This window comes from Pelophylax lessonae (genome assembly GCF_965119305.1).
Source record: "Pelophylax lessonae genome assembly, chromosome: 3".
NCBI classification, from domain to species: Eukaryota; Metazoa; Chordata; class Amphibia; order Anura; family Ranidae; genus Pelophylax; species Pelophylax lessonae.
In genome coordinates this window covers 99,969,862-100,114,040 of record NC_138770.1, presented here as the reverse complement: position 1 = coordinate 100,114,040, position 144,179 = coordinate 99,969,862, and the positions used below count along the sequence as shown (strand labels likewise).

Below are 144,179 nucleotides of genomic sequence, written 5' to 3'. Positions count from 1 at the left end.
TTTCACTATTTTTGGTGTATTTCATTCCGTGGTGCATTTTTGTGCCACGCATATCACCACAGTGGTCTTTACATTTTGATTTTATCATATCACTCAAGCGCTGTATTTGTATACACCATGTTTGTTGTTTCATTGTTGGAGAAACCCATAGTTATTGGTAATTTTCTATATTTGTTTTATTATGTGTTTAACTTTGCTTTAATACTTGCACACTTGTTTAGCGCACCTGATATTTTATACTTACATGTCTGCGTTTGTGTACATGTCCGTGTATGCACATGTGTGTGTTTTAAATATATACACACACACACATGTGCGGGGCCTAGTGCGTACAGGTGTGAGTGGGGGCTGAGTGCGTACAGGTGTGAGGGGGGGCTGAGTGCGTACAGGTGTGAGTGGGGGCTGAATGCGTACAGGTGTGAGCGGGGGCTGAGTGCGTACAGGTGTGAGCGGGGGCTGAGTGCGTACAGGTGTGAGTGGGGGCTGAGTGCGTACAGGTGTGAGTGGGGGCTGAGTGCGCACAGGTGTGAGTGGGGGCTGAATGCGTACAGGTGTGAGCGGGGGCTGAGTGCGTACAGGTGTGAGCGGGGGCTGAGTGCGTACAGGTGTGAGTGGGGGCTGAATGCGTACAGGTGTGAGTGGGGGCTGAGTGCGTACAGGTGTGAGTGGGGGCTGAATGCGTACAGGTGTGAGTGGGGGCTGAGTGCGTACAGGTGTGAGCGGGGGCTGAGTGCGTACAGGTGTGAGGGGGGGCTGAGTGCGTACAGGTGTGAGGGGGGGCTGAGTGCGCACAGGTGTGAGCGGGGACTGAATGCGTACAGGTGTGAGGGGGGGCTGAGTGCGTACAGGTGTGAGGGGGGGCTGAGTGCGTACAGGTGTGAGGGGGGGCTGAGTGCGCACAGGTGTGAGCGGGGGCTGAGTGCGTACAGGTGTGAGCGGGGGCTGAGTGCGCACAGGTGTGAGCGGGGGCTGAGTGCGCACAGGTGTGAGGGGGGGCTGAGGGCGTACAGGTGTGAGCGGGGGCTGAGTGCGCACAGGTGTGAGCGGGGGCTGAGTGCGCACAGGTGTGAGGGGGGGCTGAGGGCGTACAGGTGTGAGGGGGGGCTGAGGGCGTACAAGTGTGAGCGGGGGCTGAGTGCGCACAGGTGTGAGCGGGGGCTGAGTGCGTACAGGTGTGAGCGGGGGCTGAGTGCGCACAGGTGTGAGCGGGGGCTGAGTGCGCACAGGTGTGAGGGGGGGCTGAGGGCGTACAGGTGTGCGGGGGGGCTGAGGGCGTACAGGTGTGAGCGGGGGCTGAGTGCGTACAGGTGTGAGCGGGGGCTGAGTGCGTACAGGTGTGAGGGGGGGCTGAGGGCGTACAGGTGTGAGGGGGGGCTGAGTGCGTACAGGTGTGAGGGGGGGCTGAGGGCGTACAGGTGTGAGGGGGGGGCTGAGGGTGTACAGCTGCAGGATTGGGATGTCTTTTTGGGCAAAATATAATTCCTTACTGTAAATCTTGAAAGCACTGATGACTTGGAGTACACTGTTCATTTTTATATATAAGTTGTAAGATTGTTAAAATAAAAGTGTGTGCAGTGAAGGACTCAGTGGAATAGCTAGTTGGTGGATTCAGTGGGATGGCCCGGGGGTGGGGGCCCAGGCCTAAAGCTGTGTAAGGGGCCCCACAATTTCTGATGGCTGCCCTGTAGGCATGTCAATGGCAGAAGTGGTGCAGCCTTTTTATGGGGCATTTGCCCCCCCCCCCTGCCCCCTGGCCCAGTCCTCCCCTGAACACATTACTGTATATATTATTAATACAGTACAGGGCTCATTTGTAGCTGCTGTGTGAATGTGGAGGCATTCGCACAGCATTGTTTTTATGAATAGAGTGTTTGATGATAACTTATTATACCGTACTAATATTTTATAGACTGGAAACAGGCGGTCTGCAATAAAATGTAGCAGCTGCTCTCAGCTATACATACACTTTAAGGCTCCATGCACACTGGGCTTAAGAAAAACTCCAGTTCCCTTGGCAGAAAAAAAAAACGCTCATATAGAGGTTAGACGGGTTTAGTAGAGTTTTTTGTATTTTTTTTCTGCCACTATGCTCCAATCAGGAACGCAATTTTTTCTTACCTCTAAATGTTGAGCTCAAAATATGCCTGTACACGTCCTTATGTGTATGGACACATAGGATAGCATTGGGCTGCTTCTACAGGCAGAACAGAAAACTCCTATAGTCACAGCGATTTATACGCCAGTATGCATGGAGCCTGAGCACAACACCTGGGTCACTCATGATGACATTATATCACACATGCCGACCGTTTGTCTGTTTATCGTCTATCCGTTGATGGATAAAAAACAGACATCAATGCATCTCTATGGAAAAACGAATGTACACCGATGATCATCCCTTTATATCGGTTTTCATGTGTTTTTTGGAACAGATCAAAGCCCTATTTTTCTTCTGGTAAAAAACAGAACAGATGAAAAATGGAAACAGTCCGTTTTTGCATTGGTAGTACATGTAAAAAAACATAACTGAACTGATTTAACGAATAGTCTTCATGTGCGAAAGGGTCCAAAATGTCTTCTACTAGCTATATAAATTTATTATAATAATAATAGTATGTGAGTGTGGGGGGACATTAGATTGTAAGCTCCTCTGTTACAGAAAATGATGTTACTGGCTCAGTGTTCTCTGTACCACACTGCAGAGTATGTCAGAGCTATAGAAATGTATAATAATAATACATTGATGGGACATGATGGGACATGAGAGTGTAAGCTCCTGTGGTGCAGAATATGACTGGCTCAGTGTTCTCTGTACAGCGCTGTGGAATATGTCTGAGCTATGTAAATAAATATATAATAATATTAATAATAGTGTGTGACTGCAGTGATGCATTAGAGTGTAAGCTCCTCTGGTACAGTTAGTGATGGGACTAGCTCAGTGTTCTCTGTACGACACTGCACAATATGTCAGAGCTATAGAAATTTGTAATAAAAATAATAATGTGTGAATGTGATGAGAGTGTGAGCTCCTGTGGTGCAGAAAATTTGACTGGCTCAGTGTTCTCTGTACAGCGCTGTGGAATATGTCAGAACTATATAAATGTATAAGACCCCGTGTCATCTGACAGGTCGCCGTAGGTTGCCTGCCATAGAGAAGCTGCGGACCCGTTCTAATAGGAGCGACACAAGTCGCTCCGACTTAGAAAAAGGGTCCGGAGCTTCTTTGGGGCGACCTGGAGCGACCTGCATTGACTCCAATGATATGAAGTCCATGCTGGCCGCTCCGAGGTCGCGGTGCGAGCTGCGCACCGCGACCTGTGAGGTCGCCCCGGCAAGTAGCGTTGCCCCAGTGTGAACGGGGGCTAATAATAATAATGTGACTGTCGAGGTGCATTAGAGTGTAAGCTCCTCTGATGCAGACTGTGATGTGACTGACTCAGTGTTCTCTGTACAGCGCTGTAGTATATGTCAGAGCTAAAAATTGTATAATAATATTGTGTGTGACTGTGGTGGGAACATTAGAGTGTAAGCTCCTCTGGTGCAGAGACTGATGTGACTGGCTTAGGGATCTCTGTACAGTAATTTGAAATACAGTATGTCAGAGCTTTAAGAGTATATAATAATAGTGTGTGACATTAGTGTGTACATTTTTGTTTATTATATATCTTACATACAGCATAAATAAAGACATATTTACATATATACAAAAAAATATTTTTAAATGAATATGTACTGTACATAAACAAACAAAAACAAACAAGCATACTGCAAATAACAGAAAAGAACATGTCTCAATGTTACAGTGTAAGCTCCTCTACTACAGACACTGGCTTAGGGCTCTTTCAGACGGGCGATCCGATCAGATCCGCCTGTCAGTTTTTTAGGCGGATCTGATCGGATCCTCCATGCAGCTCTATGGGGCAGCGGAGGTCAGCGGAGACACCTCCGCTGACACCCGCTGCCATCCGCATCCGATCCTGTGCTGAAATCTGGACGGATGGAAACCCTATTTTTCCATCCGTTCAGTAATCGGATCGGATCGAATCTGATGAGAGCGGACAGGCGGTCCGCTCTCATCCGATCCCCCATAGAGGGCAGCGGGGGCTGAGACACCTCCCTCTCCGCTCTGCAAGCGGAGACGGAGCTGTCATCCGCCGGCTCAGCGGGGATCGCGGATCGATCCCCGCTGAGCAACACGGATCCGCCTATGGAGGCGGACCGTGTGAAAGAGCCCTTAGTGTTCTCTGTACAGAACTGCGGGATATGTCAGAGCTATAGGTATAATAATAATAGTGTGTGACTGTGGGGGGACATTAGATTGTAATCTCCTCTGGTACAGACACTGATGGCTCAGTGTTCTCTGTACAGCACCATGGAATATGTCAGAGCTATAAAAATCTATAATAATAGTGTGTGACTGTGGGGGGACATTAGAGTGTAAGCTCCTCTGGTACAGACACTGATGGCTCAGTGTTCTCTGTACAGCACCATGGAATATGTCAGAGCTATATAAATGTATAATAATAATAGTGTGTGACTGTGGGCAGACATTAGAGTGTAAGCTCCTCTGGTACAGACAGCGATGTGACTGGCTTAGTGTTCTCTGTACAGCACTGCAATATATATGCCAGAGCTATATAACTGCATACTAACAATAGTGCATGCGTCACAGTTATAAGGGCATTCGAGCGTAAGCTCCTCTGGTGCAAACGCTGATATGAATTGTTGTGTTCCCTGTACAACACTGCAGTATATGTCAGAGATATTTAAATGTATAATAATATAGAGTGTGACTGTGGTGGGGCATTAGAGTGTAAGCTCCTCTGGTACAGAGACTGCAGTGATTGGCTCAGTAATCTTTGTACAGCACTACTGAATATGTCAGTGCTATATAACTGCAACAACAGTGTCTGTGACTGTTATAAGGACATTAGAGTGTAAGCTCCTCTAGTACAGAGACTGATAAGAATTGCTCAGTGTTCTCTGTACAGCACAGTGGTATAGGCAAGAGCTAGAGTATATAATAGTTATATAAACTGACAACAGTGTGTGACTGTTCTAAGGATATTAGTGTGGAAGCTCCTCTGGTACACCAAACGATGTAAGTATTTAAATATACTGTACAGCACTATGGAATATGTCAGAACTATATAGGTTTAAAACAACAGTGCATATATGACTTTAATGAGGATATTAGATTGTAAGCTCCTCTGTCGCACAGACTGCTGTGACTGGCTCAATGCCCCCTGTATGATGACGCAGAATAGGTCATTATAGGTTGAAGTGGATGGACCGGTGTCTTTTTTTCTATCATACAAACCATGTAACTATAGCAGTACTGTAGTAATGTAAAGTCATTATAATAATAAAGGAAGTCATGTTACCCCCTCCGGGGCAGAAACTGATCTGTCCAAATGAATGTATTCTGTACTGCACCGCACAATATGTCAGAGCTATATACATTTATAATATGAATAGTATTTGACTATGGTAGGGGCATTAGAGTGTAAGCTCTTCTGGTTCAGAGCTATATAAATGTATAATAATAATAATAATAATAAAGAGTGTAAGCTCTTCTGGTACAGACAGTGATGTGACTAGCTCAGTGTTCTCTGTACAGCACTACTGAATATGTCAGAGCCATATAACTGTATAATAATAATAGTGTTACTGCGGTGGGACATTAGAGTGTAAGTTCTTGGAGCACCGCAGTATATGTCAGAGCAAAGCAAATTAAATAGTATTGTCAGTGCATGTGACCGTGAAAGGGGCATTCGATTTCAAGCTCTTCAGACAAAGTGATCACGCAGCTCTGCAGAACATGTCAGTGCTATGTAAATAAAATAATATTGTTAGTGCATGTGACCCTGAAAGGGGCATTAGATTGCAAGCTCTTCAGACAAAGTGATCACGTAGCTCTGCAGAACATGTCAGTCCTATGTAAATAAAATAATATTGTTCGTGCATGTGTCCATAGAGGGGCATTCAATTGCAAGCTCTTCCGACAAAGCGATCACACAGCTCTGCAGAATATGTCAGAGCTATGTAAATAAAATAATATTGTTAGTGCATGTGACCATGAAAAGGGCATTAGATTGCAAGCTCTTTGGACAAAGTGATCACAGTGCTATGTAAATAAAATTGTATTGTCAGTGCATGTGACCATAGAGGGGCATTAGATTGCAAGCTCTTTGGTCAAAGGGATCGCACAACTCTGCAGAACATGTCAGAGCTATGTAAAGAAGATAATATTAACAGTGCATGTGACCATAGAGGGGCATTCGATTGCAAGCTCTTCAGACAAAGTGATCACAGTGCTATGTAAATAAAATATTATTGTCAGTGAATGTGACCATGAATGGGCATTAGATTGTAAGCTCTTCTGACAAAGTGATCACACAGCTCTGCAGAATATGTCAGAGCTATGTAAATAAAATAATATTGTTAGTGCATGTGACCATGAAAGGGGCATTAGATTGCAAGCTCTTCGGACAAAGTGATCACACAACTCTGCAGAACATGTCAGATCTATGTAAAGAAGATAATATTAACAGTGCATGTGACCATAGAGGGGCATTAGATTGCAAGCTCTTTGGACAAAGTGATCGCTCAACTCTGCAGAACATATCAAAGCTATGTAAAAAAAATAATATTGCTAGTGCATGTGACCATGAAAGGGGCATTAGATTGCAAGCTCTTTGGACAAAGGGATCGCACAACCCTGCAGAACATATCAGAGCTATGTAACAAAAATAATATTGTCAGTACATGTGACCATGAAAGGGGCATTAGATTGCAAGCTCTTCGGACAAAGTGATCACAGTACTATATAAATAAAATTGTATTGTCAGTGCATGTGACCATAGAGGGGCATTAGATTGCAAGCTCTTTGGACAAAGTGATCGCACAACTCTGCAGAACATATCAAAGCTATGTAAAAAAAATAATATTGTCAGTGCATGTGACCATAGAGTGGCATTAGATTGCAAGCTCTTCCGACAAAGTGATCACACAGCTCTGCAAAACATGGCAGTGCTATGTAAATAAAATAATATTGTAAGTGCATGTGACCCTGAAGGGGCATTAGATTGCAAGCTCTTTGGACAAAGTGATCACACAGCTCTGCAGAACATGTCAGAGCTATGTAAATAAAATAATATTGTTAGTGCATGTGCCCATGGATTGGATAGGCATTAGATTGCGAGTTCTTAAGACAGCAATATGATAATATCAATAATAATAATTATAATAATAAACAGCAATGCATAAGAAGGGGATGCAGGTCCTGTCCTGCTCAGCAAGGGTTAAAGGCTACCCCGCCACCTCTCCCCTCCTCCGGTTCTGCGGAGAACTTTTGCTCCCCCCACCACCATCGATGTATACACACACACACATATATATATATATATATAAATAGATGATATCTATGCAGGGACGGTGCATCCTTCAGGCAGGATCCATACAGCACAAGCCATGCAGAAGAAGCGGTCTACCTCTGAACGTGACTTTGGCGATGCGGTCTCCCTTTCCGCGCAGGTCGCTGACGGTCTTCAGGTGTACTATTAAAGCCATAGCGATGGATAGGAGGACAGCTCATCCAGGCAGTGCGATAATCCTGTCTCCGGAGCTCGGCTCCTCTCTCCCTCTCTCACACACTGACAGAGGAGGGGGATTCTACTCCGTATAGTCTCATTCTCCTCCCACCATAGTCACTAGCACTAACTCTGTCCCCTCTTCCTTCCTTCCTTCTGCCCAAACCAGACCTTTAAATTATTCACAATTCCTTCTCACTCTGTGTCCAGCCATCGTCCTCGCTCCGCAGAACACACCGCGCTGTGCTGTCACCGTACCTGGGCATCTCTGCCCCTGCCGCGTCTCAAATACGTCCCGGATGCGCTGCGGTCAATGCCAATGGAATACAATACTATAGGGCACCCTATAGTGTTATACTGTATTATTTATTATAGGTATTTATATAGTGCTAACAATGAATGAAGAGCTTTACATACTGTACATTCACATCAGTCCCTGTTCTCAAGGAGCTTACAATCTAAAATTCTCAACTTCCTCGGTCTATAAAGCTGCTGTGCCCATTACAAGGGCTTCTGTGACTGGAGGAGCCGGGTAGAAATTTGTTGGCTGAGCAAATAAAGTCACTGTTTGGGTGTTCTGACAGCCATGGGGGGGGGGGGGGGATAGATAGTGGGGGAGATCCTTCCATCCACAGGGCTCTCTTAGGGTTCATTTAGACTTGCAGTTGGGGTGCGATAAAAATATATGTTTTTAGAACCCTAAAACCACCCCCATAAAGCTGCAAAGGCAGCGGACAGGGAATGGGAAGTGAGGCAGGGGTGGGGGATTGAGGCGAGGGGGGTTCACATGGCACAGTCACAATGCTTTGCGCCTGTGACAAAAAAAAATCCCCCTTGCCATGTTCAACAAATAAGAACGCACTACAAACACCCAGAAACCACATGGCGAGGTGCAACAATTTAGCTGAACATCTAAACTTTGCCTTAGATTTCTAGTGAAAAAAAAAAAAATCTACACTTGTACGGCCAGCTTACAGTAACACTAAACGATATCCATATTCTCCTAAATCATCCACACCCATCCACTATTTAGTGGCCCTGTAATCTGTTTTTCACTGGGTATTTTTTCTTCCACTGACACCAATGATGGGGCATAATTCCTCCCATTGATATAAACAATTAGTCACTATTCTTCCCACTGACACCAACAATGGGACACTATTCCTCCCACTGATACCAATAATGGGGCACTATTCCTTCCACTGACACCAATGATGGAGCACTATTCCTCCCACTGATACCAATGATGGAGCACTATTCCTTCCACTGACACCAATGATGGAGCACTATTCCTCCCACTGATACCAATGATGGGGCACTATTCCTCCCACTGACACCAACAATGGGACACTATTCCTCCCACTGATACCAATGATGGGGCACTATTCCTCCCACTGACACCAACAATGGGACACTATTCCTCCCACTGACACCAACAATGGGACACTATTCCTCCCACTGATACCAATAATGGGGCACTATTCCTCCCACTGACACCAACAATGGGACACTATTCCTCCCACTGATACCAATGATGGGACACTATTCTTCCACTGACACCAATGATGGGGCACTATTCCTCACACTGATACCATTGATGGGGCACTATTCCTCCCACTGACACCAATGATGGGGCACTATTCCTCCCACTGATACCATTGATGGGGCACTATTCCTCCCACTGACACCAATTATGGGGCACTATTCCTCCCACTGATACCATTGATGGGGCACTATTCCTCCCACTGATACCATTGATGGAGCACTATTCCTCCCACTGATACCATTGATGGGGCACTATTCCTCCCACTGATACCAATGATGGAGCACTATTCCTCCCACTGATACCATTGATGGGGCACTATTCCTCCCACTGATACCATTGATAGGGCACTATTCCCCCATACTGATACCAATGAAAGGACACTATTCCCCTACTAATATAATAATACCAATGATATAAACAATTAGGCACTATTCCTCCACTGATACAAATGAAAGGACACTATTCCTTCCACTAATACCAATGATGGGGCACTATTCCTCTCACTAATACCAATGATGGGGCACTATTCCTCTAACTAATACCAATGATGGGGCACTATTCCTATAACTAATACCAATGATGGGGCACTATTCCTCTAACTAATACCAATGATGGGACACTATTCCTCTCACTAAAACCAATGATGGGGTACTATTCCTCCCACTGATACCAATGATGGGACACTATTCCTCCCTCTGATACCAATGATGGGACACTATTCCTCTCACTAAAACCAATGATGGGGAACTATTCCTCCCTCTGATACCAATGATGGGGCACTATTCCCCCCACTGATACCAATGAAAGGACACCATTCCCCTACTAATACTAATGATGGAGCACTATTTCTCTCACTAAAGCCAATGATGGAGCACTATTCCTCCCACTAATACCAATGATAGGGCACTATTCCTCCACTAATACTAATGATGGAACACTATTCCTCCCACAGATATAAACAATTAGGCACTATTCCCCCTACTGATACCAATGACGGGGCACTAATCCTTTCACTAAAACCAATGATTGGGCACTATTCCTCCCACTAATACCAATGATGGAGCACTATTCCTCCTACTGATACCAATGATGGGGCACTATTCCGCCCACTGATACCAATGATGGGGCACTATTCCTCCCACTGATACCAATGATGGGGCACTATTCCTCTCCCTAATACCAATGATGGAGCACTGTTCCTCCCACTGATACCAATGATGGGGCACTATTCCTCCCACTGATACCAATGATGGGGCACTATTCCTCCCAATGATACCAATGATTGGGCACTATTCCTCCCACTGATACCAATGATGAGGCATTATTCCTCCCACTGATGGGGCACTGTTCCTCCCACTGATGGGGCACTGTTCCTCCCACTGATGGGGCACTATTCCTCCCACTGACACCAACGGTGGGGCACTACTCCTCCTTCTACTGACTACAGGCACTTTGTAATTGTATTAATCCTACTGACGTTGGGGCATTTTCTACTTCCACTGGCCACCCTAAAGTCTGAAAGACGGTAAATCAGCCCTTTGTTTAGAAAGTTTGGGGACCCCTGCTCTAACAGGAAGTTAGATCACAGCAGCAAAACAAAAAGGAAAAGTGAATAGTGTCACTTTAAGGTCCCTATCTCACATTCTAAGGCCAATTTACCTACCAGAATGCTTTGGGATGAAAAAGCACAAGCACAGGAAGTTCATACAAACTCAATGCACACAATGCTCTGGTCAGATTTCAAAGCAAACACCCCAGTGTTATATGACAGATGTGCTATCTACTGAACCATTGTGCTGCTATGATGGCATTGGGGGACATTGGTTAAAGCAGTTTCATATTGTGAAATTTGGGTCTGTTTTGTGACCAAAGTAACAGATTCAGAATAGTTTTGCAGGATTGTGGGAGAAAGGAAAAGGGAGAAAGTTTTGAGGGTACTAGCTCAGGGAGAGCTGGGGAATCCTTTTCCAAAGTTCCTGGGAGCCGTTTGCAGGAAGTCCACAGAGCATCTGATTTGCAGGCTGACAATACAGAAGCTGGCTGGTACTGCAGAGGACTATCCACCTAATTTCTCTGTTGTGCCACAGCTGGGAGTACTTATTTAGTGATAAAATGTAATCTTCATACTGCTGCAGAACTAAAGCTGGCCGTGGATGGGTAGAATTAACAAGACGGGCATCAAAGCTTCCATCTTTGCAAAGCACTATTGTCCCAATGTTAAAGGACCATGGTTTCTTCCTACACTTCTCAAAGATGAAGTGGGTATAATGGGGGGAACTTACAGTGAAAAGGAGAACAGCAAGCATGTACCTCCCGACCCACTTTACCAGTGCCATTGAACACTGAGACCATACCTTGGGTAGCACCCTCCTAGTTAGGTTGCCAGTATTGAGGCAAATATAGTTTTTGGCTCCTCTGTATCCAGTGGAGAGAAGTTTGATTGCTTTTCCCTTGTTTCTGGTAAATTCCAAAATTTAGTGGGTTGCCTCATACAATCCATGGTAGGAAGATTGGCCAGTAGGGGGCTGAGGTGTGTATAAATGGGCTTGGGCCTAGAACAGTGGGGTCCTTGTCCTGTGTGGAGAAGATGCAACCTGAGGGCTTGGCCTTCAGGGGTCACTTAGCTGAAGTTTAGAGGCCATCGGTGTCCCAGCTCAGGGAGAGCTGGGAAACCCTTTTCCAAAAGTTCCTGGGAGCCGTTTGCAGGAAGTCCACAGAGGCTCTAAATTAGAGGCTGACAATATAGAAGCTGGCTGATACTGCAGGAAAGCGTTCAGGTACCCAGGGCATAGTGAGTACGGGCCTGAAATAGATCCTGGAGACTGTCCCAGACTTGCTGGCTTAGGTTTGCTCTTGCATTAGAATCCCCCAGGCCTTAGTTCACTCATCACTAGCCTCAAGAAGGGTTTCACCCTGAAGAGACAGCAATAGTCAGTGAGTGTCCTCAATTATGTTTGCACTAAATTTGGAGTATCCCAATGATTAATCCGCACCCTAACCAAGTTCTTCAAGCAAAAAATCTCCAAAAGACACTTCGTGCCTGTTTCTTGTGTAAAGAGACTGGGAAACATCTGTGTGTCCGGCTGCCTGCACCCACTAGAGAATAGAACTTGGCACAAACAGAGGGACCAGCCGGGGGTCTGTACACTACACTTGCAAGAGGGGACAGCTACCCCCCCCCCCCCAACCCCTTCCTTAAAAATCACCCTTTTTGGAATATTAAAGTGATTGTAAAAGTTTTTTTTTTTTTTTTTAACCACTTGCCTACAGTGCACTTTCACCCCCTTCCTGCCCAGACCGATTTTCAGCTTTCAGCGCTCTCACACTTTGACTGAGAATTACTCAGTCATGCAACACTGTACCCATACAAAAATTGTGTCCTTTTTTTCACACAAATAGAGCTTTCTTTTGATGGTATTTGATCAATACTGGGTTTTTTATTTTTTGTGCTATAAATAAAAAAAGACTGAAAATATCGTGAAAAAACGCATTTTTCTTTGTTTCTGTCATAAAATTTTGCAAATTAGTCATTTTTCTTCACAAATTTTGGCCAAAATGTATACTGCTACTTATCTTTGGTAAAAAAAACCCAAGTAAGTATATATTATTTGGTCTTTGTGAAAGTTATAGAGTCCACAAGTTATGGTGCTATTCATTGAAAATTGATCACACTTGATCACACCTGATGTACTGAAGGCCTATCTCATTTCTTGAGACACTAAAAGGTCAGGAAAGTACAAATACCCCCCAAATGACCCCTTTTTGGAAAGTAGACATTCCAAGGTATTTAATAAGGGGCATGATGAGTTTTTTGAAGTTGTAATTTTTTCCCACAATGCTTTGCAAAATGAAGATTTTTTTTTTTTTTTTTTTTTTTACAAATTGCCGTATTAACAGGTTATTTCTCTCACACAGCACATGTATACTTTCAACTACACCCCAAAACACATTCTACTACTCCTCCTGAGTATGGCGATACCACATGTGTGAGACTTTTTCACAGCCTGGCCACATACAGAGGCCTAACATCCGAGTAGCAGCGTCCGGCATTCTACGAGCACAAATTACACATATCATTTCCTGACAACCTATCGCACTTTTGAAGGCCCTGGAGCACCAGGACAATGGAAACCCCCATAAAATGACCCCATTTTGGAAAGCAAACAGCCCAACGTATAATTTTTGAGGCATAATGAGTCTTTTGAATATGTCATTTTTTTCCACAAGTTTTTGGAAAATGTGGAAAGAAAATGAAAACACATTTTTTTTACACAAAGCTGTCCATTTATGCAATATTTCTAACACATCGCATGTACATAGCAAAACTTGCACCCCAAAATACATTCTGCTACTCCTCCTGAGTATGGCGATACCACATGTGTAACACTTTTTCACAGCCTGGCCACATACATAGGCCTCACATCCAAGTAGCGCTTTACACAAAGTTGTCCATTTATCCACTTTAAGACTGGGCCTATTTTTGACACTTGGTGTTTACAAGCTAAAATCATTTTTTTTTTGCTAGAAAACTACTTTGAACCCCCAAACATTATATATTTTTTTTTAGCAGAGACCCTAGAGAATAAAATGGAGATCGTTGCAATATTTTTTATCACACCATATTTGCGCAGCAGTCTTCCAAATGCGATTTTTTTGAAAAAAATTCACTTTTTTGAACTAAAAAATAAGAAAACAGTAAATTTAGCCCAATTTTTTTCCATAATGTGAAAGATAATGTTACGCCGAGTAATTAGATACCCAACATGTCATGCTTCAAAATTGTGCATGCTCACAGAATGGCGCCAAACATTGGTACTTAAAAATCCCCATAGGCAACATTTTAAAAATTTCTGCAGGTTACTAGCTTAGAGTTACAGAGGAGGTCTAGGGCTCAAATTATTTCACTCGCTCTAACGATCGCGGCGATACCTCACATGTATGGTTTGAACACCGTTTACATATGTGGGCGGGACTTGCGTATGCGTTTGCTTCTGCGCGTGAGCTAACGGGGACAGGGCGCTTTAATTTTTTTTTTTTTTCCTATTTATTTTATTTATTATTTTTTTATTTTTACACAGTTAAAAAAAAAAAAATGTTTTGATCATTTTTATTCCTATTACAAGGAATGTAAACATCCCTTGTAATAGAAATAGGCATGACAGGTCCTCTTTATTGTGAGATCTGGGGTCAAAAAGACCTCACACCTCACAACTACACTAAAAAAGAAAAAAAAAAAAAAAAATTGTTGAAAGAGGAAAAAAAAAAAGCAAAAAAAAAAAAGCGGCCCTTTAAACCGGTTGCTAGGCAACGTCTTTTGACGTAGCTCCGGTCCTCCAAGACCATAGAGTTGAGTGAGGGCCATCTTGCCCTCACTCGACTTCCTGTCTCTGAGGATCCGGGACCGGATAGTTTTCCCCGCTGCCGGCGGGTCCGGTAAGCTGGGAAAACGTCTGGGACGCGGCAGGAGGGGGGGGGGGGGGCACCTCTTCCCCTGCACCGTAAGGGTAATTCCGCGGCGAATCCGCCACTGGGACCACCCTTATCTGAAAGCTGACCGCCCGCCGTTTCAAAAAATACCGGGGTTATGGGGGCTATCTGCTGCCATAACCCCAGTATTTAGCTTTTAATGGCCAACGCATATAGTCGTTAGGCGGTCAGTAAGTGATTGCATGTATATGGCAAACCGGTGACGATGACTGACGGGGTGACAGGTGACGATGACTGATGGGGTGACAGGTGACGATGACTGATGGGGTGACAGGTGACGATGATTGATGAGGTGACAGGTGATGATGATTGATGAGGTGACAGGTGACGATGATTGATGGGGTGACAGGTGACGATGATTGATGAGGTGACAGGTGATGATGATTGATGGGGTGACAGATGACGATGATTGATGGGGTGACAGATGACAGTCACTGACGGGGTGACATGTGACGATGATTGATGGGGTGACAAGTGACGATGACTGATGGGGTGACAGGTGACGATGACTGATGGGGTGACAGGTGACGGTGATTGATGGGGTGACAGGTGACGGTGATTGATGGGGTGACAGGTGACGGGCGATGGTCACTGATGGGTGACAGGTGACGGGCGATGGTGCACGGCGGTACTGATGGCAGTCTCTGGTGACCGGTGAACTTTAGGCTATGTTCACATGTGAGCGTAGCGATCATGGGCAGAATCACTGCGATTCCGCCCGTGATCCAGAAATCATTGCAAATTGCGGGACGCCTGTGCATTGCCCGTGATTTGCAATAGCACCCCAAACGCTGTGCGATGTTGCTGCGATTTCCGCCTGCCGAATCGCGGTAACATCACGCAAACAACGCATGACGCTCCAAAGAAACTCTTGTACCTTTTTTGGGCGTCATGCGATGTTTGCGCGATGTTACCGCGATTCGGCAGGCGGAAATGGCGGCAACATCGCACAGCGTTTGGGGTGCTATTGCAAATCACGGGCAACGCACAGGCGTCCCGCGATTTGCAATGATTTCCGGATCGCGGGCAGAATCGCGGTGATTCTGCCTGCGATCGCTGCGCTCAAATGTGAACGTTATGGGTGTCAATTTCTGGGCACTGATGAGGTGACTGTTGGGTGACAGGTGATATTGGGGGGGGGGGGGCTGAGGACTGTGTGGGGGGACCTTTATTAGTGTGATTTTTACTTTTTACAGGTGTACAGAGCAGTAACTCACTATTTCTAGCTCTTCTCCCCTCATACTGGAAGCTGTATGAGGAGAGAAGAGCTAGTAACAGTCAGTTACTGCTCTGTGTTTACATTTTGTGATCGGCTGTGAATGGATTCACAGCCGATCACATAGTAAACAGTCACTGTCAGTGACTGTTTACTACCGCCGGTGACAGCTGTGTTCCTACGGAACACAGTGCCACCGACACGACCGCGCTGCGCGCTCCCGATCGCGCATGCGCGGTCATCTGGTGGGCGCCTTCATTGTGATCGGCTGTGTCATTGGAACACAGCCGATCACGTGGGAAACAGCCACGCCCATTGGCTGTTTCCCCCCTGCCGGTGACGGGGGGTGTCCCGGGGACACCCCGACACCGACAGTGCAGGGCGGCGTGCACGCGATCGCGCGCCTGCCCTGCTTAAAGTGCCGCCGTCATATGACGGCGGCCCAGGATAATGGTCGCTCCGCTCCGCCGTCATATGACGGCGGGCGGGCGGCAAGCGGTTAAATAACAAACATGTTATACTTGCCAGCTCTGTGCAAGGGTTTTGCACAGAGCAGCCCCGATCCTCCTTTTCTGGGGTGCCCTGATGGCGCTCCTGGATCCTCCTCTTCATTGGGTGCCCCCACGGAGAGCTGCTTTCCATGGGGGCACCCGTGGCGGCTGCTGCATCCATTGACACAGACAGTGGGACTTGCCCCCCCCCCCATGTCACTGGATTTGATTGACAACAGTGGGAGCCAATGGCTCACGCTGCTATCAATCTATCCAATGAGGAGCCGAGACAGCAGCTGGAGCCACTGGGCTCAGGCTAGTCACTGGAATGATCGGGTTTAGTTAGGAAAAAGGGGGTTCTGGAGGATAGCTGCAACACCAAAGGTTTTTCACCCTAATGCATAGAATGCATTAGGGTGAAAAACCTTGAGACTTTACAACTCCTTTAAGGGACCAGGGCTTCTTCTCCACTTTCCCAAAAAGGAGGCAAGAAGAATGGAATGACTTAAGGTGAAATATGGAAGCCCCCTTTATAATAAGGGGGTGAGCAGATATCCATCTCCTCCCAGAGTAAGGGGACACTCTGAGTATGCCCATGAGCAAAACTTCTCATGGGCAAGGCAGGTAGAGTCTTACAATGAAGAAAGTTATGAAAGCGCCACACCACCAGTCCATAAACTGGCCCTACTCCAGGAGAATTTTGTTGGAAACTTTGTTTTAAGAATGTTTCTTTGATTTATGAGAAAATTTGAAGGAGCAGGGTGGAAATTTTTCTCAAATTAATTTCTAACTGTTAACCGGTTGCCGACCGCCGCACGACTATATACTGCGGCGGTCAGCCCCGGCCAGGCAGAGTGACGTATGGATACGTCACTCGCCTGTCACTTACTTGAGAGCCAATTGCGGGTGGGCGCGCGCCCGCCGAGGCGCGTGCCCGCCCCAGCTCGTTCACTGACAAGTCAGTGCGTATGACCGGCGGGTCCGATGTCCGCCGGTCACACTACGATCGCTCCGGTGAAGGGAGAAAGGCGGAGCGGCTTATGTAAACAAGCCGCCCGTCATTCTCCCTGGTGTAAAAATGAAGATCAGACGGTTCTAATATGTAGGACCGTTGATCTTTGTTTTTACACCAATAGCCATGTCCCTATACAGTTAGAATCACGCCCCCAGGGACACACTTAACCCCTCCCTCTCCAATACAGTTAACCCCTTCCCTGCCAGTGTCATTTTTGCAGTAACAGTGCATATGTATAGCACTGATTACTGCAGTAATGTCACTGGTAACCCCAAAAGTGTCAAAAATGTCAGTCAAGGGTCCGATCTGTCCGCCGCAATGTCGCAGTACCGAAAAAAAATCGCAGATCGCCGCCATTACGCGTTAAAAAAAAAAACACCAAAAATGACAAAAATCTTTCCCTTTGTTAGTAAACGCGATAACTTTTGCGCAAACCAATCAAAATACGCTTTTTGCGATTTTTTTTACTAAACATATGTAGCATAAAACAAATTAGCTGAAAATGTTAAAACATTTTGATTTTTACATTTTTTTCTGGGGAATTTCATATAAAAAAAATGTGAAAAATATTGTTATTTTTGCAAAATTGTCGCTCTTTTTTTGTTTATAGCTCATGATCAAAAAATCACACAGGTGATCAAATACCACCAAAAGAAAGCTCTGTTTGTGGGAAAAAAAGGACGTGAAATTCGTTTAGGTACAGCGTCGCACGACCGCGCAATTGTCCGTTAAAGTCATGCAGTAAAAAATCGCAAAAAACCCCCTGGTCTTTTAGCAGCCAAATCCTCCGGGGCTTAAGTGGTTAAATCAATCAGGAGCAAGCGCTATGTATTCACAAGTTGCTAGCACTAAAAAGGTGAATATATACCTTCTGGACAACAAGAGAATAAAATGAGTAGAGCGCTGATTAATAGCTAATCAATACAGGAAATATACAGAAATAAGAATTCAGTCCTTTAAAAGTCCATAACTCACAGTATATGGTAATGAATGAAAGAATGAAATAAAGAATACATGAAAATCCAGTCCTTTAAGAGTTCATAAATCACAGTAAATGGTGGTGAATGAAATAGAAACCAAAAGCCACTCAAATGCCCCAATTAGGACACAATTCACACAAGAGATCCGAAAGCGTGATAAACCTTTATCTGCCGGTGCGTTGGAAAAGCAGTAATCCTCCACCAAGCACATATTTACAGTATCTCACAAAAGTGAGTACACCCCTCACATTTTTGTAAATATTGTATTATATCTTTTCATGTGACAACACTGAAGAAATGACACTTTGCTACAATGTAAAGTAGTGAGTGTACAGCTTGTATAACAGTGTAAATTCGCTGTCCCCTCAAAAAAACTCAACACACAGCCATTAATGTCTAAAACGCTGGCAACAAAAGTAAGTACACCAATAAGTTGAAATGTCCAAACTGGGCCTTAGGTGTCAATATTTTGTGTGGCCACCATTATTTTCCAGCACTGCCTTAACCCTCTTGGGCATGGAGTTCACCAGAGCTTCACAGGTTGCCACTGGAGTCCTCTTCCACTCCTCCATGACGACATCACAGAGCTGGTGGATGTTAGAGACCTTGCGCTCCTTCACCTTCCGTATGAGGATGCTCCACAGATGCACAATAGGGTTTAGGTCTGGAGACATGCTTGGCCAATCCATCACCTTTACCCTCAGCTTCTTTAGCAAGGCAGTGGTAGTCTTGGAGGTGTGTTTGGGGTCGTTATCATGTTGGAATACTACCCTGCGGTCCAGTCTCCGAAGGGAGGGGATCATACTCTGCTTCAGTATGTCACAGTACATGTTGGCATTCATGGTTCCCTCAATGAACTGTAGCTCCCCAGTGCTGGCAGCACTCATGCAGCCCCAGACCATGACACTCCCATCACCATAGGCTGCCTGTAGGCAAGACACACTTGTCTTTGTACTCTTTACCTGGTTGCCGCCACACACGCTTGACACCATCTGAACCAAATAAATGTATCTTGGTCTCATCAGACCACAGGACATGGTTCCAGTAATCCATGTCCTTCGTCTGCTTGTCTTCAGCAAACTGTTTGCAGGCTTTCTTGTGCATCATCCTTAGAAGAGGTTTCCATCTGGCACAACAGCCATGCAGACCAATTTGATGCAGGGTGCGGTGTATGGTCTGTGCACTGACAGGCTGACCCCCCACCCCTTCAACCTCTGCAGCAATGCTGGTAGCACTCATAGGTCTATTTCCCAAAGACAACCTCTGGCTATGATTCTGAGCACGTGCACTCAACTTCTTTGGTCGACCAGGGCGAGGCCTGTTCTGAGAGGAACCTGTCCTGTTAAACCTCTGCATAGTTTTGGCCACCGTGCTGCAGCTCAGTTTCAGGGTCTTGGTAAACTTCTTATAGCCTAGGTCATCTTTGTGTAGAGCAACAATTCTTTTTTTTAGATCTTCAGAGATTTCTTAGCCATGAGGTGCCATGTTGAACTTCCAGTGACCAGTATGCGAGAGTGAGAGCAATAACACCAAATGTAACACACCTGCTCTCCATTTACACCTGAGACCTTGTAAAACTAACAAGTCACATGACACTGGGGAGGGGAAATTGCTAATTGGGCCCAATTTGGACAATTTGGACAGCAAATTTACACTGTTACACAAGCTGTACACTCACTACTTTACATTGTAGCAAAGTGTCATTTCTTCAGTGTTGTCATATGAAAAGATATAATAAAATATTACAAAAATGTGCGGGGTGTACACACTTTTGTGAGATACTGTATATAAACATATATATATATATATATATATATATATATATATATATATATATTATAACCGTTGAGTCCCGCTATAAAGAAGAGGCTTCCTGCAGTTTCAAGATACCTGTCAAAAGGGGGGGGGGGGGGACTTTAAATGGCAAAATCTTTGAGGCTGTGCATTGGCAATACAAAAATTTAAAAATGTATAAATGTATATTTTTGCAAATTATATACATTTTATAGCTTTTGCATTGGCCAAGCACAGCCTCAAAGATTTTGGCATTTATAGCCCCCCCCCCCCTCCTTTTGACAGATATCTTGAAACTGCAGGAAGCCTCTTCTTTATAGCGGGACTTAACTGTTACCTCTCCAGATCATACTTCTGGGATCTCACAGGAGGATGAACCTGAAAAGACTTGTAGCCTACATGTATAAAAGGCCTAAAAAAGGGTTATTTGTAGAATCATCAAACAGATGCTGAATTATTATTAAAATGATTACACAGCAATCTTACACTGCAAATTGCAGCAACTGAAGAAAGAGACGGAATCAGAAGTAGCAGGTTGGAAATGTCTTCTTTGATCTTCTGGGAAAGTAATGCGGAGATAATTGGAAATGTCTGTGCTCTCTATATTGACTAATAGGCGGTAACAGGGGTACCAGCCAACATGCACTGAACAGCCTAAAAGATGTCTAGCAACAGAAGGATCATCTATAGCTCTGGTGTCCAACATGCGGCCCAAGGGCCACGTGCGGCCCTTTGGTATATGATGTGCGGCCCTCAGACCTCAGCAGTCTGTAGTAGGAACGTTGATTAGGGTAATAGAATTGATCTCTACTAGCCTCATGTACCATGTTCCCAGCTTCGTATTGTCTTCTGAAAGCATATCCCCATCCAAAAATGTAGCTTATCCACACTCTCTGACTCTGATTTCCTCTATTAGGTCTACCATTTCTGACAGTCCTCTCAAGCATTACATACTGTATATTAAACATTATGTGCTTGGTGATGTCAGGGGTCACCCTGGAGGCCCCCTTTAGCTCATAAGTGGACAACCACTGTGTTATAGAATGGGATCAATAGAGGATCACAAGTTTCAGAACAATTGTCCAGTACATGATGCTATGAGGATGGCATAAAGATGAAACGCGTCAACATTTGTCATGTTGTCACTGCTATCCATGCTGGAATGAAGAATTTTTCTTGGAAGAAGCCTTTTCTTGTGCCAGCTTTATTCATATAACATTTGGTTTGGACGTTCAGCCTGAGCACCGACACTTAGCTCCTTATCTTCTCATAGTGCGGTGGAGCTAGGGTGAGTTGTGGTTTATACAATTGTCCAGTACAGATTTTGATTTATTACTAGATTTCCAGAAAAGTACTTTCAGACGCAGGGTAGCCTAGATTCATTGAAACTTGGTCTGTCATCTTCAGGGCGTTACACCACTCATCCAAGTAGCTTCCTCAGTTCAGAGTGTTGTCTCTAGTGATGTACAATGTCCAATCAGTTCTGGAATTTTTTTTTTTTTAATTGAAAACCTTAAAATTCCTAAACTTCAAAGTAGGAGTCCTAATGAAGTCAATACGAAATGAAGGCGTGCCTGAAACATCTTTGTACTGTCGAATATAAATTAATACTGAACACCTGATCTTAAAGTAAGTCCCCATCTCATACCTACTAACTTCCCTTTCTCAGAAGTCTACATGATAATCAATAATTAACGTTCATCATATAACATCTCAACTTTCTAGACCAGTGATTCTCAAACTTTTTTCAGTCATGTCACCTTTTAAAATTATCGAGTCGAGTCACCCCATTCTAAAATTGAAAAAATGATTCTAATAGCTTTACACAATGCAGCAACATCCACACGTAGGACACCCAACGTTACAGGTGGTTTATTCTTCCAAAGCAAATACACTTTTCCACACTGGTACTGACTAGTATTCATATGTTTCTCTTCTCCCTCAATTTCTCTCCATCAGTTGACTAATGTCACCCCAGTGCTGAGGTAGAGGAGCAGAGGAGGGTCAAACAAGGATGCTGTGGAGGCAGCAGACATTCTCTTTATTAACTGATGACATCATTGGTTGTTAGGATGCCAGTGTCTAGAAAGTCGTAATGGTGCACAATGAAAACCCATAGCTTTGTGTAACTAAAAGGCAGGCTTCATCCACCTGCTGGCCTGTATACAATTTTTGGAAAATGTTTAGGCATTTTGCCAAGGCACCCCTGAAGAAGCCTCAAGACACCCACCCCAGGGTGCCTGGGTACCCTGGTTGAAAAAGGCTGGTCTAGACCAAACAGTGGCGGCCCGCCGATAGGGGGCGCAGGGGCGCCGCCCCCCCCCCCAAAAGGAAGGAAAAAAAAAAAGATAAAAAAAAGGTAAATTTTTAGCCCACTAGGGGCGCCGGCCTATTGGTGGGTATGGGGGGGGTGGGGTTTTGCCTCCCATGTGAGGCAGACAGAGGCACCGATTGGCGGCCTTCTGGGGCGTCATCGGGGCACAGAGCAATGCGCCCTGACACGCCCCACTTTCCTGGGCTCCTGGCTGTGATTGGTCCAGACTCCAGCCTGGACCAATCACAGGAGGACATGCCCGGGACGTCCTGTGGTCACGTGACGCGTGGGGGCGGTGAACCGCCCCGGCGTCATGTGACCGTCCTACCCGCCCGCAGAGGAGAGCCGCACCCGAGAGTGACTGGTCTGCTGCGCTGCTGTGACTCGCGCCTCAGACCGTCACCGAAGACCGCTGCAGACAGCCAGACACTGTGAGTGGACTCGGATGACCGGGAGTGGCTGCTGCCGCACTCTGTCGCACGCACCGTCGGAGGCAGAGGAAGTTGGAACCGCACCCGCACGTTCGTCTGCTCTCCCCCGGGCCTACCCGCCGGCGCCTCGCCTGATCCTCCTCCCAGACCAGACGCTGTGGATCCGAACTCCTGTGACCTGTCCTGCCAGCGCTGTGTGACTGACTGTCCTGTCCTCCCTGCTAACACCTGGGCTGTGGTAAGTAAAGCAATCCCATCCCCCCCACCCCATCCCATCCCTGCTGCCACTCATCCCACCCCATCCCATCCCTGCTGCCACTCACCCCCCCACCCCAATCCATCCCTGCTGCCACTCATCCCACCCCATCCCATCCCATCCCTGCTTCCACTCATCCCTCCCATCCTATCCCTGCTTCCACTCATCCCACCCCATCCCATCCATGCTGCCACTCATCCCATCCCACCCCATCCCATCCCTGCTGCCACTCATCCCACCCCATACCATCCCTGCTGCCACTCATCCCACCCCACCCCATCCCATCCCTGCTGCCACTCACCCCCCCACCCCATCCCATCCCTGCTGCCACTCATCCCACCCCATCCCATCCCTGCTTCCACTCATCCCACCCCATCCCATCCCATCCCTGCTGCCACTCATCCCACCCCATCCCATCCCTGCTGCCACTCATCCCACCCTACCCCATCCCATCCCTGCTGCCACTCATCCCACCCCATCCCATCCCATCCCTGCTGCCACTCACCCCCCCACCCCATCCCATCCCTGCTTCCACTCATCCCACCCCATCCCATCCCTGCTTCCACTCATCCCACCCCATCCCATCCCTGCTGCCACTCATCCCACCCCACCCCATCCCATCCCTGCTGCCACTCATCCCACCCCATCCCATCCCATCCCTGCTGCCACTCATCCCCCCCCACCCCATCCCATCCCTGCTGCCACTCATCCCACCCCATCCCATCCCTGCTTCCACTCATCCCACCCCATCCCATCCCTGCTTCCACTCATCCCACCCCATCCCATCCCTGCTGCCACTCATCCCATCCCACCCCATCCCACCCCATCCCATCCCTGCTGCCACTCATCCCACCCACCCCATCCCATCCCTGCTGCCACTCATCCCATCCCACCCCATCCCATCCCTGCTGCCACTCATCCCACCCCATCCCATCCAATCCCTGCTGCCACTCATCCCACCCCATCCCATCCCTGCTGCCACTCATCCCATCTTGTCCCTGCTGCTATTCATCCCATTCCATCCCTGCTGCCACCCATCCCATCCCTTCGGCCACTCATCCCATCCCATCCCTGCTGCCACTTATCCCATCCCTGCTGCCACTCATCCCATCCCATCCCATCCCTGCTGTCACTCATCCCACCCAATCCCATCCTCCCTGCTGCAACTCATCCCACCCCATCCCATCCCTGCTTCCACTCATCTCACCCCATCCCATCCCTGCTTCCATTCATCCCACCCCATCCCATCCCTGCTGCCACTCATCCCACCCCATCCCATCCCTGCTGCCACTCATCCCACCCCATCCCATCCCTGCTACCACTCATCCCATCCCATCTTATCCCTGCTGCTATTCATCCCATCCCTGCTGCCACTCATCCCATCCCATCCCTGCGGCCACTCATCCCATCCCATCCCTGTGGCCACTCATCCCATCCCATCCCTGAGGCCACTCATCCCATCCCTGCTGCCACTCATCCCATCCCATCACTGCTGTCACTCATCCCACCCCATCCCATCCCTGCTTCCACTCATCCCACCCCATCCCATCCCTGCTTCCACTCATCCCACCCCATCCCATCCCTGCTTCCATTCATCCCACCCCATCCCATCCCTGCTGCCACTCATCCCACCCCATCCCTGCTGCCACTCATCCCATCCCTGCTGTCACCCATCCCATCTTATCCCTGCTGCTATTCATCCCATCCCATCCCTGCTGTCACTCATCCCATCCCTGCGGCCACTCATCCCATCCCATCCCTCTGCCTCATCCCATGACCATCCCTCCCACCACCATCCCTCTGCCTCATCCCATGACCATCCCTCCCACCGCCATCCCTCTGCCTCATGCCGTCAATCCATCCCTCTGCTCTGCCTCATCCCATGACCATCCCTCCCACCGCCATCCCTCTGCCTCATCCCATGACCATCCCTCCCACCACCATCCCTCTGCCTCATCCCATGACCATCCCTCCCACCGCCATCCCTCTGCCTCATGCCGTCAATCCATCCCTCTGCTCTGCCTCATCCCATGACCATCCCTCCCACCGCCATCCCTCTGCCTCATCCCATGACCATCCCTCCCACCGCCATCCCTCTGCCTTATCCCATGACCATTCCTCCCACCGCCATCCCTCTGCTCTGCCTCATCCCATGACCATCCCTCCCACCGCCATCCCTCTCTGCCTCATGCCCTCATCCCATCCCTCCCACCGCCATCCCTCTGCCTGATCCCATCTCTCCCACCGCCATCCCTCTGCCTGATCCCATCTCTCCCACCGCCATCCCTCTGCCTGATCCCATCTCTCCTACTGCCATCCCTCTGCCTGATCCCATCTCTCCCACTGCCATACCTCTGCCTGATCCCATCTCATTCACCTCTATCCCTCTGACTGATCTCATCCCTCCCACCGCCTGATCCCATCCCGCCCACCTCCATCCCACCGCCTGATCCCATCTCTCCCACCACCATCCCTCTGCCTGATCCCATCTCTCCCACCACCATCCCTCTGCCTGATCCCATCTCTCCCACCACCATCCCTCTGCCTGATCACATCTCTCCAACCACCATCCCTCTGCCTGATCCCATCTCTCCCACCACCATCCCTCTGCCTGATCCCATCTCTCCCACTGCCATACCTTTGCAGGGGGCCTGTATGCTTGTCACTGCATTGAAAGGGGGCCTGTATACTGGTCACTACATTGAAAGGGGAATGTACGCTGGTCACTACATTGAAAGGGGGCCTGTATGCTGGTCACTACATTGAAAGGGGGCATGTACGCTGGTCACTACATTGAAAGGGGGAATGTACGCTTGTCACTGCATTAAAAGGGGGCCTGTATACTGGTCACTACATTGAAAGGGGAATGTAAAATGGTAACTACATTGAAAGGGGGCCTGTATGCTGGTCACTACATTGAAAGGGGAATGTACAATGGTCACTACATTGAAAGGGGGCCTGTATGCTGGTCACTACATTGAAAGGGGGCATGTACGCTGGTCACTACATTGAAAGGGGGCATGTACTGTGTGGTTTATGCTAGGGGGTCTGTACTGTGGGGTTTGTGCTAGGGGGCCTGTACTGTGGGATTAGTGCTAGGGGGTCTGTACTTTGGGATTAGTGCTAGGGGGCCTGTATTGTGGGGTTTGTGCTAGCGGGTCTGTACTGTGGGATTAGTGCTAGGGGGTCTGTACTGTGGGGTTTGTGCTAGGGGGCCTGTACTGTGGGGTTTGTGCTAGGGGGCCTGTACTATGGGGTTTGTGCTAGGGGGCCTGTACTGTGGGGTTTGTGCTAGGGGGCGTGTACTGTGGGGTTTGTGCTAGGGGGCATGTACTGTGGGGTTTGTGCTAGGGGGCATGTACTGTGGTGTTTGTGCTAGGGGCCTGTACTGTGGGATTAGTGCTAGGGTGCCTGTACTGTGGGGTTTGTGCTAGGGGGCCTGTACTGTGGGGTTTGTGCTAGGGGGTCTGTACTGTGGGGTTTGTGCTAGGGGGTCTGTACTGTGGGATTAGTGCTAGGGGGTCTGTACTGTGGGATTAGTGCTAGGGGGCCTGTACTGGGGGGTTTGTGCTAGGGGGTCTGTACTGTGGGGTTTGTGCTAGGGGGTCTGTACTAGGGGGTTTGTGCTAGGGGGTCTGTACTGGGGGATTAGTGCTAGGGGGTCTGTACTGGGGGATTAGTGCTAGGGGGTCTGTACTGGGGGATTAGTGCTAGGGGGTCTGTACTGTGGGATTAGTGCTAGGGGGTCTGTACTTTGGGGTTTGTGCTAGGGGGCCTGTACTGGGGGATTAGTGCTAGGGGGTCTGTACTGTGGGATTAGTGCTAGTGGGTCTGTACTGTGGGGTTTGTGCTAGGGGGTCTGTACTGTGGGGTTTGTGTTAGGTCATGGGCCCAGAAACTAGTAAAACCATTAACCACTTAAGGACCGCCCGCCACAGATTTACTGCGGAAAACAGCCCCTCCTGCGCGAACTGACGTAACTGTACATTGGTCGCACGCCTGCAGCTAGGGGGCGAGCGCGCGCCACTGGCGGCACACTCCCGCCCTCACTCGGCAGTGGGGATTCCGATGCACAGGGCGGGCGGCTCCGATTGCCGCCGGGCACCCGTGATCGTTCCCCATTGAGAGAGAAGGACGGTCAGCTGTTGTAAACACAGCCGACCGTGCTTCTCTCTGGAATGATCACAGAGCCCCTGTGATCCATCTATGTTGGATCACAGGTCTCTGTGATCATTTCACAAGCCCATCCCCCTCACAGTTAGAAACACTCCCCTAGGCTTACATTTAACCCCTTGATCACCCACTGTGTTAACCCCTTCCCTGCCACTGTCATTATTACATTATTTTAGCACTGATTACTGTAGTAATGTCACTGGTCCCCCCAAAAGTGTCAAAAATGACAGTTAGGGGTCCGATCTGTCCGTCGCAATGTCGCAGTCCCGCTAAAAATCACAGATCGCAGCCATTACTAGTAAAAAAAACAAAAAAAACAATAAAAATAACATAAATCTTTCCCCTAGTTTGTAGACGCAATAACGTTTGTGCAAACCAATCAAAATACGCTTATTGCAATTTTGTTTTACCAAATGTGTAGCAGAAAACAAATTTGCCTAAAATGTTAAAAAAATTGATTTTTAATTTTTTTTTTTTTTGAGAATTTCATATAGCAGAATGTAAAAATATAGATTTTTTTTTTCTTTCAAAATTGTCGCTCTTTTTTTGTTTATAGCGCAAAAAATAAAAATCGCAGAGGTGATCAAATACCACCAAAAGAAAGCTCTACTTGTGGGGAAAAAAGGATGTCAATTTTGTTTGGGTACTGCGTCGCACAAGCGCGCAATTGTCCGTTAAATTCGCGCAGTGCCGAATCGCAAAATAGGGCCTGGTCATTGAGCAGCCAAATCCACCGGTCTGAAAGTGGTTAAAGCGGAGTTCCGGCCTCAAAAGCGAAAAAATCTATTTTGGGCCATCTGCTTGCTGAGGGCAACTTGAAAAAGGAATGGATACTGCCAATTTTTTTTTTTTTTTTTGTTTACTTACCTTATTATAGAAGAAAATATATTCACCTTCCTTCCACTTGCTCCCTCTGCGGCCACGGCCCGCACCATCACTTCCAGTTTGCGATGATTCCTGGGAGCTGAACGTCATCGCTCCCAGGAGTCAATGCGCCTGCACCGGCCCCGCTCGTCACTTCTGGTGCAAGTGCGGTATTCCCTGCTAAACAGCTTCTGGGCATGCCCAGAAGCTGTGCAGGGATGCCGCGCCTGCACCGGAAGTGAAGAGCGGGGCCGGTGCAGTGCATTGTGGGACTCCGACATCACGGAAGAGGACAGGAAGAGGGACGCTGCGGCTTCAGCTGCCCACACCTGAGATGGCAGCCCTGGAGAAGAAATTTTCAAGGTAAGTATTTCTTCTTACAGGTAAGTGAGACCCGGGACAGTACAGAGGCTATCCATTATGGAATGTACTAGCCCTGACTGTCCCGGGGAATTTTTAGCTAAAATTGACCCCCGAGGCCGGAACTCCGCTTTAAAGTGGTTAAAGTGTATCTATGGTCAAAATGTAAAATTCTATATTCATTTTCACATTACAGTACATTTCAATTATATCTAGCCGACTTCTAATAATCTGAACCATATTGCAGTTTGTAAACTTAATTTTTGAAGATCCCCCACACATTTTCTTCCTTGAATTCTGTGACACATAGTCACTATGCCCTGTGGGTGGGCACTGCTGTGTCACACATTTCACAGAGCCTGCCCTTTGAACCACAGAGGTGCTGAGAGGAGGCGTTTCAGAGCCAGAACAGGAATCACTGCTTGCAGGCAGCAAGGTACCATGGGATATGTAGTCTTTAGACATTGAGGAGAAGTTGGAAAACTATACAGGGAATCCAGGAGGTTGTGGAAAGAGAAGGCCAGCAGACAGGCAGAACTGTATTTTAATAATCTAAAGAAGTTATACGGTTATAGATTACACTTTCCTTTATTAAATCAGCATTGTAAATAAAAATAATAACAGTGGTTATTACAGACAATCCAATATAAGCTTATTTGAAAAATCCCATATCTATCTATCTATCTATCTATCTATCTATCTATCTATCTATCTATCTATCTATCTATCTATCTATCTATCTATCTATCTGTCTATCTGTCTGTCTGTCTGTCTGTCTGTCTGTCTGTCTGTCTGTCTGTCTGTCTGTCTGTCTGTCTGTCTGTCTATCTATCTATCTATCTACAGTAGCTCACAAAAGTTAGTACACCCCTCACTTTTTTGTAAATATTTTATTATATCTTTTCATGTGACAACACTGAAGAAATGACACTTTGCTACAATGTAAAGTAGTGAGTGTACAGCTTGTATAACAGTGTAAATTTGCTGTCCCCTCAAAATAAATCAACACACAGCCATTAATATCTAAACCGCTGGCAACAAAAGTGAGTACACCCCTAAATTAAAATGTCCAAATTGGGCCCAATTAGCCATTTTCACGTACACTTAGGCCCCTTTCACACAGGGAGTCCATTCAGATCCGCCTGTCTGTTTTTTTGGTGGATCTGAACGGTCACCCCATGCATCTCTATGGGGCATCGGATGTCAGTGGAGACATGTCCGCTGACATCCGATCCGATCCGTCAAATCTGGACAGATGGAAACCCGTTCTCATCCGATTCCCCCATAAAGAAGAATGGGGACATGACAGCTCTGTCTCCGCACACAGAGCGGAGACACAGCTGTCATCCTCCTGCTCAGCGGGGGATCGGCGAATCGATCCCCCCGCTGAGAAAAACGGATTCCGCCTGACAGACTCCCTGCGTGAAAGGGGCCTGACACTCACTACTTTATATTGTAGCAAAGTGTCATTTCTTAAGACCCCGTTCACACTGGGGTGACCTCGCCTGACAGGTCGCCGTAGGTCACCTGCCATAGAGAAGCTGTGGACCCGTTCTAATAGGAGCGACACAAGTCGCTCCGACTTAGAAAAAGGGTCCGGAGCTTCTTTGGGGCGACCTGGAGCGACCTGCATTGACTTCAATGATATGAATTCCGTGCCGGCCGCTCCGAGGTCGCGGTGCGAGCTGCGCACCGCGACCTGTGAGGTCGCCCCGGCAAGTAGCGTCGCCCCAGTGTGAACGGGGTCTGAGTGTTGTCACAAGAAAAGATATAATAAAATATTTACAAAAATGTGAGGGGTGTTCTCACTTTCGTGAGATACTATGCAATGCCTTGAAAAAGTATTCATACCCCTTGAAATTTTCCACATTTTGTCATGTTAAAACCAAAAATATAAATGTATTTTATTGGGATTTTATGTGATAGACCAACACAAAGTGGCACATAATTGTGAAGTGGAAGGAAAATGATAAATGGTTTTCAAAATTTTTTTTTACAAAAAAATATGTGAAAAGTGTGGTGTGCATTTGTATTTAGCCCTCTTTGCTCTGATACCCCAAACTAAAATCTAGTGGAACCAATTGCCTTCAGAAGTCACCTATTTAGTAAATAGAGTCCACCTGTCTGGAATTTATTCGCAGTATAAACACAGCAGTTCTGTGAAGCCCTCAGAGGTTTGTTAGAGAACCTTGGTGAACAATTAGCATCATGAAGGCCAAGGAACACACCAGACAGGTCAGGGATAAAGTTGTGGAGAAGTTTAAAGCAGGGTTAGGTCATAAAAAAAATATCCCAAGCTTTGAACATCTCACAGAGCACTGTTCAATCCATTACCCGAATATGGAAAGAGTATGGCATGACTGCAAACCTACCAAGACATGGCCGTCCACCTAAACCGGGCAGGCCGGGCAAGGAGAGCATTAATTAGAGAAGCAGCCAAGAGGCACATGGTAACTTTGGAGGAGCTGCAGAGATCCACAGCTCAGGTGGGAGAATCTCCTCACCACCGCGCCATAACTACATTAATGTGGTTGCAGACCAGTTACGGTGCAGCCCCATCCATTGAATGTATTGTGTTCGGTGCCGGTGCTGTCTGCCAAATGTAAGAGGGGGTATCATTTTTTCCGTTGCTGTGAAGCACAACATAGCGACCGCAGCATTTGTACAACCCTGTGTGGCTGCCTTTACTTAACTTCCTATTTTTACCACCGCCTGGGTAAACATGTGTTAGCCAGTGGCGGCTGGTGCTCAAATTTTTTGGGGGGGCGCAAACAGAAAAAATCTAATAGGCATTGGTTTGCGGCACAAAAAGCGGCAAAAAATTGCATGACTTTGAGGTCACAAAAGTGTGAAAGGGGCCTTCAGTAATCAAAGTATAGTGTGCCCCCATCAATGCAGAGTTACTACAGCGTGCCCCCATTCAATGCAGAGTTACTACAGCGTGCCCCCATTCAATGCAGAGTTACCACAGAATGCCCCCATTCAATGCAGAGTTACCACAGCATGCCCCCATTCAATGCAGTGACCAGCATGCCCCCCATCAATGCAGTGACCAGCGTGCCGTGCCCCCATCAATGCTGTGACCAGCGTGCCGGGCCCCCTTCAATGCAGTGACCAACTTGCTGTGCCCCCTTCAATGCAGTGACCAGCTTGCCGTGCCCCCATCAATGCAGTGACCAGCTTGCCATGCCCCCTTCGATGCAGTGACCAGCTTGCTGTGCCCCCTTCAATGCAGTGACCAGCTTGCCGTGCCCCCATCAATGCAGTGACCAGCTTGCTGTGCCCCCATCAATGCAGTGACCAGCTTGCCATGCCCCCTTCAATGCAGTGACCAGCTTGCCGTGCCCCCATCAATGCAGTGACCAGCTTGCCGTGCCCCCTTCAATGCAGTGACTAGCTTGCCGTGCCCCCTTCAATGCAGTGACCAGCTTGCCGTGCCCCCATCAATGCAGTGACCAGCTTGCCGTGCCCCCTTCAATGCAGTGACCAGCTTGCCGCGCCCCCATCAATGCAGTGACCAGCTTGCCGTGCCCCCTTCAATGCAGTGACAAGCTTGCCGTGCCCCCTTCAATGCAGTGACCAGCTTGCCGTGCCCCCTTCAATGCAGTGACCAGCTTGCCGTGCCCCCATCAATGCAGTGACCAGCTTGCCGTGCCCCCATCAATGCAGTGACCAGCGTGCAGTGCCCCCATCAATGCAGAGACCAGCATGCGTGCGTGCCCCCTTCAATGCAGTGTGCCCCCCCCCCCCCCCCGAGACCAGTGAACTTACATGGAGCCCTGGAGCAGCCGCGGCGGCGGCTTCTCTTCAGTCCCGGCGGCGGCTTCTCTTCAGTCTCGGCGGCGGCTTCTCCTCACTGTGTCCCCCTGTGGCGCGTCTCCTCCAGTCCTCCCGCTCCCGCCTCCTTCTCGGCCAATGGCATGGGGTTTGCCTTGCGGCCAATCAGGAAGCGCGTATCGGACACGCTTCCTGATTGGCCAGGAGGAGGATCGGTTTGACAATAGCGAATTTTCATTCGCTATTGTCACACAATGGGTGGGCTCGGGGCGCACTGCTCTGCGCCCCCGGCTCCACCCTTTGCATCACCCTATTAGAGCCTCTGGCTCTAATCAGGTGATTTAAAAAAAAAAAAAAACATTAAGCTCCATGCGTCCGGCGCCCTGCATGCAGATTAGGGTGCATGAAAGCATGGATGGAGGGCGGCGCCCCTGCGCCCTCAATACACCGGCCGCCACTGGTGTTAGCCCTGAAGAAGAGGGAGCCTGTTCACCAAAAATGTGTTGACTGTATCATTTTATTGATCACCAATAAAATTTGAGACTAAACCACCGATCAGCCTGACTCGAGGAGCTCCTCATCGTACATGCAAAATAGTTCTAATAAAGGATAGCTAAAAGTGTCCTTACCAAGGCCATCTCCATATTCACGGTTATGACTAAGCGAACATAGTTTCGTGAAACGCGTCAACTGTTTTTCACTCTCCTGTCCCTGGTTTGTCGTTTTGGATTTTATGGATTTTCAATAAAAGGTTTTTATCATCTACTATCACTCTCAAGTTGGTGTGCGATTGCCTTCTTCTAATTGTACATCTCCATATTCAGCCATCCCATCTACACCAATCAACTGTAACTTTATGACCACTGACAGGTTAAGTGAATAACACTGATTATCTTGTTACAGTGGCATCCAAATATCAGTGGATATATTAGGCAGCAGATGCAAGTGAACATGTTGTCCCTGAAGTTAATGTGTTAAAAGCAGAAAAAATGGGCTTTGCAGTTTGTTGTGTAAAAGGCTATGTAGCGGCCAATCTATCGGGTGCCCATGCTGACCCCTACCCGTAGCCAAAAAGATGGGCACATGAGCATCAGAACTGGCCCACAGAGCAATGGAAGAAGGCGGCCTGGTCTGATAAATCACAAGCTTTTTACAGCATGTGGATGGCCGGGTGTGAGATCCTCCCTTTCCTGGGGAAGAGATAGCACCAGGATGAATTATGGGAAGAAGCAAGCTGGTAGAGACAGTGTGATGCTTTGCGCAATGTTGTGTTGGAAAAACTTTAAAGTAGAACTAAAATTAAAAAAATGATAGGACTTTTATGACAGAGGAGCCCCTACAACTGTTTCTGCCTGCCTGTCAATGCATGTGTCCCCTGACCTGCGCATGCACAGCTCAGTGTACATGTTCGATACAGGGCCTGTGCTGAGACAATGTGATTCCTGTGCCATAAGCAGAGGTGACGCCTTCTTGGCCTGGCCAAGAGTCTGAACCCAGTAGGAAGACCAAGAGAAAATTATCACAATCAGCGGGAGGGAAGGTTGTTCCCAGACTCCCCCCCCCCCCCCCACTGCTTTCACTCTGCCCAGGTCCCCGGTCCCACCGGGAGACCCGAGCGACCAGCCGGCACGTCCGCTGGCTGGCCGTAGTCCTGAACGAAGCCAGAATTCGGCTTCAAGCGGGTTTCCGATGTAGTAACCCTGAAGCAATGTCACAACGTCACCTCCAGCTTAATCGGCAGCCAACGGCACTGATTTTAAAAAATCCAAAGTATTCAAAAACGGTCTTTTAGACCCCCACATCCTTCCATAAAGAGTACCTGTCACTGCCTATTACTGTCACAAAGGGATGTTTATTTTCCTTGTGACAGCAATAAAAGTGATCAGATTTTTTTTTTTTTTTTAAAGGGACAGTGTAAAAAAATAAAATAAAATAAATAATAATAAAAAAAAAAATTTAAAGCGCCCCGACCCCGAGTGCTCGCGCACCACAGAAAAGGCTTACGCAAGTCGCACCCACAAATATAAACAGTGTTCAAATGTGAAGGTATCACCTTGATTGTTAGAGTGAGAGCAATAATTCTAGCAAAAGATCTCCTCTGTAAAGGCCCGTACACACGTACCGATCGTCGGCATACAAACGTCGGTGGACGAAGGATCTGCCGATTGTACGCGTGTTAGTATGGTGCCTCCGACAGATGTCTGCGCACAATCCGCGGACAAAAGTCTTTCTTGCAAACATGAAAATATTTGTATGCCGACACCAGAACGGACGATTGTTCGCCTGTCAGTACACAATTCTGCCGACACACAGCTACAAATCCCAACACGCATGATCAAACCAAATGAGTTCCCGGAAGAATTTTCTCTAGTAAACTCAACATTTTATTCAGAAAGAACTTTCGGCTCGCGGAAGTCCAAGAAATAGGTGAAATGCGGAGCACATGCTCATCTTGATAAATGTGAGAAGAAGGAAGATGCTGCTCATAATGCCATACTTTTCTAATAAAAAGGCATGTGTTCTGTTATGATGAAGATAATGTTTGTCTATTCTATCTGTTCTATCAAATTTTAGAATTAAATAATTTGAACTCTTCACCATTATTTTTGTATTTTCACACCAAAGATCTAACTATTGATATGACCCTTTATTCTTTTATGAATTAATGTCTAAAACATATTTTTCAGGTTATGCACAATATTAAACATGTTAACAAATTCAGATAGGCCATTTTTTATTTTCAATTTTCTTTATTTTTTGGATCTCAGCAAAAAAAAAACAAAGCAAACATCAATACTTTCCGTATAATAAACTAAACATAAAAAAGTTCCATTTGGACAAAATTAAACTAGAAACTGGCAAACAGGGGTAAAATAAATAATAGGGGGTTACACAAATTAAAGTTGCTGGTAACTGTAATCAGGTTGCCATGAGGGCAGGTTTGGATCCTGCTGGCCATATTGCCACTGGCCATGTGGCATTTGGCGAGGTGGTGGGTGTTGTGGAGGTGGAGGTGGAGGTGGAGGTGGAGGGCACGGGTGCTCCTGGCATGCGTGGCTGTGCTCAGTAAGTATGCCGTTTTCTGCGTTTTGCAGCACATCCAGAATAATTTTTCTGGCATACTGACACTGCCTGAGGTCCACCTTATCCAGGATTTTGGCAGTCATATTCCCGAAGGACTCATTGGCCTCCGGTTTCCGACGTAGGGCTATGGTGGCCTCCTGGATAAACTCGTCGGTGATGTCATCCACGTGCTTCCTCTTTTGCCTCCGTTTGGCAGGAGGAGGTGGTGGTGGAAAGAGTTCCGCAGGCTCCTCAGGCTCCACAGGCTCCCCAGGCTCCTGGCTGCAACCTGGCTCCTCCTCAGTGACACTTCCCTGTTGATGAAATGAACAATTGATTAGAATGTTATAGTGTATATAAAAATGCATGTTTGTTATATTATTGTGAACAAATAGCAGACTTTACATACAGTGGCATATCTAGGGTCTCCAGTGCCCTTGTTGAGGAGCTGTATTTGGCAACAACCCCCCCCCCCCCCCAAGATCAATGTAAAACTGTAACCCACCCCCCCCAAAAAAAAATTAAAGGGCATTAAAAGTTTCTAATTTGCCCCTTGTTTGCCCAGTGTAGAGCTCTCTAGTGGGCAATCATTGTCTCAGGTGTGAAAAAGAAAGAGAGGGTTGAGAGCTAGAGAGAGGGAGAGAAAGAGGGGGTGTGAGAGAGAGAGGAGGGGGTTGCAGAGAGAGAGGGGCCTGAACTTGCAGAGGACTTGATGTAGGGCATTGAGGGTGAAGCAGTGCAGGGAAACATGAATAAGGAAGCCACCTGCCTTGCTGACCCAGAGTGAGAGACCAGAGACATGGAAGCAAGGATGGATGGATCATTTGCAGGAGCTGTTAGTTTTGTATTAAAAAAGGTTGAGCCAGAGGAATGCTGAGGCTACAGCAGTGTTTGTTAGGACCAGAGGTGTGCTGGGGATGCAGCAGTGTTTGTAAGACCAGAGGTGTGCTGGGGATGCAGTGAGAGGCAGTCTCAGTCTCCTGGTCTTTTGGCTCAGCTGCTCTCAATGTTTTACACCTGCATGAAGCTGCTCTCAATGTTTTACACCTGCATGAAGCAGCTCTCAATGTTTTACACCTGCATGAATCCGCCTGCAAACTGGGGGTTCTGGGGTGTGCAGGCTGAGTGGATTGTTAAAATAAACAATAAAACAATGCCAATGTTTTTGTGACCCACCCCCCTTGGCCTGCGCCCCTGGCGGTTGCCTGTCATGCCAACCCCTTGCTATGCCCGTTTACCTAAAGGGTCAATTATGGTTTAGCTTATAATTTTGTTACATGATTACATTTTAGCAGACAATATATTGTGAAATGCCATACCTGAGTAAAACTCTCCTCCAGGAAATCCTCATCCTGGCTTGGATCTACCGACACTGAGCCCTCTGCCGAAGTAGAAGGCAGTGTTGAAATTGACGGCCTGGATTCCATGGTGTCTGCCAGGAACCGCATGTTATCAAAGTACCACAGCCGTGGTACATATACATTCCGTGCCCCTGCTCCAGACTGGGTGGACTCCTCTATTTTTTTTAACTCCCGCCTGTAGGCAGTGCGAATACTGTTTATTTTTTTGCGGATATAAGTAAAATTTGCCCCAGGACAGACGGGCTTGTAGAAGGCCACCAAATGTTCCATGGCCTGTTTTCTGAGTTTTCGATTTTTATAATCTGCGGACTTGACTTGCCACAAACAGGGCAGTTGCCTGAACTCATCAATAAAACTTATTAAAAAGTTGTGGGTGGTGAAATTGTCCACCATATTGCAGGACAGTATATGCCTGCAAGACACAAAACAACACAAAACATATTAAAATAGCATGTATTTTGGCACATAATAAAGATATTCCTAATAAAAGCTGTATAGGGCCCAAAACACACACTTTCTATTAAAAGAGTCGTACCTTTGTTTGTGGGGAAAAGTCGTGATTCGCCGCTCGATCGTGCTCCAACTCTCGATATGTCCGCTAGCGAATCGTCGGCCGAACGATCTGGCGTCCTTTAAATACAGCGCAGGCGTCAACTCCTCCTCCAGTGGCGGGCTTGTGCAGGGGTGTGTACGTGCCGAAGATCAGGCCTACATGCGACACTCACACCTGAGGCAGTGGAATAATCATTGTTTAATTACGAACCATGTCTCAACAATCTGGGAGCTCAATTAGTGGGGGCCGAAGTGATTGGGCCACCCGAAAATCAAGGGCTACACCCATGTCAAAGCCAGAAATGGTGGAGATGGTCTCCATTTTAGAAAAAATGGATTACGATGGAAAGTTGGCAAATTACGATCGGCCCAATGCCAGGAAAGATGGCATCATGGACAAGGTGGTGGCCTGTTTGGTCAAAAAATTCGGTGTCGAGCGATCGAAAGATCAGATTCGGAAACGGTGGTCTGACCTCAAACACCGTGAGCAGGATCAGCTTTCCCAAATCCATCGGATTTTGAAAAAAAGTAAGTTTTATTTTTTCTTTATTTTTTTAATCATGCAATATGTTTTTTATAATTTGGTGTATGTTGTATTAACATGTCTAGATTATAATGTCTATGTAAAAAGTTAGATTACTCATTTTAGTTGTCATGTCGTGATTTGATCGATCTATTGTTGATGTTTTAGTATATGACATTAAAAGTCAGGAAGCCATAGTTAAAAATATATGTATTGTGTTGCAACGAACGTTCTTTCCTGCACGAATCTTCTCAGCAAACATTCCTATTAATCACAGATTATTATTCAAACCTTTAAATAGGAGAAAAACGTAAACTCCGTGCCAAACAATGGGAAAGGAGGAGGAGAGGTTTGACAGCTCCATCGGCAGTTGTGGAAGAAGAGGAGGACATGGGCCCAGATGGTGGCACAGATTCCACTAAAGGTAATTGGTTCCTATGCACTGTCAAACATTAATGTACCATATTTTTCGTAGATAACCATGTACATGTCTTCATATTTGTTACTAAAAGAGCTATCAAGCAGGGCACCATGTCCTAACAAATGTACCTCTTGTGACTTTTATGATATGGCCAATGTTTTGTATTATGTAGATGAAGACATTATGCCTGAGGTGATTCTGGTGGAGCCTACAAGTGACCAGACACCAGAACAACAAGAAGGTTGGTAGTCACAGATTTTTGTGTAGTGGGATCATAGAAATATGTGTATTTGCAATGATTGTTTAACCTTATATTCTTGTATTCCCTTACAAATTTACATTGCAGATGTTGCGTCATGCCAGGATGTGGCATCCCCAGCCAGGTCTGAACCAATATCTCCTGGCAACTTGCCAAGCAGCATGGAAGCCACTTCAGAAACTGTGGAGGAACCAGGACCAAGTGTCCAAGAGCCAATTGTGTGCCCACGTAGGTTTTTTCAGAATGATTTTTATCAGTGTTATTTTTAGCCTCCAATTTACAACACTAGTTCCCTATGGGAGCCTCTTTATTTGAATGGAAGTCGCACCGTAAGTCGGATCAGGATGCTCTGACTTGCGGGGCCACTTGCGTTGTGAAGATTTTTGAGGGGGAACTACACCCAAAAATTGAACAACCCACCGTGGGTGTCCCCCCAAGTTCACAACCAGGCCTTTTGTGTGTGGTATTGAGTTTGAGGGTATGCCCACAACAAAAAGACAGCGTGGGTTACCCCCAAAACCCCTACCAGACCCTTATCCAAGCATGCAGCTTGTCAGGCCAGGAAAGAGAACGAGCAAGCGGACCAAACACCCCCTGGACCACAGCAGGACACATGCCCTCAACATGGGGGGGTTTTGTTGCTTTGGGCCAGGGGGCCTCTGCACCGCACACCCAAAAGCACCTTACTCCCATGTAGAGGAGGACAAGAGCCTCATCCCCACAACCCTGTCTGGTGGTTTTGGGGGGTCATGCGGCCAGGGGGTTCCTAGGACTTTGGAAGCAACCTTTAACAAAGGGTGGCCCCCAGATCCCAGACCCCAATCACTATGTGAATGGGTATGGGGTACATAGTACCCCTACACATTAACCACATAAATGGAAGTGTATGTGAATAACGACAGGAGACGTTTATGAAATGTTCTTAAAGATCTTCATCCGGTCTTCTCCACTCTGCTCTTTGGATCTTCTCCTCTCCACTCTTCTGCTGTCCAATCTTCTGCTCTTATGTTGTCTGCTCTTTTGCCCTAGGCTCTTCTTCTTCCTCCTGTCCTCCTCCAATGCTGTTGCCGTGCATTCTGCCCGTCTCTGGTCTCTGCATCTTAATATATATACATTACAACCATGCCCTCACAATGACGTCATCATGCGTTCACACCCCTAATGAATATATAGTAAGCTCAGGAGACCGGCAGAATCATCAGCAACAGCATCGGAGGAGGACAGGAGGAAGAAGAAGAGCCTAGGGCAAAAGAGCATAAGAACAGGGTAGGTATTAACTCGAGAGGAATTTAAGATTACCTGGACACCAAATGTTTCTCTATTATTATGACCTCATGTAGGTGATTCACATTGACTCATTTTTTTTTAATTTTTACAGACCATGTTTTACATAGTTGCACATTAGCCAAATTGACCCGTGAGGCTCTCCAATGCTGCGCAGACCTGGAACAAATAAAGGAGACTGCAACGGCATTACAAATCAAAATGCGCAATTTTGTGGACATGATTGGCAAATTTTAAGCCACAATTTTACTAGGTTTTTAATGTTTGTATTGGGATGTTCCTGATGTTACAATTTTTTTAGAATGTTTTAGGGCATTTTAATTACACTCAGATGTTAAAGAGTGTGCCCAAGTTTGGGAAAAGCACTTTACAACACCCTAACCCTAACCCTAACCCTAACCCTAACCCTAACCCTAACCCTAACCCTAACCCTGTGAATGTTTGATACTAAAACGTTTTTACATTCAACAATGTGTGTTCAATTCTTTATTAGACTTTAGTTGGGGGGTCGAGGTCTAAAGCTGTGTAAAGAAGCACTAAATGTATGATGGCTGTCCTATTCCCATATTTACATGTTAATGAAAGCATTTTGGTCACTGCCATATGCGAGTTGCTGGAGGTGTCAATGAAATGTTAAAGATACCCCCAGTTTTAACGCATATCACAGTGCGATCTGACATTTCACACAGGATCGGATCACACAAGTTTGAACGATTGTGCGATCCTATCCTGATGTGGCTGAATAAATGCATCATGTGCGACTTTTGTGCGAGTGCAGTGCGAATTGAGCCATACAAACTGTATAGCTGATTTTCGCATGAACATCTGATCGCATGTAATAAAGGAGCAGTGCGCTACGATATTACATGCCATCAGATGTGCAGTGTGAATTGAGACATACACTTTGTATGGCTACATTCGCACTGAACACGCATACAAGTCGCACATGACCCTTTATTTCTGATGTATCTGGATTGGATCGCACAGTGCTTAACACTTGTGGAATACAATCCTGTGCAAAAAGTAAGTGGCGGGTCACCCTTATGCAATGCTGGAAGGCTGCAAAGTCGCAGACTTCCCGCATCGCATAAGTGTGACTCAACACTCAAGGTACTAGCAGTCCTAGGATTCAATATGGCATTGATATTGCCAGTAGCAATCAGTGTAGGGAGATCAGTGTAATCTATAGTGTATTGCTTGTTCGTTGCTCTAGTTCACTTTCCATTACCTATATATATAACACTTTGAGATGAACAATGATCAAGTTTCACATAACACTGACATATCCTAACATTGGTGGGCAGTGAGAAGGATGTCATAAATGAACACAACATAACAGGTGTAGGTACTTTGTTAATACCCTAATGTATTATATGAAATATATAGTATGGGCAACTTCTGGACAATGAACACCAATGTAAGGTGACATTAGATGAACCTTGGGTGTGACCTAGTTCTCAATGTGACAGGGTTTGTGTACATTTTGTGGGGTGCAGAAGGCCCTTGTATTTACACCACTGGCTAAAAAATAACACATGGCCATCATCACTTTGGATCAGCTGGTGAGAGACTACAGTCAAGAAACACACTGATGAATGTATTAACCCTTCCAAAGTCACACATATATAACACATGATTAACCCAAATAATTGTGTTTGGCATATGTGCCCAAATGATTATAATCCACAATACAGAATCATTGCAATTTTTGTTTAATGTGTTGAAAAATAATATATCTCTGACATTTATCTTGTGTGTCCAATCTTTAACAAGATTAATGGGTGTGTGACAGTGATTGCTGCCAGGACACAGCTCCTCTCCCCACGAAATAGTCCAGATATTCCTGGCGGATCTGACGGGCCCTGTGTGATGCCAATGCTGACCGTCCAACTTCCATTGACGTCATGGACTCCACTTGGTTAGAAGGTTGGGCCTCTCCACTTGTACCTGGCATAGCAGGGTCAGTATCCAGTTGCTGCAAGACATAATTTTGTGCATTCCTGCGTAGGAAGTTGTGCAAAATGCAGCAACACAAGACCACATTATCCACTTTGTACAGTGCCAGGTTTATGGACGTCAGGAATATCCGGAACCGGTTGGCCATTATCCCGAAGGCATTCTCCACAACTCTGCGAGCTCTGGACAACCGGTAGTTGTAAATCCTTTGGTCTGGGGTGAGGTTCCTCTGAGGGTAGGGCTTCATGAGATGCTCCCCAAGCGCAAAAGCCTCATCTGCGATAAACACAAAGCTCATACCCTCAACAGTTTGCTCCCTGGATGGCAGGTTCAGAGTGCCGTTCTTTAGACGACGAGCGAACTCCGTCTGATCAATAACTCCCCCATCCGAATTGCGGCCATTTTTGCCAATATCCAAAAAAATAAACTCATAGTTTGCATTAACTATGGCTAGCATGACTATACTAAAAAAACCTTTATAATTATAATAAAATGTGCCGGAATTCGGAGGGGGGACAATGCGGACGTGCTTCCCATCAATAGCACCCCCACAATTGGGAAAATTCCACTTCTCCAGAAATTGATCAGAAATCTCCAGCCATTGCTCTGCGTTTGAAGGAAACTGTGGGGAAAAAATAAAAAAAAAAAAAAAAAATAAAATTAGTGCTTGAGCACATCACATTATTAATTACACACACAGTTGTCTGTTAAATGCTTATGCAACTTGCTAAAAAAATATACAACAGGAAGGCAAAGGTTTGGATATGGGGATGTAACATCTACATACATTTCTTTTCAACCTCCTATTGTTCTTATATTGTAAAGGGCCATACACACTAGAAGATTCTCTGAAGACTTTTTCGTGCAGATTTAACTTTTCTATGTAGTGCAAGGGCCTACCAGATTGCATAGGATTTGAAAGTGTTTGTTGGACCTCATATTATTTGGTTTTGGTAAATCGGAAGGATAAATTGTTCTGACAATCTTCTAGTGTGTATGGCCCATTATACTCACCAGCTAGAGCTGAGATTTACAAACTACGGCCCTCCAGCTGTTGCAGAACTACACATCCCATGAGGCCTTGTAATTCTCTGACATTCACAGACATGACTAGGCATGATGGAAATTGAAGTTCGTGAACAACTGGTGGGCCATAGTTTGAAGACCTCTGAACTTGAGCTTTGGTATATGCTGACTTTGAGATTTAGCATGTGGGTGGGGGGATGGGTAAGTAAAACTGGGCATTTATACATCAATTAGGGCTTGTGGTCAGTGAAGGTTTTAACATCATTACATAAACATACAGAATCATAGGTGGGAATGGATGGACTGATGTATTTTAGATAAATCATTAACTAGGTACTAAAACATTGGCCAAGGAATAATTGTTTGAGGGAAAGCAATAAAATGACCCAAATTCAAAATACTGTTAACAGGCAATGCGTTTAGGGACACATAGGAGAGAATGGTGGGGTGGTTAGTGGGTAATTTTACAAATGGTTAAAGATAATCTACATCTTTACTACTATGTGCATGCGGACAGAGGGTAGTTTACAAATAATGGCCTGTGTCAATTGCTGTACATCCAAAAACATCATAATTCGGGTGAAACTAGTAATACATGTAATGTAATGTAAAAAATCAAACATACCTTGATATAGTCCTTCTGCAAGACCTTGATGATGGCAGAGCAGGTCTCAGGGATGATGATACCAAGTGCTTGGGGGGAGATGCCTGTGGTGAACTTCAGATCCTGCAGGCTTCTCCCTGTTGCAAGATACCTCAACGTCGCAATTAACCTTTGCTCAGGAGTAATTGCAAGCCGCATACAAGTATCCTGCTTCAGAATATAGGGGGACACCAGGGCAAGAAGACGGTAAAAGATGGGATCCGTCATCCTCAAATAATTCCTGAAGTCATCAGGATTATTTTCCTGGAGCTCCCTCAGCAAGGACATATGAGAAAATTGATCACGGTTAAGCAACCAATTTTTCGTCCAGGAGGTCCGCTTCTTCTTCCTATTGCTCGTACGTCGTCTCAGAGCCAAAACTCCAACACTAACGACAGCAACGGACGAATTCACGGTCGCCATAATAAATTCTCGAACGATGTCTCGGAAAATAGCGAAATGTCGTCAACCAAACAAATGCTACCGAAATCAGCGCGAGATGCCCAGAAGGGTCACGGCCAAACACTCACTTCCTCTTTTGTAGCGGCGAACGTGCGTGGAACGTAGTGACGTCATTTTCTGTCGGAAGACAAATGTCCTGGGCAAGTTTGGAGCACTTTTCAACAGACAAACAACAAACACACCAGCCGCGAACATTTGTAGGACGTTCCGTCGGCCGACGATCGGTACGTGTGTACGGGGCTTTACTCTAAACTGGAAACCGTTAAAAGTTTGAAAAGCGTTGAGATTTTTAAGTACCGTATTTTGTCGCTATTCCACAAGTGCGTGCAATTTTAACGCATGACATGTTAGGTATCTATTTATTCGACGTAACATCATCTTTCACAATATACAATAAAATTGGGTATCTATTTATTTGGCATAACATCATCTTTTCACAATATACAAAAAAATTGGGCAAACTTTACTGTTTCATTTTTTTTTTTTTCAATTCAGTGAAGCGCATTTTTTCCAAAAAACAATTGCGTTTGAAAGACCCACACATAAAATAGTGCAACAACCACCATTTTATTCTCCAGAGTCTCTGCAAAAAATATATTTATAATGTTTGGGAGTTCTAAGTAATTTTCTAGTAAGAAATATACTGATTTTAACTTATAAGCTAAAAATGTTAGAAATAGGCCTGGTCTTTATGTGGTTTATATGGCCTGGATTCCATTTAACCATTTCCCCCAAATAGAGGTACCTGTACATCCTTGGGTTTCAGTGGTAATACCGGGTGATGCCTGCACCTACTGGCATCATCCTGGTATCATTTTTGGCAGCCAGCGATTCTCTTTTTGGCAGAAGTGATCCAAGTGACTTATTAGCCACTTGATCACTTCTGCGGGTGGCGGAAAGGGGTCCCACCGCCCTCCCGCCACCACCTCTCCCGGGTTCTCCTGTCCCATCGCAGAAGGCGGGAGCGTTGCGCCCAGCGGCGATAGCTGCCTGGTAGAGAGAGAGAGAGAACTTCCCCTCTCTCTGTAACCTTGGAAACCGGGGGCGATGAGTATTCATCACTCCTGGTTCCGCCCCTTTGTTTACCTGGCCACCAGCGGCCAGAGAATCAGCCAATTGATTGGCTGCCTGGGGGGGGGGGGGGGGCAGAGGAGAGATTTGGGGTCTAATAGACCCCGAATCTCTCCATAAAGAGGACTTGTCACAGTCCATGTTGTCACAAGGGATATTGTTGATCCCTAGTGATAGCAATAAAGTTATTGCAAATAATAAAAATAAAAAAAAGTGTAAAAAAAAAACAGTTTTTCTAAAATAAATTAAAATATATAATGCGCCCCCATCCCACCGTGCTTACTCCCGCATGCATATGTAAACGGTGCTCTCACCACACATGTGAGGTATTTTCACGAATGTCAGCAGAAGCACAGGATCTCTATCTTACCTACTAACAGAAAGGAGATCTCCCCTGTTTACATAGGCAGAACCCTGTTCTGCCTCTCTCGGGAATGACCGCCAGGTGCCGGTGATTTTCTCCCGCTGTGTGATTGGACACAGCAGTAGTGGGTCACCGTCGGCGCACATGACCTGGAAATAAAGTTGAGGTACAGGTACGTGATTTGGTGCTGAAGGGCCGCCCTGCCGCAGTACATGTACGTGGGGGGGTCCGGAAGTGGATAAAGCACGGCCCCTCCCAAGTAAGAATTGACTTTATTATGAAGTGTCCTTAGTTTTTTCCTTTCATCTAGTGGTGTGTCTGGTTAGTAGTCACAGGCTGAAGGCGTGTATTGTGTACAGTGTGGTGTTGTCGGTGACGGTTACCAGGGAGACGCAGGTTAGTGTGTCAGGACGGAGCTGTGTGTCCTGAGTACTGCAGCCTCCAGCCAAGAGTCTTAGGTTTCCCTGTCAGTCACATTGGACACGACACCGGGTGACAGATGGCGTCCAGGAGTGCCGGCACACTGATCACCCACAACAATGCCACCTACATACCACCTGCTCTCATGCCCGGGTAAGTGTCAGTAGATGACATATGCTCCATGTCTGCACACCTAGAGGACAACTGATCCCTCTCCCCTCCCTACCTACTCACTGCCTAATGTACTGTACATAGAGGGGAAAGAAAGTGTATTCAACCATGTATAGCTCTGACATATACCGTAGTGCTGTACAGAGAACACTGAGCCTGTAAAATTACTGTCTGTACCAGGGGAGCTTACACTCTAATGCCCTGCCACACTCACACACTATTATTATAATTTTATATAGCTCCGACATATACCGCAGTGCTGTACAGAGAACACTGAGCCAATAGCATTACTGTCTGTACCAGAGGAGCTTACACTCTAATGCCCTGCCACACTCACACACTATTATTATAATTTTATATAGCTCCAACATATACCGCAGTGCTGTACAGAGAACACTGAGCCTGTAAAATTACTGTCTGTACCAGGGGAGCTTACACTCTAATGCCCTGCCACACTCACACACTATTATTATAATTTTATATAGCTCCGACATATACCGCAGTGCTGTACAGAGAACACGGAGCCAATAGCATTACTGTCTGTACCAGAGGAGCTTACACTCTAATGCCCTGCCACACTCACACACTATTATTATAATTTTATATAGCTCCAACATATACCGCAGTGCTGTACAGAGAACACTGAGCCAATAGCATTACTGTCTGTACCAGAGGAGCTTACACTCTAATGCCCTGTCACACTCACACACTATTATTATAATTTTATATAGCTCCAACATATACCGCAGTGCTGTACAGAGAACACGGAGCCAATAGCATTACTGTCTGTACCAGAGGAGCTTACACTCTAATGCCCTGCCACACTCACACACTATTATTATAATTTTATATAGCTCTGACATATACCGTATATACTCGAGTATAAGCCGACCCGAGTATAAGCCGAGACCCCTACTTTTACCACAAAAAGATGGGAAAAATCATTGACTCGAGTATAAGCCTAGGGTGAGAATGCAGGGCGGCGGGCATGGTACAGGAGAATGCAGGGTGACTGGCATGGTGCAGGAGAATGCAGGGTACTGGCATGGTGCAGGAGAATGCAGGGTGACTGGCATGGTGCAGGAGAATGCAGGGTGACTGGCATGGTGCAGGAGAATGCAGGGTGACTGGCATGGTGCAGGAGAATGCAGGGTGACTGGCATGGTGCAGGAGAATGCAGGACGGTGGGCATGGTACAGGAGAATGCAGGGTGACTGGCATGGTGCAGGAGAATGCAGGGTACTGGCATGGTGCAGGAGAATGCAGGGTGACTGGCATGGTGCAGGAGAATGCAGGGTGACTGGCATGGTGCAGGAGAATGCAGGGCGGCGGGCATGGTACAGGAGAATGCAGGGTGACTGGCATGGTGCAGGAGAATGCAGGGTGACTGGCATGGCACAGGAGAATGCAGGGTACTGGCATGGTGCAGGAGAATGCAGGGTGACTGGCATGGTGCAGGAGAATGCAGGATGACTGGCATGGTGCAGGAGAATGCAGGGTGACTGGCATGGTGCAGGAGAATGCAGGGTGACTGGCATGGTGCAGGAGAATGCAGGATGACTGGCATGGTGCAGGAGAATGCAGGGTGACTGGCATGGTGCAGGAGAATGCAGGGTACTGGCATGGTGCAGGAGAATGCAGGGTGACTGGCATGGTGCAGGAGAATGCAGGGTACTGGCATGGTACAAGAGGATCCGGGGTTGTAGGCATACTACAGGAGATGCAGTGCTGTGGGCATGGTACATGCCCGCAGCACTGCATCCCTTGTAGTGTGCCCGCAGTCCTGCATAATGGCAGGTAGTGAAGCTGTTTCACTTACCTGTTCCAGAGGCGCCTTCATTTTAAAAATGGCGCCGCCCGGCGCCGACACGTCATTGTGCACGCGCTGCCGCCGCTCGTATACTTTCGGCTATTCCCAGCCTCTCCCGAGCGGCGCCGGGAATAGCCGAAATTACACGAGCGGCGGCGGCGCATGCGCGGTGACATGTATGCGAGGAGCGGCGCCATTTTTAAACCTTAAACCCGTCGGAGCGGACAGGAAATTTTTTTTTTTTTTTCCTTGACTCGAGTATAAGCCGAGGGGGACGTTTTCAGCACAAAAAAATGTGCTGAAAAACTCGGCTTATACTCGAGTATATACGGTACCCTAGTGCTGTACAGAGAACACTGAGCCAATAACATTACTGTCTGTACCAGAGGAGCTTACACTCTAATATCTCCACCATGGTCACACACTATTATTACATATTTATTTAGTTCTCACATATTTCACAGTTTATTTTTACAAAACACTGAGCAATTTACACATACATAGTAAATGGTGTATTTATAAAGAATAAAATAAAAATTGCATAGTAATTATGCCAGTGACAGTTCATGTACATTCATTCTGTGTGAATGGGGAAAAAAAACAAAAAAAAAAAACAATGTCGTTAGGATTTTCCTGTGCTTGTTGAATGTTTTTTATTCATTTGAAATGGAAAAAAAAAAAAAACATTTGGCCACTAGATGGAGCCAATAAATTCCTGTATTTGGCGCCATATAGTGGTCAAATGCAGTATTTTCCATTTTAAATCAATGAAAAAAAAAAAAATCGACCAGCACAGGAAATAGTCTAATAACATTCATTTTTTCATTTTTGCCCCATTGACTGAATGTGCTTGCTCTTTCAGTGGCCGAATGGTTATGCAATTTGTTTTTAAAAATACACCCCTAATGGTCCCTTCTACACCTTTGTGAATGATCCCTATGATTGCAATCCTCCATATTTGCCATCATTAACCACTTAAGCCCCGGAGGATTTGGCTGCTAAACGACCAGGGGTTATTTTGCGATTCAGCACTGCGTGACTTTAACGGACAATTGCGCGGTCGTGAGACGCTGTACCTAAACGAATTTGGCGTCCTTTTTTTCCCACAAACAGAGCTTTCTTTTGGTGGTATTTGATCACCTGTGCGATTTTTTGATCACGCGCTATAAACAAAAAAAGAGCGTAAATTTTGCAAAAATAGCAATATTTTTCCCTTTTTTTTATATGAAATTCCCCCCAAAAAAAATGTAAAAATCAAAATTTTTTAAAATTTTCGGCCAATTTGTTTTATGCTACCTATGTTTGGTAAAAAAAATCGCAAAAAGCGTATTTTGATTGTTTTGCGCAAAAGTTATTGCGTTTACTGACTAAGGGAAAGATTTTTGTCATTTTTGTTGTTTTTTTTTTTTAACGCGTAATGGCGGCGATCTGCGATTTTTTTTGCGGTACTGCAACATTGCGGCGGACAGATCGGACCCTTGACTGACATTTTTGACACTTTTGGGGTTACCAGTGACATTTCTACAATAATCAGTGCTATACATATGCACTGTTACTGTAAAAATACACTGGTAGTGAAGGGGTTAACTTTATTTGAGAGGGAGGGGCTGTGTGTGTCCCTAGGGGCGTGATTCTAACTGTGATTGGCTGTGGCTTCAGCTGTATGCAGAGTGATCAACGGATCTACATAGTAGATCCATATGATCAGCTCTCATACAGAGGGGAGAATGACAGGCAGCTTGTTTACACAAGCTGCCTGACTTTCTCCCTCTCCCCCCGCCGATCGCAGAGTGGCCGGCGGACATCGGGTCCGCCGGTCACACGCGCGGGGGGGTCCGTGACCATGCGGGAGCGCGCCTGCGGCGGCGCGCGCTCACTCCCTAGACCCTCACAAGCTAGTGACGTAGCCCTACGTCACTTTGCCTGTGAGGGGCTGACCGCCGGCGTAGATCGGCGTGCGGCGGTCGGCAAGTGGTTAATGACTGCAGAGAGTGGTCAGTATCCAGGCAGACAGGTCCTCTCTGGTAGGCCTTGCAGTGAGATAGAAGGATCAGCATGGCCACCCTGAAAAGCACAAAGCAGCTTCTCCTTATATCAGGGATCCTCAAACTATGACCCTCCAGCAGAACTACACATCCCATGAGGCATTGTAAAACTCTGACCTTCACAGACACGACTAGGCATGATGGGAATTGTAGTTCCTGAACAACTGGAGGGCCATAGTTTAGAGACCCTTGCCTTATATAATGAACACATCTGACATCTGCTATATAATTACATCCTATACATAGAGGGAAGGCCTGATAACTTACTACATACGTTTATATCATGATAACTTACTACATAGGTTTATATCGTGATAACTTACTACATACGTTTATATCGTGATAACTTACTACATACGTTTATATCGTGATAACTTACTACATAGGTTTATATCGTGATAACTTACTCCATACGTTTATATCGTGATAACTTACTACATACGTTTATATCGTGATAACTTACTACTCTGCTCCTTTACAAGGCATACCTAAAACTAATAAGAAGAGAGCAGCCTCCTTTTTATAGCATTGTGTTGTAATTTGCAGTAATTTGTAGCAGAGATCTCGAGGAATGGATACGATTGTGTACGCAACAATCAGAGGAATAAAAGTGATTTGCACATACTGTTTGGATAAGATCCTTGGGAGTATTATGTGTACACTACCGCCCCCTGCTGTCACACAGACATGATGCCATATTTTCCTTTAACTCAAAATGAGAGTACCAACCATGATATCATAGATCCCATTCTGTTAGGTCTGATGTACACCTTTCTGCCAAACACATTATTTATAAAGAAATCTTTTTACTGCAGTCAGATTTCCATCCAAATTCTAATTCCTGATTCTATGTGTGATTATAAAAGAAGAGCATGTGTCAGAATAATCAATGTTTGTATATTACATTGTACTGTGTGCAAATAATAGGAGCTAGAAAAAAACACAGGTAGTAATTGCTGCTCCCACTTACCTTGGTGGTCAGTATGGTTCGCCTCTTACATTGGTGGTCAGTATGGTTCTCCTCTTACATTGGTGGTCAGTATGATTCTCCTCTTACATTGGTGGTCAGTAAGGTTCTCCCCTTACATTGGTGGTCAGTGTGGTTCTCCTCTTGCATTGGTGGTCAGTGTGGTTCTCCCCTTACATTGGTTTTCAGTGTGGTTCTCCCCTTACATTGATAATCAGTGTGGTTCTCCTCTTACATTGTGGTCAGTGTGGTGCTCCCACTTGCATTGGTGGTCAGTGTGGTGCTCTCACTTACATTGGTGGTCAGTGTGGTTCTCCTCTTACATTGGTGGTCAGTAGGGTTCTCCTCTTACATTGGTGGTCAGTATGGTTCTCCTCTTACATTGGTAGTCAGTGTGGTTCTCCTCTTACATTGGTGGTCAGTGTGGTTCTCCTCTTACATTGGTAGTCAGTGTGGTTCTCCTCTTACATTGGTGGTCAGTGTGGTTCTCCTCTTACATTGGTGGTCAGTAGGGTTCTCCTCTTACATTGGTGGTCAGTGTGCTTCTCCTCTAATATTGGTGGTCAGTAGGGTTCTCCTCTTACATTGGTGGTCAGTGTGGTTCTCCTCTTACATTGGTGGTCAGTATGATTCTCCTCTTACATTGGTAGTCAGTGTGGTTCTCCTCTTACATTGGTAGTCAGTGTGGTTCTCCTCTTACATTGGTGGTCAGTGTGGTTCTCCTCTTACATTGGTAGTCAGTGTGGTTCTCCTCTTACATTGGTGGTCAGTGTGGTTCTCCTCTTACATTGGTGGTCAGCGTGGTTCTCCTCTTACATTGGTGGTCAGTGTGGTTCTCCTCTTAAATTGGTGGTCAGTGTGGTGCTCCTCTTACATTGGTGGTCAGTATAGTTCTCCTCTTACATTGGTAGTCAATGTGGTTCTCCTCTTACATTCAGGGCTGTTTTTAACACAGGGCAAAAGGGGCAGCTGCCCCGGGCCCAGTCATTGTTGTGGGGCCCAAAGCAGCTCCCCCTTGAGCCCACACTGCCCGCAAATAGCTGAAAACTGAATTTGGGAGGGCCCAAGAAAATGTTTGCCCAGGGTCCAATCAATATTAAAGATGGCCCTGCTTACATTGGTGGTCAGTGTGGTGCTCCTCTTACATTGGAGGTCAGTGTGGTTCTCCTCTTACTTTAGTGGTCAGTGTGGTGCTCCTCTTACATTGGTAGTCAGTATGGTTCTCCTCTTACATTGGTAGTCACTGTGGTTCTCCTCTTACATTGGTGGTCAGTGTGGTGCTGCTCTTACATTGGTGGTCAGTGTGGTTCTCCTCTTACATTGGTGGTCAGTGTGGTGCTGCTCTTACATTGATAGTCAGTGTGGTTCTCCTCTTACATTGGTAGTCAGTATGGTTCTCCTCTTACATTGGTAGTCAGTATGGTTCTCCTCTTACATTGGTAGTCAGTGTGGTGCTCCTCTTACATTGGTAGTTGGTGTGGTTCTCCTCTTACATTGGTGGTCAGTGTGGTTCTCCTTTTACATTGGTGGTCAGTGTGGTTCTCCTCTTACATTGGTAATCTGTATGGTTCTCCTCTTACATTGGTGGTCAGTGTGGTTCTCCTCTTACATTGGTAGTCAGTATGGTTCTTTTCTTACATTGGTGGTCAGTGTGGTTCTCCTCTTACATTCGTAGTCAGTGTGGTTCTCTTCTTACATTGGTGGTCAGTGTGGTTCTCCTCTTACATTGGTGGTCAGTATGGTTCTCCTCTTACATTGGTAGTCAGTGTGATTCTCCTCTTACATTGGTGGTCAGTGTGGTTCTCCTCTTATATTGGTGGTCAGTGTGGTTCCCCCTCTAACATTGGTGGTCAGTGTGGTTCTCCTCTTACATTGGTGGTCAGTGTGGTGCTCCTCTTACATTGGTGGTCAGTGTGGTTCTCCTCTTACATTAGTGGTCAGTGTGGTGCTCCTCTTACATTGGTGGTCAGTGTGGTTCTCCTCTTACATTGGTAGTCACTGTGGTTCTCCTCTTACATTGGTGGTCAGTATGGTGCTCCTCTCACGTTGGTGGTCAGTATGGTGCTCCTCTTACATTGGTGGTCAGTATGGTTCTCCTCTTACATTGGTGGTCAGTGTGGTGCTGCTCTTACATTGGTGGTCAGTGTGGTTCTCCTCTTACATTGGTAGTCAGTGTGGTTCTCCTCTTACATTGGTAGTCAGTATGGTTCTCCTCTTACATTGGTGGTCAGTGTGGTTCTCCTCTTACATTGGTAGTCAGTATGGTTCTTCTCTTACATTGGTGGTCAGTATGGTTCTCCTCTTACATTGGTGGTCAGTATGGTTCTCCTCTTACATTGGTAGTCAGTGTGGTTCTCCTCTTACATTGGTGGTCAGTGTGGTTCCCCCTCTAACATTGGTGGTCAGTGTGGTTCTCCTCTTACATTGGTGGTCAGTGTGGTGCTCCTCTTACATTGATGGTCAGTATGGTTCTCCTCTTACATTGGTAGTCAGTGTAGTTCTTCTTTTATATGTGTGGTCAGTATGGTTCTCCTCTTACATTGGTAGTCAGTGTGGTTCTCCTCTTACATTGGTGGTCAGTGTGGTGCTCCTCTTACATTGGTGGTCAGTGTGGTTCTCCTCTTACATTGGTGGTCAGTGTGGTTCTCCTCTTACATTGGTAGTCAGTGTAGTTCTTCTCTTATATGTGTGTTCAGTGTGGTGCTCCTCTTACATTGGTAGTCAGTGTGGTTCTCCTCTTACATTGGTGGTCAGTGTGGTGCTTCTCTTACATTGGTGGTCAGTATGGTTCTCCTCTTACATTGGTAGTCAGTGTGGTTCTCCTTTTACATTGGTGGTCAGTATGGTTCTCCTCTTACATTGGTAGTCAGTGTGGTTCTCCTCTTACATTGGTGGTCAGTGTGGTTCTCCTCTTACATAGGTGGTCAGTGTGGTTCTCCTCTTACATTGGTGGTCAGTGTGGTGCTTCTCTTACATAGGTGGTCAGTGTGGTTCTCCTCTTACATTGGTGGTCAGTGTGGTTCTCCTCTTACATTGGTGGTCAGTAGGGTTCTCCTCTTACATTGGTAGTCAGTGTGGTTCTCCTCTTACATTTGTGGTCAGTATGGTTCTCCTCTTACGTTGGTAGCCAGTGTAGTTCTCCCATACATTTGGTCCATGTAGTACCCTTGTACATTGATGGTCAGTGTATTGCCCCTGTACATTGTTGGTCAGTGTATTGCCCCTGTACATTGGTGGTCATTTTAGTTCTCCTGTACATTAGTGGTCAGTGTAGTTCTCCCGTACATTAGTAGTCAGTGTATTGCCCCTGAACATTGGTGGTCAGTGTAGTTCTCCTGTACATTGGTGGTCAGTGTAGTTCTCTCATACATTGGTGGTCAGTCTAGTGTCCTTGTACACTGGTGGTCAGTTTAGTGCCCTTGTACATCGGTGGTCAGTGCTGTTCCCCCATACATCGGTGGTCAGTTCTGTTCCCCCATACATTGGTAGTCAGTGCAGTGCCCTTGTACATTGGTGGTCAGTGTAGTGCCCCCATGCATTGGTGGTCAGTGTAGTGCCCCCGTACATTGGTGGTCATTGTAGTGCCCCCGTACATTGGTGGTCATTGTAGTGCCCCCTTACATTGGTGGTCATTGTAGTGCCCCATACATTGGTGGTCAGTGTAGTGCCTCCATACATTGGTTGTCAGTGTAGTGCCCCCGTACGTTGGTGTTCAGTGTAGTGCCCTTGTACATTGATGGTCAGTGTAGTGCCCCCATACATTGGTGGTCATTGTAGTGCCCCCGTACATTGGTGGTCATTGTAGTGCCCCGTACATTGGTGGTCAGTGTAGTGCCCTTGTACATTGATGGTCAGTGTAGTGCCCTTGTACATTGATGGTCAGTGTAGTGCTCCCGTACATTGGTGGTCAGTGTAGTTCCCCCGTACATTGGTGGTCGGTGTAGTGCTCCCGTACATTGGTGGTCAGTGTAGTTCCCCCATACATTGGTGGTCAGTGTAGTTCCCCCATACATTGGTGGTCAGTGTAGTTCTCCTGTACATTAGTGGTCAATGTATTGCCCCTGTACATTGGTGGTCATTGCAGTTCTCCTGAACATTGGTGATCATTGTAGTTCTCCTGTACATTGGTGGTCAGTGTAGTTCTCCTGTACATTGGTGGTCAGTATAGTTCTCCCGTACATTGGTGGTCAGTGTAGTGCCCTTGTACATTGATGGTCAGTGTAGTGCCCCCATACATCGGTGGTCAGTACTGTTCCCCCATACATTGGTGGTTAGTGTAGTGCTCCTTGTACATTGGTGGTCAGTGTAGTGCCCCCGTACATTGGTGGTCAGTGTAGTGCCCTTGTACATTGGTGGTCAGTGTAGTGCCCTTGTACATTGGTGGTCAGTGTAGTGCCCTTGTACATTGATGGTCAGTGTAGTGCCCTTGTACATTGGTGGTCAGTGTAGTGCCCTTGTACATTGGTGGTCAGTGTAGTGCCCTTGTACATTGATGGTCAGTGAAGTGCCCTTGTACAATGGTGGTCAGTGTAGTGCCCCTGTGCATTGGTGGTCAGTGTAGTGCCCCGATACATTGGTGGTCATTGTAGTGCCCCCGTACATTGCTGGTCATTGTAGTTCCCCCTTACATTGGTGGTCATTGTAGTGCCCCATACATTGGTGGTCAGTGTAGTGCCTCCGTACATTGGTGGTCAGTGTAGTGCCTCCGTACATTAGTGGTCATTGTAGTGCCCCCGTACATTGGTGGTCATTGTATTGCCCCTGTACATTGGTTTTCAGTGTAGTGCCCCTATACATTGGTGGTCAGTGTAGTGCCCCCGTACATTGGCAGTCAGTGTAGTGCCCCCGTACATTGGTGGTCAGTGTTGTGCCCCGGTACATTGGTGGTCAGTGTAGTTCACCCATACATTGGTGGTCAGTGTAGTTCCCTTGTACATTAGGGGTCAGTGTAGTGCCCCCGTACATTGGTGGTCAGTGTAGTTCTCCCGTATATTGGTGGTCAGTGTAGTTCTCCCGTATATTGGTGGTCAGTTTAGTTCCCCCGTACATTGGTGGTCAGTGTAGTGCCCCCGTACATTGGTGGTCAGTGTAGTTCCCCCGTACATTGGTGGTCAGTGTAGTTCCCCTATACATTGATGGTCAGTGTAGTTCCCTTGTACATTGATGGTCAGTGTAGTGCCCTTGTACATTGATGGTCAGTGTAGTGCTCCTATACATTGGTGGTCAGTGTAGTTCCCCCATACATTGGTGGTCAGTGTAGTGCTCCCTTACATTGGTGGTCAGTGTAGTTCCCCCATACATTGGTGGTCAGTGTAGTTCCCCCGTACATTGGTGGTCAGTGTAGTTCCCCCATACATTGGTGGTCATTGTAGTGCCCCGTACATTGGTGGTCATTGTAGTGCCCCGTACATTGGTGGTCAGTGTAGTGCCCTTGTACATTGATGGTCAGTGTAGTGCCCCCGTACATTGGTGGTCAGTGTAGTTCTCCCGTATATTGGTGGTCAGTTTAGTTCCCCCGTACATTGGTGGTCAGTGTAGTGCCCCCGTACATTGGTGGTCAGTGTAGTGCTCCCGTACATTGGTGGTCAGTGTAGTTCCCCCATACATTGGTGGTCAGTGTAGTTCCCCCATACATTGGTGGTCAGTGTAGTTCCCCCATACATTGGTGGTCAGTGAAGTTCCCCCGTACATTGGTGGTCAGTGTAGTGCCCTTGTACATTGGTGGTCAGTGTAGTGCCCCTGTACATTGGTGTTCAGTGTAGTGCCCCTGTACATTGGTGGTCAGTGTAGTGCCCCCATACATTGGCGGTCAGTGTAGTGCCCCCGTACATTGGTGGTCAGTGTAGTGCCCCGGTACATTGGTGGTCAGTGTAGTTCACCCGTACATTGGTGGTCAGTGTAGTTCCCTTGTACATTGGGGGTCAGTGTAGTGCCCCCGTACATTGGTGGTCAGTGTAGTTCTCCAGTATATTGGTGGTCAGTGTAGTTCTCCCGTATAGTGGTGGTCAGTTTAGTTCCCCCGTACATTGGTGGTCAGTGTAGTGCCCCCGTACATTGGTGGTCAGTGTAGTGCCCCCGTACATTGGTGGTCAGTGTAGTTCCCCTATATATTGGTGGTCAGTGTAGTTCCCTTGTACATTGGTGGTCAGTGTAGTTCCCTTGTACATTGGGGGTCAGTGTAGTGCCCCCGTACATTGGTGGTCAGTGTAGTTCTCCGTGGCCATGTTAGATCTCTTGCACAGAGGTAAGTGATGATTGGTTATTCATGGATCTTCTGTGCCATAGGTTCCTATGTCCAGCCATAAGTCGTTTAGCTGAGGACAATGATCATTATAGGTCAGTGAAGGCCTATTGTGACCTCCCGTGGTGGTGGTGGGTCTCCTGACACATGGGGGAGGTGGGTCTCCTGACACATGGTGGTGGTGGGTTCTCCTGACCCATGGCGGTGGTGGTTTCTCCTAACACATGGTGGTGGTGGGTTCTCCTGACACATGGTGGTGGTGGGTTCTCCTGACACATGGCAGTGGTGGGTCTCCTGACACATGGTGGTGGTGGGTTCTCCTGGCACATGACGGTGGTGGGTTCTCCTGACCCATGGCGGTGGTGGGTTCTCCTGACACATGGTGGTGGTGGGTTCTCCTGGCACATGGTGGTGGTGGGTCTCCTGACACATGGTGGTGGTGGGTTCTCCTGACACATGGCGGTGGTGGGTTCTCCTGACACATGGTGGGGGTGGGTTCTCCTGACACATGGTGGTGGTGGGCTCTCCTGACACATGGTGGTGGTGGGCTCTCCTGACACATGGTGGTGGTGGGTTTTCCTACATGGTGGTGGTGGGTTCTCCTGACACATGGTGGTGGTGGGTTTTCCTACATGGTGGTGGTGGGTTCTCCTGACACATGGTGGTGGTGGGTTCTCCTGACCCATGGCGGTGGTGGGTTCTCCTGACACATGGCGGTGGTGGGTTCTCCTGGCACATGGTGGTGGTGGGTCTCCTGACACATGGTGGTGGTGGGTTCTCCTGACACATGGTGGGGGTGGGCTCTCCTGACCCATGGTGGTGGTGGGTTCTCCTAACACATGGTTGTGGTGGTGGGTTCTCCTGACACATGGTGGGGGTGGGCTCTCCTGACACATGGTGGTGGTGGGTTCTCCTGACCCATGGCGGTGGTGGGTTCTCCTGACACATGGCGGTGGTGGGTTCTCCTGACACATGGCGGTGGTGGATTCTCCTGGCACATGGTGGTGGTGTGTTCTCCTGACCCATGGCGGTGGTGGGTTCTCCTGATACATGGTGGTGGTGGGTTCTCCTGGCACATGGTGGTGGTGTGTTCTCCTGACCCATGGCGGTGGTGGGTTCTCCTGACACATGGCGGTGGTGGGTTCTCCTGGCACATGGCGGTGGTGGGTTCTCCTGACACATGGCGGTGGTGGGTTCTCCTGACACATGGCGGTGGTGGGTTCTCCTGGCACATGGTGGTGGTGGGTTCTCTTGACCCATGGCGGTGGTGGGTTCTCCTGACACGTGACGGTGGTAGGTTCTCCTGGCACATGGTGGTGGTGGGTTCTCCTGACACATGGCGGTGGTGGGTTCTCCTGACACATGGTGGTGGTGGGTTCTCCTGACACATGGTGGTGGTGGGTTCTCCTGGCACATGGTAGTGGTGGGTTCTCTTGACCCATGGCGGTGGTGGGTTCTCCTGACACGTGACGGTGGTGGGTTCTCCTGGCACATGGTGGTGGTGGGTTCTCCTGACACATGGCGGTGGTGGGTTCTCCTGACACATGGTGGTGGTGGGTTCTCCTGGCACATGGTGGTGGTGGGTTCTCCTGACACATGGCGGTGGTGGGTTCTCCTGACACATGGTGGTGGTGGGTTCTCCTGACACATGGTGGTGGTGGGTTCTCCTGGCACATGGTGGTGGTGGGTTCTCTTGACCCATGGCGGTGGTGGGTTCTCCTGACACATGGTGGGGGTGGGTCTCCTGACACATGGTGGTGGTGGGTTCTCCTGACACATGGCAGTGGTGGGCTCTCCTGACACATTGTGGGGGTGGGTTCTCCTGACACATGGTGGGGGTGGGTTCTCCTGACACATGGCGGTGGTGGGCTCTCCTGACACATTGTGGGGGTGGGTTCTCCTGACACATGGCGGTGGTGGGTTCTCCTGACACATGGTGGTTGTGGGTTCTCCTGACACATGGTGGTGGTGGGTTCTCTTGACCCATGGCGGTGGTGGGTTCTCCTGACACGTGACGGTGGTGGGTTCTCCTGGCACATAGTGGTGGTGGGTTCTCCTGACACATGGCGGTGGTGGGTTCTCCTGACACATGGTGGTGGTGGGTTCTCCTGGCACATGGTGGTGGTGGGTTCTCCTGACACATGGCGGTGGTGGGTTCTCCTGACACATGGTGGTGGTGGGTTCTCCTGACACATGGTGGTGGTGGGTTCTCCTGGCACATGGTGGTGGTGGGTTCTCTTGACCCATGGCGGTGGTGGGTTCTCCTGACACATGGTGGGGGTGGGTCTCCTGACACATGGTGGTGGTGGGTTCTCCTGACACATGGCAGTGGTGGGCTCTCCTGACACATTGTGGGGGTGGGTTCTCCTGACACATGGTGGGGGTGGGTTCTCCTGACACATGGCGGTGGTGGGCTCTCCTGACACATTGTGGGGGTGGGTTCTCCTGACACATGGCGGTGGTGGGTTCTCCTGACACATGGTGGTTGTGGGTTCTCCTGACACATGGCGGTGGTGGGCTCTCCTGACACATTGTGGGGGTGGGTTCTCCTGACACATGGCGGTGGTGGGTTCTCCTGACACATGGTGGTTGTGGGTTCTCCTGACACATGGCGGTGGTGGGTTCTCCTGGCACATGGTGGTGGTGGGTTCTCCTTACACATGGTGGTGGTGGATTCTCCTGACACATGGCAGTGGTGGGCTCTCCTGACACATTGTGGGGGTGGGTTCTCCTGACACATGGTGGGGATGGGTTCTCCTGACACATGGCGGTGGTGGGCTCTCCTGACACATTGTGGGGGTGGGTTCTCCTGACACATGGTGGGGGTGGGTTCTCCTGACACATGGCGGTGGTGGGTTCGCCTGATGCATGGTGTGATACAGAAGCCTGGCACTTCCAGAAAATAGTGCGGAGTGCGTTATCTGTATATGGGGGAGGGGAGAGGATGGAAATCTTTCATTAAGCTGTGTGTATGGTAGACGTCCTCCCAGACATCCCTGGTAATTGGGCTTTGTTTTATTGGCTGTATAATGAGGCACAAGGGTACAATCCTGGCCAGCGATGGATGGATGGATGGCAGGCTGGCAGCCCACTCACCGCTCATACTGATGAGGATTGGAATGGCACATCATTTGTGATAATAGTTACACACTGGATGTGGGGCCCCTCGGGGGGCTTTTCTTTTTCTCTTTTATTAGCGGAGTTTCCTGCCCGGTAGTCATTACAATGATATTCCATGTCAGGGAAATTTACTCCCCGCCATCCCTACCGCCTCCAAACATAACCCTTTCCTAGTAGTTATAAAGCTTCATAACATTATTATTATTATATGGCGCTGTCTGTACCGGGCCTTCCCAAAGTGGTTGTAAAATAGAAATGAAACGCAAAACATTTTTGTATAGGTATAAAAAACTATAAATACATTTTTTCCTCTCTTTTATAAGTGATCACATTCCCTCTGTTCTCAGCTGCATAAGAGCTGGGAGAGGAGAAACAACAGCACGCTAAGCTTCCCAGTGAATGGCTGTGCAGTGGGGGCATGTCAGGACAAGTCTGATCATTGAAGGAGAGTACACTGAGTTTCCAGCATAGCAAGATAACTGACCACACTGTGCTCTCATGCTTAGTGTGGTCAGTTTTTAATAGGAAAGCAAAGGGACTGGCAGGAACACCAGGGATTTCACATAAAGGAAGCAATAAAAAGAGAACAGGATACATTTTCATACAAGTACATGGTACAGCAGGCACATATCAGGAATTTGAAATGCATACCTCCCAATTATTCCAGATTCAGCGGGACCATCCTAGGATTTTATGTAACTCCCGGTGTCCCATGAATCCGGGTCCTGCAGTGGAGCCCAGTGCCAAAACATGTTCTGCTACTGGATTCCACTACTCCCCCCGTCCGGGGCGTGATGTGCTGAGACTAAGCCTCGCTCCGTGCCCAGCAACACAGTTTCCCCATCTCCACTGCCCACTCGCCCGCTGCAAATCCCCTCGCTTGCTGTACATCCCCTCACCCGCTGCACATCCCCTGCCTGCTGTACATCCCCTCGCCTGCTGTACATCCCTGCTGCACATCCCCTGCCTGCTGCACATCCCCTGCCTGCTGCACATCCCCTGCCTGCTTTACATTCCCCTGCCTGCTGCACATCCCCCACCTTCTGCAAATCCCCCGCCTGCTGCACATCCCCTGCCTGCTTTACATTCCCCTTTCTGCTGCACATCCCCCACCTTCTGCACATCCCCCGCCTGCTGCACATCCCCTGCCTGCTGCACATCCCCTGCTTGCTGCACATCTCCCACCTGCTGCACATCCCCTCACCTGCTGTACATCCCTCGCCCACTGCACATTCCCTCGCCTGCTGTACATCCCACGCCCGCTGCACATCCCCTCACCCACTGCACATCCCCTCACCTGCTGTACATCCCCTCGCCTGCTGTACATTCCCCTGCCTGCTGCACATCCCCCACCTGCTGCACATCCCCCACCTGCTGTACATCCCCTCGCCCGCAGCACATCCCCTCACCCACTACACATCCCCTGCCTGCTGCACATCCCCCACCTGCTGTACATCCCCTCGCCCGCAGCACATCCGTTCACCCACTACACATCCCCTGCCTGCTGCACATCCCCCACCTGCTGTACATCCCCTGCCTGCTGCACATCCCCTCACCTGCTGTACATCCCCTGCCTGCTGTACATCCCCTCGCCCGCTGCACATCCCCTGCATACTGCACATCCCCTGCCTGCTGCACATCCCTTGCCTGCTGCACATCCCCTCGCCCGCTGCACATCCCCTGCCTGCTGCACATCCCCTGCCTGCTGTACATCCCCTCGCCTGCTGCACATCCCCTGCCTGCTGTACATCCCCTGCCTGCTGTACATCCCCTCGCCCGCTGCACATCCCCTGCATACTGCACATCCCCTGCCTGCTGTACATCCCCTCGCCTGCTGCACATCCCCTCGCCCGCTGCACATCCCCTGCCTGCTGCACATCCCCTGCCTGCTGTACATCCCCTCGCCTGCTGCACATCCCCTGCCTGCTGTACATCCCCTGCCTGCTGCACATCCCCTGCCTGCTGTACATCCCCTCGCCTGCTGCACATCCCCTGCCTGCTGCACATCCCCTGCCTGCTACACATCCCCTGCCTGCTGTACATCCCCTTGCCCGCTGCACATCCCCTGCCTGCTGCACATCATCCCACCTGCTGCACATCCCCTCACCTGCTTCACATCCCCTCGCCCGCTGCACATCCCCTTCCTGCTTCACATCCCCTCACCCACTGTACAACCCCTGTCCGCTGCACATCCCCTCACCTGCTGTACATCCCCTCACCCACTGCACATCCCCTGCCTGCTGCACATCCCCTGCCTGCTGTACATCCCCTTGCCCGCTGCACATCCCCTGCCTGCTGCACATCCCCTGCCTGCTGTACATCCCCTTGCCCGCTGCACATCCCCTGCCTGCTGCACATCATCCCACCTGCTGCACATCCCCTCACCTGCTGCACATCCCCTCGCCCGCTGCACATCCCCTTCCTGCTTCACATCCCCTCACCCACTGTACAACCCCTGCCTGCTGCACATCCCCTGCCTGCTGTACATCCCCTTGCCCGCTGCACATCCCCTGCCTGCTGTACATCCCCTTGCCCGCTGCACATCCCCTGCCTGCTGCACATCATCCCACCTGCTGCACATCCCCTCACCTGCTGCACATCCCCTCGCCCGCTGCACATCCCCTGCCTGCTGTACATCCCCCGCCCGCTGCACATCCCCTGACTGCTGTACATCCCCCGCCCGCTGCACATCCCCTCGCCTGCTGCACATTCCCCACCTGATATCCCATACGAGGAGGGAGAAGGAGGTAGGCTAGGTCTAGACCACCTCCTCCCCAAGTCACCCTGTGCCCACCCACAGCTCCCGCAGAGATCAGATTTTGAAGGGCTCATGCACACTGCATCTCAAAGAAGCTCAAAAAAGCTGCTATTACAGGCAGAAAAACCCCCACCAAACTCGTGTTTGCTCTTACAAGCAGAAAGGATGCCTAAGTGCCAAAAAAGCGTAAAAGAATGCACACTGAAAAAAAGGAAAAATTAGCTGAGGGGAGAGTTTGTGAAAAAAGATGCTTATGCTCAAAAAAGCTCAAAGAAGCTCAAAAAACGTGCAAAATTGCCTTACTGGAGCCCATTAGAAAGATATTACTCGCATCCCTACATGAACAACAATATACAGAGATGCCCTCTAAATTGGACTTTGAAGGGCAAAAAGGTTGAAAAAATGTATAGTAGAGGTAAGAAGAGAAAAAAAAATAAACATTTTTATTTTTCAAAAAATATAAATTTGATTTACACAGACAATAAAAATATGACATACAAATTTGGATACACAATTTAAAAGAATACGCGGTTAACATGCTCTACAAAGGCTGGCACTCATGAAAAACTGCTAACAACATGGACAGCTGAGATCCAACGCGTTTCGAGATATGAGGTCTTTCTCTTTGTCAGGGGTCTAAGAATGCATTTATACACGCATAAATCTAAGAAGTTAAGACAATCCCATTAATTAGGTAATTAAGGTCAACCTCAATGGCCAACCTTCGGAATTCCTTTTGCATGAATTACTGCATCAATAGGGCGGGGCGTGGAGGCGATCAGCCTGTGGCACTGCTGAGGTGTTATGGAAGCCCAGGTTGCTTTGATAGCGGCTTCCAACTCATCTGCATTGTTAGGTCTGGTGTCTCTCATCTTCCTCTTGACAATACTCCACAGATTCTCTATTGGGTTTAGGTCAGGCGAATTTGGAGGCCAATCAATCACAGTGATACCATGATCATTAAACCAGGTATTGGTACTTTTGGTTGGACCTTTTGGCTGGTGTTTGTCCACTATGTTTTATCAAGTCCAAAGTCAGCGTAGTCCTCTACCAGGAAATTCTAGAACACTTCATGCTTCCCTCTGCTGACCAGCTTTATGGAGATGCTAATTTCATTTGCCAGCAGGACTTGGCACCTGCCCACACTGCCAAAAGTACCAATACATGGTTTAATGATCATGGTACCTCTGTGCTTGATTGGGGAGCAAATTGGGGAGCAAACTCTCCTGACCTAAACCCAATAGAGAATCTGTGGGGGATTGTCAAGAGGAAGATGAGAGACACCAGACCCAACAATGCAGATGAGCTGAAGGCCACCATCAAAGAATCCTGGGCTTCCATAACACCTCAGCAGTGCCACAGACTGATCGCCTCCATGCCACACCATATTGATGCAGTAATTCATGCAAAAGGAGCCCCGACCGAGTATTGAACAGAGGCGGACTGGGCCGGGAGGCAGGGAGGCGATTGCCCTCCAGGCCGCTCTGATGCTTCCTAAAAAGGCCACTCGCTCCGCACCGATTCCACCCCTGCAGACAGGCAGGACACCCGCCGGCCGCCGCTACATTGTGTTATACTTGCGGAGCATCACTGCTCTGCTGCAGCTCTGCAAGTATACTATAATGTAGCGGCGGCCGGCGGGTGTCCTGCCTGTCTGCAGGGGTGGAATCGGTGCGGAGCGAGTGGCCTTTTTGACTGGTGAGTCCAGTCACTTCCCTGTCAGGCGGAGTGATCTCCACCCGACAGATGCTTTCTAGTCCCGGCCGAGTGTGATGTCATCCAGAGGCCAGGAGGCGGGAAGAAAGGACGGAGGAGAGTGCTTCTGCAAGGAACTGCGAGGAGCCAGCCCAGTGAAGCCCTGTGGAATAGTGAGTTTTCAGAGGCTGCTCAGGCTGATAATACACCTTACATAAGGCAATGTTATGTCAGTGTTGTAGATGTGTGAAATGGCTCAAGTGATTAACTCATTGAGGCGAGGAGTTAATTTACAATGCTGTTTGTAAAATGCAGCATGGAGGGGGTTAATGTACTGCCAATGGCCACTAATGCATTAGTGACCAGTGACAGTTAATTAACCCCTTTGTGCTGCATTAGTGACAGTGGCACCAGTGTCAGTGTTAATTAACCCCTGTATTGTGCAGCATGAAATGGTTAATAAACACTGACACTGGTACAACTAATGCAGCACAAAGGGGTTAATGACTGCCACTAGTCACTACTGCATCAGTGTCCAGTGGTGTATTTTATTTTTGTGCTACCCTAGGCAAGATTTAAATCGGGCACCCCCATCTAAATGTATCCCACCCCAGCCACAGTATACTGTTCTTGTCTCAGGGTCTGATGAGGAAGCCACAGCTGTTCACAATGAATGGCTGCGGCTTCCTTATCAGACCCTGGGACATGAGGGCAGAGGATGGGGGTCAGTGGGACATAGGACGGGGTCAGCAGGGCAGAGAATGTGGCTGCAATGGTAAGCACTGATCAGGAGCAATAAATAAGCTGGATTGATATGCAGCACTAGTAGGTGGCAATGATGGACACTGATAGGTGGCACTGATCAAGCTGCACTGATGAGGCTGAGCTTATATGCACTGGTGAGGCTGCATTGATGGGCAATGATCAGGCTGCACTGATGAGGCTGCACTGATGGACACTGGTGGTGCTGCGTTGATGGGGACTGATGAGGCTGCATGGATGGAAACTGATGAGGCTGCACTGGTGGACACTGATGAGGCTGAAAAAGTGAAAAAATGTGGCTCTCAACAGCTTGATAAAACACAAAATAAATTATTCCAATGTGCAAACGTTCGTGCAAAAAAACAGTTTCTAGTGTCCAAAAAAAAAAAAGGGTTAAGCAAACAGCCAATGATGGAAACACAGACTTGATAGGAGTGAATCTCAAAAAAGCCTCCACCTACACACGATCACCCAGTGAAATGTATAGGTACCGCTTACCAGAACCACTGGACCCCTTAGTTATAGGGGGTCAAACACGCTTATTGATCCACATCAGATCCAACCTTGCACATCCCCCTCTCACACAGGCGACAGTGTGTAGCCAAATCGATGGAGCATTAAAGAACCAAGTCATAGATGGAGAGAAATGACAAACAGGCTCTCATGGTGCAGTATTACTCATCAAAGGATCATTTTCAGTTTGCTGTGGATAGGAGACCCAGCTCCACGCCTGCGTTCCTTAGACCCGGAAGTTTACGGTCTCACGTTCCCAATCTAAGGGTCTAAGGAACGCAGGCGTGGAGCGGCGGCTCCTATCTCGCATTAACCCTTTTTTTTTTTTGGACACTAGAAACAGTTTTTTTGCACGAACATTTGCACATTGGAATAATTTAATTTGTGTTTTATCAAACTGTTGAGCGCCACATTTTTTCACTTTTTCATTTGTCACGTTATTTACGTTGATTTTGCAGCTCGCAGAGTGGAAGCAATTTCACCCTAAACACATTTATAGATATGAGTAGTGTTTATTTATTTATACATCACATTCATTTTGCGCAGTTTTTGTTGGGTTCACCAATAATCTTCTTTCACTGATGAGGCTGAGCTGATGGACACTGATCAGGTTGCATTGATGGGCACTGGTGAGGCTGCATTGATGGGTACTGATCAGGCTGCATTGATGGCAACTGATAAGGCTGCACTGGTGAGGCTGCATTTATGGGCACTAGAGAGGCTGCATTGATGGACACTGGTGAGGCTGAATTGATGGGCACTGGTCAGGTTGCATTGATGGGCACTGATCAGGCTGCATTGATGGGCACTGGTCAGGTTGCATTGATGGGCACTGGTCAGGTTGCATTGATGGGCAATGATCAGGATGCCTTGATGGGCACAGGTGAGGCTGCATTAATGGGCACTGATGAGGCTGGACTGATGGGCACTGGTGAGGCTGCATTAATGGGCACTGATGAGGCTGGACTGATGGGCACTGGTGAGGCTGCATTAATGGGCACTGATGAGGCTGGACTGATGGGCACTGGTGAGGCTGCATTGATGCATTATTTTTGTTAAACCTCCTTTGTTGCTATTAACATTAAATTATGTTACCACATTGTATCATATTTGTCTTGCTTTATAACATCAATATCCGTTATAAACCAGGTGGGCATAGATGGTGAGCTCGGTGGTTCAATGGGCCACTTGACTGGACTTGCCCCCCAGGCCCAAGGCTGCCAGTCCTCCCCTGGTATTGAATGCATATTATACTGTACATGGACATACTTTTCAGTAAGCCAACATTTCTGTATTAAAAATCCTTTTTTCATTGGTCTTATGTAACATTCTAATTTTCTGAGATACTGAATTTTGGGTTTTCATTAGCTGTCATCATTTTAAGTCATAATCTTAGAAATTAAAAGAAAGAAATGCTTGAAAAATATCACTCCGTGTGTAAGGAATCTATATAATATGAGTTTCGCGTTTTGAATTGGATTACTGAAATATATTTTTTTTTTTATAAATTAATTTTTGATGATATTCTAATTTTATGAGATGCACCTGTATATTCTGTAGCAGGTGCTATGTAACCCCCTCGGTCTGCTTCCCTTACCACCAATCCCATTCAACATTTCAATTCAGGTTTGGTACTGATTTTATCATCTTTATCATTATTATAATTTATTATACCATTTATAATAATGTATTATTATTATAATTTATATCATTTTTATCATTTTAGCTCAGCTGCAGTGTTTGCTGGCTGTTTTTATCAGTTAATTAGTGGCGCTTGTTCCTCGGAATTGCTCTGCAAAAAAGTATGTAGTTCCTCTAATTAGAAAATGTAAATTCTTCTTTTCATATGTTTACTTGGCTGTTCTTAGATGCTTTGTTGAAACTTCACTCCCTACAGATCGACTGTTTTTTCTTGCATGCTAGTCACATATTGAAAATGAAGGGGTTACCAAAGTTCGGAAAATTCTCATAGGACAGGATAAAAATTCGGAAGTGATGTAATGTGTTGTAGTGTATTTGTATTGTATTTTCCTATGAACGCTGTACTGATTAAACGAAAATCGTACGATCTGGTATCATACGAGAGAATTTTTCGTGCATGCCCGATCTAATAATATTGGATGAAGTGTTGTGATCGGCTCTTGCAAGCTCTGTACTAACGATCTGATTATCGTAGGATCGCTTTGAAAGCTATTTTTCTCGTCAGATTTTCAGATCGTGTGTACGGGGCTTTAGACGTGTTCCTATTGGGAGTATCTCACCAAAAATGACATTTTTGCTGCAGGTGATGCCAGAAATCTGACATATCTTAGTGCAGACTTCTGGGAAAATTGGTGAGCCAATCACACAAGCAGGAAATGATGTTTCTGGGGTGTGGTCAGTATACATTGTATGTACTGACCACAGTTACTATGCTGTGTAGGCACAGTGGCCAAGTGGTAAGGCGTTGGTCTCGTAAACCAAAGATCATGGGTTCAATCCCCATCTGTGCCTGAAGCCATTATCTCATGGCAATGGATTCTTTATGATGTGTTACATATAAAATATTGTTTATTAAATGGGAAAAATGCAGAGTTAATAAAAAATGTCCTAATAGTATTTAAAAGTATAGTGCAGCAGTTTGTGGTGAGAGATGTACCGCAGTGGTCATTGGGGATTGCTCATGTGTCAGTGTATACATTTAGTTTAATAAAAATCTTACAAACATATCTACATATCTATAGAATAAATTATATATATATATATATATATACATATATATATATATATATATATAATTTATTCTATAGATATGTAGATATGTTTGTAAGATTTTTATATATATATATATATATATATATATATATATATATATATATATATATATACATATATATATATACATATATATATATACATATATATATATACGTGTGTGTGTGCTTTTTGCCAAGAAAAAAAATATAAACAGTAATAAATATACAAAGCAAACAATATTTTAATATTATTATTATCATTATGGCACACCTTAACAAAATCCTAACCTCCACCTAAGCACACCCTCAGGCTAAGAAATTATTAAACATTTAACCCATGCATGCAGCCTTTTTTTAAAAATGTGATTTTATAAAAATCTAGGGGACATGAAAGGATAGAAAGAAAAGCCGCACACCCAGATCAACAGACAGCAGCTATTGGGACCTGACATTCCTCTAAGTTTTTGTCCAGGCCCCCAGCCTCCATCTGTCGTTCCTAAGACCTTACATTTTTGCACCATGTTAGGAAGGACCTTTTTCCAAGTGGAAACCTGACCATGTGCATTCCACGTGAAGCAACGGACTACTGAGCTAATTAGATAAAGTGTCCCAAATTTAAAATCCCGGTGAGTCTCAAAAGCCCTGTATGACCACTCCACGTACCTCAAGCAGTAAAGGAAAGGGATACCCAGAGCCCTACCCAGCTTATAGACTTCTGTATTAAAGGGGCACTGAAGCAAGAAATGGTCCATCATCTCCTCCACCCCACCACACTCTACTCTTGGACAACCATGGTTCTCCACAGAATGATGCTTCAAGTTGTCGTTGTTGTCATTCACATAGATTCTACCATAGAATGAGAAACAGGCCAAATCCCAAAACTTTAAAGGTATTATCTCAGGGTTAGTTTTAAGGCAGACCTCCCTTATAACAGGGTCTAAGCAATCCCTGGGCAATGTGTCAGTGTGTACTTACCTGGCAAGATTAACATGTGTATGGCACATACCAAGGGGGTGCTAAAGCACTCCAGCAGATCAAAGAACTTTACTTTATTGTGGAATCCTGTACCCTACAACCCCTCTGTCATTCTGCTTACTATATCACCAATCACATTTAAAGTTCCAAAACAGCTTTTTTAATAATTTAGATTTTCTTTCTAATTTTAGCTTAGCTGCAGTGTTAAATGTCTTGCTTGTTTGATTGGAATTGTTCTCCACTGCATGTTTTTGACCACTAGCTGCTCTGGTTCTCCCAGTTGGCTCATACATCCTGTGTGGACAGAAGCCATAGTGGCCAGAGAAGGAACAGGTATTTATTTTACTACTAGAAAATGATTAATGAAGTCACTATCCATCACTTTAGCTTGTTTTGTATTTACAGCATAAATATATCCAGAGCATTAGATGATGACACTAGTTAAAGGATTCATACAGGCACAGAACGGGATCGAACCTATGATCTCTGGTTCATGAGACCAAAGCCTTACCACTTGACCACTGTACCTCTTGCTGGGACACACCTGATTCAAGAGAAATGGCCACACACCAGGCAGAGATGTATAGTAACAAAGTAGAACTACTTAATTACTGTACTTAAGTACCGAAATGCGGTATCTGTACTTTCCTAGAGTAGAATTTTTTTCTCCTACTTCTACTTTTACTTCACTACATTTTTTCGATGATTTCGATACTTCTACTCAAGTATTTTTTTTTGTGCTGCATAGTTACTCGTTACTTTTAAAAAAAATTACCACTGCCAGAACAGTAGATGGCAGGTTACATAAAGCTCAAAAAAATGTGTATAATGTCATTTGTAAATCAGCGCATACGAAAATAAAGGCTGTGTATAATAAAAGCTGCTATACCAAATCTTTCCAATAAAAAGAAAATATGAAACAAACAAATAAATGGTGCTACAGCGCTTAAAGTGCATCAAGAAACTACTAACAAACACAACTTGGCTGTGCGAATAAAGTGCCTGTGCAATCGATATAATATCATCGTTGCCCCCTGTGCCCTGCCCACACTCCACACAGTATCAAAAATAAAGTGACATGAATGTGCTAAAGCCTAAATGCAGTGAAAATAATTATTCCCACAATGTAACAGTAAATTCAATTCATATAAAATATGACAATAAATCACAATAAAATAAGTTATGAAATAAGTTAGGTCAGGTGCGTGCAACAAGTTGAAGTGTGTAAACCTATCTATAACGAAAAGTCCATAAATGAATTCCAGTGTGCAAATCTAAAGTGTCACTTCACTTGTCAGATGCTTCCACCTCCTTCAGTGCTCGAGTGACCGACCAACACACTTAATGGTGGTGGCACTGGTGGATAGCGTCTGGGTGGCACTGTGGCACTGGCACTGACTGCACTGGTTCAAAAAGCCATATATATTTAATTATTTCAATTCTCAATCTCATAGGTCCTCTCCTCATAAGATATTAATAACTTAAGATTAGGTGATGAACTTCTTGGCGGCCCTGGCAGGATGACGGGGACACCCGCCACTTCTGGAGCTGAGCCGATGTGATTCCCCAACATGTGACAAAGTGACGCTTTTATATATAAAAATGAAATAAAATATACTGACTCACAATTTAGTAGTAGTAGTAGGTAGCGTGTAGCAGTAGGCAGCACAACTCAATTCAATCAATCCCACAGCCTCGCTCGCGCCGCGGCCCGTGGAATCACTGTCATGATCATCAAGTTAAGACCGCACTGGAGGAGCCATGCTGCCGTCTTCCCACTCGAGGTCTCCGCCTCTAAACGTGTTGTGTGTCACTCAGACTCCACCCCTTAGGGCCCTTACTGAGAGGAGTTGTGACGCGGGCGGCGGGACGCAGGAGCAGGACTCTGAGCATTTTCTTCGTTATCTCATCTTCTTCTCTCTGTGAGTGAGGTGGACCGTGGAGAGGGCCTAATCCTTGCCATGGCAAATGTGCCATTTGAGAATCAAATAATCAATATAAAATATTAATATATTATATACACACGGGTCATGGGTGGCTTTTTTGAACCAAGAAGAGTGAGACTGACGGCTATGATGATTATCCGACTATCCATGGTCCATGGACCATAAGTGTTGTGTTGTGGTGGTGCCTGTGCTTCCTGCAGCCTGCCTCTGCCTGTGCGGCTGTGCCTGCACTGCAGTGGCCACTGGCAGTGGCACTTGACTTGAGCAAAGCAAATGAGCACTACTAGTGTGAAGGACAGGTGGTGGAAGCATGTTCTGACAAGTTCTTATAATGAAAATAATATAGACAGCTTTTTGAACCAGTGCAGTGCCAGTGCTACTACTAAGGTGAGAGGCAGAGAGAGAGGCTATCCAGTCCACCACTTTACTTGAGCAGATCACAGAAGAAAGGTGGAAGCATCTGACAGCAAGTGACAGCACTTCTTAGATTGCACACTGGAATTCAGTTATGGACTTTTCGTTATAAAGTTTAGTTTACACACTTAAACTTGCACCTAACTTATTCACAATCACAACTTATTTTATTGTGGTATTGTCATATATATTTTATATGAATTAAATTTACATTGTGGGAATAATTTGCACTGCATTTAGCACAGACATGTCACTTTATTTTTGATACTGTGGGCGATGATTTTGAATACAAGAAGAATATATTTATATATAATTGCAGGCACTTTATTAGCATTTTTAGCACAGCCACTTTGTTAGTAGTTTTTGATGCATTTTTTACTTTAAGCGTTGTAGGTTTGATGAAGCTGGCCTGGCACATCATCATCAATTGAGCAAATCAAATCAAACCGCGATTGAGAAGACTGCGCATGCTCCTGTTCTGCCTTTTGATCAGCTGAAAAGATGGACGAACCAAAAACACCACCTTCCACCCCTGGCCCTTCAACTTCAAGTGATCTGCCTGGCTGTGAGAGTGAGGAAGCTCAGGAAGGAAACCACCCTTGGCTTTAAAAGGGGAAGGGAGGGACATACTTTATCTATTTTTGTTTACAAAAAGTTACAGCCTAAGGAATTGTGATTGTCCTTTAGGTTAATCATTTGAATAAATCATTTGAAATAATAAAAAACAATATGATGTTCAAACTTTTGACTTCTTTCTTTAATAACTACATAATACAGTACTTCTACTTCTACTTTCAGTACTTGAGTAGAATTTTTTTTTCAAAACTACTGGTACTTTTTACTTTTAGTACTTAAGTAGCAATTTTTTTGAAAAAACTACTTGCAATACTTAAGTAAAAAAAATGTTGAATACTTTAGTACTTCCACTTAAGTAACTTTTTCTGCGAGCACTTCCACTTCTACTTAAGTCACTTTTTGATCGAGCACTTGTACTTTTACTCAAGTAGAAATTTTGAGTACTTTATACAAGTCTGACACCAGGCGATAGCTCACGATGAAAGGCTTTATTAAACAAGGATGCAAGGTACAGCAAAATGGATGGTAGACATGTATCACACAACTCACAGCGTGCTTGTGTGAACCAGCATTCTGTGAGTCGTGTGATACATGTCTACCATCCATTTAGCTGTACCTTGCATCCTTGTTTAATAAAGCCTTTCATCGTGAGCTATCACGTGGTGTGCGGCCATTTCTCTTGTATCCTGTCTGCGGTGGCGATCCGAGGTCCTGCACCCAAAGCTGGCTGTGAAGTTCCAAACTGCCTAAGCGGTGTACATCTTTTTCTCTGTGACACACCTGAGACATCCTACTCAGACACTAAATGGTAATCTAAGGCAAATGTCCAGGCAATCTGGCGCTGTAATATATCACAATGCATGGTAACGAGTAAACAGCTGCGTGTTATGTTGCCATCTCCAGTTCACTACAACCTGGAAAAAAAGATCAAAGTACATAAAAAAAAAGTGCTGTGGAGCATTGCTGCTTATATATGTTTTCTTTAGGTAGGGGCTGATACAGGTACATATGGGACTTGAACCCACAAACTTTGGCTTACAAAACCAGTGGCCTACCACTTGGCCACTGTGGCTACTTGAAAACCTGAGACAGTATATTAAGTCATATAACCAGACTTGTATAAAGTACTCAAAATTTCTACTTGAGTAAAAGTACAAGTGCTCGATCAAAAAGTGACTTGAGTAGAAGTGGAAGTGCTCGCAGAAAAAGTTACTTAAGTAGAAGTAGTAAAGTATTCAACATTTTTTTTACTTAAGTATTGCAAGTAGTTTTTTCAAAAAAATTGCTACTTAAGTACTAAAAGTAAAAAGTACCAGTAGTTTTGAAAAAAAATTTCTACTCAAGTACTGAAAGTAGAAGTACAAGTACTGTGTTATGTAGTTATTAACGAAAGAAGTCAAAAGTTTGAACATCATATTGTTTTTTATTATTTCAAATGATTTATTCAAATGATTAACCTGTGTTTGTTAGTAGTTTCTTGATGCACTTTAAGCGCTGTAGCACCATTTATTTGTTTGTTTCATATTTTCTTTTTATTGGAAAGATTTGGTATAGCAGCTTTTATTATACACAGCCTTTATTTTCGTATGCGCTGATTTACAAATGACATTATACACATTTTTTTGAGCTTTATGCAACCTGCCATCTACTGTTCTGGCAGTGGTAATTTTTTTAAAAGTAACGAGTAACTATGCAGCACAAAAAAAAAATACTTGAGTAGAAGTATCGAAATCATCGAAAAAATGTAGTGAAGTAAAAGTAGAAGTAGGAGAAAAAAATTCTACTCTAGGAAAGTACAGATACCGCATTTCGGTACTTAAGTACAGTACTTAAGTAGTTCTACTTCGTTACTATACATCTCTGCATATAACACACCTGGCAGGCTAATTGTAAAGTGCAATACCTTTTGGTGGACTAAGAAATGGTCTAGGCCAGTGAGGACGAACCTGCCCCTCCCCCCAGATGTTTGGGAACTACATTTCCCATTATACTCAACTAAACTGCAGGGTGTATGAGCACCATGGAAAATGTAGTTCCAAAACAACTGGGGTGCCAAGGTTCGCTATCACTGGTCTAGGCATATTAACTTTAAAGCAAAGATGACTGCAATGGGTCACTGAGAGTGTATTTCTTAAACCTTGCACCCTTTATCACTAATTACACTCAAATGTTTAATACAATTTTTGAATTTGAGTTCCACTTTCTAGCTCAGCCACAGTGTTTTCAGGATGTTTATTAACAGGGGGGATTTGAACCCACAAACTTTGACTTATGAGACCAGCAACTTACCATTTGGCTACTGTACCTACCTGAGAATGTTAGGCAGTATACTAAGTCATATAGGACACCTGGCAGGCTAATTGTAAAGTCCAATACCTTTTGATAAACTAAGAAATGGTCTAGTACAGTGATGGCGAACCTTGTTGCTTGGTGTTGCTCTATGTTGCTTGGTGTTGCTTTATGTTGCTTGGTGTTGCTTACTATGCTTAGTGTTGTTTATTGTTGTTTAGACTACAGTGGTCAAGCAGCAAGGTGTTTACTAAACTAAAGATCATGGGTCCTGTGACTGTGTAATTCTTGACATTCAAGCCATCAGTATTGGCTTTAGGCCACTCATAAACTGTAAAGTGGGGGTAATACTCCTGCTGATCAAGATCTCATATTCTGTGGCTGGGAAGCTGGGTTGGTTCTGTGAAGGAAGGTATGGTTGAATTAAAATTAAACTAAATTCCACTGCTGGGGCCCAGGGCTTTGCAATTTTATGTAAGCTACACAACTGTTTGACCCAGCCAGGTGTAGGAGGTAATGTTGTGTGCTGCTGTTCCTGGGCTTTTAGGACCCAGCCAACCTGCCTGTGATATAAGGGAGAAGGCCGGGTTCAAGAGTTGGCCTGCTTAAGAGGGAGAATGAAGTGATTGCTGTGTAGAAGGACTGCTGCGCCTTGCAGTCCGTCAGAGGCACAGAGAGCCTAGATATTTACCAATATTTACCAATTTAACAAAATGGACTATTAGCTTGTGGAGGTATGCCGGGGCAGCCTAGTAGAGATAGTCAGGTGATACTGTAATGTAATTGTTCTCACTGGATGGTATTGCCAAAGCGTTCCAGTAAAAGTTGCATCAACTGCTCTAAGTCTATTAAAGGGGTGCATGATGGTTCTGGTGTATGATGTAAAGCCAATACAAAGGTCTACTCATCAAGTCAAGCAGGAGTACTAATTTAGTTGTTATGGGTAACCATGATCTAATGCAAGGTATATTACAGTGAAGCATGGTACCTGATGTCAGTGATGGGTCCTCCAGTAGTGAGGAGGTTGGTAATCTGGCTCTTTCCACAGCTGTTGGCTTTCAGTTGCAACTTGGGCTTGTTTTCTTCGGCCATCTTGATTAGCCGGTCAGGGATGATGTAGCTCCAGAGTTCGCGGAGAATAATTAATTCCAGCAGTCAACAGATTTAAACAGAGGCGTAACTAGAACCTTCAGGGCCCCGGTGCAAGGAACTATGAAGGATCCCCCGGACCCCTGGCCGGGGGCCCTTCCCTTCAAGCCTGGGGCTTGAACATACAGGGGCCAAGAGACAGCAGAACACAACAGAACTGGATAGGAGGAGTGGTGGGGGCAGCATACAGAGGAACCAATCTCCTCAATTTTCCTCCTGCAGCCACAGGAGGAAAAAGGAGGACAGTGATTTCTCTACATGCTGCCCCCCCCCCCCCCCCATCCAGGTGTACAGGCGAGCCACACAGGCCCCCTGGAGCATGGGGCCCGGTTGCAATTGCAACCCCTGCAACCCCTGTAGTTACGCCCCTGGATTTAAAAAATAACATGTCTGGCAAAAAGGTAAGACTTTTTTTCTTTTTTTTTTTTTTCTTCGAAAGATACCTATCCTCTGTGATAAAATATTACCAGCCAGCAAGATTTTAGTTACACTTCACCGAGTACTACAACATGTAACCCAGAGACATACTGTAGGCTAGTTGTGTAGCCTGGAATCTCCCAACAGTGTTAGAAATGCTCAGAGTATGTAGTTAATGTTCCCCCTTTTTACATATTCTAGAATACTTTAATATATAGCTGTCTATTGTTTTCTATAGTGCTCCACAGAGCAATACACCACCCAACGCTGGACTATGCTTTTTTTTACAATAGTAGTAAATATTTAATGAAGGTAATATGGAGCACGTTTGCTAGTTTTATATGTAGTGCAACATAAAGAACATGGCTTCACACAGGCACAGATGGGGATTGAACCCATGATCTTTGGTTTACGAGACCAACGCCTTACCACTTGGCCACTGTGCCTTCACCTTTGTTAGATCAGACACCAAACTCAACCACTATACTGAGACTTGTGAACCAGTCTTCCTTTCATATGTTAATGTGGCTGTGCTCAGATGTTTTGTTGAAACTTCCTTCACAATTGATGCTCTGAGAGGGCAGTCTCCAACTGGAGGATTGCTCAGATGCATGTGTGTGCACTTGTCTGGCAAGATCAACATGTGTATCCTGGGCATGTACCAAGGGGATGCTTGCTAACGCACCCCTGCTGATCTAAGAGCCTCTTATTTTATTGTGAAATCCTTTAATTCCAGTAGCCATTATAACCCAGTGTAAAAATCCTATAATGTATACCCCAATGTAGCTACACTAGGTGAAAAATAAGGTTTTTCAAAATCAAGTATTTCAAAACAAGTGTATCAATGTAAATCAGCAAAAACAATATAATATATAACATGTGCTTAAGTGAGTGTTTTTAATAAATTTAGGATTTTACACTATGCAAGCTTTTCCTCCTTTTTGGTGACGCCTAATTTGGGAGAGTGATTTTCTTTGGAGGAGAGAGAGCTACTGGTCCGGGGTTCCCATCCCTTAAAGCAGAAAAGCGCTGTGTGACCCACATTTAAATAGCAGGCCATGGAGATCCGTTGAGTGGTTTGTGTTAAAGGTGGTGGTACACGGGTGCAGGGCTGCCATCAGGGGGGGGGACAGCCCATACACATGTAGGTGGCCCAGGCGTTCCGAGGGGCCCGACCACCCAGGCCCCAACCAACGAGACCAAGTTGTTGCTGCTGTAGAAACTAGCAATTGCTAAAGAAGGGTGGCTGCAGAGTAAGCTGATGGAGCTGAAAGGATGTCTCTTGGACTGTCTTTTTTCTAAAAATATGAGGCTGTCTCCTTGTTGCATTGGGATGTCTCTTTGCAGAATTTATGAGGCCGTCTCTTTACTGGATTGGGATGTGTCTTTGCTGAATATTTAGGGCTGTCTCTTTGCTTGATTGGGATGTCTCTTTGATGAATATATGAGACTGTCTGTTGGATTGTAATGTCCCTTTGCTGAATATATGAGGCTGTCTCATTACTGGATTGGGATGTCTCTTTGCTGAAAATATGAGCCTGTCTCTTTACTGGATTGAGATTTCTCTTTGCTAAATATATGAGGTCATCTCTGCTGAATAGATGGGGATGTCTCTTTGCTGGCTTGGATTCATTTTTATATATTAGGTTGTAAGAGTGTTAAAATAGAAGTGGGTGCACTGAAGGACTCGGTGGGATGGCCAGTGGGCGGATTCGGTGGGACGGGCCAGAGGGTGCATCCTCCGAAATGTTGGTGGTCAGGCCTGGAGGGGCCCAGGCCTAAAGCTGTGTAAGGGGCCCCAAAATTTCTGATGGCTGCCTTGCACGGGTGACTTACCACAGAAGAAACTGCTCAACTATTGAAGTATATTGAGGAGCACAGAGCACTGCATGATTATTTGGACACTTGATGATTTGTCTTATATTGTTTTTGCTGATTTACATTGAAACACTGGTTTAAGTTGTTTTGAAATACTTGATTTTGAAAAACGTGATTCTTCACGTGGTGCAGTTACATTAGGGTATATAATATAGCATATCTACTTGAAGAGTACACATGCCTCCATAGACTGCCACCAAGGTAACAGTACACTACCCACCAAAAAGTGCTGCGCTATACTTTGTTAAGGCCCGTACACACTTGACGAAAATTGGACGAAATATCCTCCGATTTTTCTCGCTCTTGCTCAGCGTTCATTACCATTTTTAGTTGACAGTGCATAAATGTTCATGAAATTTCTCGTCCGATTTTTTTTTTTTTTCGACATTTGTTCCTAGACTTCCGGGTTGTCAGCAACTTCAGATCATGCGCGGTCTTTCGTATCCGATTTTTCACGGACGTACTGCATACACATTAAACGAAAATTGGTCGTCTGGGGACGGACGATAAAAATTTTGGTGTTTTGGTGTTTGTCCCTCATTGAGAATGTCGGCATCGGCTGCTGAAAGTTGTGTACACACTAGCCGAAAATCGTACTATTTTACCTCGGACAGGAATTTTCAGCAGATTTTCTACTAGTAGTGTGTACCCCACTTTACACTAATAGGAAACATTTAACAAATGCAGTATTTAACACATTCCTAGTTTCTAATGTAGTACATTATAAAGCACTGGCCCTTTATTAGGCACAGAACCCATGAGCCTGAGGTGACAAGGCAACCGTCTTACCAATTTGCCACCATGCCTTCACCTCACCTTTGCCCCATCAGACACCAAACTCAAACACTGAACTGGGACTTGTGGGACACACTCTAGGGACATTTTAAACCCTCTTTCCTCTTATTAAGAAATGGAAAGGATTATTTTCATATGTTTATGTGGCTGTTAGATTTTTTGTTGAAATTTCCTCCAACAGTTGATGCTCAGAGGGGACACGATGGCCAAGTGGAGGATAACAATGCATAGGGCAGTGGTGACTGTTGTGCAGTTACAATGGTGGCAATTAGTGGAGGATTGCTCAGATGTGCTAGTGTGTGTAGTTACTTTGCAAGACCAACAGATTTAGGGGTGATTGGGTGTGCTAAATCACCTCTGCAGATCACCAAATCCATATTTTATTGTGAAATCCTTTATTTTCTGTAGTCTTCTATCTTATGGTGCCATAAGGAGGCATGTGTTTTGGGATGCAGGCAGGCTTTGATCAAACTGTTACACTATGCTTCAGTATAATACTAGGAAATGTTTTCATTTATGCTTCCTAGATTTGTATTTAGTGCATCATGACTAAACTCAAATACCAAAGCTTTTAGGTAATGGCCTAGTACAAACACAGATGGGGAACAAACCCATAATCTTTGGTTCAGGAGACCAATGCCTTACCACTTGGGCACTGCACCCTCGGCTATAGCAGTCCTAAGTCTAATAAACAGTATACTGAGGCTTGTAGGATACTTTGCAGGCTAATTGTAAAATACTAAACCTTCTGATGGGCTAGTAAATGGTCTAGGCTTATTCACTTAAAAAAAAAAAAACTACTACTTGGCTATTCTTAGATGTTTTGTTAAAGACTTCCTTCCCCAAGTGATGCAGAGGTAGGGTACCGTGGACAAGTGGTAGGGTGTTGGTCTCAAGCACCAAAGTTCATGAGTTCCAATGCCAGCCTTACCTGAAGCTGTCATCTGGTAGCATTGGTTTACTTATAAACTAGCAAAAAAATCTCTATTCATTAAACAGGATAAAAGCTGGCTTAATTAGAAATGTCCTAATAGTTTAAAAAAACATACTACAGCAGTCTTTGGTGAATGTTATGCCATTGCATTGGCAGTGGTCAGTGGAGGATTGCTCAATGCATGTACCTACCTGGCATGATCAACAGGTGTATCCAGGGCATGGCATTTGTTAAGGGAGTGCTTGAGCACCTTCAGCAGATAAAAGTGCTGTAACTTTACTGTGAGATACTAGATTTCCCAGAGTCCTCTATTTAATGGCTCCGCACAGAGCCATGTGTTTCCATGGAGCAAGCAGGCTGGCCCAAGCAAACCAAGGGAAGGCATGACGCTGATGTAGGATGGGCAGTATGTAGCGCTGCCCCTCAACATTTAGAAGATAACAGAGGTTTGCTTGCATCCAGATCTGCTCCACCTTCTGCAATGATGTAATTTATGCAGCGCAAGCTCCAAAACTATTTGGCTATATATCAAATTATCATAAACATAAAGTGCTAAGTGCTGAAATGATCATAAATGCAATAAACAATAATTTATAAAGTGCATAAATCCACATAAGTGATTAAAAATAAGTCCAAGTGAATATTCAGTGCTTGAGAAGAAAAAGTCCTTAGTGTGATCCAAATAAGGTGCCACAGTGCCAAGTAATCAAAGTGCTTGCAAAGTGATAAGGTGCCCCTCACGGTTCCCCAACCACCAGATTGCCGATATAAAAAGACCTTGGAAATTATTGCACACTGGCCCGGGATCTTTTGAAACCAAAACTTCTCCTATGCAGCCTTCAAGGTTAAATGGGTCCGCTTCCGCTTCCACCATTAAATAAAAAGATGGCCATACATGGTGAAGTAAGTTTAAACCAGTTTATTACCATAAAAAGGTCAAATGGATACTCACAAGCGAATATATTAAGTAAGCGTGTACAGTGAACTCGTGTGGCGCCGCTCTCGGCGTGCGTTCCACACACAGGAAGTTCCTGACCGGAAGTGACGTTCCGTCTGGTCCGCAACCGGAAGTGCGTCAACGCGTTTCGCCGTCAATACAGCGTCTTCATGCTACCACTTATGTGAGGAGGTTATGAGGACGCCGTTATGTGGGGGGATCTGAGAACACTAAATGCTGGGCTACAGACCTTTACATTTATTCTTTACACTCTAGAATATTTTGTTTATCATCACACTGAACATATTGTTCAGTTCTCCCTTTCCAATGGCTACAGTGGACTGGCATTAGATTTACAGGAGATATAACAAGCAACAAGCACACATTAGATACTTTTTGATATAGGACACGACAGGAAAGAAATTGCGAGATAATGTAACACACAGATGGAGAATAATCCAATGATCCTTGGTTGACAAGACCAACACCTTACCACTTGGCCACTGTGCATTCAATGACCACACATTTTTCATACAGGCACCCCAATTAGACAGTATACTGAGGCTTACCTATTAGGCTAATTGTAAAATCCGAAACCTTTTGGTGGTCTAAGGAATTAGTGCAGCGCAATCCTAGTGGTAAAATTATAAAATCATGCAGAGTCCCAGTGTTAATAGGTGTCCATATAAACAGATAAAAGTCTCCAGTGTAAAGTGGTCCTAGGGCAATTCCATAAGGTGCTTGTCTCCACGAGTGCTCATGCAATCCCACCACCTGTTCACACTGCCGCTCACCTTAACAAAGAGACCCTACAGGGTCAACCAGCATTTCATCTCAAAATCAAAGCATCCTCAAACTTTCTTCCTTAAGCGTAGTAAATGATTACACCTCAGATGCACTGTCAGCTCCTCAAACAATGTTACCAATATGTGTAGGAGACAAGAAAAAACGATCTAATGCTCTCTGTATGCAATCAAGCACTCTTTAATCCATATAAGAAAACAACTCACATTTTTGAAGAAAATAACAGCGCATATCTGCAGAGTTTGCAAGCAGGCGTGCATCAGGTCCACCAACCCGGAAGAGTGAGAGGCGGCCGCGGGTCACGTGACATCCCTCGTACGCGTTACGTCCGTGAAAATAAGCAAAAAGAAGCCTTGCTGAAGAAGTCTCGCTTATTTTCACGGACGTAATGCGTACGAGGGATGTTTGTTAAGGTGAGCGGCAGTGTGAACAGGTGGTGGGATTGCATGAGCTCTCGTGGAGACAAGCACCTTATGGAATTGCCCTAGGACCACTTTACGCTGGAGACTTTTATCTGTTTATATGGACACCTACTAACATTGGGACTCTGCATGATTTTATAATTTTACCACTAGGATTGAGCTGCACTATTTTTCTATTATGTATTCAGAAGGTGTTTTGGAGATATTGCCCTTGAGTGCTTAGCTGCTGGTCCATTTATTAGTGGTGTGTACAAGAGTCCAGCGCTGAATATTTCTTCTTTTTATTTGGTCTAAGGAATTGTCTAGGTTTAGAAGTCCCTTTCCTGTATTTATGACTCTTTTTGACATGTTTCCCTGGCTATTCTTAGCTGCTCTATTGAAAGCATGGCCTGATTGAAAGCAGATACTTGATTAGGGAAGGAAGGATACGTGACTAAAATAAAAAAATATGCAAATATAATTGGTAATCTCAACAAAGAAGACTTGACCTCTATGGTAATGAACAAAAAAAAATAAAATTCAGATCCACAAAGATGCTGTGGATTTACTTTAAAACCAAAGACCCTTACAAACAGATGATGTCAGTGAAATGGCCAAGTAGTAAGGTGTTGGTCTGTAACTGAAAGATCGTAGATTGAATCTCCATCTATAACTGAGTAAAGTTTGGCACAGAGATTGTTATTGTGTCAATTTATCTTATGGTTAAAGTGTATCTAATATACTCTACACATGACATACAATGTATCCTACTCCACACAAGGTCACATCCCCTGTAAGAGCCGGTTCACACTACTCCGACTTGGGACGCGACTTGTGTGCCCTCAAGTCACCCCAAGTCCCTTGTCATTACAAATTCAATGTAAATGAATAAGAGCCATCTTAATATGCACTACTGAAGTCGCTCTGACTTCAGAAAAGGTTCCTGTACTACTTCAAGGCGACCTCTATCCGACTTGTGCACATAGACTTCAATGGGAGTTGCCTCTAAGTCGGATCCTTATCTATTTTCAAGCGACTGTGATCAGACTTTCCAGGAAAAAGACAAAGATTAGCCAAGCATTCCCCACAGACAAAGTCGCCTATCATTTATGTCTCTTACAAGTCTCTCACATGTTTCTTACAAGTCTCTTACAAGTCTCTCACATGTTTCTTACAAGTCTCTTACAAGTCTCTTCAAAGTCAAGCTAAAATGTCGCTCCTTCATGGGGCGACTTTCTGGTCGCGGTAGTGTGAACCGGCTCTAAAACTCATGTGTGAGGTGGTGGGCCTTTAGATCTTCACTGACTGAAATTAAATACCTGATCAGGGAATACATTTATGTACAGAATATTTAAACATTTAATTTTTATTTTTGCCAAAATTATAAAGTTTATCCAATTTACTTTAAACTCCACTGTTATCTATCAACGGCAGCTCATAATCCAAAGACACTGGGATTGTACTTTTTGAACCCCGTACTTCTGTCATTCTGCTTTCTGTATCACCAATCAGATACAACACCAAGGCAACATTGGCACCAATTTAAAGCGTGTCTAAACTCAAAAAAAAAAGTAATGTATTGTAACTTACCAGTCTTTAGATGTGGTGGCTATATTTTATTGTTTTTCCTTTTATTTCACCTGATACCTGTGAATACCACACTATCTGCCCCTTCATGTCTACACACATTTTTCTATTGTGTCTATGGAGGAAACCATGGTTGTCACACGTTATGGACTTCAAACATGTCTGCTTATGTTCAGATCCATGACATGGTGGATTGCTGATACCAGTAGTTTACACAAAAAAAAGATCAAGCTCTTTTGCTTTTTTTTTTCCATCTCACGGGAAGTCACTTCTCATTCATGCATAAATGGGGGTATAGCCCATGATCTTTCATTTATGAGACCAAAATCTTATCATTATGTGGCACCCCTCCTGCATGGGGTAGAGGAGTGGACTCACATCCAGCAGAGAAAGGGCTAGAGTTTACCTGTGGATCCATGGCCTCAGTAGAGAGTGTCACATGACAAAGAAGCGCGCCAGTCACTTTGATCTTTCCCAGTTTGTTTGCTCCAGCTTCACAGGGAGAAAGGGTTAGGTCTCCATTAGCAACAATGAATTCCAGACTCCATTATTCCAAGGGAGTGGCAGGGTCCCCTGAGGGCAGATACGGACTCCCCTCCAGCAGACATTCACTGGGCTCTTCCACCTTTGAAACACACTTTCCTCAACCAGGCAGGGTAGCTTAACCACTTAAGCCCCGGAAGATTTTACCCCCTTCCTGACCAGGGGGTATTTTGCGATTCGGCACTGCGTGACTTTAACGGACAATTGCGCGGTCGTGCGATGCTGTACCTAAACGAATTTGACGTCCTTTTTTTCCCACAAACAGAGCTTTCTTTTGGTGGTATTTGATCACCTGTGCGATTTTTTGATCATGCGCTATAAACAAAAAAATAGCGTCAATTTTGCAAAAATAACAATATTTTTCACATTTTTTTATATGAAATTCCCCCAAAAAAATGTAAAAATCAAAATTTTTTAAAATTTTCGGCCAATTTGTTTTATGCTACATATGTTTGGTAAAAAAAAATCGCAAAAAGCGTATTTTGATTGGTTTGCGCAAAAGTTATCGCGTTTACTAACAAAGGGAAAGATTTTTGTAATTTTTGTTGTTTTTTTTCTAACGCGTAATGGCGGCGATCTGCGATTTTTTTGCGGGATTGCGACATTGGGGCGGACAGATCGGACCCTTGACTGACATTTTTGACACTTTTGGGGTTACCAGTGACATTACTGCAGTAATCAGTGCTATACATATGCACTGTTACTGTAAAATGACACTGGTAGTGAAGGGGTTAACTTTATTTGAGAGGGAGGGGCTGTGTGTGTCCCTAGGGGCGTGATTCTAACTGTGATTGGCTGTGGCTTGAGGTGTAGGAACAATGATCAATGGTCCTACATAGTAGAACTGTATGATCACCATTCCTACACAGGGGAGAATGACAGGCGGCTTGTTTACACTAGCAGCCTGCCTTTCTCCCGCTGCCATGGACGATCGTGAGTGAGCGGCGGACATCGGGTCTGCCGCTCACACGCGCGGGGGGGTCCGTGACCGTGCGGGAGCGGGAGCGCGCCTCCGGCGGCGCACGCTCGCTCCCCAGAGCCTCACAGGCTAGTGACGTACCGGTACGTCACTTTGCCTGTGAGGGGCTGACCGCCGCAGTATATGTACTTGCGGCGGTCGGCAAGTGGTTAAAGAATCCTGTGCTAGGCCCCATAATACTCCTACACATAGGCCTACAGAGCACAAACACTTTGCACGCATCCTCCCCAGGCCGGAGCTTGGAGGAAAAAGAGACTCACCAGACCTCTCTCATACCTTTTAAAGGCCCCCTCCAGCATGCACCTCTGTAGGAAACTACTAGAGGCAGCCAGAAAGGGCTCAACAGAACAAGATTTGCTACCATCCCAAAACTATGGCCCTAAGTGCCAGTGACCCATATGGTGGCATTAGGGTACTGCAGCAATTCAAGAACATAGGGAAGAAGCCAAATAAGAAGCTACAAATTGTCCCAAGAAAACTACTACCCAGCAAAGGTAAATTTTCTAGGCATCCCCGAAATGCAGGGTAACTACAATTAGGCCATTGTCCTGGGAAAAAAATGTAAGTTTGGAAGCCCTAAAAACAATCCTACCAGCTCAGGGGGAACGGTTTTTAGTCACCCCTGGGCTTTCCCTGATGCAACTTTGGGCTTCTGGTTACAGCGATACTACAAGAATTTAATGCAAACCAAACTTTTCTCCACTTTCCAAGTTTACACACTGGGAGCAGAGAGCAACAATTATCTAGAGACAAGTAAAACTTCATTGCTGTGTAATTCGTTTTAGTTAATTATTTATTTATTCCAGATCAATTATTTATCATAGGGCCATGTCACTTTGCAACAGATATCAGATTGTTAGTGCTGTGACAAAGCAGCTGAAAAATCCAAGAAATCAGCCAATGTTATAATTTATACTACATGCAAACCCTTAGAGCAATAATGTAGGTTATTGTTATTATTATTGGGGACAAAATATAGACAGATTCTTCGGCAACTTTTACACCAATGGAAGCTTAGGACAGATTTACACTTGTAGTTGGGGGGAGGTAAAAATGCACGGTTTTGTCACATTTATACTGCTCCCCCTAAGCTGCCAGGGCAGCGGAGAGGAGTGTACACATGTTGTGGCTGTGATGCTTTGCATCTTGGTGAAGTAAAAATGATCCTTGCTGTTGCATTCAGCACACAATTGAATACTGTTTGTGATACTTTTTTGCTTTGCACTGTCCATTTTTCAGGACTAGCTTTTGGGGTTCTACTTCTTTTTACTAGGTCCAAGTCCTACTAATACACAAAGGTTTAGTGAAAAGAATGGTATTAAATCTAAAAAGAAAATGAAATATATTGCGGCTTAGCAATTCCTAAATGTTATGGCTGAGGATGCTGCATAAGAGTGCTGTATGAGGGTGCTGTATGAGGGTGCAGTATGAGGGTGCAGTATGAGGGTGCAGTATGAGGGTGCTGTATGAGGGTGCTGTATGAGGGTGCTGTATGAGGGTGCTGTATGAGGGTGCTGTATAAGGGTGCTGTATAAGGGTGCTGTATGAGGGTGCAGTATGAGGGTGCTGTATGAGGGTGCTGTATGAGGGTGCTGTATGAGGGTGCAGTATGAGGGTGCTGTATAAGGGTGCTGTATGAGGGTGCAGTATGGGGATGCAGTATGAGGGTGCAGTATGGGGATGCAGTATGGGGAAGCAGTATGAGGGTGCTGTATGAGGGTGCAGTATGGGGATGCAGTATGAGGGTGCTGTATGAGGGTGCAGTATGAGGGTGCTGTATGAGGGTGCTGTATGAGGGTGCTGTATAAGGGTGTTGTATGAGGGTGCTGTATGAGGGTGCTGTATGAGGGTGCTGTATGAGGGTGGTGTATGAGGGTGCAGTATGAGGGTGCAGTATGAGCGTGCTGTATGAGGGTGCAGTATGAGGGTGCAGTATGAGGGTGCTGTATGTGGGTGCTGTATGAGGGTGCTGTATGAGGGTGCTATATGAGGGTGCAGTATGAGGGTGCTGTATGAGGGTGCAGTATGAGGGTGCTGTATGAGGGTGCTGTATGAGGGTGCAGTATGGGGATGCAGTATGAGGGTGCTGTATGAGGGTGCAGTATGAGGGTGCTGTATGAGGGTGCTGTATGAGGGTGCTGTATGAGGGTGCTGTATGAGGGTGTTGTATGAGGGTGCTGTATGAGGGTGGTGTATGAGGGTGCAGTATGAGGGTGCTGTATGAGGGTGCTGTATGAGGGTGCAGTATGAGGGTGCTGTATGAGGGTGCTGTATAAGGGTGCTGTATGAGGGTGCTGTATGAGGGTGCAGTATGAGGGTGCAGTATGAGGGTGCTGTATGAGGGTGCTGTATGAGGGTGCTGTATGAGGGTGCAGTATGAGGGTGCTGTATGAGGGTGCTGTATAAGGGTGCTGTATGAGGGTGCTGTATGAGGGTGCAGTATGGGGATGCAGTATGAGGGTGCAGTATGAGGGTGCTGTATGAGGGTGCAGTATGAGGGTGCAGTATGAGGGTGCTGTATGAGGGTGCTGTATGAGGGTGCAGTATGAGGGTGCTGTATGAGGGTGCTGTATGAGGGTGCAGTATGAGGGTGCTGTATAAGGGTGCTGTATGAGGGTGCAGTATGGGGATACAGTATGAGGGTGCTGTATGAGGGTGCAGTATGAGGGTGCTGTATGAGGGTGCAGTATGAGGGTGCTGTATGAGGGTGCTGTATGAGGGTGTTGTATGAGGGTGCTGTATGAGGGTGGTGTATGAGGGTGCAGTATGAGGGTGCTGTATGAGGGTGGTGTATGAGGGTGCAGTATGAGGGTGCTGTATGAGGGTGCTGTATGAGGGTGCTGTATGAGGGTGCAGTATGAGGGTGCTGTATGAGGGTGCTGTATAAGGGTGCAGTATGAGGGTGCAGTATGAGGGTGCTGTATAAGGGTGCTGTATGAGGGTGCTGTATGAGGGTGCAGTATGGGGATGCAGTATGAGGGTGCAGTATGAGGGTGCAGTATGAGGGTCCTGTATGAGGGTGCTGTATGAGGGTGCTGTATGAGGGTGCTGTATAAGGGTGCTGTATAAGGGTGCTGTATGAGGGTGCAGTATGAGGGTGCTGTATGAGGGTGCTGTATGAGGGTGCTGTATGAGGGTGCAGTATGAGGGTGCTGTATAAGGGTGCTGTATGAGGGTGCAGTATGGGGATGCAGTATGAGGGTGCTGTATGAGGGTGCAGTATGAGGGTGCTGTATGAGGGTGCTGTATGAGGGTGCTGTATGAGGGTGCTGTATGAGGGTGTTGTATGAGGGTGCTGTATGAGGGTGCTGTATGAGGGTGCTGTATGAGGGTGCAGTATGTGGGTGCTGTATAAGGGTGCTGTATGAGGGTGCAGTATGAGGGTGCAGTATGAGGGTGCAGTATGAGGGTGCTGTATAAGGGTGCTGTATGAGGGTGCTGTATGAGGGTGCAGTATGGGGATGCAGTATGAGGGTGCAGTATGAGGGTGCTGTATGAGGGTGCTGTATGAGGGTGCTGTATGAGGGTGCAGTATGAGGGTGCTGTATGAGGGTGCTGTATGAGGGTGCAGTATGAGGGTGCTGTATAAGGGTGCAGTATGGGGATACAGTATGAGGGTGCTGTATGAGGGTGCAGTATGAGGGTGTTGTATGAGGGTGCTGTATGAGGGTGCTGTATGAGGGTGGTGTATGAGGGTGCAGTATGAGGGTGCTGTATGAGGGTGGTGTATGAGGGTGCAGTATGAGGGTGCTGTATGAGGGTGCTGTATGAGGGTGCAGTATGAGGGTGCAATATGAGGGTGCAGTATGAGGGTGCTGTATGAGGGTGCTGTATGAGGGTGCTGTATGAGGGTGCAGTATGGGGATGCAGTATGAGGGTGCAGTATGAGGGTGCAGTATGAGGCTGCTGTATGAGGGTGCTGTATGAGGGTGCTGTATGAGGGTGCTGTATGAGGGTGCAGTATGAGGGTGCAGTATGAGGGTGCAGTATGAGGGTGCTGTATAAGGGTGCTGTATGAGGGTGCTGTATGAGGGTGCAGTATGGGGATGCAGTATGAGGGTGCAGTATGAGGGTGCAGTATGAGGGTGCTGTATGAGGGTGCTGTATGAGGGTGCTGTATGAGGGTGCTGTATAAGGGTGCAGTATGGGGATGCAGTATGAGGGTGCTGTATGAGGGTGCTGTATGAGGGTGCTGTATGAGGGTGCAGTATGAGGGTGCTGTATAAGGGTGCTGTATGAGGGTGCAGTATGGGGATGCAGTATGAGGGTGCTGTATGAGGGTGCAGTATGAGGGTGCTGTATGAGGGTGCTGTATGAGGGTGCTGTATGAGGGTGCTGTATGAGGGTGTTGTATGAGGGTGCTGTATGAGGGTGCTGTATGAGGGTGCTGTATGAGGGTGGTGTATGAGGGTGCAGTATGAGGGTGCTGTATGAGGGTGCTGTATGAGGGTGCAGTATGAGGGTGCAGTATGAGCGTGCTGTATGAGGGTGCAGTATGAGGGTGCAGTATGAGGGTGCTGTATGTGGGTGCTGTATGAGGGTGCTGTATGAGGGTGCTGTATGAGGGTGCTGTATGAGGGTGCAGTATGAGGGTGCTGTATAAGGGTGCTGTATGAGGGTGCAGTATGGGGATACAGTATGAGGGTGCTGTATGAGGGTGCAGTATGAGGGTGCTGTATGAGGGTGCTGTATGAGGGTGCTGTATGAGGGTGCTGTATGAGGGTGCTGTATGAGGGTGGTGTATGAGGGTGCAGTATGAGGGTGCTGTATGAGGGTGCTGTATGAGGGTGCAGTATGAGGGTGCTGTATGAGGGTGCTGTATGAGGGTGCAGTATGAGGGTGCAGTATGAGGGTGCAGTATGAGGGTGCTGTATGAGGGTGCTGTATGAGGGTGCTGTATGAGGGTGCTGTATAAGGGTGCTGTATGAGGGTGCTGTATTAGGGTGCAGTATGGGGATGCAGTATGAGGGTGCTGTATGAGGGTGCTGTATGAGGGTGCTGTATGAGGGTGCAGTATGAGGGTGCTGTATGAGGGTGCTGTATGAGGGTGCAGTATGAGGGTGCTGTATAAGGGTGCTGTATGAGGGTGCAGTATGGGGATGCAGTATGAGGGTGCTGTATGAGGGTGCAGTATGAGGGTGCTGTATGAGGGTGCTGTATGAGGGTGCTGTATGAGGGTGCTGTATGAGGGTGTTGTATGAGGGTGCTGTATGAGGGTGCTGTATGAGGGTGGTGTATGAGGGTGCAGTATGAGGGTGCTGTATGAGGGTGGTGTATGAGGGTGCAGTATGAGGGTGCTGTATGAGGGTGCTGTATGAGGGTGCAGTATGAGGGTGCTGTATGAGGGTGCAGTATGAGGGTGCTGTATGAGGGTGCAGTATGAGGGTGCAGTATGGGGATGCAGTATGAGGGTGCTGTATGAGGGTGGTGTATGAGGGTGCAGTATGAGGGTGCTGTATGAGGGTGCTGTATGAGGGTGCAGTATGAGGGTGCTGTATGAGGGTGCAGTATGAGGGTGCTGTATGAGGGTGCAGTATGAGGGTGCAGTATGGGGATGCAGTATGAGGGTGCTATATGAGGGTGCTGTATGAGGGTGCAGTATGAGGGTGCTGTATGAGGGTGCAGTATGAGGGTGCTGTATGAGGGTGCTGTATGAGGGTGCAGTATGAGGGTGCTGTATGAGGGTGCTGTATGAGGGTGCTGTATGAGGGTGCTGTATGAGGGTGCAGTATGAGGGTGCAGTATGAGGGTGCTGTATGAGGGTGCTGTATGAGGGTGCTGTATGAGGGTGCAGTATGAGGGTGCTGTATGAGGGTGCAGTATGAGGGTGCAGTATGGGGATGCAGTATGAGGGTGCTGTATGAGGGTGCAGTATGAGGGTGCTATATGAGGGTGCTGTATGAGGGTGCAGTATGAGGGTGCTGTATGAGGGTGCAGTATGAGGGTGCTGTATGAGGGTGCAGTATGAGGGCGCTGTATGAGGGTGCAGTATGAGGGCGCTGTATGAGGGCGCTGTATGAGGGTGCAGTATGAGGGTGCTGTATGAGGGTGCTGTATGAGGGTGCTGTATGAGGGTGCTGTATGAGGGTGCTGTATGAGGGTGCAGTATGGGGATGCAGTATGAGGGTGCTATATGAGGGTGCAGTATGAGGGTGCTGTATGAGGGTGCAGTATGAGGGTGCTGTATGAGGGTGCTGTATGAGGGTGCAGTATGGGGATGCAGTATGAGGGTGCAGTGTAACGTTAAAAAACCATACCCCGTGGAGAAACCATACCCTCGTCACTTCCGGGCAGAAACAGCTGAGCAGCGCAGCAGTGCGCATGCTCAGAGCCCCGGATACGTGATTGAACATTAAAGAATTAGACAAGTGCGCATGCTCGGTGGGCATGAAATTCTCACGGCACTGTGTCTAATGTTATACTTGCGGCGCTTACATTAAAACAGCTCATCTGAAACGTAAATCATCTCCGCTCTTCGCCCTGTCACTGCCCTCATCTCCGGTAATAAATATAAAAGCGGCGGCGGGTGTATGAGATGTAAATGTGACGGCGATCGCGGCTCCGTGATCCGCTTTTATATTTATTACCGGAGATGAGGGCAGTGACAGGGCGAAGAGCGGAGATGATTTATGTTTCAGAGGAGCTGTTTTAATGTAAGCGCCGCAAGTTTAACTACCGTGAGAAATCCATACCCTCCGTAGCGGAACCGGAAGTGACGAAGGTATGGTTTTCTCACGGGTATGGATTTTTCACGGAACACGCAGTATGAGGGTGCTGTATGAGGGTGCAGTATGGGGATGCAGTATGAGGGTGCAGTATGAGGGTGCTGTATGAGGGTGCTGTATGAGGGTGCAGTATGAGGGTGCTGTATGAGGGTGCTGTATGAGGGTGCAGTATGGGGATGCAGTATGAGGGTGCTATATGAGGGTGCAGTATGAGGGTGCTGTATGAGGGTGCAGTATGAGGGTGCTGTATGAGGGTGCTGTATGAGGGTGCAGTATGAGGGTGCTGTATGAGGGTGCTGTATGAGGGTGCAGTATGGGGATGCAGTATGAGGGTGCTATATGAGGGTGCAGTATGAGGGTGCTGTATGAGGGTGCAGTATGAGGGTGCTGTATGAGGGTGCTGTATGAGGGTGCAGTATGGGGATGCAGTATGAGGGTGCAGTGTAACGTTAAAAAACCATACCCCGTGGAGAAACCATACCCTCGTCACTTCCGGGCAGAAACAGCTGAGCAGCGCAGCAGTGCGCATGCTCAGAGCCCCGGATACGTGATTGAACATTAAAGAATTAGACAAGTGCGCATGCTCGGTGGGCATGAAATTCTCACGGCACTGTGTCTAATGTTATACTTGCGGCGCTTACATTAAAACAGCTCATCTGAAACGTAAATCATCTCCGCTCTTCGCCCTGTCACTGCCCTCATCTCCGGTAATAAATATAAAAGCGGCGGCGGGTGTATGAGATGTAAATGTGACGGCGATCGCGGCTCCGTGATCCGCTTTTATATTTATTACCGGAGATGAGGGCAGTGACAGGGCGAAGAGCGGAGATGATTTATGTTTCAGAGGAGCTGTTTTAATGTAAGCGCCGCAAGTTTAACTACCGTGAGAAATCCATACCCTCCGTAGCGGAACCGGAAGTGACGAAGGTATGGTTTTCTCACGGGTATGGATTTTTCACGGAACACGCAGTATGAGGGTGCTGTATGAGGGTGCAGTATGGGGATGCAGTATGAGGGTGCAGTATGAGGGTGCTGTATGAGGGTGCTGTATGAGGGTGCAGTATGAGGGTGCTGTATGAGGGTGCTGTATGAGGGTGCAGTATGGGGATGCAGTATGAGGGTGCTATATGAGGGTGCAGTATGAGGGTGCTGTATGAGGGTGCAGTATGAGGGTGCTGTATGAGGGTGCTGTATGAGGGTGCAGTATGAGGGTGCTGTATGAGGGTGCTGTATGAGGGTGCAGTATGGGGATGCAGTATGAGGGTGCTATATGAGGGTGCAGTATGAGGGTGCTGTATGAGGGTGCAGTATGAGGGTGCTGTATGAGGGTGCTGTATGAGGGTGCAGTATGGGGATGCAGTATGAGGGTGCAGTGTAACGTTAAAAAACCATACCCCGTGGAGAAACCATACCCTCGTCACTTCCGGGCAGAAACAGCTGAGCAGCGCAGCAGTGCGCATGCTCAGAGCCCCGGATACGTGATTGAACATTAAAGAATTAGACAAGTGCGCATGCTCGGTGGGCATGAAATTCTCACGGCACTGTGTCTAATGTTATACTTGCGGCGCTTACATTAAAACAGCTCATCTGAAACGTAAATCATCTCCGCTCTTCGCCCTGTCACTGCCCTCATCTCCGGTAATAAATATAAAAGCGGCGGCGGGTGTATGAGATGTAAATGTGACGGCGATCGCGGCTCCGTGATCCGCTTTTATATTTATTACCGGAGATGAGGGCAGTGACAGGGCGAAGAGCGGAGATGATTTATGTTTCAGAGGAGCTGTTTTAATGTAAGCGCCGCAAGTTTAACTACCGTGAGAAATCCATACCCTCCGTAGCGGAACCGGAAGTGACGAAGGTATGGTTTTCTCACGGGTATGGATTTTTCACGGAACACGCAGTATGAGGGTGCTGTATGAGGGTGCAGTATGGGGATGCAGTATGAGGGTGCAGTATGAGGGTGCTGTATGAGGGTGCTGTATGAGGGTGCTGTATGAGGGTGCTATATGAGGGTGCAGTATGAGGGTGCAGTATGAGGGTGCAGTATGAGGGTGCAGTATGAGGGTGCTGTATGAGGGTGCTGTATAAGGGTGCAGTAAGGGAACACTCAACAAATCATCCAGTTAAACTGCAATTGAAACAGAAAAGCTTGTTACGTGAGCCTGTAAGATTATCCTGCTGCAGCTGAGCTGGGTGTTATGTAAGAAGGCTGATGAAACATTCATCCAGCAAGTAAGCTGCAGTCTTTTTCCGTTCCAATTTAGAGAAAAGAAAGACAAGCGGGACAGCTTAGGGTGTAGTAGACAGGAAAAGTAAAATGTATGTCCAGCCAGCACTTTTTTAGTCATGGAACGAGTAGGGACGGATTATAACCCCTGTTGGTTTTTACTGCTATCCGGGACTCATAAGTGAAATTTATCCACACTTCCTGTCCTGTCGACAGCAGTTTACCCAGACAGGAAGTGAGAGAAAACCTGCAAGAAGGACACTGACAGAAATAAAAATCTGACAGGGGTTCTAACCCCACTCTACAAAAAAAAAAAAAAAGAAGAAAAAAAAAACACCTTTTGTTGTATTTTTCTTGTCTTTGAAAGTTGAAGACTTCCTGTCTTCTTGTTGAGAAGTAAAATACCAACAGGGATTTCCAATTCTTCCCCAGTTTATTCAAAAACGAATGAAAAAAGGTTTGGCTAGACAATATACACTTATTCTTAAAGTGGATCTGCGTAAGCTCTGGTCGGACATGTTCAGCAAGGACATTGTTGGATGCAATAAGAATGACCCTTTTTTTGAAGTGGGGGGTGGCTGGAGTACTTTTTTGATTTTATAACTATCTTTTCACGATCTATCACCTGAACCTTTAGATCAATACCTAATAACCTACAAACTTATACCCCCCAACCATCCCATACCCTGCAGGAGTGCCCAGAGATTTAAAAATGATCCAGTGTTCCACTGGACCAGGCTACGTCCCAAAGCTAAGTGATAGATCGTTTGTGCCTGCATTCAGCTGCAGCCCAACATTGAGCTTGTGTGGCAGAGTGATCTTCCACCTTATTGAGCAACCCCGGACCTCTGTTGCATCTGTCAGTGGTTTTTTCTACTGTGCCTCCTGAAATGCTGGACAGCCCTCTGCCTGACCCTTAGGACAACCCTTCTTTGCAGCTTGTTTCTGATGAACCTGGGACTCCTTGCTCCTTCCAGGGACTTCTTCTTTAAGCCCTGTCTGTGCACTTCCTGTTTGCCAGATTATTGTGCTCTTCACCAGCCTATATCCTGCTCCTTGAGCTCCTACTACCATCTGTATCTTCACTACCACTTGTTATAAACCTTTGGCTTGTTCTTCAACTATGCTTCTGCTTGATCCCAACCTGCAACCACTTTTTACTGATGTTTGGCATGTTTAATGAGTATGCTTCTGCTAGATCTGTTACCATACCCTAGCTTGCTCACCTTCTGGCGGGGCGATCCTGAAGACTGCAGCCAGGTACTAGCATGCAGCAAGACCCATCACCACCAACAGGAGCTGTATGAAGGTGCTTTTTTTTTTTTTTTTTTCCTATCTATCTATCTATTTTTTTTGTTTTTTTATTTTAACACAGGTTTTTTGAAAAAAAAAAAAAATCTGATCACTTTTATTGTTGTCACAAGCAATGTAAACTTCCCTTGTGACAGTAATAGGCAGTGACAGGTACTCTTTATGGAGGGATAGAGGGTCTAAAAGACCCTAGACCCCTCTACTACACTTCCATGTATTAAAAACACCGAAAACTGCATTTTTGAATACATTCACTTTTTGAATTTGCTGCCTTTAGCAGCAGAGTAACCCGGATGTGACGTCATGGACGCCGCCTCCATGTTACGTCATCGGAGACCCAATCAAAGCCACATCTGGCTTAGATCGGGACTCTATTCAGCCGGCGGACGTGCGGGCTGGGTACTCGGGTCTCCCGTGGGACGGGAGACCCAGGCAGAGCCGCAGAAGGCGGTGGGAGGGGGCGGGGCATCCCCTTCCGCTCGCCGGGGTAACGATCGAGCGGCTCCCGATCTGCATCGGTCCTTACCACCGGAAAGCCGACCGCCGGCTCTAAACAACTGTACTGGGATGATGCCTCTAGCTAGAGGCATCATCCCGGTATTACCACGCAAATTCAGCCGACATCACTTTGCGGTAAGTGGTTAATGCAACACATGGTAATGCGTGATATAATGCATAGTAACACGAATGCCTAGATGTAAAAAGGCACTTCTCTGGGTAAACCCCCCAAACTCCAAATCCCCCTCCCAGAACAAATCCCCCATCTCCTTCCTAGCTCAACCCCCCCCCCCCCCCCAAAAAAAAAAAAAAAAATTTCCTCTCCGCCTCTTCCTCTCTTTCTAAAAAAGAAAAGTAAGGCAGCCACCATATCTAAAGACTGGTAAGCTGCAATATATTACGTGTTTGTTCCGGACTGTAGATACACTTTCAACGATAGGACGTATTGAAGTATGCCCCCTCTGGCTGTGGTAGAAAACTGGCCAGATTTTATTGTGGCATTAATCCAGACACAGACAGACTCAGCGGGGAAAAAAAAACCTTATTTCATTTATCTAATTAGTGAACTACTATGAACCCAAGCACTCTGTTCATGGGCACAAATATCCTATTAAAGGTATACAGTGACCCATCAATAATTACATTGTGTATGTCCTAAAACCATTTACACTGTGTTTCTCTATTTTGTTTGATTGGTACAATGTTAAGCATGAAGAGTGCCCTTGTTTCCGGAGATGTGATATCACCCGGCTTATTACATTATACATGACTTCTTTTAAATATTTACATAGCTGCAGGATTCATTGCCTTTATGGTTAAGAGGCAGCTGGTATGTGCTTTCTATGTACACCAATGGGCCTTCTAGATGTAATATATACAACATATACACATATGTCTATACACTAAGTCATGAAATTTTAATTAATAGGATACGTAGCATAGTTTTGCAAGGATCAAATGATTCTGATAGAAGAGGGAAAGTCTAGAAGCCCAAAAAATAAATTAAAATAACTTTTTCCTATAGAAAAAGTTTGCTAACTCTCAGAATCAGGATCAAACAGTCTTTAAAAAGACTTCCGCACAGTATTACTGGTTTTACCTTACTGCTCCTTCTCACAAAGCAAGTCTACAAGTCACTAGAATAGTTTAAAACAATGCACTGCATGTGCGGCTAATTTCTTATTTGAATGTATGGAATGCTGGCTGGCAGAACACATTATTTTCTTAACAAGCATTGTTCTATAAACCCAGGATGTATTGTGTCTTTTTGCAACCAGTAAAACATTGAAAGGGACCTGCCTGGAAGTTCTTTATTGGAAAAAGGGATCTTTATCCCCATCGCAGGGTCAGGAGCATGTATGGAAACAAGATGGCAGAGCTTCTCTTGTGAATAGGAGGGTCCTAAATATTTTTCCTTTATGTTCTACAAAGTTCTAGGAGGATGTCCCTAGGCCAACATGGGACATTGCTGGTGAGCACTAAGGGACCTGCTTACATGGAGATTCTAAATTCTGTAGAGTATACCACCATGTAATGACATAAGGCCATTCTCTGCTACATTCTCCTGTGAATCCAGGGTAGTGGGTTGAGTCTTGGTGCCTTGGGCTCATAGGAAGTGGGTTGACTAGTTATTATTAAATCAGTCAGTGAAGCCTTGGTTCTATGTAAATTGTTTAATTATTTATGAGTAGAGTCACAGCCCTCCTGATCCTCTCATTTATCTGAGGTTTATCTGAGAGGGTAAGCCTAATTGGTTAAGAACCACAGACTCTCAACATTAATGATTGGGAGCCACAGACAATGATCTGGGCTGCCTAGGCAGAAAGAAGGAGAACTGCAAGGAAGAGGTATTTTCTTTACTCCAAGCAATACTATAATTTGGCAATGTGCCCTGTTAAGTCATGTGAAATGTGAATTCTGATTATAGATCCTCTTTCACTATATAAGGATTGTAGGTGACTGGAAAATTTCTTTAAGAAAAAGATAAATCTGAATTATTTGAATGTTATTTTTCCCTTGACTTTAAATGATCTCTCCAGCATAATGAAGCTTTAGAAATCAATTATAGCCTAATTACACGGCAATCCCTGGATAATTGCTCGCCTCTGCAGAAACACATTCTGAACATGGAGCTGCCAGATTGGTTTCATTGGAAGAAAAACAATTATTGTTCATTTTGGAAGGTGATTAAACTGAGTCACAAAGAGTTTGAGATAGTATTGGTGTTTCAGTAATTAAGCACACTATCTTCCCTCGCAAGCTCGTTAGTTCAGGCGAGTATTGCTTTTTCCACCATTGACCACTGGCATTTTACCTAAAGGGCATCTCCAACTTAATATCTACCCACACCAGAAAACCACACAATACAGGTATGCCTTACTTGCTGATTTGTGTAGAATTCTAATTATTCTGCTTGTTCTATTTCAAGCACTGCTTTATGCATTGACATACCAACTTTAGTCCTTGGTCTGTCTGGCTATTATGGTCACCTGCTAAAAAAGCACCCTCAACAGACAGTTCAACTCTCCAATAAGATATGGCAGTTTAATCCAACTTAGTTTTACTTGTTAAAATGTAGTACATGGGATGTTCACTGGTCATTTGAAGTGACAATAATCTTCTCTGCCCTATGCATACTTATCCTATTGCTATAGGTTGGTAGCTTCTTTAGGAAACATGAAGAAGAAGGGGTCTATCTAAAGACTAAACTAACTAGCCCCAACATACAAGGAATCAAGATTATACCATTTACAGACATAACATAACAAGTTATAGTTACACTGAATTGCCACTAAATGTCAGCACCAAGAAGTTAATACATACAGTACATAATAAAGTCCAATACAACTGTAATGGATACACGATAAGTGTTCTGGAACAATGCAGGCTAAAATAAAAACTGATGTAGTAATTTTTAAAGTAAGTTGGAAAAGAATTACATTTTTTCCTGATATGAACGAACCTAGAAGAGGTTCATCTACAAGAATCTGCTCACATTCTTAAAATAATCCTCACTGTGCCCATTGGTTCCCAAAAGCAAGTAGCAACTACAGTTTTCTGGAGGCTGTAGTGGCTAATCTGCTCGAACCCTTTAACCTTCCTGTTGACCAATGGCGAGTAATATCTCCTATTGCCAATAAGAAAATAAGGAGGGCACGAGAAGGAAGGCTAAAAGTGTTAATGGACAGCTGAGGACATGATTTGTTCTCCCCTGTTTTGAGGATTTTTAGGTGTAGTAGGGATCAGATAAAAAATAATAACACTAAGGATCTTTACCAAGTGAAAAATGGTAGCCACAATTTTTTTATACACTAGTTGCTTCTCTATTATGATGAGCCACTGGGTTCAATATTTTATGAATCATTAACACAGATCAAGTATGCAGAACAGGAAGGCAAGTGTAAAGACACAATTTTTTTCGTTATCCTGGGCTCCAAAGTTTAAGTATTTAAGTAAATAACTCAGCATTCCATCCAGCCATCAAACATTTTTAGAAGGTGAGGTCAGCAATGGCAGAGCCCAAGTTACTCTCAGGAAATACTTCCTTGGGAACACCCTCCAGCTCAGTCTAAGAGTGTAAAACACATACACAGGTATCCAATTTAAAGTGCTGGCTGTAGATTTTAGTAAGCTCCAAGTAGCGATGAAGTCTGGAAATACCTTGTTTCAAGCTACAGTCAAGAAACCCACTAAGATCTGTATTTAACAATATTAGGCAGAAGCTGAAGAAAGTCACTTGAAACATTCTGTAAGCATTGTAAATACTTATTGCATGCAATCATGTTCAGAATAATAAACTCCAGTATGTGGCCATTTCTCCTCCTATATGTTGTGTAAGGACTTGGAAGATATTGCAGTGAGTGCTTATGCCACAAGCTCCAGCTTAGCGTTTGGCTCACAGTTGCGGCATAGCCCCAGTAACTTGAATGGGCATGTTTGACAGGCGGTGTGGCCTGTCAACTCGACAAGCCATGGTAAATATGCCTTAGGCACGTGGCAAAACATTGAAGCCACTGCATATGAACAACCCCTTTCAGCTATGTAGGAGACTTTAGGTGGACTGTCAGAGGGCAGTAAAACCGTGGCTCAGCAGCCTGTTTTCTACTGACTCATGTAAAAAAAGCCTCAAAGTGTATCTAAAACCAAGAAGAAATGTGTAATTTTTTGCATTTATTATGCAACTTCAACAGTCACTGCTCAGGAGAAAGTCATATGTGTATAGACAGTCTGGCATTTGTGCAGACACCCACTGGCCTACCAATCTCAGGGGAAGAATGGACTGGTTAGGCAGGATTTCTCCTGCTGCATGATGAGGCTGGCCACTATGAGCGACTGAGCGTCCATGTTTATGTTATAACTAAACAGTACTCTGATCATCTAATCACCACCTCATCTCTGTGGGTACCTTTAACCAAGAAATGATTCAATGCTCTCATGCTCATACAGTACGTTTTAAATAAAGGTTCATATTCCTTTTGGGATTTAAATTTATTGAAATGATTCACCCTTACTGAGTCCCTTGGCTTTTCTTGTAGTTTCCTCTGCAATCATTGATTTAAAAATGCCCAAGTTGACAAATGTGTGATTGTTGTTGTTCAAAAACCTGCTTTACCTTGCTTTATGAAAGCTTTTACAGATGCCAGTTGGCAAATTCACACAAATCTACCAATTTTGGTGTTTGATCTATCACAGACCAATAGTTAATCGATAGGATTGACTGTTAAAGCTTTAAAATGCCTGATGCGTCCTGACATGGGGCAGAACTGGATGGCATACACCACAGGACGTAAAAAATAGCATTACAAATGTAAGTGTAATTCAGTGTATATTAATAGAAAGTTCGTCCTGCTATATTCACAGGTACCGTGGACATATTCCAACTGAGGCATTCACCTATGGAGATACATATGGAAACACCACAGCACGCTGCTTCCAGGATTTCCGTTCCTCAGCTCTCAGTTCAAGTCAGAGTCCTTACTGCAAAGGAGGACAATTCCCTACCAGCTACTCCAATGACCCTGCACTGGTGCTGAGCAATCGATCGCGTGGCTGGGACAGGTTCTTACACAGTCCTAGCTGGTCCCGATACCACATAGACTACAACAGGACCCAGGAGCTGGACCAGTTCAGAAAGGTTTGGAACTATTTACTGCACTTTACTCCATCTGACGGTCTACACCAGGGATCTTCAAACTACGGCCCTCCAATTGTTCAGGAACTACCATTCCCATCATGCCTAATCATGTCTGTGAATGTCAGAGTTTTACAATGCCTCGTGGGATGTGTAGTTGCGCAACAGCTGGTGGGCCGTAGTTTGAGGATCCCTGGTCTACACCATCTGACAGTCTACACCATCTGACGGTCTACACCATCTGACAGTCTACACCATCTGACACTGTACACCATCTGACAGTCTACACCATCTGACAGTCTACACCATCTGACACTGTACACCATCTGACGGTCTACACCATCTGACACTGTACACCATCTGACAGTCTACACCATCTTACACTGTACACCATCTGACGGTCTACACCATCTGACAGTCTACACCATCTGACACTGTACACCATCTGACGGTCTACACCATCTGACAGTCTACACCATCTGACACTGTACACCATCTGACAGTCTACACCATCTGACAGTCTACACCATCTGACACTGTACACCATCTGACAGTCTACATCATCTGACACTGTACACCATCTGACAGTCTACACCATCTGACACTGTACACCATCTGACGGTCTACACCATCTGACAGTCTACACCATCTGACAATGTACACCATCTGACGGTCTACACCATCTGACAGTCTACACCATCTGACACTGTACACCATCTGACAGTCTACATCATCTTACACTGTACACCATCTGACAGTCTACACCATCTGACACTGTACACCATCTGACGGTCTACACCATCTGACACAGTACACCATCTGACAGTATACATCATCTTACACTGTACACCATCTGAAGGTCTACACCATCTGACAGTCTACACCATCTGACACTGTACACCATCTAACACTGTACAAGATCTGACAGTCTACACCATCTGACAGTCTACCCCATCTGACACAGTACACCATCTGACAGTCTACACCATCTTACACTGTACACCATCTGACAGTCTACACCATCTGACACTGTACACCATCTGACGGTCTACACCATCTGACAGTCTACACCATCTGACAATGTACACCATCTGACAGTCTACATCATCTTACACTGTACACCATCTGACAGTCTACACCATCTGACACTGTACACCATCTGACGGTCTACACCATCTGACACAGTACACCATCTGACAGTATACATCATCTTACACTGTACACCATCTGACGGTCTACACCATCTGACAGTCTACACCATCTGACACTGTACACCATCTAACACTGTACAAGATCTGACAGTCTACACCATCTGACACAGTACACCATCTGACAGTCTACCCCATCTGACACAGTACACCATCTGACAGTCTACACCATCTTACACTGTACACCATCTGACAGTCTACACCATCTGACACTGTACACCATCTGACGGTCTACACCATCTGACAGTCTACACCATCTGACAATGTACACCATCTGACGGTCTACACCATCTGACAGTCTACATCATCTTACACTGTACACCATCTAACACTGTACACCATCTGACACTGTACACCATCTGACGGTCTACACCATCTGACAGTCTACACCATCTGACAATGTACACCATCTGACGGTCTACACCATCTGACAGTCTACACCATCTGACACTGTACACCATCTGACAGTCTACATCATCTTACACTGTACACCATCTGACAGTCTACACCATCTGACACTGTACACCATCTGACGGTCTACACCATCTGACACAGTACACCATCTGACAGTATACATCATCTTACACTGTACACCATCTGACGGTCTACACCATCTGACAGTCTACACCATCTGACACTGTACACCATCTGACAGTCTACATCATCTTACACTGTACACCATCTGACAGTCTACACCATCTGACACTGTACACCATCTGACAGTATACATCATCTTACACTGTACACCATCTGACGGTCTACACCATCTGACAGTCTACACCATCTGACACTGTACACCATCTGACAGTCTACACCATCTGACACTGTACACCATCTGACGGTCTACACCATCTGACAGTCTACACCATCTGACACTGTACACCATCTAACACTGTACAAGATCTGTGAGTCTACACCATCTGACACAGTACACCATCTGACAGTGTACACCATCTGACACAGTACACCATCTGACAGTCTACACCATCTGACACTGTACACCATCTGACGGTCTACACCATCTGACAGTCTACACCATCTGACACTGTACACCATCTGACGGTCTACACCATCTGACAGTCTACACCATCTGACACTGTACACCATCTGACAGTCTACACCATCTGACAGTCTACACCATCTGACACTGTACACCATCTGACAGTCTACATCATCTGACACTGTACACCATCTGACAGTCTACACCATCTGACACTGTACACCATCTGACGGTCTACACCATCTGACAGTCTACACCATCTGACACTGTACACCATCTGACAGTCTACATCATCTTACACTGTACACCATCTGACAGTCTACACCATCTGACACTGTACACCATCTGACGGTCTACACCATCTGACACAGTACACCATCTGACAGTATACATCATCTTACACTGTACACCATCTGAAGGTCTACACCATCTGACAGTCTACACCATCTGACACTGTACACCATCTAACACTGTACAAGATCTGACAGTCTACACCATCTGACAGTCTACCCCATCTGACACAGTACACCATCTGACAGTCTACACCATCTTACACTGTACACCATCTGACAGTCTACACCATCTGACACTGTACACCATCTGACGGTCTACACCATCTGACAGTCTACACCATCTGACAATGTACACCATCTGACGGTCTACACCATCTGACAGTCTACATCATCTTACACTGTACACCATCTAACACTGTACACCATCTGACACTGTACACCATCTGACGGTCTACACCATCTGACAGTCTACACCATCTGACAATGTACACCATCTGACGGTCTACACCATCTGACAGTCTACACCATCTGACACTGTACACCATCTGACACTGTACACCATCTGACGGTCTACACCATCTGACACAGTACACCATCTGACAGTATACATCATCTTACACTGTACACCATCTGACGGTCTACACCATCTGACAGTCTACACCATCTGACACTGTACACCATCTGACAGTCTACATCATCTTACACTGTACACCATCTGACAGTCTACACCATCTGACACTGTACACCATCTGACAGTATACATCATCTTACACTGTACACCATCTGACGGTCTACACCATCTGACAGTCTACACCATCTGACACTGTACACCATCTGACGGTCTACACCATCTGACAGTCTACACAATCTGACACTGTACACCATCTGACAGTCTACACCATCTGACACTGTACACCATCTGACAGTCTACACCATCTGACACTGTACACCATCTGACAGTCTACATCATCTTACACTGTACACCATCTGACAGTCTACACCATCTGACACTGTACACCATCTGACGGTTTACACCATCTGACAGTCTACACCATCTGACAATGTACACCATCTGACGGTCTACACCATCTGACAGTATACATCATCTTACACTGTACACCATCTGACGGTCTACACCATCTGACAGTCTACACCATCTGACACTGTACACCATCTAACACTGTACAAGATCTGACAGTCTACACCATCTGACACAGTACACCATCTGACAGTCTACCCCATCTGACACAGTACACCATCTGACAGTCTACACCATCTTACACTGTACACCATCTGACAGTCTACACCATCTGACACTGTACACCATCTGACGGTCTACACCATCTGACAGTCTACACCATCTGACAATGTACACCATCTGACGGTCTACACCATCTGACAGTCTACATCATCTTACACTGTACACCATCTAACACTGTACACCATCTGACACTGTACACCATCTGACGGTCTACACCATCTGACAGTCTACACCATCTGACAATGTACACCATCTGACGGTCTACACCATCTGACAGTCTACACCATCTGACACTGTACACCATCTGACAGTCTACATCATCTTACACTGTACACCATCTGACAGTCTACACCATCTGACACTGTACACCATCTGACGGTCTACACCATCTGACACAGTACACCATCTGACAGTATACATCATCTTACACTGTACACCATCTGACGGTCTACACCATCTGACAGTCTACACCATCTGACACTGTACACCATCTGACAGTCTACATCATCTTACACTGTACACCATCTGACAGTCTACACCATCTGACACTGTACACCATCTGACAGTATACATCATCTTACACTGTACACCATCTGACGGTCTACACCATCTGACAGTCTACACCATCTGACACTGTACACCATCTGACAGTCTACACCATCTGACACTGTACACCATCTGACGGTCTACACCATCTGACAGTCTACACCATCTGACACTGTACACCATCTAACACTGTACAAGATCTGTGAGTCTACACCATCTGACACAGTACACCATCTGACAGTGTACACCATCTGACACAGTACACCATCTGACAGTCTACACCATCTGACACTGTACACCATCTGACGGTCTACACCATCTGACAGTCTACACCATCTGACACTGTACACCATCTGACGGTCTACACCATCTGACAGTCTACACCATCTGACACTGTACACCATCTGACAGTCTACACCATCTGACAGTCTACACCATCTGACACTGTACACCATCTGACAGTCTACATCATCTGACACTGTACACCATCTGACAGTCTACACCATCTGACACTGTACACCATCTGACGGTCTACACCATCTGACAGTCTACACCATCTGACAATGTACACCATCTGACGGTCTACACCATCTGACAGTCTACACCATCTGACACTGTACACCATCTGACAGTCTACATCATCTTACACTGTACACCATCTGACAGTCTACACCATCTGACACTGTACACCATCTGACGGTCTACACCATCTGACACAGTACACCATCTGACAGTATACATCATCTTACACTGTACACCATCTGAAGGTCTACACCATCTGACAGTCTACACCATCTGACACTGTACACCATCTAACACTGTACAAGATCTGACAGTCTACACCATCTGACAGTCTACCCCATCTGACACAGTACACCATCTGACAGTCTACACCATCTTACACTGTACACCATCTGACAGTCTACACCATCTGACACTGTACACCATCTGACGGTCTACACCATCTGACAGTCTACACCATCTGACAATGTACACCATCTGACGGTCTACACCATCTGACAGTCTACATCATCTTACACTGTACACCATCTAACACTGTACACCATCTGACACTGTACACCATCTGACGGTCTACACCATCTGACAGTCTACACCATCTGACAATGTACACCATCTGACGGTCTACACCATCTGACAGTCTACACCATCTGACACTGTACACCATCTGACACTGTACACCATCTGACGGTCTACACCATCTGACACAGTACACCATCTGACAGTATACATCATCTTACACTGTACACCATCTGACGGTCTACACCATCTGACAGTCTACACCATCTGACACTGTACACCATCTGACAGTCTACATCATCTTACACTGTACACCATCTGACAGTCTACACCATCTGACACTGTACACCATCTGACAGTATACATCATCTTACACTGTACACCATCTGACGGTCTACACCATCTGACAGTCTACACCATCTGACACTGTACACCATCTGACGGTCTACACCATCTGACAGTCTACACAATCTGACACTGTACACCATCTGACAGTCTACACCATCTGACACTGTACACCATCTGACAGTCTACACCATCTGACACTGTACACCATCTGACAGTCTACATCATCTTACACTGTACACCATCTGACAGTCTACACCATCTGACACTGTACACCATCTGACGGTTTACACCATCTGACAGTCTACACCATCTGACAATGTACACCATCTGACGGTCTACACCATCTGACAGTCTACACCATCTGACACTGTACACCATCTAACACTGTACACCATCTGACAGTCTACACCATCTGACACTGTACACCATCTGACGGTCTACACCATCTGACAGTCTACACCATCTGACACTGTACACCATCTAACACTGTACAAGATCTGACAGTCTACACCATCTAACACTGTACACCATCTGACAGTCTACACCATCTGACACTGTACACCATCTGACGGTCTACACCATCTGACAGTCTACACCATCTGACACTGTACACCATCTAACACTGTACAAGATCTGACAGTCTACACCATCTGACACTGTACACCATCTGACACTGTACACCATCTGACACTGTACACCATCTGACGGTCTACACCATCTGACAGTCTACATCATCTTACACTGTACACCATCTGACAGTCTACACCATCTGACACTGTACACCATCTGACAGTCTACACCATCTGACACTGTACACCATCTGACAGTCTACACCATCTTACACTGTACACCATCTGACAGTCTACACCATCTGACACTGTACACCATCTGACAGTCTACATCATCTTACACTGTACACCATCTGACAGTCTACACCATCTGACACTGTACACCATCTGACAGTCTACACCATCTGACACTGTACACCATCTGACAGTCTACATCATCTTACACTGTACACCATCTGACAGTCTACACCATCTGACACTGTACACCATCTGACGGTCTACACCATCTGACAGTCTACACCATCTGACACTGTACACCATCTAACAGTCTACACCATCTGACACAGTACACCATCTGACAGTCTACACCAGGGATCCTCAAACTACGGCCCTCCAGCTGTTGAGGAACTACACATCCCATGAGGCATTGTAAAACTCCTGACATTCATAGACATGACTAGGCATGATGGGAATTTTAGTTCCTGAACAACTGGAGGGCCATAGTTTGAAGACCCCTGGTCTACACCATCTGACACTGTACACCATCTGACACTGTACACCATCTGACAGTATACACCATCTGACAGTCGAAACCCACTTTTTTCAAATTTCTCAGATAGTTTGTGGTGAAAAAAATATTATTTACCAAGTATCTTGTTCCTCTGCGGCAGTACAATGACAGTAGAGTATTTTAACCACTTCAGGCCCAGAAGGTTTTACCCCCTTAATGACCAGGCCATTTTTTGCGATACGACACTGCATTAATTTAACCGACAATTGCCCAGACTTGCAATGCTGTAATCAAAAAAATGTATGTCCTTTTTTTTCCCACATATAGAGCTTTCTTTTAGTGGTATTTGATCATGTCTTTGGTTTTTATTTTTTGCGCTATAAACAAAAAAAGATAGACAGTTTTGAAAAAAAAAAACAATATTTTCTCTTTCATTCATTGACGGACACAGCTTCTGATCTTCTTAACCATTTGGTTATACTGCCCCCTACAGGAGTAGGACACTGGGCAGAAAAGAAGTCTGGCTATGCCTATGGGCAGTCTCAGGCGGTATACTCCCTCTCTCTGCTATAGGTACCCGGGTTTTCTGTGTAGTCAGGAGTAAGGCTCTAGTTCCTTGCTGGGATCTCTGGTCCTGGAACTCTTTTTCCTTTTTAGATAGATTTTTTTCTCCTATTTTTTTTTTCCTGTGAGATCTAAATTCAACTGCCGGACTGGGCGATAGGCTGGATAATCTAGATCCAGTGGTCACCCCAGTCTGGCCGGCGAGCGTGCGCAGACCTCAGCTCCACGCTAGGTTGGCCGTGACATAGCCCTACCGGATGGGGGCTGGCCTGCAAGTTAAACGCCTCGCGAGGTCGCATACGACCCGGTCTCGGCCCGGGTCACATCGTTCTTCCTGGCCGACAGCCCCCCATTTTGATGGAGAGGAGGTTCTGTCTGGAGTGGTGCCTACCTGGTTCCTGGTATGGTAAGTAACTGTCCCCCCTCTCCCCCTGGAGGGTTTTGGGGGGGGGGGGGGCATTGGCCCCTCCTTGGGATGGTTGGACCCCAGGATTCCCCTCCTTCCTGTTAGGCACCCCCGCTCATGGTGGTCCCTGTAGACAGAGATGTATAGTAACTAAGTAGAACTACTTCACTACTGTACTTAAGTACCGAAAGGCGGTATCTGTACTTTCCTAGAGTAGAATTTTTTTCTCCTACTTCCACTTTTACTTCACTACATTGTTTCGATGATTTCAATACTTCTACTCCGATATTTTTTTTTTGTGCTGCATAGTTACTCGTTACAATTATAAAAATTACCACTGCCAGAACAGTAGATGGCAGGTTTCATGAAGCTCAAAACATGTGTGTTATCAGCACATACGAAAATAAATGCTACTGTATGTATAAATAAAAGCTGCATTTGAAATAATAAAAAACAATATGATGTTCAAACTTTTGACTTCTTTCTTTAATAACTACATAACACAGTACTTGTACTTTTACTTTCAGTACTTGAGTAGCAATTTTTTTTCAGAACTACTGGTACTTTTACTTTCAGTACTTGAGTAGCAAAATTTTTTAAAAAAACTACTTGCAATACTGAAGTACAAAAAATGTTGAATACTTTAGTACTTCTACTCAAGTCACTTTTTGATCGAGCACTTCCACTTCTACTCAAGTCACTTTTTGATTGAGCACTTGTACTTCTATTCAAGTCACTTTTTGATCGAGCACTTGTACTTTTACTCAAGTATGGGTTTTGAGTACTTTATACAACTCTGCCTGTAGACCATCTCACCCCCCACCCCCCTTAACTTGCGCTGGGGCTGTTGGGTGGCCTGGTCTACCTCCTGAGGTGGGGGGGGGGTGCTGTGCTGGCGGTGGGGGTGGGGGTAAGCCGCTGGTGACCAGTCAATTGGCTGTGGGGGGACTGTACCCGGTGGGGGCTCCTACCAGGGGCCCCCTTCCTGCCTGTCCCATTTTCTGAGGGTATCCCTCTTGGGTACCTGGGAGCCTTTTGGTGCTGCCATTTTGCTGTAGCCTGTGTTCTCAATGCACAGCAGCCATGTTTGTGTAGTCCGGCGACTATTTTGCGGTGGTTTGCCATTGAAAGTATTGGCGGCCATAACAGTGGAGTCCTATGGGCGGCGATATCGGCATTGGGAGCCCCTTCTCATCCCCTGGTGCTGACTCCTGGATCCTTTTGCTTCCTGATCTCAGCACATGGAGTGCAGATTATACTGGTGGTTGCAGTTGCCTGTTTCTGCTGGGTGATGAGTCTGGTGGGGTCCTCTCCCTCTCTGCTGAGGATCGATTTGGTGCTCTGTTACTCTGGTGACTGAGTGGTGCTGCCAGAGCAGTGGGGATGTCCCTTAGCAGTGTTTTTACACCTTTTTTTGTGGGGTCACCCTATTGACTCATGGATTCTTTGGAGCACATTTCCCCACCTGATCCCCTCTCAGAGGCTGCAGGGCCCTCTGGGTCCCAACAATCTATCGATGCACTGACGGCGGTCCTAGAGTCCTTTGTGTCACGGGTGGAGGTGGTTTTCGGATGACGGGCAAGTAAAAAGCGCCCCCTGCCTTCCCCAGCCTCATCTGTCTCCTCAGATCCTAAATCTGATTCAGCTGCCGCAGACGTGGGTCACTCTGCTGGGTCTGCGACCACGCGCCCTGAGTTTTCCGATAGTGAGGATGATTCCTCCACTCCAGTAGCCGTGCACGAAAAAGTGCTGGTGGATGCACTGATTGTATATGTGCATGAGACCTTAAAAATGGAGGATGCAGCTGAAGCTGCGATGGAAGCGTTAGTTCCCTTTGGCACTCACAACCCATCAAGAACGGCAAAGGTGTTTCCTATCCCCGCCTATTTTGACACAATTGTCGCTAAATAGTGGGAATGACCCCTTGTGGTCCCTAAGCGATTTGCTATGCGGTACCCCTATGAGGAGTCCCTTCTTAAAAAGTGCCTAAAAGACATTGCGTCCGCCGGACCCGCTGATTGACTCTCACTGTCTCCAATCACAGCAGGAGCGGGTTGTCGGCGGCACGCGCCCCAGCCTCAGAACACGAGCGAAAGTACATGCGTCGGTTCATGCAGGAGGGCCACCCTGCCGCAGTATATCTGTGTGGGGCGGTTCTCAAGTGGTTCATCACTTACTGACCCACAGCAGTACATATACTGCGGCGGGTGGCTCACAAGGCACCGTAACATACCTGTACTTCAGGGCTTTCTTCTGGGTCGGCACGCACACTCGGATACCCGAGCTGTCATTCGCTGCAGCACAAGACGCTCAGCCGGTCCTGGTCAATGATTTTTGGCTGGGACCCACTGATCGACTGAGCGAAAGACAGAAGAGAGCCCTGTGTTGGTAAACAACACAGGGCTCTCTACACACAGCAGCTATGTGCCTTTTTTTCTCTCCCTGCAGTAAAAACAGCAAACAGTACACACAGCATACATTGTTAGGCACACATTTAACCCTTTTATTGTCCCTAAATGTTAACCCCTTCCCGGGCCAGTGTCATTAGTACAGTTAGTCGGTTCCCCCCAGCATCAGTTAGTGTCATATTTCCTGCCACACTATCACAGTCCCACTTTAAGTCTCTGATCACCGCCATTACTAGTTTAAAAATAAATAAATAAAAATTCCAATATATATTCATATATATTTATTTATACCATAGTTTGTATATGCTATAACTTTCACGCAAACCATTAAATATACGTTTATTAGGATTTTTTTTACCAAAGACAGGTATAGAATAAATTTTGGCCTAAATTTTTGAAGAAATTTGATTTTTTAAATTGCCCCAGCAACCTTAAAACCTTAAAACTCCACTGCTACTCATTTGGGAACAGAGGTTGTCTTAGGGCCAGGGGACTTGCACTCTTTTAGAACCTAGGCTTCTAGTTATTTTCTTATTGGTTCAGTGTACTAATAAGTAGTCCTTTGTTTTTACCAGTTCATTATCATACTGGGCAAAGCAAAAATCCAGCCATTGGAGCAAATAGCAGAGTAAATCATACAACTATTATTGTCTCTAGGAACTCCAAGGGTTATTTGCCATCATCCCTTAAAATTTTCAAAAATTGTTAATCCTCTTAGGGGGGTGGGATTGTGTAGGCAATGATAAAGAAGGATTTTTATATATAAAACGCTGATTTTATTCAATAAAAAAGGTTATAAAAACAAGATTATTATTGAAATCTTCAAATCTATTGAACATGTCATCTTAGTGACGAATCACATACATCTATATCAAACAATGTTCAGAAAAACCACACAGTGGTTGGAAAAGGTGAAGAAGGTGGTAATTCCAGATGTTATTCACTGTCATCCATGATGCAGGGTTGCTGTGGATGCCAAAGTAACACCGGGATTCCAACGCATTTCAGCGATTCAATCAATGCCTTTTTCAAGGAAAGTGAATCACCACTTAATGAACAATTATGCAGGGTTGTCTCACCAACACCAGAGAGCACCTAATCCCGCTCCGCTGTAGTATGTACAAGGACCCTGAGCTGGCATATTCATAGAGGTCCCTGCTTGCCCGCAGGAAATACTTTGTTATCCTAGATTTCTGCCCGTTTGTGAGGGACTGCAGTGGTCCTGCCAAACCGGGATGTTCAAGAAGTTCCCTGTTTCAGTCTAGAAGGGTTTATGTTACCCTTGGTTGAGGCCTCCTCAGGGAAAAATGAATTAATCCTGGCTGGATGTTGACCCCTTTCTTTGTAGTCCCAGTATTGAATACTATTGGGGAGACCTTCTGTCCCGTTCAGATGTTGGAGACACTCATTCCTACCCTCTGTGGAGAGGGGAATGGCCAATAGCAGAGTAATCTTTAATTTATTTCTTACTCATATTTTCCTCGCTCTACTAGGAATTGATTCTTGTGTTCCCAAATAAACTGATTTCCCCTCACTTCCTGTCTGGGTCACTACCTAGGAAGTGAGACCAAATTTCCTAAGTAAAAACAAATTGTTTCTAACCCTTTACTCTGCCCAAAATCATGATTAGGGTATTACCGATGCTACTCCCATTTAGCCTTAACCACTATACTAAACTATACAAATTACCAGTGACACCAGTTTGGAGAAAATTGGCCCGGTGGGCCATTTTATTAACAAATTAACCAAAACACATTAATTATTAACATAACCATAAATACTCCAGTATCCCATGAAATAAGTTGTTGGTCTTGGGAGGCACAAAATTCCAATTGACTATGTATCAGCGTAAATCGTTAAACGGTCCCCAGCCGCGCAACACCAGCTCGGGGACAACCCACTTGACCACTGATACCTCCTTGTTACCACTTCCCGTTAATCCACTATTAACCGGGATACACTAGAGGGCTCCATACCTTAGATGGGTCACCCTATGAACTTTGTTACCAACAACTGTTTACCGCCTCCAAAGACCCCCAACCGCCAACACAAACCAAAACAAAACAGGCATACCAAACCCAAAACCCACTCAATCCCAACAAACCCCAAAATACATACAGCAACCCCGAACCAGTGAAAACCATACACTCGTAAAACGCAACCAATCCAGGGCGGGAGGGTGGGGATCCTTTCTTCTTGGCTCCACGAGGAATTGTGCTGAAACCGTAAGTAACCCCCCACTTCACTCCCTAACAACCCCACCTACCTTACACTGACCAATCCCTGACCTTGACCTCCACTTGAACCAGCTGCCTTAACCCTTACCTGACCGTGGCCCAGTAAACCCTTTCATGAGGCCCTACGCTTATTTTATTTATTTTTTTCGCTTCGGGCCTGTCTAACAAGTGTTTTGGATTGAGTTCATCTTTAACTGTTGATTGTTGCTATGAGAAAGCAGAAGACAAAGTGCAATAGATATACTGGTGACAAAAAAATGTCATTGGTCTCAGAACAAAAAAGATTGGACCAAAAACAAAATAATTAATGTCAGATAACTGATGTCTTCAGAGCCAAGAAAGCACTAATCATTGGGGAGTTAAAGAGTAAATCCACTTTTAGGCCCCTTTCACGCAGCTCTGTTCCATCAACTAAGCCGTTCTGCTCAGCGGGAGATCGATCCACTGATCCCCGCTGAGCAGATGGATGACAGCTCCGTCTCTGCTCTGTGTGCAGAGACGGAGGTGTCAGATCCCCGCTGTCCTCTATGGGGGAATCGGATGAGAAGGGACTGCCTGTCCGTTCTCATCCGATCCAATCCGCTAGATGGATGGAAAATAGGTAATGTGCAATAAAGTAACAGGTGATAATTATTTGAACAGGTAGATGCTGATAATAAATATATCAAGTGACTCAAATATCTGGGAATACCTTCCATTACCATTTGAGATACTGATGTCCACTGATGTTTATGAGTCCACAATGCACCCTTGAGAGATGATCTGTGAGAAGGACCACAGCTAAGGCTACCAGGGTCCAGGACCCCAACCCCATATTTATTACAAGCTGGCCACCCCTGTAGGGGTACTTAGCTCTGGTAAGTGCGGGTTATATTGAGAGGGGAGCACTAGATTCCTCCCCCGCACACCCACTCCGGATCACCCCAGGAAAGCACCTTATAATATATATACATATATATACATTTTTTTGGACTTTGCACTAATACTTTAGTTTTTTGGACTTTGCACTACTATTTATAGAGTATTTTAAATATAAATTTTATCGATATATTAATTTCACTACCTATTTACTTTTTGACATTTTTTACTGAACCACACATTTTTGGTTTCTGTGAACCCTGCACTCATTATTCATTTTTCTTTTTGTATTGTTGCACCACAAGATAGTGGATCTTGTTGGGTTCCACACTTGCCACCTCAACGCTTGAATTTGTAGCACATGCACCTTATTTGTTCGCAATAATTCATATTATATATTTTTCTCCATTGTATTATAATCAGATTATTTATTAATTAATTTTACCACATTTTGGCAAATAGAGGTTTGCACAATCACTCAGCACTTTATTTATTTGAGTCACTTATTATTATTATTATCAGCATCTACCTGTTCAAATAATTATCACCTGTCACTTTATTGCACATTATATACTTGCTTTTTACATATATGCTGTATGGGACATCACTTACCTAATGTTATTTTTGATCAATATTAAAGTGGAGTTCCACCCATTTTAGTAACTTTAGATCTATGTAATCCCCTTTAAAACTACTTTTACCAATGGAAACTTTTTTTTTTTGCTAGGAAATACCTTATTTTCTTCTTTATTCATCCTCTCCTCACTTCCGGGTCCGGCCGCCGATCGGCAATTATGTCATTCGGCGATTCGCAAGGGCTGCTGGGATGTATCTCATGGGATGAAATCTCGCATTATTACACAGGTGTCCTGAGCTGTACTGTATTTATTTGATTGAGGCTGTGCTCTGCCCCGCCTCCTCTCAGTGAGCTCAGTGAGGATATAATGCTTTCAGCCCTCGCTCACTGAGAGGAGGCGGGGCGGAGCACGGCCTCAATCCAATACATACGAGTACAGCTCACTGAGAGGAGGTGGGGCGGAGGCGGGGCGAAGCACGGCCTCAATCCAATACATACGAGTACAGCTCAGGACTCCTGTGTAATAATGCGATATTTCATCCCATGAGATACATCCCAGCAGCCCTTGCGAATCACCGAATGACATAATTGCCGATCGGCGGCCGGACCCAGAAGTGAGGAGAGGATGAATAAAGAAGAAAATTAGGTATTTCCTAGCAAAAAAAAAAAAAAATTTCCATTGGTAAAAGTAGTTTTAGAGGGGATTACATACATCTATGTAATCCAAGTTATTAAAAATGGGTGGAACTCCACTTTAAGTAACAGTATTTGAATGTTTATACCACACCTCTGTTGATACAATATAGGCAGCGCCAATCACTTCACATACCCCCCAATCTATTGAACATATAGCCCCCTTAGGGCTATATCTTGAAGTGGGCTGCAGCCTGATTCCTTCTCTTCTCTCCTTAGCGCGGATTCTCTTACCTTTTTTCATACTAGGATGGAAAATAGGGTTTCCATCCGTCCAGATTTGACGGACAGGATCGGATCGCATGTCAGCGGACATGTCTCTGCTGACATCCGCTGCCCCATAGGGATGCATGGGGCATCCGTTCAGATCTGCCTGAAAAACTGACAGGCGGATCTGAACGGCCCGCATGTGTGAAAGGGGCCTTATTTAGCACACTTGCCCAATGCTCCTCTCCAGGGTCCCTGGCAAGTCACATACTTGCCTCTACTTAAAAATCCTCAGTGTTCCATCCTGCTTCTCCTGTGAATACACATTGCAACCTACATTGATCACAAAGGAATCTTGTACTCTTCTGGGAGGAGCAGAGGTGATAGGAAAGGCACTGGGAGCACTATGGATAAGTGCACTAAAAGTTTACATACCCTTTTAGCTACTCCTTCCAAACATAATGTAGTCAATCAGTCCTTATTTTTATCACCATGTTCAAGTCTTTGCACCATGCACACTAATATACTCCTCTTCTTTTTTAGAGTGCTCAGCAACACCGAGACCACTACCGAGACAAAACTGGAACTGTGCCACAAGTGCCCCACTTCATCCTACCTGTGAAGAATGAGGACAATTATCCCCTACCCCAACAATATTAAGATTGTTAAATGAGAAAAGTATGTATTGAAATCATCAATACTACTCAATATTGTTTTAAATGAAATTAGATAAGGGGCTACACTTTAGCAGGTATTGTACCAACATGTGATGAAGAAGTAGGAGGTAAGTTTTCAGATAAGTTCAAATAATAGAGCCTACATCATGATGACACTGCATTATTAACCACTTTAATACTGGGCACTTTCACCCCTTTCCTGCCCAGGCCAATTTTTAGGTTTCAGTGCTGTCGCACTTTGAATGACAATTTCGCGGTCATGCAACACTGTACCTATATGACATTTTTAGCATTTTTTTTGAGACAGATAGAGCTTTCTTTTGGTGGTATTTAATCACCACTTTTTTTTTTTTTTTTTTGCTAAACAAAAAAAGACTGAAAATTTTGAAAAAAGTTTTTCTTAGTTTCTGTTATAACATTTTTTCAAATAAGTATTTTTTCTCCTTCACTGATGAGGCTGCACTGATGGGCGCTGATGAGGCTGTACTGATGGGCACTGATGAGACGGCACTGATAAAAAGCCACTGTTAGGCAGCACTAATGGGCACTGGTAGGCTGCACTGATGGGCACAGTTGGGGCTGGTAGGCTGCACTGATGATCAGGAAACTGTTGATCAGTGTCCTGATTATCTGTGTAAATGTCCCCTGTCACACTTGCTGGTTACCTGCTCTCCTCTCCTCATGCTGTGACAACGCATGAGGAAAGGAACGATCATAACTTGCAAGTTTGTTTACATGTGAACAGCTGTGATTGGACACAGCTGATCACCTGGTAAAGGGCCTCTGCGATTGGTACATTGCCCTAATCTGTGATCAGCTGTGTCCGAAGAACATAGTGACCACAGTATACCCCTGGTGCGTGCCCCAGGGAGCACACGGGGGGTGTTGTTCTGGGAGGGCATCATCATGGATGCCCTCCCAGAACTGGACGACTACTCTGTACCCATCTTTCTGCTATAGCATGGTCAAGAAGTGGTTAATAACAAGCATATTTGCAGTAGCATTTTTTTGAAAAACTATACCCCCACAAATACCTATGACTTAACAGCACTGGTAAATGCAGAATAGCTGCGTTTTTTAGCATTTTTAGGCTTTTATCAGAGTTAGAGTATTTTTATAGCTGAAAACTAAAACCCACTAGTTCAGGGTTTTTTCCAGCCAGAGAAAGCCCCTGCCATAAAACGCTGATAACAGCCTATGTGAGCATGGACACATAGAGTAACATGCTGGGGAGTTTCCTGGCTGCAGGAAAAAACCCCTGAAGCTAAAAACAGCAGCTGTAAAAACGCCCAGTGTGCTTGAGGCCTAAAACCCACTAGTTCTGGGGTTTTTTTCCAGCCAGAGAAAGCCCCTGCCAAAAAACTCTGATAACAGCCAATGTGTGCATGGACACATAGGATAACATGCTAGGGAGTTTACTGGCTGCATAATAAAATTGGCTGAAGCCAAAAACAGCAGATGTAAAAATGTCCAGTGTGCATGAGGCCTTAGAAGGGGTCTCACAACCCCAAATGGAGTGTGGCATACAGGAGTGAATTGGTACCAAAGAAAATTTCACAAAGGTAGGCCATACAATGCTATTAGAGGAGAAGCAATTTAACCTAAGGCTACGCAGGGTTTTTTTTTACAGTAAGGGCTATAAGATTGTGTAACTCTCTAAGACAAATGGTAGCAACTGTGGGGAGTATGGCTACTTTTAAAAGACTCTTGGAAGTACATCTCAAAGATCAAAACATTCAGGGGTATGTGAAATGATTACATCCACACACCTACACAGGTTGAACTGGATGGACTATTGTCTTTATTCAACCTCATCTACTATGTAATGGCTTCCTTTTGAGCAATTGCCTCTATGATTAGAATTACTATCCAGCTGTGATAGCCTGGACAAGCATCCCAGGAGGAAGTTGTCAACTTAGGCACAGATGGAAATTGAATCCAGTAACCTATGGTTTACGAGACCAATGCCTTATCATTTGGCCACTGTGCCCAATCCCATCCTGACACTCATGTGTATCCCCTATGTGTAGTATAGATTTAGGGAAATGTGTGTGAACATAACTTGTCCGTAATCAGCCCAGGCACTGCCAGTTTATTACCTTGATTTTGACCAGTGATTTCAAATTTTGTTCTTTCATTTTTGCACCTCCAAGTTACAGCTCAAATCTGATTACTTTGCTACCCGATCTTCTATGTCTTTTATTTCCAGTCTGATTTTAAAATTTTGGCTTTGTCTCCTGTTTAAGGGGTTGCCTCCATGTTTAGTTAATCTTGTGCTAAGTCACGAGGTTCAGTAAATCCAGTGAAAACACATCTCACTCATCCTAAAAAGATCCACCACACTAGGTCAAATTAAGCATAGATAGGGATTGAACCAGTGGTGACTGGTGCTCAAAATTCTTTTTGGCGGCGGCGGGGGGAGGGGGGACACAAACAGAAAAATGTAATAGGCATTGCTTTGCAGCAAAAAATGCTGTAAAAAATTGCGTGACTTTGAGGTCACAAAAGTGTGAAAGTAGCCTTCAGTAATCAAGGTATAGTGTGCCCCCTTCAATGCAGAGTAACCAGCATGCCCCCTTTCAATGCAGAGTGACCAGTGTGCCCCCTTTCAATGCAGAGTGACCAGCGTGCCCCCCCCTTTCAATGCAGAGTGACCAGCGGGCCCCCCTTTCAATGCAGAGTGACCAGCGTGTCGTTCCCCCGTTCAATGCAGAGCGACCAGCGTGCCCCCTTTCAATGCAGAGTGACCAGCGTGCCCCCCCTTTCAATGCAGAGTGACCAGCGTGCCCCCCCTTTCAATGCAGAGTGACCAGCGTGCCCCCCTTTCAATGCAGAGTGACCAGCGTGTCGTTCCCCCGTTCAATGCAGAGCGACCAGCGTGCCCCCTTTCAATGCAGAGCGACCAGCGTGCCCCCTTTCAATGCAGAGTGACCAGCGTGCCCCTTTCAATGCAGAGTGACCAGCGTGCCCCCTTTCAATGCAGAGTGACCAGCGTGCCCCCTTTCAATGCAGAGAGACCAGTGTGCCATGTCCGTTTCAAAGCAGAGAGAACAGTGCACTTACCTGCAGCGGCGGCTTCTCCTCAGTACCCCGTGTCTCCTCGAGTCATCCCTCCTCCTCCTCGGCCAATGGCACGAGTTCGCCTTTCGGCCAATTAGAAAGTGGGTCTCAGACCCGTTTCCTGATTGGCCAGGAGGAGGATCCGAGTGACAATAGCGAATTTTCATTCGCTATTGTCACAAATTGGTGGGCTAGGGCGCAGTGCTCTGCGCCCCTGGTCCACTCTTTTCTGAAGCCTATTAGAGCCTCTGGCTCTAATCAGGTGATTCAGAAAAAAAAACCCCATTGAACTCCATGCGTCCGGCGCCCTGCATGTAGATTAGAGGGCCGGACGCATTGTTTAGGGGGGGGGGGCGGCGCCCCTGCTCCCCGGCCCCCACTGGATTGAACCCATGATCTTTGGTCTACAAGACTATCATCTTACCACATGGCCACAGCACCTGGAAGATCTTTTTCCCTCTGTGTAATATGTAGTCAGTGAAATGTGTGTATAAAGTAAATACCTTATTTCTGTCCACATTTTTACCAATCACAGCCTAGACTCTGCCCTGGAACTCTTTGTGCTCTCATAAATGCTACCACCTAAATGTCTAAACACATTTACTCACAATTTCTCACAATGTACATATAACAAGAGAGATAAAATTATACATTTAGTAAAGAGCATTTTATTGCCCTATGGCTCTATACCCTTTTAAAGTATCCTTCTGTGCACAAGCTCTCTTAGCACTTCCATGTACAGTATCTTGTGTAAGTATGGTATGTGTACTCTTCTGGTTCCTGGCCACAGATCAACTGTGATTGCACCTCTGCCTAATCTTTGATGCAACTTGGTCTGGTTTAAAAAACTGTATCATCCATGCATTATAATCTGGTGCCAAGTCCTGAGGATAACTGTGTCTAGTGGTACATGTTCAAATGTAGATAAAGAGCACATGCTATGGTTGGGACATCACAGATGGGAATTGAGCCCGCAAGCTATGTTTAAGGAGACCAACACCGTGCCACTTGGCCACTGTGCCATCCTTGGAGGTTTGTTTGGACATTCTTTATCAGGCTGATACACTGTATGTATTCAGTGAAATTTGAGTTTTTAGAATTTGTTCTTTACTACTTTTTCTCCATCAACAACCTTGGCCTTTCTAGTTTTTTTTTTAAATTTCAAATTTATACTTTTGATTTCAAACTTTGATCTCGTATGTATGCTCTTCCAGTTTACAGCCCAAATTTGATAACTCTGATATCCAATCTCCTGTGGTTTTTGCCAGTCAGGTTTATCAACCTTGGCGCTGTCCTCCATTTAAGTTATTATTGTCATCTCTAGGCATATCAACCAAGCATGATAATCTGGTCTTGAGGGCCAGTGAGCCTAGAGAAAAATAAATGAATTTTCCAAAAAAGGGTGTGGTTAAGGCTATGTGGCACAGATGGGAATTCAAGCCATGATCTTTGGTTGACATGACCAACCCCTTACCACTTGGCCATAGCAGATGACAAATGCTTGAAATATATCACTCTATGTGTATCACATCTATAGAAAATATATGAGTTTCACTTTTTGAATTGAATTACTGAAATAAATTAACTATTTGATGATATTCTAATTTTATGAGACGCACCTGTATATTCACTTGGAAACTAGTTAAAACCAGTTTTCACCAAACAACAGTGAAAACTGAAAGGAATGTGATGACATATATGGTAAAGTCAGGACGTACTACGTTTCTTGTAAATAAGTAACTTGTAAAAGCTTATGTTACATTACAGATGCACCTTAAAGTGGAACTGAAGTCTGGAAGCTATGCCAATAAGAGGCAGGCACGGAGTAAAGGAATAGTCACCAGTATTTACTCTTGGCTCCTTGTGGTGGATCATTTACCCATTACTGACTTACTATGCCTTGTTCTCCAGTGTATCTTTTGTGAAGGTGGCCATCTTGGTAGAGGCAGGGCTTTGCTTCCTCAGAGCTGCTCCCCTGATCATTGATGATCTGATGGTGGAGTGATCAAAAAGCAGAGGCGAGGTGAAGCTGCTGCTAAAAGACCTGAGGGTAAAATGAGGCTCCAAAAAGTAAATGACTCCTGCGCTTGAGGGGTAGCCTTGGGACGGGTATCTTAAGAATGCGATTCAGGTCTAGTAGAGGTTGTCCCGGTGTTCTAAAATTTAGTCGGACCTGTGAAAATTCCGGACCCTCGTCACTTCCAGGGACGCTCCGTCACCACCAGCTGATGCGAGCCCCGATGCGCATGCGCACAAGGCATTTTACAGGTCCGATGAAATTCTAAGACTTACGAACAGCTGACTGAGAGGAGGAGGAGCTGAGGTGGGACGCACAGACCGCTGCGGGATAATGTTACAACAACACCGCGTCATAGAGCAAGGAACATGTTGCAGAGCTGACTTAGAGGAGGCGGGAAGGAAGTGAATATTTATACTAAATAGTAATGATAAAAAAAATAAGAAGAAGAAATACTAAACATTTTTTATCATTACTATTTAGTATGAGTATTCACTTCCTTCCCGCCTCTTCTAAGTCAGCTCTGCAACATGTTCCTTGCTCTATGAAGCGGTGTTGTTTTAACATTATCCCGCAGCGGTCTGTGCGTCCCACCTCAGCCCCTCCTCCTCTCAGTCAGCTGTTCGTATGTCAGAATTTCATCGGACCTGTAAAATGCCTTGTGCGCATGCACACCGGGGCTCGCATCAGCTGGGTTATGACGTAGCGTCACCGGAAGTGACGGGGGTCCGGAATTTTCATGGGTCCGACTAAATTTTAGAAAACCGGCTGTGCTGCCATTCTCAACAGGTCGTGGTAACCCAAACAAACTCTAGAAAAGGAATGGACAGAGGGCGCACCAGCCTAGCCCATTATTTATTTTATTTTAATAAATTGTTGTAAAGATAATAACCTAGGCTGGTGCGCCCTCTGTCCATTCCTTTTCTAAAATGAGGCTCCATTAGGGAGGCTGTTGAGGCAAATTAAAAACAGTAAATCTGTGTACAAGAAAACACAAATCCAATACTGTATCATTAGGGTTGGAAAGGATGCTGCAGACACCAACTCTTTATCCCCTGTGACATTCCTATTTCAATCATTTTTATTGTTTTCAAAGAAAAAATACAGACATATATAACAATAGCGAAGAAATATCAGAACCCCACAGCGGGTAAATACAGTATATCTGAAAGTATTCACATACAGAAGATGTACTAATAAACACTATGCGCCCCTGTGACATTTCAAGTCAAAAAGCGGGCAGATGTCAGGAACAGACACTAATACTAATACTAATACAATACTAATACTGTGTAACAGATATATACAGCTATGGGGCTGTAGGCACATGAAGTGCACTGCTATTTTTCTGGGGTAATGTAAAACAAAAGGGAAATCTTTCAGGGCGCTGATTAGACATAATTGACTTTTCTAGATGTTTCCTATAATTTAGCAAATATTCACTCTTACATTAACTCTTCAGCATCTACCAAATCTAAAATATGAACTTTATATCGGCTAACTTTTTCTTGCAGAGGGTATAGGTTATAATGGTTTTTATCATTTCATTTTTATGAAATTTGTTTGTGTTTATATTAATTTACATGTCTTTTTATTTTTTACCCAGGATCTGAAATGGCCTTGCTTTCCTCCATGAATACAAGGAAGACAAAAACACCACTATTGCCACGGATGGCCTGATATAATGAATAAATATTAAGTCTTATCAGGAGATCAACTTGCGTCTTTTCAGAATCAAAATCAAGGACAAATTAGGGAATTTGCATTTAATTGTATTTATCCACTGGCAGAGATGATGGAATACTGCTAAAACTGAACGTGATTATCTTTGGGGAAAAAAAAATACATCTTTGTATATACAGTACATAAGCATGTAGGATACAGTGATACGTGGTGACAATATAAAACATAGAAAAAATGCCAGGACGCTGTGTATTCCATAGCTAAAAAATATTCTTACTCTTTGAAGAGAAGTATGTTTTTTGTGACTGTCAGTCACCGCTGTCTGCTCTGCCACCCCTCTCGCTCACTGGAGCGCTGAGCTGTGGAGGAGGCAGGAGCAGCTGGCTCAGGCTGAGAGGCTGAGCCGGCCCAGGCAAGGGGAGGGATCCCGACTTCATTGTCATGATCTTGCCTGATCCTGGACTGGCTCTGTGACGCCAGTTGACAGCGGGCTTCGGCCCGCTGTCTGCTGAATATGGGTCACAGGAGTGCAGATCGAACTACACTCCCGTGATCCATCGGAGAAGTACAGCAAAATGAGCTTTGGTTGTATTTCTCCTTTAAATCAATCTCTGCCCCAGAGGAGCTTACACTCTAGCACAGTCATTCACACAACCAGAGTTCAGTGGAACCCTAGGGTTCCACCAGAGGTTACTAGGGGTTTCCTAAGCTATGGCTGATTGACATCCTATTAAATGGTGCCTGTATACCACATGCCAACACCACATGGCAGAGCCAGCTACATAACACCAATAATATTTTTAGCTGTCTGTAAGTGTGGCATTCTGACCACCACTGTAAGGGAAGTGTTCTGTCTGGTGCAATGGTCATCTTTACTCCCCAAATAACTCCCTCCCAAATACCGTACACCCTGTTAACAAATGACACTTCCACAGCTTTTTCTGAAATGATATATATCTATATATACACATGTGAATGTATATATCAGCCACAGTTAAAAAATAACACAGCATAGACATTGATGTCCAAAACATACAAATACAGAAAAGTGACGATCCCTTTTTGGCTGATCTGAGACTTTACCAAAAATCACTTGATTCTACCATAAACACACAATACCTATTTATACTGACGCCAAATACTGCACCCAACTGCTTATTCTGGTTCGAGAAGTTATCAGAGTTTCAGTTGTTACAAAACCATAGCTTAAGAAACCCCTAGTAACCTCTGGCGTAACCCTAGGGTTCCACTGAACTCTGGTTGAGAATGACTATGCTAGAGTGTAAGCTCCTCTGGGGCAGAGATTGATTTAAATGGGAAATACAGCCAAAGCTCCTTAAAAAACCTGCAATAAATGTTACAACATAACTGACATATCCAAAAAAACAACATTTTCATCCCCCTGGTGTTATTGGGAGTGATGAGCTGGCCAGTTTTTGCAGCGATTCTAGCCCTCATAAATAGCCACCAAGCTGGGTCACTCTGTCAGACTGTTTACTGCCATCTCAGTCAGCCAAGGGACACCGCTTGCTATGATAATAATGTCTACTACAGGTGAAAATACAATAACAGTGCACATACAAGGACAAATCAAAAACCCAAACGCATACAAACAAATGTTGAAAATTAGAAGACAAATGGAAAAGTATTTTCCTGTTTTTTTTTTTTTTTATATTTTATCAAAATAAAGTATATGCAAGCAGACACATGTACACGTACAGATGCCTATACAAAAGCAAACAACAAATCAAATAAACCAAGTGAAGAGAAAAAACAGGGTAGGGCGGTTGGGGACCTTCCTCACGTTTTCCAAATGTTGCACCCTACAAAGTAGGTGCTAGGTAAAGTATAGTGGGCCTTGTCTGCTTATCAGCAGGGCCATGATTTTTAGCTGGGCTGTCATGTCTCCCAGGTGTAGCTGTTGAGACTTGGGTAGTCTCCCACTGTGCTACATGAGAGGGTTCTTATTGGACAGTGGAGGAAACCCAGCCAATGGTGCACCCAGGCCTGTATCTACCCCAAAAAGGCAGATTCTGCCGCACAGCATTCTGGGAGTGGGTAAAAGTTTGAGGGGAACACATGACGCAGCAACTTTGGTGGGAAGCAGAGTCCTGGGAGGGAGAGTACGGCTGTCTCTACTGTCAGCAGGATCGGGTGTCCCAGGCGGGTTGCATGAGGTGACCAAGGGCTGACCTGAGCTGCAGAGAGGATCCGGTGTGCCGAGGACCAGCAGAATTGAGAGGGGTCCAGTTTCAGGAAAGCATTCCTAGTTTGTGACTACTGCAAACTGCCCCCTGGGGGTCTGCCTAGAGAGAGGGGAACACTCCGGTGAAGGTCGTGGGGATCCAGGAGCTAGCTAGCCAATGCAGGAGCAAAAGTAAAGGGGGTGCAAGTGTTGACCCTGAAGAGAAGCAGAGAGGGTGCCAGTGTGTGGACCCTGAAGTGTAGAGAGGGTGCCTAGTGAGAGGACCCTGAAGTGTAGAGAGGGTGCCTAGTGAGAGGACCCTGAAGTGTAGAGAGGGTGCCTAGTGAGAGGACCCTGAAGTGTAGAGAGGGTGCCTAGTGAGAGGACCCTGAAGTGTAGAGAGGGTGTCTAGTGAGAGGACCCTGAAGAGTAGAGGGGGTGCCTAGTGAGAGGACCCTGAAGTGTAAAGGGGGCGCCAGCTGTTGGGCCCTGAAGTATTAAAGTGTACAGCGTGCAGTGTACAGTGTTGAGACTTGCAGCAGGCCAAGCAGTTGCAGGAACTACCACAGTCAGGAAGGACTGGAGGGAGCTGTATGCAGGACTTTTGAGCTACCCAGAGTGTCAGAAGTCAAGCCTAAGTACAGTCCAGGACTTTTGAGCTGATCAGAGTGTCAGAAGTCAAGTTCAAGTACAGTTCAGCAAGTCAGTGTTTTTCAAGCGCCAGCAAGCGTTGGTCGGCATCCAGCCAGCGTCAAGACAGCGCTGAAAGGCAGTTTTCCACCGTGTCCCATTTATACCTAGTTGAGCCAGAGGAGTATCCCACTCATTCCCTTCTCCCATCCGCAATATCAAATAAATAAAACAAAGCAAAGATGCCGGAATGGTCTATGTCCCCAATCTCAGACTTGGGTATGCAGCTTAAATGGGCTGAAGGTGTTACCGGTAACCATGGCAGACCCACATCAGGCCCAATCCCTGGAAAACCTACTACACAAAGAGTGACTGTGACTTAATTTCTAGTGACTTTGGCGGGCTCACAGCTATGACCCGCCCCCTGCGTCTCTCTATAGAACACAATGGTTCGTCTGCCCCTCCACAGTCATGTCATTCTCTGCTTAAAGGCACAGTGGGATCCTTTCCACTGACCACCAAAGTAGGAGGCATTTTCCCACTGACCCCAATTAACTGATCCAAGCAGGGGTTCCCCAAGACCTGGAAATAATTTCAAGGGTTCCTTTGGGGTAAAAAGGTTGAGAAAAGCTCTAGTGTCTTCAGTACTATGAAACATACTAATATACTGTAAAAGCCAAACTCTGATCAGCAAATAAAAATCTCATTTGGTTGCCTCCCATCCCAATTGTAAGGTTTAAAAGCATGTTATGACTGGGGGTAATATAATGGCGCTTTTCCACTGCATGGAACCGAACGGTTCGGCTCGCTTTTGTGCTTTTCCACTGCTGGTACCGCATTGTACAGTGTAGGAATGGTTCGGTACGGTACGGCGTCGCTTTTCCACTACATGGAACCGAACGGTACGGCTCGCTTAAACAGTACCACCTCAGTTGTGGTTCCAACAGGGCCGTACCGGTACCATATCCCACAATCCTTTGCATGCAGCCTTGACTGTTTGTCACTACTAGCCACTGATTGGTCAGAGAATCATTGTTATCCCACCCACTTACTTTAGTACTACTTTAGTGGAAAAGCAAACCATACTAAACCGTACCGAACTGTTCCAACACCGTACCATGTGGTACCATGCAGTGGAAAACCAAACCGGGCCAAGCAGGGCCGAGTAGAGCCGAGCCGGTACTTGCAGTGGAAAAGTGCCATTACAGAGACATGCCTTATTTCTCACTCTACTGACAGCTGGTACTCTTTTGGAGGGACCTTTTGTCTAAAATATATATTAACGTGACAGGATCAGATATATAAAAAAAAGAGTTGTTTATGATACACAGAGCATGCCATTCAGTTTGGGTTTACATGTACTGTGTAACTTACCTGTCCTGCAGTGAACCTGTTATAAGGCCAGGAACAGACAAAGTACGGCGTTGCTATAACGTTCTATATTTCGAAGTAGTATTCTTCTAGGAAATATTCACATTGCTTTAACTCTGAAATATTCACATGGCTTCAAGGAGTGAGTACACAAGATGAATAGTATATTGACCTTCAATGGTGTCATTGTTTCAAGTTTTCTCAGACAGACTTATTCATCTCAGCAGTAGGTCATCCATTCATCACACAGCCTGTATATACAGAGAATACAGCTGTGCCGTCTGTACCTCACCCACATCACAGACATCTTACACTTTATTCACAGAGAACATCGAAAATCCATAAACTGAACTTAACTGCTTCTCATCCAGAGCAACTGTCTTCATAACCAAAGCAACTGCCCCTTTCATGACCACAGCAGACAGAACAACATCACAGTTGGGACGGTTATATACAATTACAGTATAAAAAAAAATCATAATATACATATATATATATATATATATATATATATATATATATATATATATATATATATATATATTCACACAGGGGCATCTCATAAATTAGAATATCGTCAAAAAGTTTATTTATTATAGTAATTCAATTCAAAAAGTGAAACTCATATATTTTATACAAATGCGTTACACACAGAGTGATACATTTCAAGCATTTCTTTTTTATAATTTTGATGATTATGGCTTACAGCTAGTGAAAATCCAAAATTCAGTATCTCAGACAATTAGAATATTACATAAGACCAATAAAAAAAGGATTTTTAATACAGGAATGTTGGGTTACTAAAAGTATGTCCATGTACAGTATAGTATGCACTCAATACTTGGTCGGGGCTCCTTTTGCATGAATTACTGCATCAATGCAGTGTGGCATGGAGGCGATCAGCCTGTGGCACTGCTGAGGTTTTATGGAAGCCCAGGTTGCTTTGATAGCAGCTTTCAGCACATCTGCATTGTTGGGTTTGGTGTCTCTCATTTTCCTCTAGACTATACCCCACAGATTCTCTATGGAGTTTGCTGGCCAATCAAGCACAGAGGTACCATGATCATTAAACCAGGTATTGGTACTTTTGGCAGTGTGGGCAGGTGCCAAGTCCTGCTGGAAAATTAAATCAGCATCTTCATAAAGCTGGTCAGCAGAGGGAAGCATGAAGTGCTCTAGAATTTCCTGATAGATGGCTGCGCTGACTTAAGACTTGATAAAACACGACATGGCTCCCCAAATCATCACTGACTGTGGAAACTTCACCCTGGACCTCATGCAACTTGGATTCTGTGCCTCTGTGACTCTGGGACCTTGATTTCCAAGTGAAATTCAAAATTTTCCACAGTCACTGATGATTTGGTGAGCCGTGCCATCTGCTAGTGTGTTTTATCAAGTCCAAAATCAGCTGGATTTTGGACTTGATGCCTTAAGTGTTCCTTTCACTGGAACTAAAAGGCCACGCCCAACCCCTGAAAAACAACCTCACACCATTACCCCCCCCCCCCCCCACCCCACCAAATGATTTAGACCAGTGCACAAAGCAGGGTCCATTAAGGCATAGATGAGCGAGTTTGGGCTGGAGAAAATTGACTGTCCTGCACGGAGTCCTGACCTTAATCTGATAGAACACCTTTGGGATGAATTAGAACGGAGACTGCAAGCCAGGCCTTCTCCTCTACATCAGTGCCTGACCTCACAAATGCGCTTCTGGAAGAATGGTCAAACATTCCCATAGACACACTCCTAAACCTTGTGGACAGCCTTCCCAGAAGAGTTGAAGCTGTTTTAGCTGCAGGGTGGGCCACCTCAATATTGAGCCCTGCGAACTAAGACTGGGATGCTATTAAAGTTAATGTGTGTGTAAAGGCAGGCGTTTAGGAGTCAGCAGGATTACTGGATACAAACAAAACAGGTTTTATTAAAGTGAAGAGGCTTCACAGCAGCAAAATACCAATCCATATCACTGGAAACCAACCTAAATGCTCCCTGCCAATTTACATAACTCCAGAACAAAAAAGAACTAAGTAACTAAGTCCAAATATCAGAGATACTACAAGACCCAGCCAGCCATGAAGCTTCCTAGCTGGTTTCCACAATTTAAATGTGCAGCACACAGCCAATCTCCCATCTCACTACCTGTTCATACTTCCTTCAGACTTATGAGCCCTTTCAGTCATTAAGACCTACTGTGTCTCCTAGAGAGTTCACCACCTGCAGGGCCGTTGCTAGACTGTTTTACGCCCTAGGCAAGACCAGCTACTTGTGCCCCCCCCCCCCCAACAGTGGTGGAAAGCCAGGGCCTGGTAGTTCTGCCACTGCCCAAGACACCTGGCATCTTCCTCTGTCCCTTCTCTCTCCCCCACTGCCATCCCTCCCCTCAGCTCACAAGGATCATTTATGATGGAGAGAGAGAGTGCCAACTCGTGGCTGCGCCCCTAGGTGGCAATGCGCCCTAGGCGGCTGCCTAGTTTGCCTAGTGGAAGCACCGGCCCTGACCACCTGATACACAGAGGGGATATACACCTGTCATCCAGGACATTCCTGGTGGCCAGTACATGTTCCCCCATCAACCTCAACTTGGAGGAGATAGAGACATAATAGGAGCTGAAAAAATGAACCAGGGATAGATTATCAGCACTTTGATGAAGTTTCCCAGGTCTATGCTCCACCAAAAAAACAGAACTCTTGGAGCAGGAGGAACCACCAGGGCTCTCCAGGCATTTGTCCCTTTTTTTTGTTGCAAGTACATTAGAGGAGCATGGTCAGAGACAGCTTCCTTCCTAAAGCTGGCCATACATGGATGGGCACCCTGGCTGTCCACAAGTTGATCAGCCCACAATCAGCCTATTGGTTTTTTATCGAACAATTAGTGGCGCCGGTTGTAGCTGGCAACACTAATCATTGCGTTCTGCCAGCATGGAAGCGGGAAGTTTTGCCACTTGACTCTCCATCAGCAGAACACAATAGCACTGTGGGAGGATTCCCCCATCAACTGACTGTGTTGATGGGGGAATCAAGCAATTTTCTTTCCTTCCACCTGTGGAAGAAAATTGTAGAATCTATGGCTTGCTTAAGACTGTACATAGACAGCAGACTGATTAAAAAAAACCAAAAAACAAACGTATTCCCCCATCCACACAGACGGTCAGGACTCCTCTGCTGTCAGAGTACACTGATTAGTACTGCAGCAGCTGATCGAGAAACATTTTCCAACAGTACCATTCCACAGAAGTCAATCATTAGATTGACTTCTGTGGAAGGGAACACGCATAAATATCTGATCCCTGCTGAACCAGCTGAATTTCAATCCATCTTTGGTCATCCTAACAAGTAATATCAGAGCGACTCTAGGGCCCATTTAATAGTCAGACATTCCCATTCTAATATAGCATAGTTTTTCTTATTTGTGGTTAAAGTGGAACTTTAGTCAGAAAATGTTCTGCTGGTCATCCTGGCACCTTTTGCAGGTATAGCAAAGTATGCAAAACATTAAAATTAAGTACCCATACTCTGCACATGCTCAGTTGCGCTCTTTTTTTTGGCACTGTGCCCAAAATCAGAGCCACTAGAGGCCAATCTGCTAACAGGCTAAAGACTTACTGCTGCTCAGGGGCTCTGGGCTTTAGCAGAATGGCAGCCTCCAGCTAGAAGAAACAGGAGCAATGCTGGAGGCAATTTACAGCGCACACTCATTTTGGAACCATAATTATTAATGTGGAATGTATGTTCCTTGTAAAAGAACATTATTTTTATCAAGTTGTTATGGATAAATTTCCACTTTAACTTCCAAATGAGAAAAACCACGGGGTGCTTCTATAATATTATCGTTGTTTTAAAAAAAAAAAAAAATAGCAATAATAAACATGATCTTTCATAAAATAAAGAATAGAACATTTTTATATATCCATAAAAGGGTATGCAAATTAATTATTCAGCTATAACTAATCCAATGCATAGGATGCTAAATTTGGCTTGGACATCTTGGCTTCAAAGGGTTAAGCAGTGTTTTTTACATTTCTTCTGAGTTTAGCTTTAAAATGAACATTTCAACCCAGGTGAGGGAATTCCAGCTTCATTCATCATCGTATCTCTATTCAGGCTTAAAATGTGAGAACTGGAACAGTAGAAGTCTCCCTCTGCCATTGTTTACACCCGGGATTTTATTGTTGGCAGGCGTTCAGCATCAAACATCTGTCCACTCATCCCGATGACTAGGATTTATCCACGTGTTCAGTAATAACTCTCTGGCTTGTAATGTCAAGCTATAAACCATCAGAAACACTTGCTGCGTCCAACTATACTGACCCATTTTCATCCAATCTCGATATGAAATGCACAGAATTTTGGTGAGAAGGTGCAGCTCGGCCAAACAGCACCAAATCCATCTTGCTGCTGGCTCTTCAGAGGAGTCAAGCTTACATTTATTTATAGGGTAGCTAATATAACATATATTGGTAAATAATACTTTCTGTATTTTACTACCATTAAAATTCGATTTTTATTTCAATCTGGAGCAAGCTGGAATTTTATTAAGTCTCAAGAAAAAAAATGACCTCCAGATTGGGTTTTGGTCAGTGGCCACAACTGCTTGTTATTGCAACAGTCACACTGCAAGTCAAGTTACTGCAAATAAATATACTAAATATGAAGACATGAGCAAGAGGTTCTGTTCTGTTTCGAATATCAATATGTGCGAAAGCATACCTCCTTAGACAAAACCAAAGAAAATTCCCAGCTCAACTTAACAAGTCTGCTTACCCATTGAATTATCCTATCTTACAGTTTGCGTTAAAAACAGGGGTTTAGTTAGCACACATTTGCAAACGCATGCGTAAACTGCAAGACCCCTTCACGGCACCCTGTATTATTTGCAGTCCTAACCCTTGAAAAATAATTATGAGAGTCTCCACAATGGGAGCACATGCATTGTAATGGATAAATAGAGGGCAGGTGGGCCTGGAGGTAGCCCAATCCTTCTTATAGGGGCACACTGGACACCCAGCACATAGCACAATGGCAGCAAAGGTGTCCATTGTGTTCCTTCACCAATATTACATCAATAACAAACAAATGGCCCCTGCCCCCATCTGTACCTGGCCTTCACAGCAAGGAGTACATGAAAAGGCAAGTATGCAAGACAAAACCAAAGAAAATTCCCAGCTTAACTCGCCCACCATTCTGTTTACCAACTTAATTATCATATCTAACAGTTTGCGTAAAAACAGGCGTTTAGTTAGCACACATCTGCAAATGCATGCTTGCCCTTTCATGTGCTCCTTGCTGTGAAGGCCAGTTCTAGGTTGGGGCAGGGACCATTTGTATAATACCTCCTTAGACCCAGGTTTGTGTGGACTGTATGGCATGTGCTTATTTTAACTCCCTTAGCGGTAACCCCAAGCGTGACTCGGGGTGGTTTTTTCATGCTAGGATCGGTATCCCCGAGTCACGCTCGGGGTAGATGTGCAGAGCCTGCAGCGGGGTTCCTTACCTTCTCCTGGCGATCCAGCGATGATCTCCCATTGCTGTGATTGCCGCCGAGATCCCCGCCGCGCCGTCCGTCGCTCTGATGACTTCCTGGTTCCGTTCCCTGCAGCAGCAATGGTGCATGGGAGCGGAACTGGGAGGGAAATTCAAATGTTGCACAAACACATAAAAAGGAGGTGATACAATGTAATCTGAGAGGATTACACTGTATCACCTTAGTATCAGAAGAATATCAAATATTATAAATTGTAAATTATAAATTATATTATTAATATATATTATATATATATATATATATATATATATATATATATATATATATATATATATATATATATATATTATATATTATAATATTTATATTTTATAATATATTTATATTTTATAATATATATTATATATATTATAAATTATAAATATCAGAAAATTATACCGCTTTTGGTACATAATTCTTGACATAATCATACCGCCAGGGAGGTTAACAAGATCCACAGGCAGTTTAAAGTATTAAAGTAAAGGCAAAACTTTTTTTTTTTTCGTTTTGGATAGAGTACAGAGGGATTAGAACACCTGTCAGTTTTTTTTTTTTTTTTTTGCTCACATTAGGGAGATTCACACGCTCTATTTGTCCCATTTACCATTATCATTGAAAGTGAAAGTAAAAGAAAATCCCACATTTTGGGTTCACCCCAGAAAAGTAGTAGTGGAGCAATCCTCCAATTGGGACAGTAGTTCTGGTGACCTGGGGGTCCCCAAGGAATTCCCTTAATTTGCAAAGATTTCCTCTCAGTTCCTGTTTGGCTATGAGACAGGAAGTGAAGGGAAATCTCTGTAATGAGATACAAAAAATCTAATAGGAGGTTATACCCTCCATCTCTCAAAATAACGTAAAATTGTTTCATACTTACCGTAATTTTCCTTTCCTGGTGCCTATCCATGGCAGCATACTAGTGATAGAGCTCCGCCTCTACTCCTTCCTCAGGACTAGTGAGTAGCATAAAAGAAAGGCCCAGCCCCCTGTCCCATCATTCTCTGTCATATAGAATACCAGGGGTGGGAGCATATGCTGCCATGGATAGGCACCAGGAAAGGAAAATTACGGTAAGTATGAAACAATTTTCCGTTTTCCTGGTGCCTCCATGGCAGCATACTAGTGATAAATAACTAGCAAGACAAATGGGTGGGTAATGCTAAATATGCAAATCTTTAATTGGACAAAGACATGGCCGACTGAATAGTCCTTCTGCCGAACTCCACAGTTGTAAGCGACCCTGGGTCGATACGATAATGTTTGAAGAATGTATGACGTGATGACCATGAGGCGGCCCTGCAAACCGTCTCTAAAGAAACGTTGGCCCTTGCCGCCCAGGAAGCCGAGACTGCCCTAGTAGAATGAGCTCTTACTTGTGAAGGTGGAGATAGCCCCTTGACTTTATAGGTTTTCTGGATGAGCTTGATGATCCATGATGATAGAGTCCTCTTGGTGGACTCTTTACCCCTGTTTTTCCCAAAGGGGATGACAAACAGACTGTCAGACTGTCTGAATGAGCTTGTGATTTCCAGATAGGCTCGCAGAACTCTAGAGATGTCTAGGTCGTGCTGAGTTGCATCTGTGTTTTGGAAAACCGGAAGGGCCCAAGGTTCTAGAAGATGAGAAGAGGAGGAGACCTTGGGGATGAACCCCTGCCTAGGGCGAAGTTCGACCCTGTCCGGAAAAAAGGTGATGTGATCCTCACTTATTCCTAGGGCATGTAGCTCGGAGACTCGTCTGCCGGAGGTGATGGCCAAGAGGAAGGCAGTTTGCAATGACAAGTTCCAAAGAGAGGCCTGTTCCACTGGAGAAAATGGGGGGTTACAAAGAACTTCCAAGACCAGGGGAAGATCCCACTGTGGAAAAGAGCGTCTAACGGGAGGACGAATTTTCAACACTCCTCTTAAAAAGGTAACCACTAGAGGATCTTCAGCCCATCTCTTGTTGGTCGCAGCCGAGATTGCTGCTACCTGTACTTTGAGGGAGCTTAGTCCCAATCCTAAGTCCAATCCTGTCTGTAAGAAGGCTAAAACTTGAGAGGTAGAGGGGAGGACGGGGTTGAAGTCCTGCCCCGCGGCAAACGCTAGGAATTTGTTCCACACTTTTGAATAGACCGCGTTGGTAGAGGGCTTCCTGGCCTTCAAAAGTGTCGAGATGACTTCAGGAGTACATCCTAAGGCCTGAAACCTTTGCCTTTCAGTTTCCAAACCCGCAGATCTAATCTCTGTGGGTTCGGATGATATAGTCCCTGCTGGGACAGTAGGTTGGGAAAATGTGGAATCCTGATGGGGGGTTCCACACTGAGATGGATGGCTAGAGGGAACCACGGTCTCTTCGGCCAAAAAGGGAGTATCGTCAGGACTTGTACTGATTCTGTGAGAAGTCTCCGGAGAAACTTCAGAATCAGTGGGCGGGGAGGAAAGGCATAAGCCGTCGAGAAATTCCATGGGCATGTCAGGGCATCGACTGCTTCCGACTGAGAGTAGGGGAGGCGAGAGTAGAATCTTGGGAGTTTCGAGTTGTCCGGAGTGGCAAACATGTCCACTTGAGGAGGGTACCAGAGGTTGGTAATTTGGAGAAAAACTTGTGGATGTAGCGACCACTCGTTGTTGTCTGCGAACCTCCTGGATAAAGCGTCTGCCACTGTGTTCAGGCGGCCTGGAATGTAAACGGCCCTGAGATCTCGTAGGTTCCTTTCTGCCCACAGCATAATGGGTTCGACCTCCCGGAGGAGGGTCCTGCTGCGAGTACCTCCTTGTCTCAGCAGGTATGCCACTGCTGTCTTGTTGTCTAGTCTCAGGAGAACTCTGTGGCCTTGGAGGAGGGGTGCCAAGGACATCAGAGCTAGAAATGCCGCTCTTAGTTCCAGCACGTTGGATACCACTCCTTTGGTTGAGTGGGACCATCTTCCCTGAAGCTTGACCTCCCCGCAATGGGCGCCCCATCCGTGCCCACTCGCATCGGACGTAAGGATGGTCCAGTTGAATGAGCCTAGGTGACGGGGGTTGGCAAGATTTTCCTTCTTCGTCCACCAAAACAAGCTTCTGCGCATTAAGGCGGTCACTCGGATTTTCTGGGAGAGGTGTTGTTTCCTCCATTGTGACAGAAAACCTGTTTGGAAGAACCTCAGGTGCCAGTGGGACCATGGCACCATGGGAATACAAGAGGACATTGTGCCGACTAGACTCAGACACTGAGAGGCCGTCAGATGAGTACTCCGAATTACAGTGAACATCCTCCGTATGATAATATCCATCTTCTGGCTGGGTAAGGATACTGTCCTCACTTGGGTGTTGAACATGGCTCCCAGGTAAACCATCTGTTGTGTCGGGGACAAGTTGCTTTTTTGAAAATTTATGAGCCAGCCGAACTCCTGCAAAGTCTGAAGGAGAATTTCCCTGTGGGATCTGAGTTGATCTGGATTGCTTGCCAACAGGAGAATGTCGTCCAGATAGTGGTACACTCTCAACCCTCTCTCCCTGAGGGGGGCTAGGACAGTTATCAAGGTCTTGGTGAATACTCGCGGAGACGTGCAGAGCCCGAATGGAAGGGCCTTGAACTGAAGATGTATCTCGCCTACGGCGAACCTCAGAAACCTCTGATAAGTTGGGAAGATTGGGATGTGCAGGTAAGCATCTTGTAGATGGAGAGATATCAACCAATCTCCTGGTTGAATGACCTGGATTATAGTTTGCAAGGATTCCATTTTGAAGCTCTCGAGCTCTATATATCGGTTGAGCCTCTTGAGGTCTATCACCGGTCTCCAACCTCCCGTCCTTTTTTGCACTAAGAAGAGTGGAGAATAGAAACCGGTGTAACGCTCCGCCAATGGAACCGGTATGTCTGCACCTTGAAGCTGAAGATCTGTCAGGAATTGGGATAGTGCCAATGCTTTTGATGGCGAGGCTGGTATTCTTGACTCCTGAAACGATGCATGAGGAGGAGGATGAGCAAACACCCACCGGTGACCCTGATGGATTGTTGACAGAACCCAGGGGTCCTGACAACGCGAAGCCCAAATTGGGAAAAAGGCCTGTAGCCTGGCTCCGACTGGGAGGGATTGCGATCTTCTGGCGTCAAAAAGGCTTCGTTGCCTCCTGGGGAGTGGTGAAAGCCTTGGTTTTGCGTGTGTTCAAAAAAGAGGCCTGGGTGCCTCTCCAGGGTCTTCTGTTATCCCTGTTCTGTCTGGCTTGCCTATAATCCCTGGAATTTGAGGGCCGGAATCTAGACGAATAGACTCTTGTCCTCTTGACTTTCCTGTCTTGTGGCAGGAGACCAGACTTGCCTCCAGTTACCCTGGAAATTGCCTTGTCCATCTTTTCTCCGAAGAGGGATTTGCCGTCGAACGGAATCTTGCACCAACTCTGTTTGGATGCAAGGTCAGCTGTCCATGGTTTTAGCCAGAGGGCCCTTTTGTCCATTACTGTGTGGAGCATTGATTGTGCGGAACAGCGTATGGTATCAATAGCGGCCTCTCCGATGAAATCGGACGATATTTTCAGTTCCTCCAGTGCCTTGACAATGTCTTCTCTAGGGACATTTTGGCGTAGCCCTGTCTCGACATTTTCCGTCCATGCCCTGATGGCATTGGAGACAGATGTAAGGGCAATAGCCAGTTTACAGGCTGCGCCCGAGGCCAGGTAGCTCCTTTTTAGGTCCAGATCTATTTTCCGATGTAGCGGATCTTTGAAAGAAGCTGCATCTTCCATAGATAGTGTCACGTTTTTGGCGAGCCGTATGACTGCAGCATCCTCCACCGGCATGGAATTCAATGATTGCGCTTCAGCCTCGGCTAGAGGGTAGAGTTTATTAAAACGGCCCAATGAAAACTTTTTATCCGTCTTCTTCCATTCCTCTTCGATAATTTCTCTTATCTCGCCCATAAGAGGAAAGAATACTTGTTTCCTCTTAAGGAAGGGAAAATACGTTTTTGACTTAGGAGTGGGTTCTTCAGGATCCTCCCAGGCAATTGCTGTTTTTACTGCCTGAATAAAAGGTGGTATTAAGGCATAGTTAAAGCCTGACGGGTCCGACTCCTCTGAGGATTCTTCCGAATGGTGACCTGAAGATGCCTCTCCAAGTAATGGAGCCGCAGCGCGTGAAGGGTTTAGCCCAGAGGGGCCTGGAGCTCTATCATCCCTGTCCGGAACCTGAGCTGCAGAGGGAGCCACCTGTGCGGGTACTAGAGTTGTCAACTCCGAAAGGGAATCCTTCATTGTCTGCTTTAGCAGATCCACCACTTGTTGGTTTTCCAACTCCCGGTTGGCTGCGTAGTCCTTAAAACAGTCCTGGCAGACTCGTTTTCTAGGTAAGGGTACTGCGCCACAAGCCAAGCACTTCTTTCTTGATGAATGTGATGGCGGAGAAGGAGAGTGACGGTATGTTGACCTAGATCTTTCTGAGGATCTATAGCGGGAAGATCTTGATCTGCGATCCGGACTGTCATGGTCGCGGTGCCTCGAAGACTTCCCGGATCTTTTGGAGTGTGTTGGGCTGGAACAAAGGACATTTGTTAGTCCATACAAGCACTCTTTTCCTTCTTTCTTCAATACTTACAGAAAGGTGGTCCCATACCTATTGTGAGGATCTTGGTTACGTGATGAGTGGCTCATCGTAGGGCGTTGCAGAAGGACCGACTGTGAGAGGAAAGCGCAAGAAGGAAAACAGAAAAAGGAAAAAAGGGGAGAAGAAAAGAAGGGGAGAAAAAAAAAAAAAGAATGGGAGAAAGAGCGAGAGAGGAAAAAGGGGGAGGAAAAAAAAAAAGTTTTATTGAAGAAGGAAAAAAAAAAAAAAACTGAATAAATGGGAAAAAAAAAAAAAGTATTACAAGGTGCTACCTACCAAGGGCTTTAACAAGTCGGTAGGAGCAGGGAAAGATGCTGTCCTTCAGGTGGACAGCAGGTGGAATGGCACTTTAATAGGCAGAGCAGCCTAAGAGAGCACCAAACCCCTCCCCTTAGCTTCTGTGGGAACTCAGGGCAAAATTACACCTGGTTCCCACATCCAAGATGGCCGCCCGAGCCTCAACCGCACTGCGCACGTTCCTCGTGTACGGCCCTACTCCCCGCCCTGCGAGGCGGTCCGCAGAGACGCCGAGACCCTGTGGAGTAAGGGGCGGCCTCAATATACATGGCGCTGCAGGGGGAATCCCCAGGCTGGGAGCCATTCACACGGGATCGGATGTTTTTACAGAAACCTTAAAGGGACAGGCTGTAAAAGGTAAGATAAAGGCAAGAAGGGAAAAGAAAAAGAGGGAAAGAAAAGGGGAAGATGACAATTAAAACGAACACACACAAACGAGTACTGGAAAACCTAAAGGGGATTCCAAGCTGCAAAGAGGGTGAAGAAAAAAAAAAAGACGGTCCTTGTGCAAAATCCTGCAAAACCAAACATTTTAAGATTTTTAAAGAGACAGTGGCAGTATGCGTTCCTATGAGGAAACACTGCAATTTGTACCCCAAAGATCCACAGAAGGGGTTCCCGGCCTTATTAGTGCTTTGAGCGACCCAAGAACCGGGACTGCGCACAGGAGAGGCTGAACCCGGCGGAAAGCTGCCTGGAGGCAGAGGTATGGACATACTGCTTATTCTTCACCAGTCAGGAAGGTATGAGGAAAAAAAGGAGAATGATGGGACAGGGGGCTGGGCCTTTCTTTTATGCTACTCACTAGTCCTGAGGGAGGAGTAGAGGCGGGGCTCTATCACTAGTATGCTGCCATGGAGGCACCAGGAAAAAGTTTTGCCTGTAGTTCTACTTTAACACTTTAACATTTGGATGTTTTCCCAACCAACCTTTAAGGCTGCAGGCGCAGCCTGAATATACATTCTGTTGTAGCTGTGTAATACAGTTAGCAAAGTTTTACTGAAACACTTGAAAACATTACAATGTAAAGTCCAACTCCTAACTAACTATCCTGTGGCTGTCTAGGTATACCTATATAGGTGTGAGTCCAGCCCATAACTGGTAGTGTCCATGGCTGGTGACTTCACTTGGAGTGGCTGACGAACGCTACATTCTTCCAGGTGACACAGACCCTCCTGCCCCATACAGTCCTGCTCAGAAGCTCCTTTGAGCATGACCTTCCCCATATTTATATATAAACCAGGAAGAAAGGCAGCACCCAAACCAACGGTTTAACCCTTTCCCCCCTTCCCCAACCTAGGTAGTCTATCTCACTTGCTAGAGGAAAACATTCCTCTTGAAGGCACTTGCCTACATGTTTAATTTCCTACTTATGAACGGTGGATGGCCATGATGGACGAAAATCTCTTGGTAACATCCTTGGCATCATGATGACTCTGTGGTGCAAAATACTGAAGCTACTCTTTCAAGACAAATATTACTTATTATATGTACATAAAAACATATGAAGAATATAGTTCTCTTGCAAGCTCTCAAGGTGGCCGCAATTGAAAGAGAGACATACAATGACTGTATATAAAAAAAAAAAAAAACGTTTTATTATACACAAAGACACGAAGACAGATAAAATTATTGTATGACCCAACCACATTACACCAATAAATAAATAAATAAACAAAGGATTTGTATAGGCATGACCTAAAATTACCCCCAAATATCCTTTCTTTCTTGATCACATCAACTTTGTTCCTGTGACAAGGAACAGATTTTATTTCTCCTTATGACATCATTATCAGGTTTGTAAAAATTCTCACAGGGGGGCAGCTGTTTGGAGCTCAGTTGTTATTGACTTTGGCAAGCCACCAGAACTACATCTCCCGAGAGCCCCTTCCCTATACACAATATATGGGCAGGCTCTTGGGAGACAAACCAGCAGCATGATACGAATGCAAGGAGAGACAGAGATGAACAGGGGCCCAGAAGACCTTGACATACACTTTATGAATACTTTAAAACCATTGAATTGAAAATTGAAAATTTGAAGCACTAGCAGCTACTGTATATAGCAATCAGGTTAAACTTCAGAATGGATATCTACAAAAAAGATTAGGTGCTCTGCTTATATGAAAAACATCTATAGGAAACTCAAAACCATCAAAAGTGATGCCATCCACAGTTTGTATAGCTCTCAGAAAGAAATAGTCCATATATTCCCACTCATATTGAACAATTGGTAGGCTTGCACTGTCTGCAGGGATATCGAGAAACACCTGAGAAAAAAATTCACCTTAGTAACAAACTTTGTCAAGCAGAACAATGCTTTTATTTATTTTTTTATATATTACATAGTCTTATTTTCTATAAAGAGCTTGTTATTGCAATACCTTCTGCTTGATCCTAAGTGTTTTATGTTTTTGGGCATAACCTGTCTACTCTGTAGGCATTCTGTTTGAAAAGACCAGTAACACCAAGCACCAAGTCTTCTGGAAGGCAAGATTACGTCAAACTGGCATCAAGTTAGGGAGGTGCTGGAGCTCTACTTAATAATTATAAACACATTTGGATGGGGGCTAATAGATGGCCTTTTTGGGGGGTCTAATAGCACTGAGGATTGTCCTGTGGTTGATGTGGTTCATGCACATTGCCTGTAGTGGAAGGGCTACCCTAGGACAAGGACTAGGACTAGGACTATGAATCAAGAATTGTGTGGATGAATCTATATCAGTGGGAATCTTTGGACTAGTTCTTTCTAAGATCTATGCAAACTGTGGTCTGTGTAATTTGTGAGGGTTTTGAGTTTGATCTTAGATGTTTGATGTGGACATGCACGTTCGACAAAAGCCGGCAAATGGCCGACATACACATGGGCCAAATGTTGGCCATTTTTTTTTATGTGAACCCAATGTTGCAGCGCTGCTAATATAGAATAAATAAATGAATAATAAAAAAAAAGTAGAAAAAATTGATATCAATGTGTAAACTTGTGCAAAGTGAGCAAACATGTGCAAAGTATGTATTGTGCAATATCTCGCAAGATCACGCAATAAATATACTCAAACTTCGTAAATACATAAATAATAAATAATAAGTCCATATAAAGTGTCCATCAGGTGCAAATAAGGTGCTTCTGTGCTTCACTGTGTGCATATAGGGGGTGATCCCCTTGTGGTTATCTACTTACCACAATACGCTCGGTATAAGGCATTCAAAATACTCCTGCAGTGTAGTCACAGCCTTTCTGACAGCCTGGGATCCGCAATCATATGGGAGAGATCCTTAGTGGTGGTCCTTTCAACATATCCCGAGTCCCCTCATAGGAAAGAAAGGCCATCCATAGTGAAGTAGGTTCAATAAAATGAATTGCATCCAAAAAGAAATCTACTTACAAACATATAAAAAATGCAGGCATAAGAGTCTCGGCTCGGTGGTTCGCTGCTCCCGCAGCGTGCGCTTCACCGGCCGGAAGTGACGTCAGGTCCGCTCAGCCAATCGCTAGACGCTTAACACCTGATAATCCAGCACAGAAACATAAATGTAATTTTTTTTTTAAACTGGCAAATGTCTCCTGACATTCAGCCCATGTGTACCTGGCTTTGCAAAGTAAAAGTAAAAATTAGAAAGATCAATGTGCACGGAGATCCTCAAACAGGGCATGTGCCAAGTTAAGGTCCTAATCTCTTGACCAAAACAGGAGGCTTCTAAGCTCCTATCCTAGACCTCCTAAATATAAACATTTTACACCACTTAAGACTTTGCACAAATCACAATTGCACAAGCAGCACATTATTGCAAGAGACTTTAATTTCTGTTATTTTGGAACAATTTATCACCCAGTTTCACTGTGATCCAGACTTTCAAAAACCTTGTAGAACTTAGAAAGTAACAGGCTCTCCACACTGCACAAAAGGACATTCCAAAGAGATGCAGAACAACAATTTGTTCCAATAACACCTTTCTGCAAAGTAATTGTAGCAAGAAAGTCTGTTATTATGTAAAGAACCTAACATTAGAATATAAGCACTTAACAAAACTATAAAATAACTATTTTTCTTTAACACGATACAAAGTAGCTACTCGTCACAAAGCGTGATTCAAGTTTCAGGCTTGATCTGTCTTTTCTTTCCTCTCCTGTTCAAATCTCTTCCAGCCAAAATATCATTATGTAGTAATTTTCTATCCAAACCATCTGAAATGTCCAAATAACGTTGTCACTCTAACAAAGCAGTTCTATGATGGTTCTTTTTGGGATGAATAAAATTCCTGTACTATGTTATAAGATTATACATACAAATTTGCTGTCACTAGCAGCTGCTCCTCAAAGGTTATAATTTGTGATGTGCCTTTCTGTTCATCATGGGGGAATGACCAAGCTACTAACAAATAAATCAGGTTTTCTATTTGAATGTTATCTATTTAAACTTGAAACACTTTCAATCAAACTAGGATTTTGTGCTAATTACTACCTGGTGGATATGACCAGCCATCTTAATATTGTCTCAAACACACAGTACATATGCATTTTCCAAAAAAAAAATGTAATATTATGTAGCACAATTCCCAGCATATGTGCTGGCTGTGGATCCCCCTGGGTCACAGGGTGCAACAGAACACGTTTCTCCAAGTGTGAGCACTAAGAAAAGAACCAGTCCAGTATCTTTGGGTTTTTATGGTTTATTTTGGAGCTTGGATGGGAGAAGGGATGAGTGGGATACTCCTGCAATTAAATTATACACAACTTGACGGGGACTCTGAATAAATCCTGCTTAACCCTGATTAACACTGGCTTGATGCTGGTTAATGCTGGCCGAATGCCGATTAACGCTGACTTGATTCTGTAACTTCCCTTTTTTACTACGGAAGTCCATTTTAGCTCCCTGGGGTACTCTTGCCTGAGGTAGCTACTTGTACACTGTTGCTGCACTGCTGAACGCTTCAGGGCCCACACTGGCGGCCCCTTTCACTTCCCTATCTTCAGGGCTTTGAACACTTGGCACCCCCTTTCACTGCCAATACTACAGGTTAGCTGGCTCCTGGATCCCCTTGACCTTCTGGAGTGGTCCCCTTCCCTAGGCAGACCCCCTGGGCAGATCTTGAGTACTCACGATACTGTTTTTTCTGAAGACTTCTGCCCAGCAGCTCCATTCGGTCAGCAACACTCTGGATCCCTCTCTGCAGCTCAGCTCAACCTCTGGTCCTCGT

At 45.6% G+C, this 144,179-nt stretch overlaps 2 protein-coding genes across 13 annotated transcripts in view; one reads left to right on the top strand and one right to left on the bottom strand.

Annotated features, from left to right (window-relative positions):
• OTOF (otoferlin) overlaps positions 1-7,667 on the bottom strand; it is a 588,950-nt gene extending 581,283 nt beyond the window's left edge. For all 12 annotated transcript variants that reach the window (XR_014225011.1, XM_082249402.1, XM_082249403.1 and 9 more), the window contains exon 1: positions 7,494-7,667. Coding sequence is in view for 11 of the 12 variants with exons in the window: in XM_082249402.1 (XP_082105528.1) it covers positions 7,494-7,572 (79 nt within the window). In the remaining variant the exon portion in view is untranslated. The remainder of the gene's footprint in view (positions 1-7,493) is intronic.
• A 38,010-nt stretch (positions 7,668-45,677) lies between these two features.
• On the top strand, positions 45,678-116,637 carry CIMIP2C (ciliary microtubule inner protein 2C; the record flags this gene model as incomplete). The annotated part of the gene is made up of 3 exons (XM_082250784.1): positions 45,678-45,854; positions 100,764-101,037; positions 116,521-116,637. Exons 1-3 carry the CDS (start codon positions 45,781-45,783, stop codon positions 116,635-116,637), a joined length of 465 nt encoding a protein of 154 aa, XP_082106910.1. The 5' UTR covers positions 45,678-45,780.
• Between the last annotated feature and the right edge of the window lie 27,542 nt (positions 116,638-144,179).